Here is a 144,179-nt window from a genome sequence, read left to right as displayed (position 1 = left end):
GAAGCTCCATTCCATTCCTCCAATGCAAGAAAGCAAGCAGGAACAGATGAGCCAGGCACAGAGTAAGGATCCAAACTCCCATTCCATTAAGCCTTGATATTTTGACACCCTGCCATTTGCTAAAAGCACCTTCATGCTCTCGGAGATTGTCTAGGTTAGAGTACAGCAATCTCATCATGACAGCAGTCAGATAATATTCATAAGCTACATCTGAAGAACAAAATATATTTTTTTCCAAAAAAAATTATTGGTTTTTACACATATATGGGGAAAGGTATAGGGATATACAAAAAAATTTGGCAGCTCCCACACTAGTGATAGACACCCATCCAACACTCACAATTTTTACAATCTTAAAAACAAAATATAAAAGATAAGCAGAAAACAAGGTCTTATTCTATATTGTCAACCATGTGTTCATTCATTTTCCTTTGTCACTTTCTAGAATATCACCAATTGCTATTTATTTCAAATGCTTTTATTTTTGTGATCTGAGCCTTTTCGATATTGCTCCTTCCTCCCTGTCCCCAGAGGAGGCCTCAGCCCCCCGCTCCTTCTTCTCTTGCACCATACTGTCCCTTCCACTACCTTCGCTATGTTCGTCCTCTAGGAGGAGAGAATTCTTTTTAATGAAGGCTTCCTCCTCCTGCACTGTATTAATTCTAATGCTGTTTCCTTCCCAAAAGATCAACATTCCTTCTGGCAATAACCATCCAAACCAAATTCCTTTCTTGTATAATTTCTTTGATAAGGAGGAATACTTCCTCCTCCTCTCTCTTATCTTTTTTGGAATCTGCTTAAGAATGGTGATTTCTTCATCTTTATATTTCAATGGTCTCTCCCTTTGGGTCCCAAGCACCTCATCCCTTGTGGTCCTCCTGAGAAATTTAACATGTACCTCCCTTGGAACATTATGACTTCTAGCATATGCTGAATTTATCCTATAAACTAAGTCCATATCCCACCACAGCTGATTTTTATCTCTCTTAATATAATCTGCTAATATTGTACTCATGATATCCTTAAGGTCTTCATTTTCTGTCACTGGTAGGTTCTGGAATCTAAGAAAAAAGGACATTCTTTCAAATTCTACTTTTGCCAAAAAGTTTTCCAAGTCTACATTTCCCTTCCGGATTGTTTTAATTTCTTCCCCCAACCCAGCCGCTCCCTCCTCCAACACCATAATCCTTTGTTTATTTTCTGCAATATGATGTTTAACATCTCTGAGTTCTTCTTTAAGCTCTGTCATTTCTTTTTTCAAATCATTTTGACCCCTCATAAGTTCTTGAAACATTTGAGAGACAGATATTTCTTTTGGTCCCTCTCCAGACCCCTCTTGCTGTAACATTGAGGTGATTTTTGTTTGTTGCATACTAGGACTGGAGGAGACAGATGAGGGGACCGAGAGTGACTTGCCCATCGGTGGCTTCTTAGGCCTCATTTGTTTAAAATTCAGAGATGTAAGTCTTTTCCCAGGAAGATGGCGTCTGAGGATTGCGCAGCTGTGCTGATCCCAAAATGCAAAACAAAGTCGAAAGCGACAGTTCACAGTTCCAAGGCACCGAGGCAAACCAAATGAAGGGTATCAAATAGTCAAAGTTCAGAAGAGCCACATTCAGGGAGGGGTCTCAGTTTCCCTCAGAGAGAGTAATAAGGCTGAAGGTCATTTCAAAGGGCAGACTTCATTTATAAGTAAACAAACAGAGAAGGGCGGGCGCCATCTTGGCTCCTCTTTCCACAGGGAGAAAGAAAACAGATATCTCTTATCAAAGCTTTTAAAGGAAAAACAGCTCCACAGTCATTACTAGCAGTTGTGATAAAGATCTTTCTCCGTTGGCTAGCTGAAGTGACGGGTCAGCCTTTGTTCTCTCTCTTCTAAGAGAGATCGTTCAAACGCTGCTTAATCCGAGGGGGGGGGAAGAAAGAAACGCCCCCCTCTAATCTCCATTCAAATAGGTTGAACATAGAACTTACAAAAGTCTGCTGCTTTTCTTTTAAACGATCAGAGAGTTCAGGATGGGTCCCCTACCACCAGGTCCAGCCGCACTTCTCCAGGTACGCTCTCTCCTCCGGATCCATTCGGCAAAAGGGCGGACAGCACAACGCTGTCCCTCGCCCCCCCCTCCGCTCCCCGGCTCCTAGGCGAAGCTGAAAAGCACCCCTGCTGGCTGCCCCCGATTCCGGGGGGCTTCAGCAAGCCGCCCTTCGGCAGAGAACCCCTCCACGGCCCCCTGTGCTCCTTACGGAGCCAGCCGGAGAGGCGAGCGGCAGACAACACGTCCGTCGCCTTCAGGAACCGGAAGTCGTCTCCTGAAGAACAAAATATATTAAGCCACATTGTAGTGCATTTAGAGCACCATAGAGATACTTCACATACTAAAGAGGGCTTCACACCTTGACGTTAAACCACAATGTGATTTGCTTGGCTCTGGCTTGGTGTGGTTTGTGAACATACCCATTATGCTTTAAAGTTGGCAACTTTAAGATGTGTGGATTTCACGTCCTTGTGAGATGAAGTCCACACCTTTTAAATTTGCCAAGTTTGAAAAGTACAGCTTTAAATCATGGTTTGAAGAACAATTTCCTGAGATAGATTGGTTAAGATAGAGAATTGGTCTAAAGTCTATAGGTTCTATAGTTGACCGGAGGACTACATTCTCCTGATGCTAGTGCAACATCTGAATTAGCCCCTAGGGATCTGGATCTGAAGGGGCAAAGGGGATTTGAGGTGTACAGAGCACTTATATTTTACCCATTAGTAACTTGCAATGGAAGAGGTGCCTTTCCCTGGACTCATGGTTTCCTGGGTTTTTCCTATGCAATTCCAGCAAAAGAGGCATTTTATTTAAAGACAGCTGACAGATACATGTGCATTCACACATGTTTCAAATCACCTTTCCTTTGGAGTCTGGATTACCTCACAGACCTACATCCACCAAACCATAATGAAACTGTAGGAAGTTATCACCTAGCCCTCTCCCAGAAAAATGAAATATCCTAGGAAATATTGATAAGGCAGAATATTATATTTTCCTGGAGGTGAAAAAAGGGAGAAGCACATTTTAAAAACTAAGTAAATTCCTGCAGCTTCCTGCCATCCTCACTTTATCAATGGGCCATTAAGAAGGCCAAGCTAGTCCACTTTACATAATAAAGAGTTCTCCCCCTTCAGCTCCAGGGGGATGGGTGTAGAGTTCTGGCAGTGACAATGAAAGCATGATAATATAAGCCTTTACTCAACTGACCACATGACCGAGTTACCTGCGGGATCGCATCTCACCTCACACATCCCTGCGACCAATCTGCTCCCACAGGGAGGGACTCCTCCGGGTGCCGTCCACTAAGCAGTGTCAACGGGCGGCGCCCAGGAGTAGAGCCTTCTCTGTGATGGGCCCAACCCTCTGGAATGACCTCCCCCCCGATATTAGGACTACTACCGACCTCCACTCCTTCCGACAGAAGCTTAAGACCCACCTGTTCCAATTAGCTGGCTTAACTGATTTATAGTCCCACTTTTAACCTCCTGGCAAACATCTTATTGGGTAGTTTTTAAGGGTAATTTTATTGTTTATTTGTATTTTAATTTAAATATTGTACAGTGCATATCCTACCTCCTCCGTTTACCTATTTATATATTTAAGTATATCTATATTCTGTATTCATACTGTTTTAATATGACTGTACACCGCCCCGAGTCCTGTTTAGGAAAGGGTGCGGTTTATAAATTAAAGATTATTATTATTATTATTATTATTATTATTATTATTATTATTATTATTATTATTATTATTATTATTATCTGAACTCAATCAAACCTGGATTCAAAACTCAGCCTAGAGGGTTGCCCCTGCATGGGCCCATGTGAGTCTGACAACCAATCAGAATACATTTCTTACACAGGAACAGGAAACAGATAGGTGGGGCAGAACAGATTATAAAAAGCCCTGCAAGGCTCTTCTCTTGCTGCTCTCTTCTCCTCTCTTCTCTTCCCTTCTCTTCTTCTCCACCAACATTGAAGCATGTGATCACCTTTTCTGTTCAGGACTCAAGCCATGCGGTCCTGTCCACCATTAAAACCATCTTTCCAAGCAGCCTCCATGTCTCCAGTGTCTTTTTCCCCACTTGGAGCCGAACCCAGAAGGACATTTCTTTCATCAAAACAAAACATGGTTAGTTTACCTGCCATACTCCAACAATGGCATTGGCAATCAGGATCAATAGGATGACAAATGGTTCCACAAATGCGGTTACAGTCTCTTCGCCCTCTTCAAACCATGCCAGCACCTGTAAAAAAAACAGATATGCATAGTTTTTTCTCCTTCTGAGATCCCATTTAATTTTTAATTCTCCTTGAACATGCCATCTGAAAACAGCTGAAGCCAGCCTATGTTTTGCATCAGCACAAAAATGAAGTGTGTCAGTCAATCTCCATGAAACCTGATAGCACCAGCACAAAGGGCTCCTGTTGCTCTGGGTGTGTGTGAGGGCAAACACATGGATGCTGCACAATTGTGCAGGCAGTGGCAAGTGTGTAACTATGCACAGCTTCAGATATGTAAGGAAGGTATGTGTTGCACACAAGTGGAATGAAGCATCTGTATAAGGTTTCACACCGCCCCCTGTTGGAGAGAGAGCGAGAGCTGTGTCTGACAGAATTTCTGTTGGAGAAACAGAGCATTTTGCAAATACATACCTCATACTGTTTGATTGGGGTGGGGGGGATAATTGTTAGAAGGATTATAGTCAATTAACTACAAATGTGCTTTGTAATGCTTGATTGTTTCCCACAGTTATCTCCAAAGACTTAATCAGATTTCTTTCTCTTTGCATGTTCACCTTCAGCACTTAAAATTCAAAACAAGCCTGCCTCTTACTGTCTTCATTCTAAATAACAGCAATCCTAAAAATTAGAAGCACTATGAATGTTTCCAGACTATTTTCTATTTAATGAAATTTCAGGTGTAAAAAAGCATGACAGATGGAGGAAAGGAGGTAATACGAAAAACATATTATTTCATCAACTGCAGAAGAGATAAGTGTAGATGTGTGCCAGAGAGAAAATGTATCTTGTTTAGTGCCGGTTGAGCATCTTCAGAAGTGTGTTTTTCAATCATCCCCTGAGAAAGAAGAATTCATCCAAGGCTGTATAGCAGGCTTCTCAAACCACAAAATTTCTGAAACTTGTAGCCAAGCACATCTCGAAACCATTGTGAAGACAGTGCTGTTTCCAATGTGATCTTAATTTTATGTATACTGTCTGTCCTATTTTTCAGTGATAAAACAATCTCAAAGTAATACAATACAATAGTAGAGTTGGAAGGGACCTTGGAGGTCTTCTAGTCCAACCCCCTGCCTAGGCAGGAAACCCTATACCGTTTCAGACAGATGGCTATACAACATCTTCTTAAAGACTTCCAGTGTTGGGGCATTCACAACTTCTGGAGGCAAGCTGTTCCACTGATTAATTGTTCTAACTGTCAGGAAGTTTCTCCTCAGTTCTAAGTTGCTTCTCTCCTTGATTAGTTTCCACCCATTGCTTCTTGTTCTACCCTCAGGTGCCTTGGAGAATAGTTTGACTCCCTCTTCTTTGTGGCAACCCCTGAGATATTGGAACACTGCTATCATGTCTCCCCTAGTCCTTCTTTCTCTTAAACTAAACATACCCAGTTCCTGCAACCGTTCTTCATATGTTTTAGTCTCCAGTCCCCTAATCATCTTTGTTGCTCTTCTCTGCACTCTCTCCAGAGTCTCCGCATCTTTTCTACATCGTGGCGACCAGAACTGAATGCAGTATTCCAAGTGTGGCCTTACCAAGGCATTATGAAGTGGTATTAACACTTCACATGATCTTGATTCTATCCCTCTATGCATTCATTTTTATACATGAATGTACAGGTCAGGTATATTCTTTTTCTGGATTGAGTTGATGTATTCAAGTAGATTGTTCCTTCCTATGTTCAGAAGGCCCATAATACCTGTGTCCTACAGAGCTCCGTAGAAGAAAGAAAATAAGGAAATGGGTGGGACAGTTTACTTGATTGGCTTTTTGGTCAAGAAAATGCCAATAATCCTGGGCTGTCTGAGAATGACATGTTGAACCACAGCAACATGCAAACCAGGCTCTAAATTATGATCTTTTTTGCGACCTTCTGTTGCGGAGCCTGACCATGTGCTCTTGAAAGTTCTAGTTAGTATCACAATCTGAGGAGGTTGCATCTCAAGTGTCAAGAAACTAGGCAGAAGCACAACAGGCTATGATGAGTTTCTGGGTACTGAAACAGGGAAAATCTCAGCTTCTCGTGCTTGAGTTTGCTGTATTATAGAAATGGCGAGGAGTTTATGGTTTCTATGAACCCAAGAGCATTCATTTTTATACATCAATGTACAGGTCAGGTATATTCTTTTTCTGGATTGAGTTGATGTATTCATTATAATAGAAGTACAGTTAACTTCTTTTGCACACGTTGTATTCTCAGGAACTGCGACTATCGGAGTATACAAAGCAATTGCATCAGGGGGAGGATCATAAGCAATCAATCCCTAACTAGATATAGTCTTATAGTTAAAGTTTTCATCGAACCAGTGAAGTGTTGAATTACTGCAGACAGGATTCAAACAGGATCCAAACATGTAGAAAGCAAATGTTCCATATACAATTCAGATAAGCAAGAGACACCAGTGTGTGTCTGCACCCATAGATGTTAGCTGCACCCATAGATTTTTACTTCAGTCTCTGTTCAAATGAGTTTTTGGGTGAGATGACAGCAGCTATCGATAAAGAGAAGCAATTAACAAGTAAACATAAACAAATGATGACTAAGGAACTGGCAAAAATGGCAGCGCATAAGTTCTTGGGGATTTGTTCCACGTGTCATTGTTGCAGCACTGCTTGTGCTTTGGTGGTGAGGTTTTTTCACATCACTGGACAGCGGGTCCAACAAGATCGTATTGGCCGTTGTGCCATCTGTAAAGCCACCTTGGTCATCTCTAGAACTGGATTTGGGAACTGGTACCACGATATCCTTAGCTAGACAAACACAATGTACTGGAATCCACAAGAACCTGTAGAAGCAAACACAGCATATCCTTGTCCCCCTAGCGGGGGAGGCAAACAAACTTTTTTAACCTGTTGTGTTACCCACGCCAAATTAGCCAAATTGGGGTACGCCGAATTGTTGGGTACCCGAGATCCCTCCTTTTTTATTTGTTTGTGAAGACAGTCCTTAAAGGACCAATTAACACGTTCCACGATGGCTTGACCTGTGGAATTGTAGGAAGCCCAAAAATTAAAACAATGTTCCAAGTTGTACAAAATTGCAAAAAGGCCAATGAAAAATAGGCCAGGCCATTATCAGTCTTTAAAAAGAAAGGTTTGCCCAAGGCAGTAATGGCTGAAAAAGGATGAAAAATAACATGATTAACTGTTTCCCTTCATTGAAACGTGGCCCCAAAATAAAAATAGATAAATGAATTTACTTCTAGGGAGCCAAAGAGGGAACATAGGTGACATCCATTTGCCATAGTTGATTAGAGGCCAAACCACGGGGATTAACTTCCGTGTCCCCAGAGGGGGATGCCCCAGAACACTGGGGGCAAGATGAAACAATCTGCTTGGCCTGGTCGATTGGAATATGGCAAGCTTGTGCCAGACCTCTGGCATTTTGATGAAAAAAAAATCTAAAAATGAATCTAAAAAAAAAAAGGTAAACCATGAACAGCTGCATCTGAGTTGCATACCTGTTGCTTTAAGAAAAAGGTCCTGGAAAAAACAAATGACTGCGTATGTGAGAAACAAAATATAAATGCTTTCAGTCTTATAATAGTTGTGTTGCAGAAAATGACAGGCTTAGACTTCTCAGGATACAGGAAAAGTTTATTTGGCAGCCAGGTTCAGAAACGTTAGCCCATGGCTAAAATTGCAAGTTCTGAACAATCTTTATTATCGAAGCACACATTCTTATACATTCTCAAAGACAGTGCAACACGGAAACACTTAACTCATTTCTTATTGGTTACCTTGAGGAAAAAGCCTTATAAGGAGATGGGGGTCTTACTTCTCCTTTTGTTACAGGTATGGACTACGTGCCATTAACGAACTTTAATTGAACCTTGTGGTTTTGGACTTTTGACATAGGGACATTTGCTGGAACATGTTGTGGTTGAAGGCTGATGACATTTCCCTGTCCCTTTAAGCAAGCTTCCAACTGTCCCTTTTATGCCACGTCTTCATTCTTATATTTTAATCCATATTTTATTCTACTTTATTTCCCCCCTTCTAGACTCTATTAAGGCCCACAATTGAGTCTAGCCTGTTAGATTAACAATATAAGCATGCAGGATACAGAATAGCAAAAAAGCAAGGATACAAGCAATACACATCTTAGGGCTTATCTTCCAAAATCACTTTCTCTACTTCTAAGAGTGCAATTTGAATATCATCTTCCTTGAGGGTATGTGGGATTAGGCTTTCTATTTAACATTGACTCCTGTTCACCCTGTGTTTCCTTTACAGACCTCATAACGAGTTGTTTAAGCAAGGGTATTATGCAAGGGAGGAAGGCTAAACTTGCGATTCCACATAATAAAAGAAATAGCATTTGCTTGATCCAACCTGTTCCCGGTAGCCAAGAGAACCACACATCTGTTCCATGTACTTTTTGACCAATAGAGGAAGCTCAAACTCATAGTTCTTGGACCACCCTCCAGACTTTCCCTGATCTATTCATATGGAAACAGCAAGCTTTTCTCACATAAGAAGAAGACTCCATTTTCCCCTACACACACTCCTATGTTCATAGAAAAGGCATGGGCTAAGAAGTTCTTTTCATTAGTCCAGACCTGTAAGGTTCCTGCCAAGTACATACCAGTTAGGGGCTGTAATGGGACTTCTTGGTTAGGGTCCATTTGCCTATCCCTGGAGAAGTGGTCCTTCAAAGAGATAGTGGGAACTGGTGTTTCCAGAGGGAAAATAACACAAAATCCCATGGTGGATTGTATTGAAAGCCAAATAGGAAGTCGGGGTGGCTGGAATGGCCTTGGGCACCTTCCAGTAGTCAGATTCCCTTCCCATCGGTAAAAAACGAGTGGGGTGGGAGCGAGAAAGTGACCCTCTGTTGGAAGAGCTTGTGAGCAGAGGGAGACATGCTGCGAGTTAATTTCACATCTACAAGGGTTTTCCCGGGGGCAAGGTACATTTCAGATGGGCATTGTTCCTCTGATAGTGACCCCACAGGAATGCCAGGTTCCTGATATCGTTTGATGCACAAGGACTATCTTAGCTTTGTTGTTGTTGTTGTTTTCAAAGATCTTGCTCAACTGAAACAGCATGATAAGGTAAAGATCCAGCAGACAGACACAACCAGTATTTTTGACCCAGGGCAGGATCAGACTGATTGATTAAGCTTTGACCTAACTCCAGCACTCTTTATAGTCCCCTTTTCTCAATTGTTGCAGGGGTCTGTTTTCCCTATGCTTTGCCCTTTTTCTTACAGGGTTTGTCAAATAATTGACTTTAGGTGTTGGGATTGGCTTACAGTTCTGTCCCCAAACATAAATGATGCATCGTTGGCGGAAGCAGACCTGTACCACATCCTGTAACTTGATTCCACCCTGTTCTTCGGGATTTATAGCATCCACGGATCTTTCTTCAAGAGCAAGGGGGGTTGCTCGGGTATTTTCGCAACATTCAAGACGTTATCACTTAACAAGCTCATTGCCAATAACAGCCAGAGCCACAAAAGGCTCATAATTGTCCCTCACGCAAAACTTCTCCTAACACAATTCTTTTAGCCCACTGAATCACCATGTCAGGGAGAAGGCGGGGGTTATATATAGTTTGAGGAATGGCAATATCAGCTTTGGGCAATCCACAAAACCAAATCTTATTTGCTAAACATATCACCCACAATCCAAAAACTCCTATTATACTGCAAAGAACCCATTTCCACGGTTCCTCAAACATAAGTGTCATCAGATGATTCATTTTCCTCTTGATTACAATTAATGATCTTAGCCTCAGCACCTGTCTTCCTCTGGAGGGGACAATTCCTGAGGGATGAATATGCAATACAACAAATAAGTACATTCACTAAAGCGAGAGATAGTACAGTTATGACTATGAATACTTGGCTTGCCATTTCCTGACAGGTGCTCAACCTTTCTAATACATCCTATATCTAATAAATGGAACGTTGTCTTCCTTCTCCAAATCTTCAGCTGTACGTTGAGAAGTCAGCTTCCAAGGGTGACTTCAGTAGGGCCTCTTCTGCCCCGTAATTCTGCCCATTGCCGGTAGGGCAGTTTTTAGGGGGCATTTCTTTAAGCATATCACTAGAGGACGGGCTTCTTCCTGGTCTGCCTACCAATACTCATCAGCAGCTGGCTTAACTCGAGTCCAGTGAATCCAAAACTTGGATTCCAACACTTTTACTGTGAGTGGAGAACACATGACCACAGTATATGGGCCCTTCCATCTAGGTTTCAAATTCTTCCCTTTCCAGTGTTTTACCACACTCTGTCCCCTATCTGAATATTATGACTGGAAGTTGTTAAAAATGGTGGGGGTAAGGGAGACACAATACTGTTGGATTATTTGTATTTACTTATTCAATTCTCCCACCATTTGATTCACCCATGAGGACCCCAGCTGTCCTAGGTCCCTTATATGATTTTTCAAATTATGGCTTATAACTGGTGGCCGTCCAAACATCATTTCAAAAGGAGATAAATTAAGTTCTTTACATGGAGTACACCTCACAGAGCAGAGAGCTAAGGGTAAGGCATCAAAACACACCTTATCTTTTCCTTAACAGTGCAATTCACACATTTGCTTAATTTCTTTCCTGAGGCAGTTAAAAGACCTCTTTCCCTATAATCAGCAGTATTGATATGCAAAGTAAGGAAGGCATACAGAGTCAGTTCAGATATTCACCCTTTCATTCTTTGTCCTCTCTAATGCACGGATTAAAGCCCATAATTCTGCTACTTGGGCACTAGTGCCTTTTGGGAGAGGTCCACTCTCAAAGACTTGGGCAAGGGAGACTACTGCATAGCCTGCATAATGTTCTCCCATAGTAATGAAGCTTGATCCATCAGTGAACAAGTTATAGTCTGCATATTTCAACAGCATGTCCGTTAAGTCTGGTCTGCATGAAAACTGACTCTCAATGATTCTCATACAATTATACTCAATTTCGGGTCCTGGTATTGGCAAAAGGGTGGCAGGGTTTAGGGCATTTGTTTGCTTCAAGGTCACTTGTGGATTTTGAGTCAGGAGTGCCTGATATTTGTAAATGTCCCTTCATTTCTAAAATTCCTTGAATTGCGTGGCTAGTGTAGATATTGGTAGGCTGTCTAAAAGTTAATTTATTAGCTTCCTCCATTAGGAGAGCTGTGGCGGCTAGAATTTTAGGCAATGTGGCCAGCCTTTTGCAACAGTCCAGTTGTTTAGATAGATAAGCCACAGGTTGTTGCCAACTTCCTTTTTCTTACCAGAGCCTAAGATAATTCTAACTTTAGGGCTTTGTACGCCTGTTTCTGCTTTAAACCTCAAGCAAGGGTTCTTCTTCTTTTTTTTCCACCCCCCTTCGTAGATGCGTAAGGAGGTTTGGCTAGAAGCGCGAAATTTGAAATCCTCATTCTGCAATATCCTGCTGTTCATGGGTTCGCAATTTGGCATACAGCTTCTTTTCACTCACATCTTAAGTATTTAACTTGGGGCTTTTTGTCCCTGCCTTCCAGCTTTTTTCTTTTTTTTTTTTTGCCTTGGGGCACGGTGTCCCTTGTCCATTAACAGATGAAGCAATTGATTGATTGGTATTTTTTTTCAACAAACCTCCTTTGTCTGTTCGGTTACTGGGATATTATTTACATATTGGAGTAGCACATTTCCATCTTCGCAAGGCTGGAAATTTTCTAGGTCTGAGGCAAAGACTTCACCAAAAAGGTAGGTCATTTTTTTTTTAAATCCTTGGAGAAACCTAGTCCAAGCAAACAGTTTTTAGTTGTTTCTATGTATTTGAGATGGTGAAGAAGGCATAGGCAAACAGGCATGGCTAGAGGTTTCACTTGTATAATTATTGGTGCATGATGATACGCATGGCCTGGTGGATTCTTGAACCACCATTGCCATATCTCATCTGGGGGAGTGCCTCATCATTAGAGCCATTTTATCTTCCTCAAAGGACAGTGTAGCTCCCATTTTGCATAGGATATCACGACCCAAAAGAGGGACTGGGCATTCAAGCATGTCTTGGGACATTCTTGTAGCCAGTGGCCTTTTTTTTTTCTTACACCAATTACATTGACCTCTGCTTTGGGCTTTGGAATTATTTGACAATGCAACTGTCAGCAATTCAACTTTACGTTGCATCCTGTCATCTCTCTTTCTCTCTTTTACTTTTCACAAAGACCTTTCATGCAATTTCCATTTTGTTCAATCCACACAGACCTACATGCACAAATACCCTGAAACAACACTTTCAGACCTGGGGAAGAGTTTGTCCCTTTAAATCTTCAATTTTCTTTCCTTGGGAAACATGTGGGTCATTCTCCAAGCATGGGAAAGCTTAGAGAGCAGTTTATATTCTAACCATCATTCCCCACAGCTTCAAGCCCCAGCTGAAAAGCTTACTTATTTTGCCAGCTGGTTAAACATATCAAAATCAATTGAACGCCATTCAATTCTACATGTTATTAGTATAGATACACACGTAAGAATTACATCAAATTAATCAAGTCCAATTACATAGATCTTCCTATTCAATAGGCTTTACCTTTTTATGACCTGCTAAATTTCTTACTTTTGCTTGAAGTTATGCCCATTGTTCTATCTCCTTAAGCACTAGATTGTTAATACCTGTCTCTGCCCTGGGTGTTCCGTTTCTATTTTGGATCTCTAATTTTTAAAGATCCAGATATATGGAGACTTTCATTAACACATCGTTTGCATCTGGGTGGGGCTCTTGATTCATCTGATGTCTTTTAGTACACACAAAACCAAGAGATCTCTAAATCTCACTTTCTGGGAAAATTGTGGGGACATCTATTTGCCACACAGCACCTGGGAACCCTGTACAAGGACTTCCAAAGGAAGTTTCCATCCTGTCTTTGGGTTGTTTTGTCACAACAGAGACAGGCTGCAGCAACCTGATTAACAACAGCATGTGTGCCTCTAACTACCGATCCCCGCAAACAACCTCCTCGACAATTCTTCCGGCAGGTCCCCTTGCCCCCCACTCTATCTAAGAGCCTTGGCAAGAAAAAATGTGTTTCCTCTTGCCTTTTGAAGTTCCTTTTTCTCTGAGGTTTTGAGCCCTTGTATGCTCATTCCACAAGTTCAGAGATGCCTTTCCTGGGCCCCCTTTTTTCCTTAATGTCATCTGCAGAGTGACCAATGAAGATACAATACAATACAATAGCAGAGTTGGAAGGGACCTTGGAGGTCTTCTAGTCCAACCCCCTGCCCAGGCAGGAAACCCTATACCGTTTCAGACAAATGACTATACAACATCTTAAAGACTTCCAGTGTTGGGGCATTCACAACTTCTGGAGGCAAGCTGTTCCACTGATTAATTGTTCTAACTGTCAGGAAGTTTCTCCTCAGTTCTAAGTTGCTTCTCTCTTTGATTAGTTTCGACCCATTGCTTCTTGTTCTACCCTCAGGTGCCTTGGAGAATAGTTTTTGACTCCCTCTTCTTTGTTGCTCTTTTCTGCACTCTTTCTAGAGTCTCCACATCTTTTCTACATCGTGGTGACCAAAACTGAATGCAGTATTCCAAGTGTGGCCTTACCAAGGCCTTATAAAGTGGTATTAACACTTCACGTGATCTTGATTCTATCCCTCTGTTGATGCAGAATGGAGAATATATCCACACCTTATGTAGCTCCCCCTCAGCTTCTGGCAATAAAATTCCCTTAGGGGCAATTTGAGTTTTTATCTCAACTGCTCCCTTGGACCAGGTTTGTGGTCCACTTGATCTGTCCCTTAGATAACCTTTTCGGTTTTCTTTCTCCTGGCCTCACCTAATGGGACCGTTTGTTCTTTCTTTTTAACAAGACAAAAACCCCTTAAACACATCATCAAGGACAACCATGCAAGTTAAAACAGACAGGAACTAAACGTTTCGTTGAGACTCTCTTTTTCTTTTTTTTTCCTCCTTGAGGCTTTTATAATAGGGGTGAGGATAATTTCTCTGCCAGAGACTTTTTACTAAAACTCTCTCAAAGCTTTTTTTCCCTCAACATGCATTGGAGAGGCGTTCGAGGAATGCTCCCCACCTTCCCATGTTCTATTTCTAAGACACTGTCACCGACCTGGGGTGCCGGAATACCACGGTCGCCTTCAGGAACTGCGATGACTTAACCACCCACACAAACCTAGAGCCTCATTAGGATACGCCGGTTCCATTTGGAAGGGACACTATCCCGGGCTCAGGTGGGTGATCGGGCCCCCTCTTCCACTCCTAACCGAGTGGGTCTACAATTCTTTTGATACTTGCCTGCAGGTGTCTTCTTTCTCAGCCGGCGTAAATTTTATTAACTTGTCCTGATCCTGGTCAGATTCTTGGATCGGTGGTGTCCTCCAGATGCCCAAGAGGGGTCATCGGCCCCCTTCCAGAGAAAGATCTCTGTGGTGCCTGAAGAAGGGCGAGATGGCCTTGATGGGGCACCGGTCGGTCCATTCCGTCCTCAGCGAAATATCGCTCTAAGTCCTGCCACCACGGTCACCAGAATTGTTGCAGAAAATGACAGGCTTAGACTTCTCAGGATACAGGAAAAGTTTATTTGGCAGCCAGGTTCAGAAACGTTAGCCCATGGCTAACATTGCGAATTCTGAACAATCTTTATTATTGATGCATGCATTCTTATACATTCTCAAAGACAGTGTAACACGGAAACACTTAACTCATTTCTTATTGGTTACCTTGAGGAAAAAGCCTTATAAGGAGATGGGGGTCTTACTTCTCCTTTTGTTACAGGTATGGACTACGTGCCATTAACGAACTTTAATTGAACCTTGTGGTTTTGGACTTTTGACATAGGGACATTTGCTGGAACATGTTGTGGTTGAAGGCTGATGACATTTCCCTGTCCCTTTAAGCAAGCTTCCAACTGTCCTTTTTATGCCACGTCTTCATTCTTATATTTTAATCCATATTTTATTCTACTTTAGTTGCTGCAAAGTTAAAAATAAAGCCATAAGGTTAAGAATCAATCCTGGGTATGATGTAAGCACCTGGAAAATCAAAAATAAGTCACACACATAATGGAAGTCAGAAATTTAGTTAAATGGCTGTTGAGAAAAGGTATGAAAAGTTAAAATAGCAGCAGCTAATTTTGAACGTTGTGGAAACAACTATATTGCAGGGTAGGAAACTTTCCAAGTATTATCATGAGAGTCCTTATAAGCAATCTCTCCTCTCGTTCACCCTCCATCTGAAAAAACAGTCTTGCGAAAGCAGAGAAACGAAATAGACAAATAGGAAAAGAAAAGTCATTAAACATGCAAACCGAAGATCTTTAGACAAATGATATGAAATACAGCCCATGTAGTCAGTTAAAGCACACTGAAGAGATAAGGTATTCTGAAAATAAAATTGAAAACCAGATTTTGGAATGGGAAAAATAATATTAATTAAATCAGTCCAATTCATCCCAAGGCTAAATTAATAAAGGCTATTAATTCAACAACTGCCTGAAAAAATGGCAAAACATTTTGAAACGGGGTCTTTTTGTCTTAAAAAATATCAAAAGAGTTTGCTGACAATTTATACAATCCACAAACGGAATGCTCAAAATCTCATTAATCTTTTCAACTGTGGCAAGGGATGTAGAAAAGAAAAAACATCACAATGAGATCACTGGACTGTTTTCCTTTGGTCAATAAATCAAATAAAGAACTTTAAGTATATATATACCGGCAGAAAAAATTACAGACGAACCCAAGTAAAGGTCCCCAACAACTGCCATAAATTAATTAGCAAAATACTTTCGTGTACATTTAAACAAAGAAAAACTGGTGCAAAAAAGATTGCAACATTTCATAAAGTTATACTTTTTCTGGAGCAATCTGCAATTCATAAACACTTAAATCATTTTTTTATTTCTGAAAGCCAATTAGGTTGTATCTTTGGGGCTCCAATTAAAATATCATCCATATAATGATTTACCAAAGCCAATGGATAATCCTTACGAAAAGGATTCAATTCTGCAACATAAATCTGAATCAAAAAAGGACTAAGTAAATGTATAAATCAACCAACGAAATAACTTTGGACATTTTGCTTTTAGCTTCGACCCTTGATGGAAAGGACTGTGGGAGGTTGCAGACATAACCGTCCCTGGATTTTGACATTCCAAATTAGCATTTACTTTTGCTAAAAACATCAACAACTCCATCTGAGCCTCAGAATTATCTATTTGTTGTTTTAAAGCATCCTGCAATCTGTTAACAAAACCAGGATACGGTTCAGTAGCCTTTTGCATGATATTATAGAAGGGCTGCTGAGGCTTGCCATAAACCGGCACAGACTCTTCCTGAAGAGGGGAAGGTGGGGGGAGGGAAACGGCAGGCACAGAGAAGACGGACTTTTCCTGACCAGCAGTACAGTCAAATTTATCCTGCAAAGTGGGGCAAAGAAGGATAGAAGAAAAGCAATCCTTTAAGCCAATTACTTCATGATCTTGTGGAATCAATTTAGGTGGTGTTCTGACCCCCCCTCGCTCTGGTATACCAAGTCACTCCGACACAAAGTCTCTTCCAGATGTTTATTGACATACAGGTTCAACCTTGGCAGCAATCCAGCCTGCCAAGGTCAAGATAGCACTCTGGGCAGCAATCCAGGTAAACCCTTTGGCAGCAATCCAGCCTGCCAAAGTACGACACAGATCTGAGCTTCTCCAACTCCAATGATCAGTTGATTCCTGCAAAGGGTGTGTCCACAAGCAGTCCCTTTATAGTCTGGAGAGGAGTCTAATGATCAGCAGCTGAGAGCAATTACCTCCTGCTCAATTGCTCCTTACGGTAGCAGGAGGTAATTGCTCTCAGCTGCTGATCATTAGACTCCTCTCCAGACTATAAAGGGACTGCTTGTGGACACACCCTTTGCAGGAATCAACTGATCATTGGAGTTGGAGAAGCTCAGATCTGTGTCGTACTTTGGCAGGCTGGATTGCTGCCAAAGGGTTTACCTGGATTGCTGCCCAGAGTGCTATCTTGACCTTGGCAGGCTGGAGCATCTAATAGCTCACTGCTGATGTCTGACTCACTGTCCTGTGACTCCTCCCCACTGCTCCAAGGCATGACATCAGGAGCCCCCTTCCTTTGGCTTTCACCACTGCTCCATGCCTCAGGCGCCTCCTGGTGGCCAACCAGCCTCTCTGCGCCCTGCTCAGAGTCGGAACCCTGTCCAGGGTCCTCCACATCCTCCTGAGCCGACTCAGAGGGACCCTCGCTGTCGGAGTCTGGTGGCAACTCCAACGGCTCCTACTGGGCCACAACAGGTGGACAGACAGAAAACATATCTTCTTTCTTCCCCTCCTCTTTTCCTAATTGTTCCTCTGACCATGGAGAAGCAGAAGAATTAACCTCTCTGTGAGGAGCTGAAAGACCAACGAAAGATGATTTGGGAGCAAGAATTTTTACTTGATCATAATCAGGTGAAGGCTCGGTGGTCAATTGATGTCCTGCCAAAACTTTAGAGCCAAATTTTTCTACTGCTTGATGGCACTGAGACCCCGGATGTCCTATCTTCCAAGGACATTCTTTCCCTATCTCTCCAGCCAGCTTCCTTATGAATGCCTCAGGTGTTGCAACACCTGACTCCTGTATCAAGAATCTAAATTCTTGTACAATTTGCCGCTGGTGAGACAGATTGCAACCCAAACCTACCTCTGAGGGGTCCTGTAGGACGATTAGCATGCCGTGGGGTCTGTTCCAGACGGGAGGTAAGTATGTTGGCTGTTGCTCCCCCGAAGGGTGTCTTTGTTCCCGGGTTTCGGCACCAGATGTAGGTTTTCAAAAATCAGTCAAGCAGTGGTGTCAAAAATGTCTGTCTGCCTTACGCAGAGTTTATTTGGCTTTTATACAGTTTTAACAAGCAAAGCAAAGCAGGGGTAGCAACAGCATTGTTTTTGGTTTACTCCCTCAGTTTTCCCTTGTGAATCCAGAAGGCTCCACCAGCCAAGGTTGAATCTCACATAACTCCCTGATACAGCCTGTCTCTGCTCAGGTAGATAATGGGCACAAAGATAACCAGCTACTTGAGATCATGGCTGTAATGCGCATGTCTGAACACAACCTTTCCTCTTTTCCCACATCTGGTTCTGCTAATTAGGTGAGCTTATAGGTATCCAAGATAACCAGCTACTGAGATAACTGTAGCTTTCTACGCATGTCTTTACGTAGCTTTACCTCTCATTCCTTCAACCTGGTTCAATGACTGTGGGATTACTGTGCTTGATTGGCCAGCAAACTCGCCTGACCTGAACCCAATAGAGAATCTATGGGGCATTGCCAAGAGAAAGATGAGAGACATGAGACCAAACTAAAGTAGAATAAAATATGGATTAAAATATAAGAATGAAGACGTGGCATAAAAGGGACACTTTAACTTTAACTTTTATTTAATTTATAAACCGCGCCCTCTCCCAGAAGGGACTCGGGGTGGTGTACAGTCATATTAAAACACAATATAAATACATACAGATATAGATAAATATAGATAAATATAGATGGAGGAGGTAACATATAAACTGTACAATAATAATTAAAATTAAAATTAGAGATACATTAAAAACTACCCCTAAAAGCTACCCCAGAATAAAATGTTTGCCAGGAGGTAAAAATGGGACTATAAATGGGCTAGGCCAGCTAATTGGAACAGGTGGGTCTTGAGTTTCTGTCGGAAGGAGCGGAGGTCGGTAGTGGTTCTGATATCGGGGGGAGGTCGTTCCAGAGGGTTGGGCCCATCACAGAGAAGGCTCTATTCCTGGGCGCCGCCCGTTGGCATTGCATAGTGGACGGCACCTGGAGGAGTCCCTCCCTGTGGGAGCGAATTGGTCGCAGGGATGCATGAGGTAAGATGCGATCCCGCAGGTAACTAGGTCCTGTGCCATGGAGCGCTTTAAAGATGGTAATCAACACCTTGAAACGCACCCGAAAAACCACAGGTAGCCAGTGCAGCTCGCGCAGGAGAGGTGTTATGTGGGAGTACCTGGTACTCCCCATGATAGCCCGCGCGGCCGCATTCTGAACTAGTTGTAGTCTTTGTGTGCATCTCAAGGGGAGCCCCATGTAGAGAGTGTTGCAGTAGTCCAGACGGGACGTCACCAGCGCATGAGTGACTGTGCGTAGGGCGTCCCGGTCCAATAGGGGGCGCAATTGGCACACCAGGCGGACCTAGTGGAACGCCCCCCTCGCCACGGCTGCCACATGGTCATCCATCGACAGCCGGGCATCTAGGAGGACGCCCAGATTGCGCGCCCGCTCCACGGGGGGCAGTTGCTCGCCCCCTATGGCCAGCGATGGAGTCCACTGGTTGAACCGGGGTTAGAAGCTTGCTTAAAGGGATAGGGAAATGTCATCAGCCTTCAACCACAACATGTTCCAGCAAATGTCCCTATGTCAAAAGTCCAAAACCACAAGGTTCAATTAAAGTTCGTTAATGGCACGTAGTCCATACCTGTAACAAAAGGAAAAGTAAGACCCCCATCTCCTTATAAGGCTTTTTCCTCAAGGTAACCAATAAGAAATGAGTTAAGTGTTTCTGTGTTACACTGTCTTTGAGAATGTATAAGAATGTGTGCTTCAATAATGAAGGTCGTTCAGAAATTTGCAACGTTAGCCATGGGCTAACTTTTCTGAACCTGGCTGCCAAATAAACTCCTCCTGTATCCTGAGAAGTCTAATGCCTGTCATTTTCTGCAACAGAACAATGCAGAAGAGCTGAAGGCCGCTATTGAAGCATCCTGGTGTTTCATAGCACCTCAGCATTGCCACAGGCTGATAGCTTCCATGCCACGCCGCATAGAGGCAGTAATTGCTGCAAAAGGGGCCCAAACCAAGTACTGAGTACATATGCATGCTTATACTTTTCAGAGGTCCGATATTGTTCTATGTACAATCCTTGTTTTATTGATTGCATGTAATATTCTAATTTTCTGAGATGGTGGATTTGGGGTTCTCATGAGCTGTACGCCATAATCATCACAATTATGACAAATCACGGCTTACAATAATACAATAGTAGAGTTGGAAGGGACCTTGGAGGTCTTCTAGTCCAACCCCCTGCCTAGGCAGGAAACCCTATACCGTTTCAGACAAATAGCGATCCAACATCTTCTTAAAGACTTCCAGTGTTGGGGCATTCACAACTTCTGGAGGCAAGCTGTTCCACTGATTAATTGTTCTAGCTGTCAGGAAATTTCTCCTCAGTTCTAAGTTGCTTCTCTCCTTGATTAGTTTCCACCCATTGCTTCTTGTTGTACCCTCAGGTGCCTTGGAGAATAGTTTGACTCCCTCTTCTTTGTGGCAACCCCTCAGATATTGGAACACTGCTATCATGTCTCCCCTAGTCCTTCTTTCTCTTAAGCTAAACATACCCAGTTCCTGCAACCGTTCTTCATATGTTTTAGTCTCCAGTCCCCTAATCATCTTTGTTGCTCTTCTCTGCACTCTTTCTAGAGTCTCCACATCTTTTTTACATTGTGGCGACCAGAACTGAATGCAGTATTCCAAGTGTGGCCTTACCAAGGCATTATAAAGTGGTATTAACACTTCACGTGATCTTGATTCTATCCCTCTGTTGATGCAGCCTAGGACTGTGTTGGCTTTTTTGGCAGCTGCTGCACACTGCTGGCTCATATTTAAATGGTTGTCCACTAGGACTCCAAGATCCCTTTCACAGTTACTACTACTGAGCAAGGTATCACCTATACTGTACCTGTGCATTCCATTTTTGTTGCCTAAATGTAGAACCTTACTCTTTTCACCATTGAATTTCATTTTATTAGATAGTGCCCAATGTTCAAGTTTGTCAAGATCCTTCTGTATCTTAAGCCTATCTTCTGGAGTGTTGGCTATTCCTGCCAGCTTGGTGTCATCTGCAAATTTGATGAGTTCCCCATTTATTCCCTCATCCAAATCATTGATGAAGATGTTGAAGAGTACTGGGCCTAGAACAGAGCCTTGGGGTACTCCACTGCATACTTCCCTCCATGTAGATGCAGTTCCATTGAGGACTACACGTTGAGTGCGGTTGGTCAGCCAGTTACGAATCCATTTGGTGGTGATGCTGTCTAACCCACATTCTTCTACTTTATCTAGTAGTAGGTTATGGTCTACCTTATCAAAAGCCTTACTGAAGTCCAAGTAAACTATATCGACGGCATTCCTCTGGTCCACTAATTTTGTCACATTATCAAAGAATGCAATAAGATTAGTCTGGCATGATCTGTTTTTGACAAATCCATGTTGGCTTTTGGCTATTACTTTGTTTGCTTTGTTGGCTTGAACTATCTTGCTTTGCATGTAATGAGTCTTATCTCATATATTAGTTTCACCTTTTAAGTTGCATTACTGAAATAAATGAACTTTTGCACGATATTCTAATTTTTTGAGTTTCACCTGTATAATTATTAAATCATAGGAAATAATAGATTTTCAGTATTGCACATTGGTCAAACCCTACATGAATCAGAAAGATCAAGAATCTGGAACTTGTGCAAAGAAAGGAAACAAGAACAATTGTGTAACTGGAAACAAAGCCTAAGGATTGAATGAGGTAACCAAGTTCAGGATATTCAGCCTTGAGAAAAGACCTAAGAAAAAAAATTCCACACCTAAAAGTGTGGCAGAGAAAAAAACATCAAAATCTGTTTCCCTATTACCTGAGAATGCAAAACACAGAATAATGAACTATGGAAGGAATAAACTGCAGAAAGGAATTTGGTTGAACAATAAGAGCAGTTTGATAGTGGAGTTAATTACTGAGGAAAATAATGAGAATCTTTTTGTTGACTATATTGAATTAAAGACTGGATAGCCATCTGAGAAGGATGCTTTAATTTGGATTCCTGTAACAAACAGTGAATTGCCTTGGTTATTACAATTGCCTCTTTCTTCTTCATAGTGCTAAGATAATGTTGTTACCTAAACATTTTAATATATTTTTAAGAGGTAGCATAACCATAAACAACAGTTTATATTTCAATGGTTGAGTTCTTAGTTTATATGTGTTAATATGCTATTGTTTAATTTTGTGCTGACTCAGATAATAGGAAACTCACCCAACAGTGTCTGAAGTGAGTCATCATCAGATGTCTTAATAATGAAATCCTTGGGCTGTTTATTCCTGGATAAGATAGAAAGGGTTATTTTTCCTCAACCTCTAAGCCACTTCCAGGTAGAAGAATAACCAAGATTAAAAAGTAAGCCAAATGTCTATTATAGGTATATATTGAAAGTAAGAGAAAATGAAGAATGTTACATTCTATGCCTAAAATTCTAAGACAAAAGGAGCCAGGTTTGTGGCTCCAGTGGTTAAGGTTCTAGGCTAAAAAATGCAAGACCCTGAGTTCAAATCCTGTTTCAGCCTTGAAAGCTGGCTGGGTGACTTTGGGTATTCAATGCTTTCTTAGCTCAACCCATATCAAGTTTTTATTGTTGTGAGGAAAATAGGAGGAGAAAGGTGTGTCAGATACATTCACCACCTGGAGTTTTTTGTATAAATAATGAAGACAGGATAAAAATAAAGAAGTAATAAATAAAAGCTAATCCTACCATTCAACAGGTCAAGGAAGGAGCTTCCCTAGAAAATAGAACTTAGATAATTATCTAACTTAAAAACATGTCACTTTTATTAAGTTATTTTTTATTTCACAACTGCTTATATTTCACATCATATCTCTATTGAGAAATATTTAACAAATATTAACCTTTTTAAAATGAAGTTGATTTCTTGCAGGATTGGTGAAAAGCCACCTATAATATGAGGTGGATTTCCAGATTTCCTATAGTTCTGTATTGTACATTTTTTTTTCTGGGCCTGTTTCACAAGGGGTGGGAAACCAATATTGTAGTAATGTATTAATCAGTATTCAACTGGGGGGGGGGGGGATCTGGGAGGTGAAGTCCAGCATCTAATAATTGCTAAGATTTAGAATCACAATACTAAAGACTGAACCTGCCATCTTCTGCATACAAAACATGTGCTCTACCATTATTAACTAACCTGTACTGTTTTATCTGAGGCCAAATAAGAGCCAAAATGACTATTTTTAAAATATATGCAGTATATTTTAAAAAAATTATAATAATTGTTAGATGAAGAACTACCCTGTTGATACATTGGTGAATGGAAAAAGGGATCTTCCCAAATATGGTTTAAATTGTTCAAAGGAATGGGATGAGGTGGGGGTTGGTGTGCACTGTATTGCAAAAAGATTGAAACGTATTATTTAGGTGTTCTTTAGCTAGTATTTAACACAGGACAATCCATGCAAGCCCCAGGATGAACATTCTTAACAAGAATAAACTGGGCCTCCCCGGCTACCTCCGTCCGTCCACGCCCGGCAGCTGCGGCGATGTCATCAAGACGAAGAGCGAGAGGGAAGAGCCCAGCCGGGAGAGAGGGCCCCGCCGCCGCTTCGTTTGAGTCGCGAAGTGAGGCCCCTTTGCTTCCACTTCGTCTTGATGACGTCGCCGCAGCTGCCGGATCAGGAGGATCAGGCTGATCCTCCATCGCTCGCTCGCTCTTTTGCCTGCCCGGGCTGCCTCGGCGGAAGTCCTTTGCTGGCGGCCAGACCTCCCCTCCCTGGACTTGCTTTGCTGAGCACGGGGCAACAGGCGGTAGTTTGTGTGGCGCGGCCGGCGCCTAGGAGGTAAGCTCCCGCCGCTGTCCCCACCCCCGCGCCCATGCTTACTGGTGGCCAGGCATCTTAGGCAAGTCCGGGGACCTTGCAAAGGCCTTGCGAAGTCCTTGAACTTGCCAAAGACGCCAGCCGCGCCACGTAAGCTACCGCCGCCGTCCCCACCCCCGCGCCCATGCTTGCCAGTGGCCAGGCATCTTAGGCAAGTCCGGGGACCTTGCAAAGGCCTTGCAATGTCCCCGAACTTGCCAGACGCCAGCCGTGCCACGTAAGCTCCCGCCTCCGTCCCCACCCCCGTGCCCGTGCTTGCTGGTGGCCATGCAGCCCTGTGCTATAAGCGAGCCCGGGATCCTTGCAAGGGCGCAAAAGGTCACCGGACTCGCTTATAGTGCAGGGCCACGGCAGGCCGCTCCAGCTGGCCTGCACCCCCCCCTGCCCCGCGCTTAGTTCCAGCTTACTTGCCTCCTCGGCAGGCAGCAATAGAGAGCCAAGCAGGAAAAAAGGTAAGTGGGTTTAGATAGGGCTCTTAGAGGCGGGCGGGGTGATTGCTGAGCCAGCCAATCAGTGAGCGGCAGGCGGGGCAAGTGTGGTACAGATGGGCAGGGGGAGCGAGCGGTGACCAGACGGGCAGGGGGAGGGAGCGAGAGGGCCGGGGTGGGTGCTGTAACCGGTTCTAAACAGCACGGTAGATTTGTGGAACCTCTTCTACCGAACCGGTTAGAACCGGCAGGAACCCACCCCTGCGCAGGCCTGATTTAAGCAACCCGTGGCCTGGATGCGGCCTGTGGGCCTTGAGTTTGACAGCCCTGTCCTAAGGGCATTTCAGACATTGCATCATCTCAGAGCAGTCCAAACTTCAACCAAACCTGGGAGCTCAAACAAACACCTAGGATTTGTACTTTGCCTATAGAGCCAGCTATGTCCCCTACATAATCCCTACATGGCCCCATGGGAGTCTGACAGCAGCCAATAGAATACATGTTCTTGCAAAGGAACAAGAAACTCAAGTGCAAAGCCCAAGAGAAGGTATTTAAAAAAAACACTCTCAACTCTATGTGGTCAGCTGACCTAGGACTGCCGGTGGTTCTATTTATCATTAAACCATCTTTCCAATCAGCCTCCATGTTGCCAGTGTCTTTCTCCCAGCTTGGAACTGAACCAGATGGATATTTCTTCCAACAGCAGCCAACAGGAGATACAAGAATAGCCGCAAAAATAAATACTTCTGGTATTCCTATGCGGGATTTGCCAACCCGCAAAGGGTGGGCTACTCATAATGAAGACAACACACAAGGTTTTCCTCGAAGTGAGTGAGCCCAGGGCGTGTTCTGAACCCCTCTTTTATTAAGAGCGTGTAAGGAAACAAAAGCATTCTGATATATCATTGGTTACATAAAGCATTTAGCCTAATATGGTTATATTTAGCTCTACCTGCTTAAGTGGTGTTTTCAATATGAGTATCTTAACGGCTTTTACCACGTGTTTCCTAGGCTGCTGGTAACTTCCTCAGTCTGGAAAGTCCCTGTTAAGATGGTTTCGGTAGCTTTGCCCCGGGGATGATTTTGATGGCACAGTCTGTCTCACAGTGGGGAGGCAGGACGTCGCACTCAGCCTCGCTGAATACTTCGCGAGGTCCTGATATTCCCTCGGGATCTGTTTGGCCTCTGGGGTTTTGTCAGAGGTGGCTGCCAGTTGTTCTGGCGAGCCCTTTGGGAAGGTTTCCTGTGTAGGCAGTGTTTCTATTTGGTGGTGTGGAGGGGGCTGTGGTCCCCTTGCTATCCTCAGTCTGTGGCTGCCCCCTTGCCACCAGCTGGTCGGTCCCCACTTGTCTAGCCAGGAGAGTCCCAGTATGACTGCATCTGTCATTTTGGGGGCTATTACGAATTGAATTACTTCCCAGTGGTTCTCTAGCTCTAGCCTCACTGGTTTGGTCAGGTGGGTGGCATAGGCTCCACCCACTAGGGACCCATCGACCTGTTCAAATCGGATCAGGTGAGCCAGTCTTTTCACTCTGATCCCCAGTTTCAGAACTGTGGTTAGGTTGATCAAACATCTAGTGCAGCCTGAATATATTAGGGCTTAAAAAGTCCCCTGGCTTCCTGTTTTTGGGGCTGTGAGGCGTATTGGGAAAACGAAAGGGTGGACCAGCTTACTCACCATTGGGTCGCTTTTGCTCTCGGCCTCGCTGTCATAGGATTCTGGCAACTAGTCATCATTGTCCCCCCTCCCCCCCCCCCCAGCTAGGTAGGTAGGGACCTCTGCAGCCTGGAGGGCCTTCCGGAATGTGTTTGTGGTGCACTTGGGGACTCGTTCCGGTCATTCCCTGGGTGGTGTATCTGGCCTTGGTTTTGGGGCTAGGGTTGCACATGCTGATGCCATGTGGCCTATCCCCCCCCGTATCTGTAGTATTTCAGCAGACTTCGTGGGAGGGCTGGTTTGGGGGCTGGCTGTGGTGCTGTGGTCCCCTGTCGGCTGGGTGGTGTCTTGTCGGGTTGACCTTGTTAAGTAATTAAGCTCCCCGTTAGAAGAGCGAGTATGCAGAGAAGCGTAATGAGAGTGATATGGAATAACACGCACAAACCAGCATACAGAGACACTGAATAGTATAAAAATATAGTAGTTTACTATGTAGAAATATAGAGATATTCAGAGTCCGGTTAACAGTCCAAGTCATACACGGTTCAGTAATTCAGTTGTCAAAATAGTCAGTCTAATACACAAAGTTTAGCTAAACAGCAGCAAACCACAATACCTCAGTATACACCGACCAGCTTCTAACGAAACAGAGAGAGAGATCTAACAACCATTCTGGCTCCCTCTTATGGCTGCTTGAGGTAACAAGCCAATTACATCTCTCTAACATTTAAAGTAACAGTAAAGTAATCATAGTTTATATACATTGCCAAGCCAAGCCTACGATTACATCCCTAACACTCTCCCCTCTTGGGTTGTCAATGTATTTACACACAACTTCACATTCTAAATCCATAATCATCACAATAATGATTTATGTTTTTCTTTAACACACAATACAGTACATAATGTAGGTTCAAGATACAATTCATAATGCATCCCTTATCAAACATAGAACCTTTTATATCAACATCATCTAACTCATCCGGGTTTACATAATTTCCATCCATAATGGTTTACATAATTTCCATTCACTCCAGTTTTACGCTTATATACCCGTTTGCGTCCACTTGCATATTTACTTGAAGGTAAATCAGTCTTGTTAATCACTCCCAAATCCTGCAATGACTTAAACTCACTGTTCATTTCAGCTTGCCCTACTTTTTTTTATCCTCAGTTGGATACGTTGTCAGTTCATGGTATGCAGCAGGTACCTTATCCACCTTACATGCAACAGATGCCTGATACCTATCAGGTGGCCGCATTACACGGGTTGACCGTCTGGGTAATTCAGGGCTTATAGGTGGACTATCCTGAACGTCCTCCTGCTTTATCACTTCCTCCTGACTTTTCACTTCCTCCTCCTGAGTAGACTCCTTCCCTTCACACGTTTCTCGTATTCCTGATACATTCTTTTGATCTACTCGGGTTTCAATTACAACCTCATCATCGCTCACACAGAGAGGGACTTCTCCTGGTGCCGTCCACTAGGCAATGCCAACGGGCGACACCAAGGGGTAGGGCCTTCTCTGTGATGGGCCCAACCCTCTGGAATGACCTCCCCCCCGACATTAGAACCACTACTGACCTCCGCTCCTTCCGGCAAAAATTGAAGACTCACCTGTTCCGACTAGCAGGCCTGGCATAATCACAACTGTCCCTCCTGGCAAATGTACTATCAACTGGTTATTTTAGGGGTATTGTTTTTAATTCATTGTGTGTGTTTTAGGGGTTTAAAAACTTATATTTATATATACTGGCTTTGTACAGTTCTTTTAATTCCATTTTTACCCTCCTCCATTCCAACTGTAGATATTCAACTTTTTATTGTATTTTGATATATTTTGCATGGACTGTACACTGCCCCGAGTCCCTTTTGGGAGAGGGGGCGGTCTAGAAGCACGGTAAAATAAATAAATAATAAATAATAAATAAATCATTGCTTAATTCCAGTTTATCCCAACCAACATGCTCTAAAAACTTTGCATTAGCACTGTGATATATCTTGTTCCCAGAACCTATAAGATCTATGATTTGAGACTTCCGGTTCCGGCGGCTGACGGCGACGGGCAGAGGCTGCTCGCTCCGCACATCCCCGGTGGGCTCCCCACCTCCTGGGGGGCACAGGACGCCCCGTAGAGGTGTTCTGCCGGAGGAGCGGCGCGGCGGGAGGACCCCTGGATCGGCGGCGGCCATCGGGGGGCTCCCGCTTCGCTCCAGGCACCGAGGAGCACGAAGGGGAGGCGCTCCGGCGTCTTCGCTGTGAGGCTGTACAGAGTGAAAAAAGAAAGCTGAAGGATGCGGCGGCGGAGCGGTGAGGTGTAGACTTCTTTCATTCCTATTACCAACTTTAAAATCTGTCAGCTGTGCAAACTTGAACTTTTGGCTTGATTTGGAGAGGTGCGGCTGGAGGGGAGGGGGATTTCCCACCCCCCTTGGACAAGCGGCTGGAAACAAGTGTGCTCTCAGCCCCAAGGGAAGGAGGAGGGGGAGAGCCAAACCAAAGATGTCACACCCCTACTAAATGGATTTTCAGATTTAAACTTTTAAGTTTTAAGACAATGAGATCTGGAAGCCCTGGGAACTTTGAACTTTGAAAATTTTATTTGTTGCCTCAATACCCGAAGTTGGCAGGGCAAGATGGCACACTTCCGTTGTCTTCATGAAATGTGAAACTTGACTCCACCTTTTAGCTTCAGGCTTCCGGTCTTTGTCTCCGTGCTACCTGGATAATTCTCTTGTGGATTGTTTGCTACTGAACCTCCTGGAGTGAAAAACGTCTGCTCTTTTGCCAGGGTGATTAGAAAATTCCCCTGTGCCTGGACTCTCTGCCTCCTGGACTCTCTTAGCTGTTCTACCACTCTGACTGATCTTCCTCTATATTGACTGGACTCTTTATTACTAACAATGCCATCTAAAAGACCACCTCCTGGAAAGTCAGGCTTTGCTGCCTCTGCCCCGACATCTGCAACCTCAAGTCCTAGCACACAATCAACATTAACAGCCTTTAAACAACCTAAATCTATGGACTTGGAGTTTCACCAAATGTTTCAGCAAATTTTACAGGGACAAGAGGAAATAAAGAAACAACTGAAGGAGATGAAAGAAGAAATTAGAGAGAACCAGGAAAAAATTAATAAGAACTCACAGAGACTGGATCTTTTGGAGGATGGGGCGGCTGAGATGAGGTGGGGGGATAGAGGGCGTGCAGAAGGGAAACAAAGAACTTGACACCCAACAAATGAAAATAGAGTTTGAGAGAATGTCTTTTTATCTTAGGTTTCAAAATGTGATGGAGACAGATGATGAAAACATAAGGGACATCATGACAACCATTTTGGCTGAGTATATTCAGAAGGAAAAACAACAGATGGGGTGGGAAATAAACCTGGCCTATAGAGTGAACTCAGCGTATGCTAGAACACACAATGTCCCCAGGGAGGTACACATTAAATTTCTTAGGAAAAGCACAAGAGATGAAATCCTGAATGCACAAAGGGGGCAAGCCTTGACATACAAAGATAAGGAGATAACCATTCTGAAACAGATCCCCAAGAAAGTGAGGGAGAAAAGAAAATTTTATTCGCAATTGGCGAATAAACTATACCAGAAGGGGGTGTGGTTTCGATGGTTACTGCCTGAAGGTATGCTAATATTCTGGGAGGAGACAAGAGTCAGAATTAATACACCCATAGAGGCGCAGGCCTTTATGGAAAAAAATAAACTACTCCTAGAAAAACCAGAAGACACTTCAGTAGATATACAAGACACGGGAGGGGCCGGAGCACTGCCAACGGGGGGAGATGGGGCGACATCAAGAAAGCTCAGATCACACAAATGAGTAAGAAAATCCATGTGATATAAACTGACCGAAACTACCAATTGAATTTACCACACTGACTATATGCTATTATGTAATATTTGAATTTTATGCAAATGTATATTATGAGTTTGGAGGGGGGGGTGCACCTACCGCATTTCGCGGCTGCCAAAATTTGTAATCTTTCCCATACCTTTTCCCTTTGTAAAATATTAAAAAACCAATAAAACTTTGTTTAAAAAAAAAAGATCTATGATTTGAGTCATAATCTACAAATATTAACTGACTTGCACGAGTTTGTCCCTTTAACCTAATCTGTGCAGGAATATGCACCCATGCAGGAACTCCAAACGTGTGCAAGTAGCTCAAATCAGGTTTCCTACCATGCCAACGAGTAAATGGTACCTCTCCAGTAGAAGCATTTACAACATTGTTCAGTAAATGATTAGCACACATCATGGCTTCACCCCATAATGTTTCAGGCAATCCTGAATTGGATAACGTGGTTCTAGTCATAGCTTGTAACGTTTGCCCTCTTCGTTCTACAAACGAATGATGTTGAGGTCTATAAGGAGCAGAACGTTTATGCTCAATACCAGCTGTTTTTAACATAGTTTGGAACTTATAATTTGTAAACTCCGTCCCATTATCAGTAACTACAGTAATAACCTTGGCTTTTATCTTCCTTTCTGCAAATCTCAGCCAATTAAAAAATTGTTGAAATGTTTCTGTCTTGTCTTTCATTAAGTAGCAGAAACCATATCTTGAGTAATGATCCATGATACTCAAAACATAACAGGCACCACCCAAACTGGGTTTTATAGGTCCAATTAGATCAGCAAAAACAACTTCTAAAAGTTCCTTCCTTTTAAACCCATTATATCTGTTTGCTGGAGTAACCCTGCTCTTTTCCTTACTACATACATTACAATTTAAATACTTACTGCAAGGTTTTAATTTCACTCACTCCCTCTGACAACTTTACAGTTTGTTGCAGCGTTTTGAAATTAATGTGCCCCATACGCCTATGTAGCAGATGTATGCATTCATCATGCTGTTTAGCATTTGTATACACAGAATTAACTACACTTTCATCAGACATTACATACAAACCGTTCTTTAAAGTAGCAGTAACCATTTTACCTGCTTTCTCTATGAAACATTTATCTCCCCTAAAGGTTACTACATAGCCAATCTTAACTAGAGCTCTTACTGATAATAAATTAAATTTCAGTTTAGGTATATACAACATGGATAAATGCTCATTTACAAATGAACACCTTGCCATACCTTCACCAGATGCTTTCACCCTCCATCCATTTGCCAAAGATACATGTTGCTTGCTGGCAGACATTTTTATAAAACAATTCTTATTTCTAGTAATGCACTGTGATGCTCCACTATCAACAACCCATGAATCATGGCTTATTGGTGCATTTCTAGAGATAGTCAAAGTAGACATACCTAAATGGACATTAGCATCTTTCTTAGCCTTTCTAGTATTCTGTCGTTTTGCATTTTTACAGAATCTAGCTATATGCCCCTTTGCCCCACAAGAAAAACATTTTCTAACAGTATAGGCAGTTAAAGGTGACTCTTCATGTTGAGGTGGTTTCTCTCTCAGTTGCTGTCTTTCCAACCTTCTTTTGGACTCTTCCAACAGGCGTGCAGTTATATCAGTCAATGTTAATTCATTTCGGGTTAGGACCTCAAGGGACGATACAAAATCATCATAACTCTCATCCAGTGATGACAGAATGATGTAAATTTGATGTAACTCTGAGAAAATAAGTTCCTTTTCATGTAGCTCTTGGAAAACTCCTTTTATAAAGTTTAAATGACCTAACATATCTCCTCCCTTCAGAAGACGTGCCCTAAACAGTTTGCGGGTAAGATGTATATGTGCACTTACAGTGTCACGTACATGTATCTTCTTCAAATTCTCCCAACATCTTGAGCAGAATTCTCCCCACGAATATGAACTAACTGTTGGTCAGTCAACGTTAGACCAATTATACACAATGCTCGTTCGTTGCATCTTTGAAACTCTGCTATTTTCTTGGCATCATCCTCGTCATCTGGATCCCAAGAAGTCACGTCCGGTGGATTCTGTACGGCATCCCACAATCCCTCAGTACGCAGAAGTAAGCTGCACTTCATTGACCAGGAAACATAGTTTGTTTCATCCAACCGGGTTATCAGTGATAAATTTGCTGATGGTGCGTGTGCCATCTTCTCCATAATAGTAAACACTTATAAACTAAACAGCTATCTGTATACGGTAATGCGTATCAACACCAACTCTCTTTTTAGCTACGTCTGGTACACTCTGGGTACACAGGGTACACTGGGCCCATAACTAGTGTTAAGTAATTAAGCTCCCCGTTAGGAAAGCGAGTATGCAGAGAAGCGTAATGCGAATGATATGGAATAACACGCACAAACCAGCATACAGAGACACTGAATAGTATAAAAATATAGTAGTTTACTATGTAGAAATATAGAGGTATTCAGAGTCCGGTTAACAGTCCAAGTCATACACGGTTCAGTAATTCAGTTATCAAATAGTCAGTCTAAGACACAAAATACAGCTAAACAGTAGCAAACCACAATACCTCAAAATACACCTGATCAGCTTCTAACAAAACAGAGAGAGAAATCTAACAACCATTCTGGCTCCCTCTTATGGCTGCTTGAGGTAACAAACCAATTACATCCCCCTATCATTTAAAGTAACAGTAATGTAATCATAGCTTATATACATTGCCATTTGCCATTCAATTAACATTGCCATTCAATTAACATTTGTTAAATTCAATTTGTTAATTGAATCACTGCAGTTGTTAACTTAGTAACATGGTTGTTAAGGGAATCTGGTTTCCTCATTGACTTTACTTGACAGAAGGTTGCAAAAGGGGGTCACGTGACCCTGGGACACTGCAACCATCATAAATATGAGTCAGTTGCCATCTGAATTTTGATCACTTGACCATGGGGATGCCACAACAGTTGTAAGTGTGAAAAACATCATTAGTCACTTTTTTCAGTGTCATTTTAACTCTGAATGGTCACTAAATGAACTGTTATAAGTCGAGGACTACCTGTATACAATGCCTAGGGCAGCGATGGCGAACCTTTTTTGCTTGATAACTGATTTCCATGGTAATTCAATTCTTGAGCTAATGCCTTTGTCCAGGAAAACAAAAACAAAAAGTACTGAGAAAGTGTCAATCTAAGTTGGGAGCTTAGATCACACATTCACATAGTGGGCTGTCAAAAAACTCTGAAGAACATGAGGAAATCATAGTCTTTACAGAATTACACAAAAATATTTTCAAGGAAACATAATAGGAAAGATAACCATAAATCTTCCATCAAGATTAAATTTCAGGATTAAGATTAATCTTCCTTAAAGAGTAAGCCACACATAATTCAGTGTTAAATTATAAACGAAATAGAAGGCTGAGAAGTGAAATGTCCTGTTTGTAACTAAAGCAGGATAAAAAGTGAATTAAAATATAAAAGTCAGATGTGGCAGAAGGGAGAGATAAAAGCCTGCTTGTAAGGCGTGTACAAAAACAGGAAAATGTCATAAACCCTAAACCACAGCAGTCCAGTAAAAGTTCCAGTAAAAGTCCTTATGTCAAATGTCCAAAACCACAGAGTTCAGCTAAAGTTCATACAGAGACACGTAGTCAGTACCTATGGCCCAAGACAAAAGGAGAAGTAAGACAATATCTACTTATAAGGCTTCTTTCCTCACGGTAACCAATAAGAAATGAGTTAAGTGTTTCCGTGTTATGCTGCCTTTGAGAATGTATAAGAATGTGTGCTTCAATGATGAAGGTTGTTCAGAACTTGCAATACTAGCCTTTGACTAGTTTTCTGAACCTGGCTGCCAATAAACTTCTCCTTGAATCCTGAGACGTCTAAGCCCTGTCATTTTCTGCAACATAACAACTTACCATAATATCCAGGACCTTTGAAGCAGAGCTGCTAGGAAGTAAATGCAACTTTCTGTAATAAAATTCAGATTTATCTATGTATTTCAGACTCCTCAAGCAGTTTTCTTGGATTAGAACTACCACCAGATCCAGTTTACATAGCAATAGCTGTGCCAAAACCTAGGGATGAAGGGGATTATTGTCTAATATACCTAGAGAAATGCCAGCTCTAACCTACTGTGGGATTGAATTGCTGTGCTCTTGGTCACGTACTCATGTCTGACAGGATATGTGGATTGTCTGTAAGGAACTTTGATTCTTTGAATGGTGATAATTAACTCCTCATGTGTACTTTTACGTGTAACTAATTATCTTTTGGTGCCCGGGGCTACTCATCCCAAGGACAATCCTTGTGTCCAGTGTCTTTCATGGGTAGCCGGGAAAATCACCACAAGTGGTGACCCCCGAAGTGATTGGAAAGGGAAAATCCAACGGGATTCCCCCCAATGCGTCCGCCTTCCACTCTACTTTCGCCAGGACTTGGACCAGAGCTCTTCATCAGTTTGTCGCGGGTCGACTCTGATTCTACGTGAGTATGAGTGGTGATCTCTCAACAGTTCGGTTAGAACACGTCAAGGAGATAAAAGAGATAACTAGGCGAAATTACTTTTATTTTCAGCTTAATGGGAAAGCAGGTCAGTTGAAAGAGAAAGAAATAAAACTGATTAAGGAGAGAAACGGCTTGGAGCTGGGAAGAGATTTCCTGGCAGTTAAAAAAGTTTCATCCTTGCCTTTATTGTGTGTCTAAATGATTTTACCTGTTCATTTCTTTCCTGAAGCATGTGAATCCAGACTCCATTTCTCATCTGTGATATTCCCATAATGTTTATCTGTTTAGTAACTGATGGTTTTATTTTTCAAACTCTGCCTGCAAGCTATCTACCCCCCCAACGCCCCTCCCTTACCTCTAATCCTCCAACAATGCCTTTTCTGTGGGGGAGGGAACCTTGTTCTCCTGTCTTTCAGCCCTAGAAGATTGTACTCTTCAGGTGAGTATAGATTTTTTTCCCTTTTGGGGGGAGGAGGAGAGTGTTGCCTTGTGTGTGCATGTATGAAATGAAGGAAATTCCTGCTAAAGGTTTGCCTTCAACCTGAGTAAAGAACCTCTGCACATTTATCTGGCCAACCTACTCGATTGGTCCTAAAGTAGAAACTTGGCTTCCAGAAGACAGCTTTGATTTAGATTTTGTCAACAAATTTGCTGATTTTCTGGCCACCATCAGATGAATCAAGGGCCCCACCCAGATGCAAACGATGTGTTAATGAAAGTCTCCATACATCTTGGTCTTTAAAACTATGCCAGAAATTGCTGGGATATCAAGATAGAATTTGGATCTTTAAAAATTAGCCAGCACAGCTGGCAGGTCCAAATTAGAAACGAACACCCCAGGGCAGAGACAGGCATTAACAATCTAGTGCTTAAGGAAATAGAACAACGGGGTAACTTCAAGCAAAAGTAAGAAATTTAGCAGGTAATAAGGTAAAGCCTGTCTGAATGGAAGACCTAGGTAATTGGACTTGATTAATTTGATGTAATGTCTGTTAAGAAATTCTTAGGTGTGCATCTAGGTGTGCATCTCCCCCAGGCCTGAAAGTGTTGTTCCATGGTATTTGTGCATGTATGTGTGTGTGTGTGATCATTTCCAGACCTGGAGGGAAGTTGAGATCCTTTAATAATAGAAAATGGAGCTCATTGGCTTATGTACAGCTCCCTGAAATAATTGTAATAACTGCCTTGCATGAAGAAAGAATGAAATGGGATTTTTGTATGTGAAATTAATGATTGCAGTGCAAATGTGAGTATGTTGATGGTAAAAGTTGGTATGAATGTAGTTTGATTCCTTTTCATATAAAGAAACAGTAAGTTACAAAGTTGTTTAATGGAATGTGTGTGTATACATGTGTGTTATCATTTCCAAACCTGAAGGGAGGGTGAGATCCTCTAATAAAAGAAAATGAAGCTTGGTGGCTTGTGAAAAAAAAAAAAGCTTCCTGAAATACCTATGATTGTTTGGCATGAGCAAGCATGAAGGTCTGATTGCAGTATGAATGTGAGTATGTGTCCCCCATGCCCCAGGGAGTGATAAGTGAATGGATCCAGAGATCCACGTGATTGCCTGTGTGAATTTCTCTCCCCCCCCCCCCCCAATCTTCCTTCTGGGTCATTCTTTGGAGGGAAGTAGGAAAGGCGGGGAGAATGAGTGTCTGCTCATTTTTACCATGAGTGTGTGTATGAAACGACCCAGTGATACCTGTGAATGCCTCTAAGAGCAGTTGGTCAATGGAACGGCTTGCCTCCAGGGGTTGTGAATGCCCCAACACTGGAGGTCTTTGAGAGGATGTTGAATGGTTATTTGTCTGAAATGGTATAGGGTTTCCTGCCTAGGCAGGGGGGTTGGACTAGAGGACCTCCAGGGTCCCTTCCAGCTCTACTATTGTATTGTATTGTATTGTATTGCAGATTGTTCCAGAAAAAAGCATAACTGCATGAAATGTTACAATCTTTTTGCTCCAAATTTCTTTGTTTAAATGCACACGGAGGTATTTTGCTAATTACTTTATGGCAGCTGACGGGAACCTTTGTTTGGGTTCCTCCGTCTGCATCTGCCGGTTTACTTAAAGTTTTTTATTTGATTTATTTTGTTTCTCTTTCGTGCCCTTGCCACAGTTGAAAAGATTAATGAGATTTTGAGCATTCCATTTGTGGTTTGCGTAACTTGTCAGCTTATTCTTTTAATATTTTTAAGATAAAAAGACTCCGTTTTAAAATGTCTTGCCATTATTATTTTTTAGGCAGTTGTTGAATTAATAACCTTGGGTTTGTTGTAGAAATTGGACCGATTTAATTAATATTATTTTTCCTATTCCAAAATCTGATTTTTAATTTTGTTTTCAGAACAGTTTCTTTCTTCAGTGTGCTTTAACTGACTATGTAGTCTGCATTTCATATCATTTGCCTGAAGTTCTTTGGCTTGCGTGTTTAAAGACTTCTTTTCCTACCTCGCAATACCGTTGTTCTTGCAACACTAAAAATTGTCTGTTGCTATTTTAACTTTTCACATCTTTTTTAACAAACTTTTAAACTATATTTCTGACTTTCATTATGTGTGTCAACTTAGTTTTAATTTTCTAGGTAATTTTTTTAACTATGTTTTTTCTTCACATTTTTTTTGATAATTTTTTCATCAAAATGCCTGGGGACTGGCACAATTTTGCCATATGCCACTCAACCAGGTCAAGCAAATTGTTTCATCTTGCCCCCAGTGTTTTGGGGCATTCCCCTCTGGGGAAACGGAACTTAATCCCCATGATTTGGCCTCTAATCACTATGGCAAATGGATGTCACCTATGTTTCCTTTTTGGCTCCTTAGAAGTAAATTCATTTATCTATTTTTTTTTGGCCACATTTTATTGAGAAGAAACGGCTAATCATGTTTTTTTCTCACCTTTTTTCAGCCTTTACTGCCTTGGGCAAACTTTTTTTTTAAAGACTGATAATGGCCTGGCCTATTTTTCATTGGGCTTTTTGTAATCTTGTATTAATTGGAACATTATTTTAATTTTGGGTTTTTTTTTTCCTTAATTGGTCCTTAGGGACTGTCTTCTCAAACAAATAAAAAAGGAGGGATTTTGGGTACCTAACAATTTGGTGTACCCCAATTTGGCTAATTTGGCATAGGTAACATAATAGATTTAAAAAGTTTGTTTGCCTCCCCCGCAAGGGGGACGAGGACATGCTGTGCTTGCTTCCACAGATCTTTGTGGATTCTAGCATGTGACCAGTTCTCAAATCCAGTTCCAGAGATGACCAAGATGACTTTACAGACAGCACAGTGGCCAATACAATCTTGCCAAAACAGCTGTCCAGTGATGTGAATGTTTACCTGAAGCCAATTACCTGAAACCAACCATTGAACAATATATTGGCAAAGCAGGAGACCTTGGAGATGATCTTTGGAACAATAATAATTTCGTAAAGGATGTTGCTAAGACTGCTAAAAAATTGAATCTTACAAATTGTTGGATTTGTATGCATATGCCTGGGGATGCAAGGGGAGGGTTAACATTACATGGGTTGCCTTTTAATTTTAGTGGGTGGAAAACCTTTATGCCTGAGTTTGAGGACACATATAGTATATCAGCTAAGGTTCATTTAAAGTTGAGAGAGAGTGCTTCTATTTGTTTCCAATCATTTGGGTTGTTTTCTAATGCCATTAGCATGGGGAATTGGTCCCAATGTAATAAGACTCATATTTGGAGTTCCTCTCAGAGATGTTCTGCAATAATGAGTCAGTTGACTGCCAAAAGCAGAAGTACGAAGGGCTCCACGATCTACGAAAGTAATGAGAATATGACAGTGACTGAATATTGGGCTTGTAGTTTTATGGAAACCTTAATCACCATAGCTAACTCGTCTGGAAAAGTTGCCGTGCCAAATGGCATGTGGCTCCTGTGTGGAAACGAAGGATATCGTCAACTCCCTAAGGACTGGAAAGGAATTTGTACTTTTGGTTTGGTGATTCCTGTGGTTTATGCTATTGATAAATTACCTAACACTCGACTTCGCAACAAAAGGGATAACATCGAATCTCCTCTTTCTTTGGGGGGTAATTTAGACACACAATTCAGTCGAGCAATTTAACCTCCATTAGGAGTTGCTATGAATTATAGAGATTTGCATATTTTGAATAATTGGACTGTTGCCATGTTTAATGAAACCATATTAAGTGTTAAACTTATTAATCAGGAATTGAAAGAGATAAGAGAAGTTACTTTGCAAAATCGGTATGCTCTTGATATTATTTTGGCTGCTAAGGGAGGTGTGTGTGCTTTGATTCATTCTCATTGCTGTATGTATATACATGATAATTCACCTAATATCACTAAAACAGTGCAAGTTATGGAAGATATGATCAAGAATAATCCGCTCCAAGGGACTGGTTTGGGTGCCGTAGACATATGGGGAGCCATGTGGTCCTGGTTGCCTGATGGGTCCTGGATTCGGAGCATAATTTCCACCGGAATCATGGTGGTTGTAGCCCTTGTGCTGTTTTGCTGTTGTATTCAATGTATTCTATCCTTGATGTCTGTATGTAGGAATATGGTATCTGGAAAAAGGACAATTATGTACTCAAGCAGCCAAGATGAGCTTATGAAAATCACAACATTTGCAAGTGAAGGAAATAGAAAAAAAAAGGAGGAGTTGTGGGATTGAATTGCTGTGCTCTTGGTCACGTACTCATGTCTGACAGGATATGTGGATTGTCTGTAAGGAACTTTGATTCTTTGAATGGTGATAATTAACTCCTCATGTGTACTTTTACGTGTAACTAATTATCTTTTGGTGCTTTAGACTTTCTTGTGTATTTGAATAAATAGGGTGTGCCGGGCTTTGCCCGGGGCTACTCATCCCAAGGACAATCCTTGTGTCCAGTGTCTTTCATGGGTAGCCGGGAAAATCACCACATCCTACCACAGTCAAATATTACTTTCAGAGGTTTACCAAACATATAGAAAATAACTAAAACTTCCACAATAGCCCTAATTAAAAGTATGTAAAATCAATAAAACCACAAAACAAACATAATTAATTAAGGTAGAATCAATGCATTCTAAATTATAAACTCTCTAGATAGAGCTCCATATGTGTATCCCTGAAATCACTTTTTCCAGTGCTGTTGTAACTGTCAACTCGTAAAGCATTCCTGGCCTGCTCTCAAGTTGCCATAGGAAGGAAGGGGGAGCTGCCAGGACCAGAAGCACATTCCACACATACCTTTCTCCAGATTGTATCCAGAGCCAGCTGGAGAGGCATGTTTTCTACAGCTCATGAAAATGCTCCATTGGAGAATGTGATTTATGCCACACCCTTGGGGGAGGGGGGAAACAGGGTCATGGTTCAGACATAAATCACATGGGGCAGAGCTGACTCAGGAAATGTTAAAAGCCAAAACTGCAGTTCAGCTACAGTTCACACATATGGCTCAAGAAGGACAAGCTAGCCACAAGAAGTTACTGGAGCAAGTTAAGCAAGATATGTAGTAACAGAAACTACGAACACATCAGCACTAGCATGTTATATTCACGTGTTCTGCTGCTTTTGAAAAATATATAAAGGCTGTCTTTTCTATAAGTTGTTGTTCAGATGTCAAATGGCTGTCTTGCCTTAACATGCTCTGAACCTTGGTACCAATAAAGCAACTTCTTTTGATTCCGATATTTGAGTCCCTTAATTTCCTGCAACAATCTAGTAGTTTTTTATTAATATTGTAAAACTCTTTCAACAAAATCTAGCTTTCTGCACCTCTTTTATTGTTCTTATTTAAGTATTAAATGCATATACCTTACAGTATATCTTTTTATATACTTAAAACAGTCATTGGGGCAAAGAAGTGACGTCGAGTTGGCCATGACCACCCAGTCACATGACCACCCAGCCATGCCCACCCTGTTGCAGAAAATGACAGGCTTAGACTTCTCAGGATACAGGAAAAGTTTATTTGGCAGCCAGGTTCAGAAAGCAAGCACATAGCTAGCATTGGAAATTCTGAACAATCTTTATTATCGAAGCACGCATTCTTATACATTCTCAAAGACAGTGTAACACGGAAACACTTAACTCATTTCTTATTGGTTACCTTGGGGAAAAAGCCCTATAAGGAGATGGGGGTCTTACTTCTCCTTTTGTTACAGGTAAGGGCTACGTTTCATTAACGAACTTTATTTGAACCTTGTGGTTTTGGACTTTTGACATAGGGACTTTTACTGGAACATGTTGTGGTTGAGGGCTGATGACATTTCCCTGTCCCTTTAAGCAAGTTTCCAACTGTTCCTTTTATGCCACGTCTTCATTCTTATATTTTTAATCCATATTTTATTCTTTAACCCAGTCAGTCATTAGGGCAGAGAACCGGTTGTTAAATTATTTGAATCCCAGCACTGGACTACCTGTACCTGTCACGACCAAACAGTGACTAATCGGCTATAACTGGAGGCATGAATCATAAGTGGGACGGGAAAAAAATATAGATGGCAGGGTTTGGAACGCCAAACACATTTTTAGTGTGGAAATTCATCTAGCCATCTAGGTTGACAGAAGGCTTTCCTTAGAGAAAGCACTCTGTATATGCACAAAAGTCGCATACAAGCACTTCCAACCTTGGCATAAGAACAACCCCGTTGAATGGCGTGGGGTTTACAGTACTTCCTAGTTACCATTCGGAGAATTGCGAAAGGCGAGGAGTTCCGCGTGCTTTTCGCAATTCCCCAAATGGTAACTGCCGTTGCCCGAACAACCGAAGCGTCCCTTGAGCAGTCGTTAAACTATGTCACGGCCCGCCATGGTAACGACTTGGACGCAACGTCCAACGGAGGAGAGCTACGTTACAGAATCTCTGAATTTCCCGTGACCCTTCTAGCCGGGTACATTTACTCTCTATGGGTAAAGCTCGTTGTTTACATCCCTTCGGCTTTTCTTCCTCCGAGTTGATGACGAAGACGGAAGTGAAAACAGGAAAACTATTATTGACAGAAACTGCAAAAAAAACAAACCCGGAAGCGGAAATGCTGCAAGAAAGCCAGGGATGGAGAGAGGGGGACAGGCAAACCCTTTCTCCTGGAAGGAACCCAAGGCCGGGGTGGTGAGTGGCAGTTGCGCCCAACCGAACCGAGGCCCCTTTTCCCGCTCGCGCGGAGACCTTTCCCCCTCCATTCGGCTCCCCTGTCCGCCCTTGAGAATGACTCGTCTTCTGTCCCCGCCCCTCCATCGAGTGCGATGTCTCGGGTTGCTGGGTCCAAGATCTGGAGGTGGGGTGGTGGTGGTGCCTTTTACTTCACAGTCTAGCTCAAGGTACGATTGTGGGGCTAGTCAATCAAGCGGCTCTTTGCTTCCCATCAACGGCGCTCAAAAGGTCGCGCGGGCAACTTCTGAAGAGTGCAGCAGCATGTCGCCAAGCGGGGCTTTTCCCGTCAGCAGGAGCGTGGCGAGAAAGGAGCCACGTCATGTGAATCTGTTCACTCCGATGCAGGAGGTCCTTAAGGCGTGTAACGCCCTGTCTTTGAAATGCATGTGACAAGCAATTAAAGCGTTTCCAGTCTGCACATAATTGCTTGCAGATAAGCTGGTTCCGCTCCAATATCTTTAGCTAGTAGTGTTGCTCCCTCTATCATTTTTTGCTTTAGTGCCTAAACCACAGAAAGTACAGCATCTCAGAGCTTTTGCTTTTCATGCAAAAAAAAAAATCCTATATTTAATGGCATTTCCAGGTCCTTGGTTGCATGCCTAAAAGATACAGCTACAGCAAATTTTCACTATTTTCCATGTAGGTAGGACCATCCCACAACATTTATCTTGTTCTTCATTAGATACATGTTTTCCTACTTATGCTGATCCCACGTTCAAAGAAATGCACATTTCAAGGAAGGTTCGGTATCTTTGCTGAATTGAATAGTATTCACTCTCAGTTTAAAAATCAAAGGTCTAGAGCCGTGATGGCGAACCTATGGCACGTGTGCCCAAAGTGGCACGTGAACCCACGTCCGTGCTGGCACACCCTTGCCTGTTTGTCTTCTGGCTTTCTGGCATGCATGCAGTCGTGATGATCAGCTGTCCTTCTCGCACGCAGCAGTGCCGAAAACCACTGTGTGAATGCACGCCGGCCAGCTGATTGTTGGGTGTGCATGCGTGTTAGAACCCAGAAGTTTGGCTTTTCCAGAGTGTGGTCTGTTTGCGCGTGTGGCAGTGCCGAAAACCAGCCTGCGCATGTGTGCCGGCCAGCTGATCGTCAGGCACACATGAGCACTAGAACATGGAAGTTTGGCTTTTCCGGAGCGTGGCCTTGATGAGTGTGCACACGTACAATGTTTCCGCTCTACCTTTTCGGCACTTGGTGCTGAAAAGATTCGCCATCACTGATCTAGAGAATAGGTTATAAAATAGTTCTGGTACTATTTGAATATAATACATTATTCTAGTCCCACCTTAGCCATGAAAGCTGACCCGGTAACTTGGGGCCATCAGCCCAACCTACCTTACAGGGTTGCTGTTGGGGAAAATAGTAGGAAGGAGTTTTAGGTAAGTTTGTTGCTTTGAGTTATCTATTAAAAATAATAATGATGGTATGAAAATAAAGTGACCTAGGCTTTTCCTAAGGGATAACAGAGATATGTATGTTCTCTTTTGTGAGACCAAAAAATTTGGACTAGTCTCAAATTTAAAGAACAAGGGAAGACTGAATTGCATAATTATACAAATAGCTTTTGAGAGTTAGCTGTACTGTGGAAAGACTTAGGTTCTTGCATGAAACCTTTACAGATTATGTTTTACCAAATGAGTTGATAGTTGATGATACAGTTCCTTTTTTGAGGTTTTGACATTTTGGAAATGCAAATATGTTATTGGTTTGAAAAGACATGCTTAGACTGAAAACTCCCTCCATGTAAAACATTAAAAGTTTTTCCCTTGATATGCGGGTGTTCTGTGTAAAAATGATTTCAAGCATGGGAAATACTATAGTAAGAACTGTACTACATATGTTCATGAGGTAGGCATAATCTTTTGCTTTATCTATTTTAGGGGATGGTTGACTGAATCTTAAATTTGTTAGAAATATCATTTCAACAGATGTATTTCAATTTGCCAAAGAAGTACAACTTTCAGTATGCATTCTTTATCAAAAATATAGTGTCTTGCAAATTAAGATCACCATATAATGTACTTGGTCCAAGCATTCTTTGGAAATCTCAAAATCCAGCAAGGGATTGTTCATCTAATGGAAACTTGCCAATGTACTGCAGTTTATATTTTACCTATCTTTGTTTTCCCCGAGACCGTATTAATTATACAGAAATATGGTGGTTCAGTCTGATGGTAAGATTTATCACACCATTGTGACCTAATCATCCCCACATCCATACAATAAATATGGGGTGATACTTGGCTTACTGATTCAGTCTGAGAATTTATTTTATCCAAAAAATGTTTAGCTTTGCTTTCACTAAGGAATAGTGCTTATTTTTAGCTAGCCCAATTATCTAGTTAGCATTGCTTCTGCTACCCCAAAATGTGCAAGCTCTAGCTTATAATAAATCTTCTGTTTGTCCCTCTTCAGGTCACAAAACCACTAATACTAATAGCAACCCAATCCTGGCACTGGATGTATTGTTACCTAGCCCCACCTGGGCGGTCATGAACGGAAGCGCAGTGCCATTATCACCAGTTGGGGGAGGAATGGTGGGGGAACCCACCTCTCTCCCCTCCTTGGGTTGGCGGGAATTCTGCGAAGTCCACGCTCGTGCTGTTGCAGTTGATTTTGCCCGTCGTTTCCAGACCTTCCTTGGTGAGAACCCTCAGTTTGCCACCCCAGGAGCCGAAGCTGCTTTCTCACACCGCTTTGCAGAGCACTTCCTAGAACATTTTGAGGCTGAGGTGAGCCGGGCTTACACCAGTGACTCGCCACCTTGCTGTGACATTGCCCCTTTCACTGGTGGTTCTTCTGCACAGCACCTCTCTGAGACCTGCAGTGACTCCTTGGTGGCTTCCCCTGTTGAACCTCCATTGGGCCCACCCTCTGGCCTCTCTAGCAGCCAGTCCTGCAGTTCTGAAGATGTTTCTGCTGTGGCAGCCATTACCGCTACGAAGCCAAAGCTGAAGAAGCGCTTTTCTTTGCGCAGTGTTAGCCTCAGTGTCCGAGGTAGTGTACGTGGCATTCTACAGTGGAAGACCTCGGCTGAACCATCCTCTGGTGATAGAAACGGGACACCCACTGGAGCCAACAATAATCCCAATTCTTCGGTGGGTGGTGACTCAGAGCGTTGGACTCACCGTTTTGAACGTCTTCGGCTCAACAAAGCCTCCCCAGCCACTCTCCGAGTCGAACTGGCTGGTGTGCGCCGTGAAGGCCTACTGAACTACATTGTGGCTGATGATGGGTCAGGAGGGAGCAGTAGGACACACTGGCAGAAATGCCGCCTTCTCCTGCGCAAAGCAGGGAAGGGAGAAGGGGAGGGTTACCTGTTGGAGTTCTACATCCCACCAAAGGTGAGTGATGAGTCATTGTGTTCAGACAAGAGAAAAGTCATGGGGAAAAGTCAAAAGCTTGGTGTTCCTAATTTAGGCCTTGAGAATAATGTTCTAACAGTCTTTTTTTTCTACCCCAACCATCAGGCAACAAAGCCACGGGTCTGCATTGCTTGTTCCTGTGTAATGGATGTGCGGACAACAACTCCACTGGAGATGCCAGACAAAGAGAACACCTTTATGCTGAAGGTCAGAAAAAGATTGATGGGGTACAGTTCAGATTTGGTAATAATTGAAACATTAGTATTGATGTACACTATATTGCCAAAAGTATTCGCTCACAACTGCTTCTGATTATGTGGATGGGTGAGTGAATACTTTTGGCAATATAGTGTATCTCTAGCCAAGGGATGCATAGAACTGAATTTCCTCTTCTGTTCGTTGAATCAGAATCCATCACTAACCTCTGGCTGGAGTTTCTTTTTAGCAGTTGTCTGCTTCTTGCCTGTTGCATTTTCATAAGAGAAAAAAGTTTTTTATTTTTAATTTTTCTACAAACCTATCGTTGTGTGAACAGTGTGGAACCAGAGTTACATTTTAGTACAAATAAAACAATACTCTTCATATTTAACACAATTAACAATCTTATAAACTTTTAGTAGTAATACACATATTTTGTTGAATTATAATCTTTCCTTAATTATTCCATATTTCAGTATAGTATGTTTTATGCCAATCTCCATATTCTTGATATTATTCCTTTTACTACAGATAAAATACCAGTAATCATATTTGATATGTTTAACAGACTTATATAATTCTAATAGTAATACACAGATTTATATTGAATTCTAATCTTCCCTTATTACCCTTTCTAATTTTTAATTATGCCACTGTTATATTGAAAAAATATCCCCTTTCTAATCACATTTTAAAACAAATAAAACAATGTTCATCTTAGTTATATTTGACAAGTTATATAATTCTAATAATAATAATACACGTGCTTTGGATTAAGTCCTTGGATTTGAATTGTGCTTATGTGCATGCAAGATTCTTGAATTTTTATTTATTACATTTTTTTGCCACCTGTCTCCCCTGCAAAGTGACTCTGGGTGGTTTGTAAGGTATAAAACAAGTAAAAATAATTAACATATTAAAACATTAAAACTACAGAGATTGAAATATTATTAAAAGCTGTACTAAAGTCAAAACAGAGAGAGCTAAGAAATGTATGGTATGGGGATCAGGTCTTCATTCAATTCATTTCAATTGAATGTTTTTCAATTTTGGATATCATGTTTGCAATAAACTTCATAATATCAGCTGAGGTTGGGGTCTACCCTCACTGATACAAGTTCATCATTTCAGAGGGAAACCGGGCTTTAGAATAGAACCCATCCTATAGTGTTGTATATTTATTATTTTTCTCTTTCCTCCAAGCTGTCAAGTTCCTTGGAGTACATCCTTGAGACTGTTGACTCACTGCAGATGCGATCATGGTTGACTGACATTCAGGAATGCATGGGCCTGGGGTAAGTTTCCTTAAGCATCAAGAAAGGCCACAGCTCAGTGGTGGAATACATAGTATACATAGTATACATAGAATACATAGTTTAAAGTCCCAGATTCAGTCAACAAGTAAAGAGAGAAGAGTTATATAACAGAAACTTGATGGGGAACTGAGACTTTTCCTCTGTAGAGTTGCTGGTTCTATATAATAGACCAGGTGTGGAAAATGTGTAACTGTTCAGATGTTTAGACAACAGCTCTATCATCTCTCATTATTGGCAATGCTGGCTTGGTCTTTTCTGCACAGACCGGGGATATAATAACAAACAATATGACTCATTACCCAGTTTTATATAAAGCAGGTTTTTCATGAGAGCTTGTAGAAGGAAAATTAAGATAAGAGAGAGAACAGATATGCAGGTATTAACAATAATGTTCTTAATATACCTTAATTGAACAGTGGTATAATCCTGAGGTTTGGATGGCTGTGGAACAGGTACATGATACTCCTTTAAACAAGCAATCAGAGAAGAGCTCCAGGTTATTTTGGCTTTTTGCTTCCAACAGTAGAAGCTAATGTCTCTGGAAAACTCACAAATGGGGTTTAATAGTGTAGGAAACATGTTGTGTGGCAAGTGCTGTGTGGTGGCAAAAATCAAAAGTTGTCTGGTGGCCCCTTTTCTAACACCTATTACAGGTAGTCCTCTACTTACAACAGTTCATTTAGTGACTGTTCAAAGTTACAACGGCACTTTAAAAAGTGACTTGACCATTTTTCACACTTACAACTATTGCAGCATCCCCATGGTCACATGATCAAAATTCAGATGCAAGGTTCATATCTATGATAGTTGCAGTGTCCCAGGGTCATGTGATCAGCTTTTGCTACCTTCTGACAAGCAAAGTCAATGGGGAATACAGATTCACTTAACCATGTGACTAACTTAACAAATGCAATGATTCATTTAACAGTTGTGGCAAGAAAAGTCATAAAATGGGGCAAACTCACTTAACAAAAGTTTTACTTAGCAACATAAACTTTGGGCTCAATTGTGGTCGTAACTTGAGGACTACCTGTATTAAAAGGCATAAGAATTTGTGAGCTTCAGCTCACTTATCAGGTGCATAGAGTGGCTTGATTGATACAACAAGAGTTAGAACCTTTATTTGCTGTGGCCAACATCAAATGGTTAGATACAGTATATGTGGTCTTGGACTATGGAAATATTGCTAATGATACTTGTCTCCACAGAGAAAGCACTGATAGCCTGGAGCAGCCATGCATGAACCACTCAGATAGCATGCCCAGCAGGGAACTTCCCATGGTGCCGAGTGAGAGCAATGGACAGCTCAGCCAAGGTGTGTATTTGGCACAATGTATACCCCACTGTTATGCCTTCTTGCTCTCTTGGTACGGACAAAGAGGCTTTCCAATGATGACTTTGTGTGCAGGTAGTCTGTTTGTATTAGAACATGCTGTACAATGCTTCTCCCAAGGATGACATTCTCTGAAAAGCTCTACCATGCTACATCTTAACCAGCAGGCATAAAAGTACTACTATATATACTAAAGAGCTGTTGTGGCACAGTGGTTAGAATGCAGTACTGCAGGCTACTTCTGCTGAATTCCGATTATATTTGTGTATAAGTCCATCTGCAGATAAGCTGATCTTCAATTTTTTAACCAATATACATGAAAAATGGTGTCAGGCATGCGGTATTCCCCAGACTTTCTGGTAACTCAACAATAAAGTCCATTGATAGCTCTTTCTATGGGGCCCCAGGACGGGTAACACTTTGGAGGAGACCCTGGGGCTTCCCCGGTGGTCTTTTTGCAGCCGCACAGATGGGACAACTGGTTATGTAGGACTCAATGTCTTTTTTCAATGAAGGCCACCAAAATTGCCTCTTAATCAGATGCAAAGTCTTTACAAATCCAAAATGGCCTGCCATTCTCGAATCGTGGGCCTGTTGAAGTACGACAGGTTTCAGGTCAGCCGGAACATACAGTTTAGCTCCTACCCATGCCAGTCCATCTTTCATGGTGCATTCATCAGAATGTTCCTTGAACCAGTCATCGGATTCAAGGCCGTCTTTGAGTTTGTTCAGTAGGTCCGTAGTTACATCCAAGTCTACTGGGCCTTGGCTCCTAGTAATCATTGGGGCAGCAATATTTCTAGCTGGGATGACCGGATGAACCATGCTCAGTTTAGAGCTGTTGTACTGGGGAAGCCTGGACAAGGTATCAGCCATAAAGTTCTTCCCCCCCGGGATGTATTTCAGGGTAAAATTGAACAGGTTGAAGTGTTGTGCCCAACGCACTTGTTTAGGTGACAGTTTTAGCGGGGTCTTCAACACTTCTAAATTTTTATGATCAGTCCATACTTCAAAAGGGTGTTTCACCCTCTCCAGGAAATGTTGCCATGTCATCAAAGCCCATCTAACAGCAAAAGCTTCCTTCTCCCATATGGCCCATCTCCTTTCTGTCTCTGTAAGCTTATGTGAGGTTAAGCACACGGTTGCAATTTACCGTCAGCGTTTGTTTGAAGTAATACCGCCCCCACCGCCACGTCACTGGCATCAGCCTGTACCACGAATGGCGCATCCATATCGGTGTTTCAAAACTGGCTCTACTGCAAAGAGTCGCTTTAATTTATTTAAAGTGGCTTGACACTCCATAGTCCAGTTCAAAGGCTCCCTGGCCTAGGTTTTGCTTCTCCTTTAGATTTTAGAAGATTTGTAATGGGCAGAGCGATGTTAGCGAACGAAGGAATAAATTGACGATAAAAATTTGCAAATCCCAGAAAACTTTGCAATTGCTTGCGGGTGCGAGGAGGCGCCCAATCAGTAACGGCCTGGACTTTTGCCGGGTCCATCTTGATGCCTTTGTGGGAGATATGGTATCCCAGGTAATTGATCTGATGAAATTCACATTTAGACAATTTCGCATAAAGTTCAGCGGCTCGGAGTTTCTTGAGGACCAAAGTCACGTGTTCCTCACGTGTTTCCGTGTAGATAAGGATGTCGTCGAGATAGACCAGTGGTTCCCAAAATTTTTCAGTCCACCACCCCCTTGGTGCTACAAACTGATCCTCAGTGCCCCCCACCCAGTGGTGGAATTCAATTTTTTTTACTACCGGTTCTGTGGGCGTGGCTTGGTGGGTGTGGCTGGGGGGGGTCATGTGACTGGCTGGTTTGCATGACGAAAGGAAGATAGTAACAGTAAAATTCAAAACTGCAACAATTTATTGCACATTTATTCAAAATCCAATTTAAAAACCTTTTTAGTTAATGTTAATTCAACAAAATTGTTGAACATGATCCAGTGATACCAGGTTTTCAAAGTCTGATAGTCATTTATCAAGAACCTTAGTAACTAGTAACTTAGTAAACTCAGTAAAATTTAGTAACTACTTCACTGTTCAGTAAATTCTTAATGTGATGGATGGGCTTGATGAAGTGATACCAGTTTCCCAATGTCTGGTTTTAAGTCACTTAGCAGGAGTCTTAAATCACCACGTTCAGTAATCTGGAGTCGATTTCTTTGCTTGGAGAGAAGTTGGATGACCACACTGAAGCCACGTTCCACTAAATATGATGTTGGAAATGCAACAAGGAGCTTCTTAACCACTGTCCATAGTGCAGGATAGCGATCAAAAATTTCTCTCTGTAACCAAAACTCTTGGTACGATTTCTTAAACTTTGGCTTCAGCTCAATGTCATTTTGCAGCTCTATGAGTTGTTCCTCCACTACCCCATCTTCCTCAGTATCTGAAAATGGATTTATTACCTAATCTGGAATTTCCATCAAAAGAAGATCCTGATATCACTCAGACATCTAAGTCTTAGAATGTCAGAGAAACAACTTTAGCTGGATAGTCACATCCCTGCAATAACATCATTGTAATTTTCACTTTCATTAATTTCCACAATATCAACACTAGCTTTGCTACTAACCCCTTCCAAACCATCTGCATAGTCTTTAAGATTTGGTGGTCTAAATATCAAAAACGGTTGACTCACATCACACATCTAAGCAAAACTGAAGTACAGTCTATTTTTCCTTTAAAAAAAATATCTCAATTTTAAGATTTGTATTACTGTTTTTATCCAGTTCCCATCCAAAAATGGCAAGAAACTCTGGTGTCATTTTTTTAAGCAACCATGGACAGATAATTGCTCATACTTGCCTTAATATTATTGGCCAAGTTTCTTATTGGCTATGCTAACCAAGAGGTGCTCTGGTCATTGTTAACCCTGCTGCAAAATTTATGTGTGCACATATCCACACATACAAAGGCATACAATATAATCTTATCTCCTTCAGATTGCCAATTATTTTGCACGACACAAACATTCTGCCTTTAAATGCTTATGTGGTTTCAATGGCTAAACTTCTGCTCGCCGAACCAACTATTCAAAACCAGTAATTCCGCAAGGAGAGAGGATGGGAATGGGGATATTTCAAAAACTAAACACATATCCTAAAAGAAAATCCACCCGCGACCAGCATTGAGTTGAGCTTTTATAAACTTAGAATAAATGAGCTGGAAGGGACCTTGGAGGTCTTCTGGTCCAGCCCCCTGCTCAAGCAGGAGAACCTATACCAGAGGTCTTCAAACTTGGCAACTTTAAGACTTGTGGACTTCAACTCCCAGAATTCTCCAGACAGCTATGGACTTCAACTCCCAGCTATGCTGGCTGGAGAATTGTGGGAGTTGAAGTCCACAAGTCTTAAAGTTGCCAAGTTTGGGGACTCCTGACCTATACTATAGTAGTATATACATATAGTATACTATACCTATATCAAATAAAGCTCCCGTGAGTTTAACAACACCCGTATTTCCAAGGCTAGAAACGGAAGATTGCAATGCGAGCGAGCTCCTGCTGGTAATCCAAACCTCCCTAACCAAAATCCACACCACCAAAAGGGAGCGACCGCACTTCTGGTCATCACCCCCTCCCCCCAGTTACTTTTACCCAGCAGCGTCTCCATGCAAAGGAAAAGGATGGCACGAAATATGTGATTGTTTTTTAAACCAGTGGCAAAGAGCTCTCTCGCAAGCTCAACTAGAATTCGATTGGTGGGGGTTTTTCCCCCCTAACAACACCGTGCACGATCTCCCCACCCACTTACTGTTTTTTAAAAAAAACCTTTTCACGAACCAAGCCGGTCGGTTAAGACGCTGGCGGTGTTGGGGGGCGGACGATTGAAGCGGCGCTCGCCCCTCTCCTGGGAGGAAGGCAGTGATTGGAGGGGAGGGTGGTGACGTTGCTTAAAGGGAAACCTGCAGCTATTTCCAGGTTTGTTTGGGTAATTTTGTCCTTCTGCCCGTGCTGATGGGCTTTAAACAGTCCATCTTCTGCTCGGCAAGTTTCTCCTTTCCATCTGAGAATTAGCTAAGGGGAAGCTACCAACCTAGGGGCGATGCCCTCTGCAGCCAACACAATACATGATCTTTTTTTCCTCGCCCTCTTAGCGCCCCCCCTGCCACCCCCCCATTGCCTCTTTTTTTTTTTTTTAAACAAAGTTTTATTGGTTTTTTTAATATTTTACAAAGGGAAAAGGTAGGGGATAGGTTACAAATTTTGGCAACTGCAGTGTGCGGTAGGTGCGCTCCCCCTCCATACTCATAGTAAACATTTGCACATAATTCATTATTAGATAGTAACATAATAACATATAGTCAGCATATAAGTTCAGTTAATAATTTTGAACAGTTTATGTCAGGTGGATTTTCTTACTCATTTTTGTGATCTGAGCTTTCTCAATGTTGCCCCATCTCCCCCCGCCGACAGAGCTCCGGCCCCTCCCGTGTCCTGTGTATCTGGTGGAAGATCGTCAGGTTTTTCTAGGAGTAGTTTGTTTTTTTCCATAAAGGCCTGTGCCTCTATGGATGTATTAATTCTAACTCTTGTCTCCTCCCAGAATATTAGCATACCTTCAGGCATCAACCATCTAAACCACACCCCCTTCTGGTATACAATAATACAATAGTAGAGTTGGAAGGGACCTTGGAGGTCTTCTAGTCCAACCCCCTGCCTAGGCAGGAAACCCTATACCGTTCCAGACAAATGGCTATCCAACATCTTCTTAAAGACTTTATAGTTTATTCGCTAATTGCGAATAGTTTTTTCTTTTTTCTCTTACTTTCTTGGGGATCTGTTTCAGAATGGTTATCTCCTTGTCTTTGTATGTCAGGGCTTGCCCCCGTTGTGTGCTCAGAATTTCATCTCTTGTGCTTTTTCTAAGGAATTTAATGTGTACCTCCCTGGGAACATTGTGTGTCCTAGCATAAGCTGAATTCACTCGATATACCAGGTCTATTTCCCACCCCATCTGTTGCTTCTCTTTCTGGATGTAGTCAGCCAAAATGTTTGTCATGATGTCCCTTATATTTTCATCATCTGTCTGTATCACATTTTGAAATCTAAGATAAAAGGACATTCTCTCAAACTCTATTTTCATCTGCTGGGAGTCAAGTTCTTTGTTTCCCTTCTGCATCCCTTCCATCCCTTCCCTCATCTCCGCCGCCCCACCCTCCAAGAGGTCCAATCTCTGTGAGTTCTTATTAATTTTGGCCTGGTTCTCTTTAATTTCTTCTTTCATCTCCTGCAGTTGTTTCTTTATTTCCTCTTGTCCCTGTATAATTTGCTGAAACATTTGTTGAAAGTCCATCTCCAGAGATTTGGGTTGCATCAAAGCTGTTATTTTTGATTGTGTACTAGGACTGGAGGTTGCAGATGTCGGGGCAGAGGCAGCAAAGCCAGGCTTTCCAGGAGGTGGTTTTTTAGGTGGCATTCTTTATACCATAAAGAGTTCAGTCAGTATAGAGAGTGGTCAATCAGAAAGGCAAGGCAGCTTTACTTTACTTTTACTTTACTTTTATTTGCGCTTCTAGACCGCCCCCTCTCCCAAAAGGGACTCGTGGCGGTGTACAGTTCATACAAGAAATACAACATATGAATAATTAAATAATTAAAGAGTTAAAATTGTTAAATAGATAGATAGATATGGAGGAGGTTAAAAAGAAGGTTAAAAAGAACTGTACAATTGAGTAAAGTATCTAAATATAGTCTTAAAAACCCCTAAAAATATCCCATAAATTAAATTTAAAAACAGTTCCCCTAAAATACCAGTTAAAAAATATGTCTGCCAGGAGGTAGCAATTATGAATGTGCCAGGCCAGCTAATCGGAACAGGTGAGTCTTCAATTTTTGTCGGAAGGAGCGGAAGTTGGTGGTGGTTCTAATGTCGGGGGGAGGTCATTCCAGAGGGTTGGGCCCATCACAGAGAAGGCCCTACTCCTTGGCGTCGCCCGTTGGCATTGCCTAGTGGACGGCACCAGGAGAAGTCCCTCCCTGTGAGAGCGAATTGGCTGCAGGGATGTGTGTGGCAGGATGCGATCCCGCAAGTAACTAGGTCCTGTGCCATGGAGCGCTTTAAAGATGGTAATCAAAACCTTGAAACGCACCCGAAAAACCACAGGCAGCCAGTGCAGCTCGCGCAGGAGAGGTGTTACGTGGGAGTACCTAGTACTCCCCATGACAGCCCGCGCGGCTGCGTTCTGGACTAGCTGCAGTCTTCGGGCGCATCCCAAGGGAAGCCCCATGTAGAGAGCTAAGAGAGTCCAAGAGACAGAAGGTCCAGGCAGAAGAGAATTTTGTTTCCACTGGCCCTGGTAATAGAGCAAAACTTCCACTCCAGGGAGTTCAAAGAACAGCAATCCACAAGAGACTTATCTGAGCAGCACGGAGACAAAGACCGGAAGCCTGAAGTTTCAAAGGTGGAGTCAGATTTCACATTTCATAAAGACAACGGAGGTGTGCCATCTTGCCCTGCCAGCTTCGGGTTTGGAGGCAACAAATAAAGTTTTCAAAGTTCAATGTTCATAGTTTCCAGATCATCATTGTTTTAGGGCTTAAGTCTGAAAATTCACTTAATTCACTTAATAGGAGCGTGACCTCATTGGTTGGCTCTCCCCCTCCTCCTCCTTTCCCTGGGGCAAAGAGCTAAATCGTTTCCAGCTGCCTGTCCGAGGGGGGGGAATTCCCCCTCCCTCCAGCCGCGCCTCTCCGATTCACGTCGAAAGATTTAAACAGCTGACTTTTTTTTCGTTAGAGTTGTTAGGGTTGTTAAAGGGAATGGAGAAAGTTCACGCCCCACCGCACAGCAGCCGCATCCTTCTAGTTTCTTTTTCTCGGATCGGCATCGTAGCGAAGACGCCGGAGCGTCTCCCCATCGTGCTCCCCGGTGCCTGGAGTGAGGCGGGGGACCTCCCGCTGGCCGCCGCCGATCCAGGGATCCCCCGCGGTGCCGCCCCTTCGGCAGGACGCCTCTACGGGGCGTCCTGTGCCCCCCAAGGAGTGGGAAGCCCACCAGGGAAGCGGGGGGCGAGCAAAGCTTGCTCGCCGCCGTCGGCCGCCGGAACCGGAACCCCCCCATTGCCTCTTAGCGCCCCCCTAAGTCACCCCACCGCCCCCCAGAGGGCGGCCCACTTTGGGAACCACTGAGATAGACTAACACGCCCTTGTACAGGTGCTCATGCAAAACTTCATTTATTAATTGCATAAAAACTGCTGGCGCCTCCTGCAGACCAAACGGGAGTACCCTGAACCAATGTTCCCTCTAATTTTTTTTCAGTGTGTGCGGAAAAGTATAGTGTTTGAGCAGCACATTTTCATGCCTAAGCACCTGAATTTTTTTCACAGATGTTTCACAGAGCAATTGATTTATAGGATCCGAATTGGAATGGAGAAAAATGGTTGCGTGCGTTTGTGTGTATGTGTGTGTGTGTTTGAGTGAGCGAGGGATCCGGTAAGGGAACTGCACCTATTTAGAAAAGAAGGTAAATTATTGCAAACATGATCAGTCGAAGATAAGTATGAGGGGACCACTTCCGGCAGCCGAAGGCGATGGACGCCTGTGTCCGCCTTCTCGCTGCTTCGGTGGGCTCCCCTGAATCCTAGGGGAGTACAGGGTGCCTTGGAGTGGCGCCCTGCCGTAGGGCGGCTTGCTGGGACCCCCTGGAACGGCGGTGGCCGCGGGGGGGTCTCCAGCTTTTCCCCAGGAGCCGTGGAGCGTAGGGAGCGTGCGGAATGCCAACGCGCGCTTCGCCGAGCGCAGCCAGGAAGGAAGCGATTAATTTGAATGCCACAGCTGAAGCGCGATGAGGTGGGGGCTCTCCCCGGGTCTTTTACAGTTTAATACCTTATTGACTGACTTGCAGTTTTTTCTTGAACTTTGTTTCAACCAGTGGAGGAGTCAAAATTGGAGGGGGGAGGGAGTTTCCACCCCCCTCGGAAAAGCGGCACTTGGAAAATCTCTCCCTCGTAAGGGAGAGAGAAAAAGTTTTTTAAAAAAGTTTAAAATACTTTCACTTCCCTTAATTAATGGGGGGAAAAAAACCTTTTTTCCCCCCTCTTTTGACTACAACTGTGAGAGAAAGGATGGTTGAACTGATTCTTCTCTAACTATGCATGGGAACTCCGAGCTTCATGATGGGTCCGAAAAAACTACCACCTGGAAAGGCCTCATTGGCCCGACATCTTCTACGTCCAGCCCCATTGCCCACCAGTCACAACTGGGATCTTTTTTACAGCCTAAAGCCCCTGAAGAAAGTTCAAAGGACTTGTCTACTCAGCAGATGCTTCAGGCCCTCTTAAAGGGACAGGACGAAATGAAAAAACAGCTGCAGGACTTAAATGACCAGCTCAGAGAGACACAACAAAAAACTACACAGAATGAGCAGAGGATAGGTGTACTGGAGGAGGGTGCGGCTGGGATGAGAAGCGACCTGGAGGCAGCCCAAAGGGGGAACGCAGAATTTGAGAATCCTGTGATAAAAACAGAATTTGAAAGGATGTCTTTTTTTCTTAGGTTTCAAAACTTACCAGAAGTCGAAAATGAAGATCTTAAAGAGATCATGACCACAATGTTAGCAGAATATATTAATAGAGATAAACAACAGCTTGGGTGGGATATTGACCTGATTTATAGGATTAATTCAGCTTATGCAAGAACACGTAATGTTCCAAGGGAAGTTCATGTTAAATTTCTTAGAAAAACCACAAGAGATGAGGTTCTAGGAGCTCAAAGGGGAGGACCATTAAAATATAAGGACAAAGAAATAATCATTCTTAAGCAGATCCCAAAGAAAGTAAGAGATAAGAGAAGGGAATATTCCTCCTTAGCAAAAAAATTATACAATAACGGGATTTGGTTTAAGTGGCTTTTACCAGAAGGTATGTTGATTTTTTGGGAGAGCAGTAGAATCAGAATTAATACAGTTGCGGAAGCAGAGGCTTTTATGAAAAAACACACTGCTCTCTTAGGTGACATGGGGGATGCTACACAAGAAACAAAACAGGGAGGGGCTGAGGCTCTGCCAGTGGACGAGGGGGAGGATGCGACAACAAGAAGACTCAGGTCACAAAAGTGAATTGAAACACCATTTCAAATGTTGTTACAATGTACTCTTAAGGAAGTGACAAAAGTAAAATGATTGAAACGTACTGACGATTTTGTGTTAAACATAAAACTGCTAATATCTATCTAAATGTTCATAGTCCTTTATTTTTCCTTTTTGTAAAAGTTGCAAGACCCGGGGGGGCTTCTCCCCCCCCACCCCGCACGATGTAGCTGTCAAAATGTTCCATAACTTCTTAACCCCTTTTCCTTGTAAAACTTTTAAAATCAATAAAAAATTTAAAAAAAAGAAGAAGATAAGTATGAGGGCAGGTTGGGCGGTAGAGGGGAAGGGGGAGAGAGAAAGTGGTAAAAGAGTGGGAGAGAGGAAGAGAGGAAGAGAGGAAGAAAAAAGAGGGAAGAGAGACAGAAAGAGACAGAGAAGGAGAGAGAAAGTGACAGAAGAGTGGGAAAGAAGGAGAGAGAAAGAGACAAAGAGAAAGATGGTGAGCGAGACAGAAAGAGACAAGGAGGAAAGAGAAGGGAGAAGGAGAGAGAAAGTGACAGAAGAATGGAAAAGAAGGAGAGAGAAAGAGAAGAGAGACAAAGAGAAAGAGGATGAGAGAGAAAGAGAGAGAAGAGAGGAAGAGGAAAGAGTAAGAGAGAACATCTCATTTCAACCCTGAGGTGCAAATATTCTCTTTGAGTGGTAATTTTATTTGTCCATTTACTATCCAATACTCTCATTTCTCCTTAAGTTCATCAATAATTCCCTTCTTTTCATTGAATTTATCACAATACCTTGAGAACAACTTTTTCAGCATAGCTTTACAGCTATTTAAAATATATAGTAATTTAGGTCAGGGTTTCAGAACATTAGTCTACTATTTATAAGTCATTAAGTGCAAAGAAACAGAATTCAGAAAGTTGGCTTCCCTTTTTGTAATTGCCTATTGCCTGCTTAATTTTCTACCTACATGTTTGATAACTGATACTCACTGTTGACCCAAGAAGCCCATCATAGAAAGAAACCCTCTCTATGAACTTTGTTGGGTTTCCATGGAATGAAGTTTGATCTTTTTCTCAACCATTCAGTAGCATATTCTTTCTAAGGAGGATATAATCAAGGTAGTTCATAATTGCCTATCAATCTAACAGTATGGCGATTGACAATCTCTTTATATTTCAACTTTAACTCTTTCAGTCTTAAAGGTTTGATGAGGAGAAATCCAAAAATTCTTTTAAAGAGGAAAAAAATGCTTGCACATTTGCACCCATGGAGACATTTATATACACAACACACAGAGAAACAAACTTAACAAAGTGCTAAGTCTGCCCACCAACTCTCTCTCTCTCTCTCTCTTTCTCTCGTGAGAGTGAGCATGCGTATCCCTCCTTCCTTCAGCCCAACACTCTTGCTGGCGTCCCCCGCCAGGCAAGAGGGACTGCAGAGGGTCTCCTCAAGTCTAGGGCAGTGAGTCATTCAATGGAAAAGTTGCCTCTCGGAAGGAATGACCTGGCTTGGCTCCCGCTTTCGATCTGCCGCCCAACAACCGAACGGGGAAGCTAAGAGGCAGGAGAGACGAGTTCTCATGGCAAATCTGAGCAGCCGCTGCTGGGAGCTTATCCCATGCTTTCTCCCAACCCCCACACCCCTTCTCTCAGCTACTTTCTGCCTCGTGGACCTAGAACTGATTGGATCGCTGCTGTCTCCGGGCTGGCTCTCCTCTCCTATTATCGCGGAAGGCGTGTCTCACAAAATCACTGCATGGCAGTTGGAAACTGCTGCGTGGTGTTTTGTTGCCATGTGCGCGGCCGCGCAGCCGTGCAGCTTAGAGGGAACATTGCCCTGAACTGGAAGCATCCCAAAGGGCAGTTTAAAGCAGTTTTCCACTCATCCCCGTCTTTGATTCTGACTCTGTAGTAGGCCTCCCTTAGGTCCAACTTGGTAAAAATCTTCCCCTTTCCCAAGTGGGCTAACATATCCTTCATGAGTGGCAGGGGGTATACATTTTCCACGGAAATTCCATTAAGGTTTTTGTAATTCACACATAAATGAAAGGAGCAGTCTTTCTTTTCTCTGAACAATACAGGTGCGGCCACTCGTGGCCTAGCTGGTTGTATGAAACCCCTTTTTAAGTTTCTGTCAATGAACTTTTGCAATTCCTCCATTTCACGTGGGGTCATCGAGTATATCTGGGGCTTAGGGAGTTTCTCCCCTGGGATGATTTCAATGCTGCAATCAGTGGCGCGGTGGGGGGGGGGTAGTTTGTCGGAGCCCTTTTCACTGAAAACCTCCTTGAGGACCCAATATTCTTTGGGGATTTTCTCTTCTCCTTTAGTCTTTTCCTGCACTGCGGCAGCTAGGTTCGTTTCTGCATTGGCTATGTGGGACATCCTCCCCTTCCCCTCAGGGGGTTTTGCGGAACGAATGCGCAACCACCCTTTCCTCCAGTTCACAGAAGGGTTCCATTTCCGTAGATGGATGGCCGATCCATCCCAGGTGCCACGATGAAACTCAAGGTTTCTTGGTGATCCCCCGTCCTCATTTCTATTGGTTCAGTTACAAAATGGGCAGGGGCACCCCCAGCGATTGACCCATCCAACTGGCAAAAGGCAATGGGCACTTTCAAAGTCCTCAGTCTTTTTTTTAAAAAAATAATTTTTATTAAATGTTTTGATCTTCAAAAACAATAGGGAAGACACAGCAAAGAAAAAAACACACTAAGACAAAACAAAACACAGAACATACATAACAATATACAGTAATTTTACAGCTTTCTCTATCGGCTTTCCTTTTTACCTTTTATAATTCTCCCTTCTGCATTGCCTTCCTCTCACAATAACCTTGTCCTATAATTTAACAAGCATAGTATTAACACTTATAATAGTATTCATTATTTATATCCATATATTTGTATTCTCTATTTTCTGCCTTGGCTTCTGTTTTCTAGCCACTTGTACATTTTATTCCATACTTTATAGAAGTCCGATTCTTCTCTTTCTTTTAGTTCTATTGTCATTTTATCCATTTCTGCGCATTCGAGTATTTTCCTGATTGTAGTTTCATCTGAGGGTGTATTGATTTTTTTCCAGTTTTGTGCAAAGGCAATCCTGGCTGCAGTGAGTATGTGTATGATTATGTATTGAGATCGTTTGTCCATTTTTTGATCCAGCAGTCCTAATAAGAATGTTTCTGGTTTGAGTTCTATTTTTCGCTCAGTAATTTCTTCTAACCACTTCCGAATTTTGCACCAGTACTTCCTTGTGATGGGGCACGTCCACCACATGTGATAGAATGTTCCAGGCTTGTGGTTGTATCTCCAACAATTAGGGGATAAATTTGGGTACATTTTGGCCAATCTCGCTGGAGGCAAATGCCATCTATAAAACATTTTATAGAGATTTTCTTTGTAAGCTGCTGCCGTCGTAAATTTATAATTTCTTTCCCACAGTTTATCCCATTTTTCTAACTCTATATTATGGCCAAAATTTCTTCCCCAGCTAATCATTGTCTCCTTTACCGTCTCTTCCTCCATTTTATATTTTAAAAGAAAGTTATATAATCTAGTGATCATTTTTCCTCCAGTTCCTAGTAATATTTTATCTAATTCCACTTGTGTCTCATATATTCCGTATTGTTCCCGATCTTTTTTAAATCTTGTTTTAATTTTTAGGTAGGGCCACCATTCCATATATATTCCCTGTGCTTTCAGATCTTGTACTGATTTTAGTTCTCCTTTTTCATCTAAGAGGTCTGCATATCTTACCATTTTACTAAGGTCTATAGTATATCGATATGTCATTGCCTCCATGGTTGATAACCAGTTTGGGATTTTCAGGTAGTAGGGTTTTTTTTTTCCCCAGACCCTAAACAGAGCATCCCTTACTACAGTGATGGCGAACCTTTTTTGGCTCGCGTGCCACAAGTGGGGGGAGCGCAGGGGGGTTGAGTGTGGGCGTGCCGCACCCATAATGCAATGTGCGACCCCCCCAGTGCGCATGCGCGCACAACGCACAACCCCCCCATTTTTACATGCTTTTTTCGCCCTCCCCAGGCTCCAGGGGCTTTATAGGAGCCTGGGGAGGGCGAAAAGAGCCTCCCCCGACCCCCCGGAGGCTTCAGGGGTTTAAAATAATTAAAATAATCCTTATGCTAGAAGGACACGATCTCCAACTAGGCTGGCACGGCTTCCTCTGGGAGGGAAAGACTAAATCCCATTCCTACTTTCAGAGACATATAGTAAGGCAGTGATGGCGAACCTATGGCACGCGTGCCACAAGTGGCATGCGGAGCCATTTGTCAGGGCACGCGAGGCGCTGCCCTGTCAGCTGGCCAGCGTGCATGCGCGCGCTGGCCAGCTGTGTTCACCTTTTTAAAAGCTATTTTTCGCCTTCCCCAGGCTCCAGAGGCTTTATAGGAGCCTGGGGAGGGCGAAAAGAGCCTCCCCCGCCCCCCCGGAGGCTTCACGGTCCCTGAAGCCTTCGGAACGCTTAAAACCACCCTCCGAGCAAACCGGAAGTGACTTCCGGGTTTCTCGGAGGGTCGTTTTAAGCGCTCCGAAGGCATCAGGGAAGCCTTGGACGGTCCCTGAAGCCTTCGGAACGCTTAAAACGACCCTCCGAACAACCCGGAAGTTACTTCCGGTTTGCTCGGAGGGTGGTTTTAAGTGCTCCGAAGGCGTCAGGGAAGCCTCCGGACGTCCCTGAAGCCTTCGGAACGCTTAAAACGACCCTCCGCCATCACTGCCTTACTATATGTCTCTGAAAGTAGGAATGGGATTTAGTCTTTCCCTCCCAGAGGAAGCCGTGCCAGCCTAGTTGGAGATCGTGTCCTTCTAGCATAAGGATTATTTTATTTTTTAATTGGATCCAGTCTTTTAACCATGTTAGGGCTGCCGCCTGGTAATATAGCTCCCAATCTGGGAATCCAAAGCCGCCTCTGTTTCTACTATCTTGTAGAAGTTTGTATTTAATACACATTTTTTTCCCTGACCAAATAAATTGGGATAACATTTTATTTAGTAGTTCGAAAAAAAATTTCTCTAATTTAATCGGTATTGTTTCAAAAAGATAGAGTAATTTGGGTAGTGTATTCATTTTGATTGTTGAGATTCTGCCAATTAGTGATATCGGTAGTTTAGTACAATTGTCCAAATCTTTTTGTATCTGTCATAGTAGTTTGTTGTAATTATCTTCTTTTATTGTAATACATTTTGCCGATAGCCATATTCCCAAATATTTAATTTTCTTGGCCCTCAAAATTCCCAGTTTCTCCTCCAGTTCTTCATTTTGTCTTTTGGTTAAATTTTTAGTTAATATTTTAGTTTTCTCTTTATTTATTTTAAGCCCTGCCACTTTACCGAATTGGTTTATATCCTGTAATAGTTTTAGTCCAGTTTCTAGGGGTTCCTCTATGATAAATGCAAGATCGTCTGCAAAGGCCTGCACTTTATATTCCTGTGTTCTTATTTTCAGTCCCTTTATGTCCTTATTTTGCCTGATTTGTGATATCAATGTCTCTAATGAGAGGATAAATAACAGGGGGGATAGCGGGCATCCCTGTCTTACCCCTTTGGTTATGCTGAAGTCTTCTGTTGCTTCCTCGTTTAGTATTATTTTTCTCCTCTGACTTGAATATATTGCTCTGATCATCCCGATGAATTTCTCTCTGAAGTTCATTACTGCTAATTGATTTATAAGAAAATCCCAATTCAGGTTATCAAATGCTTTTTGAGCATCAATAAGTATCAATGCTGCTTGTTTTCCTGGATGTATCTCATAGTATTCTAATATGTCCATTGTTGTGGCCCAGCAGGAGCCGTTGGAGCTGCCACCAGACTCCGAGAGTGAGGGTCCCTATGAGTCGGCTCTGGAGGACCCTGGGCAGGGTTCTGACTCTGAGCAGGGAGCGGAGAGTCTGGTCGGCCACCAGGAGGCGCCTGAGGCATGGAGCAGCGGTGAGAGCCAAAGGAGGGGGGCTCCTGATGCCATGCCTTGGAGCAGTGGGGAGGAGTCACGGGACAGTGACTCAGACATAAGCAAGGAGTTCTTAGATACCCGTTATCGCCACGCCCACAGGCGCAAGGAGCAAGGGCGCAGTTACCAGCGGTAATTGCTCTCAGCTGCTGATAAGTAGACTCCCCTTCAGTCTATAAAAGGATTGATTGAGCATACGCCCTTTGCAGAAGTCAACAAAGGAACTATTCGGAAAGTTCTGTCTTGGAAGCTTAGCATGCTGGACAGCTGCTATCGTGACTCTGTGTCGGAGGGTTCTGAGAGTCTTGTCGTGGTGGATTGCTGCCAAGGATCTGTCTGTCTGTTGGTGCAATAAATCCTGTTGTAGTAGTTTTGGTCTGGAGTGTATTCTGTGTTGGCGAGGGAAGAAGGGGGGTCAGAACAGATTGACTTCTGCCCCAAACGAAGCTCCATTAAGCTGAAATGGAGCAACTACATGCTGAGAATGCCCTCTTGGCACAACAATTGGCTTTGTTGACTGGACAAATAGCCCAGGGGCTTGCTAACCCCCACCCCCCCCAGCCAAGGAGGAAATGTCCAGTGGCTACTCCAGACAAGTTTGACGGCAACCAAAATATGTTTGCAGCGTTCTTGGGACAATGCCAGCTGTTTATCAGCTTGAGAGCGGAGGACTTTCCCACCGACCGGACAAAGGTGGGATTTATTATCAGCTTGCTCTCAGGCACAGCAGCGAGGTGGGCTACTCCCTTGCTTTCTCAGCCAAGCCCCCTGCTGGATGATTTCCAGGGTTTTTGTAACCATCTCAGTCTTATGTTTGAAGATCCCATTAAGGGGGAAACAGCCACCAGACTCCTTAAGGATTTGCAACAGGGCCGTGGTTCTTTGCAGGATTATGTCAGCGAATTCCGGCTGCTTAGTCAGGACTCTGCTTGGAATGAGCCAGCCCTCATGGACACTTTTCAGGATGGCCTGTCAGATGACCTGCAGGACGAGCTTGTGAGGGTGGACAGGCCTCCAACGTTCGACGCGTTGGTTCACTTGTGCCTCCGGATTGACAGCCGGCTGCAGAGGCGGAGGCCTCGCCGAGCGTCCCGGGAGGTTACTAGAGTGCCGGTCCCTCAGGAGACTACAGTTGCACGGGAGGAGCCCATGGAGTTGGGTGCCGCCAAACCCCGCTTGTCACGCACGGAGATGGACAGACGGCGTGCAGGGGGGTTGTGTTTTTACTGTGGGGATCCTGGACACCTGGCTTTGGTTTGCCCCAAAAAGGGTAGGGGGGCTGCGCGGCCTGCGGCCTCCCCCTCAATTCCTAAACAACGTGTAGAGAAACGGGCGGAGCCCGATCTGAGAGAGACTTTAGATTGGGCGCAGGCCGGAACAGAGGTGGAGGGGCCTCCACGGCACATGATTTTAGCAGCGCACATTCTCTTGGGTAGTCCGCAGGGAATTCCGGCCCATGCCTTGGTCGATTCCGGGGCTACCACGAACTTTATGGATGCAGCGTTTGCTACTAAATACAACATCCCTCTGTGTCCGGTGGACCCTCCAATGCGCGTTGAGACCATTGACGGTCGGGTGCTTCTGTCTGGGCCTATCAAGGCCGCCACTCAGCCTTTGCGCTTGATCCTCGGGGAGCATGAGGAGGCCATCCAATTTTACGTGGCTTCGGGCCTGCATTTCCCCGTGGTGTTGGGCTTGGCTTGGCTACGGGCGCACGACCCTCAAATCTACTGGTCGCAGAACTTGATCACGTTCCCGTCCTTGCAATGTGTCGACCACACCCGTCAGGTTTGTGCGGCCCAGGTGCCCAGTTCGCCCGAGGTGACAGTGCCACCGGATTTAGCGGAGTTCGCGGATATCTTTAGCGAACAGGAGGCGGATCAACTGCCACCGCACCGGCCTTACGACTGTCCCATTTACCTAGTACCTGATGCAAAACTCCCGACGGGTCGTTTATTTTCCATGTCTGAGCCGGAGTTGGCGCATTGCGGGACTTTATTGACAAGAACCTTGCCCGGGGGTTTATCCGGCCTTCCTCTTCGCCCTTGTCTGACCCAGTTTTGTTCTGGCAGACTACCATCGAGTTCCTGGGGCACCGTATCTCCCCTGAAGGAATTGCGATGGAGCCAGGTAAGGTGGAGGCGTTACGTAGTTGGCAACCTCCTCGACGTATGAAGGATGTTCAGCGACTCCTCGGATTTGCCAACTATTACCGGACCTTCATCCCCAGCTTTGCTTTCTTGACCATGCCCCTCACTCGGCTCCTGCAAAAGAAAGTGCCGTTTCGCTGGGGGCCCACGGAACAACAGGCGTTCGTGGCCCTGAAGCGCGCTTTTACGAGGGAGCCGATCCTGAAGCACCCTGATCCCCATCGCCCCTTTGTAGTAGAGGCGGACGCATCTGACATCGCGGTGGGGGCGGTGTTATTGCAGGCTCACGCCCCTGATGGTACCCTTTTCCCTTGCGCTTATTACTCTCGGAAACTCAATCCTTCCGAGCGCAATTATACCATCTGGGAGAAGGAATTGTTGGCTATCAAGGTGGCGTTCGAGGCCTGGAGACATCACCTGGAGGTGGCCAGGCATCAGGTCGAGGTCCGGACGGACCATCGGAATTTGGAGTTCTTGACGACAGCGCGTAAGCTGAACCAACGCCAGATCCGGTGGTCTCTGTTCTTTGCCCGGTTCCATTTCAAAGTAACGTACATCCCCAGTGCGTTGAATCAAAGGGCGGATGCCCTGTCTAGAAAGCCGAAGTACTTGGACCCTGCAGACTCACTTCCACCCCGGACGGTTCTACCCATCGAGTCCTTCGCTGCAGTTCAGGAACCCATGGATTTACAGTCTCTGATACGGGATGCGCAGCGGAACGACGGCGGGCAGAGGTAGGACCAACATTCCCGTGGACCTTTGACGAGGACCTTTTGAGGTATCAGGATCGGCTCTATGTGCCTGCAGGGCCCCTCTGTGGACTGGTTCTCTCCCAGTGTCATGACACTCCAGCAGCAGGACATTTTGGCCTTTTCAAAACATGGCACCTGGTTTCCCATACTTTCTGGTGGCCCCGCTTGCGACGTGACGTGCAGACGTACGTCACGTCATGTGTGCAGTGTCGACAGGCCAAGTCAGCAACGGGAGCTCCTCCAGGCTTGTTGCAGCCATTGCCGACCCCGGACAGACCCTGGGGGGCTGTGTCCATGGACTTCTTGACGGAACTGCCTCCATCGTCAGGTTTTCCCACGGTCCTTGTGGTGGTGGACATGCTCACCAAGATGGCACATTTCATCCCCTGCCGGAGATTGCCAACAGCCCCCGCCACCGCCCGCATGTTCTTCCAGCACGTGTTCCGGCTACACGGCCTGCCTGACCGGGTCGTATCAGATTGTGGGACACAATTCACGGCCCAGTTCTGGAAAGGGCTGATGGCCGCTCTTCCTGAACCAGCAGCAGAACAATTGGGCGGAGTACCTGGCCGTGGCGGAGTTTGCGTTTAACAAATCGCAGCACACCTCCACACGGACGACGCCTTTCATGACGAACGTCGGGTACCACCCTCGTTTTTTCCCTCTCACCCCAGTGGACTCTCCGGTCCCCGCAGTGCAGGACTTCCTCTCTGAGCTCCAGGCGGTCCACCAAGTGGTGCACCGCTATCTGATGCAGGCAAAGGAGGACTACAAGCGAGTAGCGGACAAGTTTTGACGTGCGGTGCCGGAATTGGCTGTGGGTGATCGCGTGTGGCTGTCCACGCGGCATCTTCCGTCCCACTGGCCGACGAGGAAGTTGGACCACCGGTATCTTGGGCCGTTCCCCGTGGATGCCATTACCAACCCGGTGGCCTATCGCCTGACCCTCCCGCGTTTGATGCGAGTGCACCCGTTGTTCCATTGCTCGATCCTGATCCCTGAACGGTCGTCTTGTCCTCTCCGACGTCCCTCTTCACCCCAGCCGTATTCGCGTGAGGTGGACACACAGCCATCGCACAGAGTGACCCGGATCCGTGACTTGAGATGGCTCAAGGGACGGTTCCAGTATTTGGTCAAACTGGACGGACGAGGGATCGGACGGGGGGACCTGGACTGATGCGACGGCTGTGAATGCCCCTGCTTTGGTGCGGGCCTATCATGCGCAATTTCCCTCGAGGACGCATCCCGAGCATCAGACCCGGGGGAAGGGCCCTGTGGTGAGGGATAGTGTTGTGGCCCAGCAGGAGCCGTTGGAGCTGCCACCAGACTCCGTGAGGGTCCCTATGAGTCGGCTCTGGAGGACCCTGGGCAGTGTTCTGACTCTGAGCAGGGATCAGAGTGTCTGGTCGGCCACCAGGAGGCGCCTGAGGCATGGAGCAGCGGTGAGAGTTAAAGGAGGGGGGCTCCTGATGCCATGCCTTGGAGCAGTGGGGAGGAGTCACAGGAATAGTGACTCAGACATAAGGAGGGAGTTCTTAGATGCCCGTTATTGCCGCGCCCACAGGCGCAAGGAGCAAGGGTGCAGTTACCGGCGGTAATTGCTCTCAGCTGCTGATAAGTAGACTCCCCTTCAGTCTATAAAAGGATTGATTGAGCATACGCCCTTTGCAGAAGTCAACAAAGGAACTATTCGGAAAGTTCTGTCTTGGAAGCTTAGCATGCTGGACAGCTGCTATCGTGTCTCTGTGTTGGAGGGTTCTGAGAGTCTTGTCGTGGTGGATTGCTGCCAAGGATCTGTCTGTCTGTCGGTGCAATAAATCTTGTTGAAGTAGTTTTGGTCTGGAGTGTATTCTGTGTTGGCGAGGGAAGAAGGGGGGTCAGAACTGTCCATTATTGTTCGTATATTGTTTTTTATGTGTCTGTTGGGTAAAAATCCGTTTTGGTCTGGGTGTATGATTCCGTTTAATATATTTTTAATTCTTTCCGCCATTGTCATAAATATTTTATAATCAGCATTTAGCAGCGAGATTGGCCTATAATTTTGGATCTTTTGTTTTTCAGCATTGTCTTTGGGAATTAGTGTTATTAGTGCCTCCATCCAGGATTTTGGTGTCTTAGCTCGTTCTAATACTTCATTATACATTTCTAATAATATGTTCTCTAATGATTTGTGCAATTCTTTATAAAATTCTGCTGGAATTCCGTCTGGGCCCGGAGTTCTATTATTTTTTTGTTTTTGGATTGCCCTTTTTAATTCTAGCCTCGTTATTTTCTCATTTAATGTTTCTTTTATTGGTTCCGGTAGGGTTGGAAGATTCCTCCTCTGGAGATATCTTTTAATATCCTCCTCTTCTATTTCCTCTCGGCAGTACAATGCTTGGAAGTATCTTACTGTTATACTTTTTTTTTCTTCCTTTTGGTGGTGTATCACCCCTTTTTCATCCTCTAGTTGCTGTATTAATTTCTTTTCTTTCTCTTTTTATAGTTTATAGGCTAGCCATCTCCCCGGTTTATTGGCATTTTCGAAATAATTTTGCCTACTTGATCTAATTTTCTGGGCCACTTCTTCTTGTGTAATTAAGTTTAATCTATGTTTAATTATTTCTTTTTCTTCTTTGGCTTCTTTGTTTTGAGGTTCTTTCTGGAGTTTATATTGTAATTTGCCCAGTTTCTCCTGAAGCTCTGTATATCGTTTCTTTTTATCTTTGTTTCTTCTTATTGTATATGCTATTGTAATGCCTTGCACATAAGCTTTAGTTGTATCCCATAGGTTTTGAATGGTTGTCTGTTCATTCCAGTTTTCTTTTAGGAAAAATGCTAATTCTTTTTCCACATATTGTACATAATTATTTTCTTTTACAACCATCTCTTTTTCCTTTTTGCTTCTCCTTTCCATTTGATTATTAATGAGTTATGGTCTGCCCACATGTTCGGTGTTATTTCTACCTCTTCTACATCTTTCTCCATTTCTGGATCCATCCACACCATGTCAATCCTGGACCATGAATTATGGGGGTTTGAAAAGAATGTGTATTGACTCTTCTGTGGATTGATTTCTCTCCAAACATCATCTAGATTTAGTTTAGTTTAGTTTAGTTAGTTTAGTTTTGGGCCATTTCAAAGAATGTATTTGGTAGAGTTCTCCTTTCATAGTTTTTTTTTATTATCCGTTTTATAGTCTTTCTTTGGATCTACCACTGCATTGAAGTCCCCTAGTAGACATATGTTATCTAGTTCCAGTTCTGCAATCCGTTTATGTACTTTACTATAGTATTCTTTCTGGTTCGTGTTTGGTGCATATATGACTGTAATTAATACTCTTCTTTGTTTTATTGATACTTCGATTAATAATGTTCTTCCCTCTTCATCTGCATATACCTGTTTAGGTTTTAGCCAGTCCTTTATATATACTGCAATTCCTCTTTTCTTTGTATCAGCCAGGGCCAGATGTAATTTTCCTAATTTTGGAGATTCCAGAGTACTACCATTTCCTTTTTTAATATGAAACTCCTGTAGACATGTGATATCCATGTTTTGTTTTTGGAGCTTAGAAATTGTTTGTCTTCTTTTTATAGGTGAATTTAGTCCATTTGTATTGACCGATATTAATGTCACTTCTTTCTCCATCCTGTTACTTGTTTATCGCCTTCGTTCCTCTACTTGGTTTTGTTTCCCTTTGGTTTCTTGTCCTCACTCCTTCTCTTTCCTGGGCTGCTGTATCGGTCTTCTTTCTCACATCTTGGTCTAGTCCTTTTTCCTCCATCAGCTGCTCCTTTTGGCTTTGGGTTTCCAACTCCTCTCTGCTGTCTGATTCTCCCTCTATGTAGTGTTCATAGAATTCCCGGGCTTTCTCTACGGTGTCAATCCTTATTTTCTTATCTTGCCAAGATATTAACATACCTTCCGGTATCAACCAGTGAAACATTATTTTATATTTTATCAGTTGTGTAGAGAGGAATTGGTAGTTCCTTCTTTGCTCTCTGATTCTCTTTGGTATTTGTTTAAGGGTTATGACTTCTTTTCCTTTATGGCAAGCTGTTTGTCCCTTGTTCTTTTGTAAATTTCGTCTCTGACAGCTTTTATGGCAAATTTTACGTGTATTTCACGGGGAAACTTATAACTTTGTGCATAATTAGTATGCACTCTATAGATTTTATCAATATTGTTCCTCGGTTCACTTTTGTCCATTTGCAGTTGGTCAGCTAGAAGATCACTCATGAGTTTTGGTAGATCCTCCTCTTTTGTCTCTACTATTTTCTGAAATTTTAAATAGAAAGAGGATCGTTCTAATTCTAAATGGACTATTGCCTCCCTGAGCTCTCTGTTAACTTCTGTCAGTCTTTCTTCTGTTTCTTCCAATTTCTTTTCAGTTTGTTCTGTCCTAGCTTCTATCATTTTTATCTTCTGCTCATTTTTAGCTATTGTTTCCTGTATCTTTCCCATTCTGTCATCCAACTTCTTTATATCATCTTTCACTTCCCCTAGATCGCCTTTCACTTCCACTAAATCGCCTTTCACTTCCTCTAAATCGCCTTTCATGTCATCATGATTATTAGTTATTGATTCTTGTGTTTTTATCATAAATTCCTGAATCATGTTTAATGAGGCTTGTAGGCTTTGTAGGGTTGGTACAGATCCTGGTTTTTCACTGCTCGACAGGTCTGTTGTTAACTTCTGCCTTGCTGGAGAGGCTACCATTGGCAGTGTTTTCTTTACAGCTTTGGTAGCTGTGGATGTGTTTGCCATCTTTAGCTTTTGGAAAAAAATATTCCACAATACCATAAGTTTCCAATTTTCACACTAGTTCTTTCCCTAAGTACTGTCCCTTCTCCTCTCTCTCTCTCTTTTTTTTAAAATCTGATATTTAACAATAGTAAGGTTATATAAGTCACTGATTAAATTCAACCCTTGATATCAATTTTCTATAGACAATTATAGAAAATTATATAAACAGCTATAAAATGAATCACAATTATAGATTATTATAGTTAATTATTATAAATTGTTCTAACTTAATTGTATTAAAGGGGAAGAGGGAGCAACGGAGAGAAATAGATAAATATTTGTAATATCTATGAAATTGTTAAATAATCTATTACACTTTTTGCTATATATATTTGCTAAAAGTTCATAAATATATTAATTGATATATGCAGTCAATAAAATTAATTAAAGGTTATTATTAATCGACAATTCCTATTTTAAAGCTAGGTAAATTTTCTAATATGCAGTAGTAAAAGAAGTAAAAGTAGTAAAAGAAGTGGCTATAAATTCTATCTTGTTTTAAATATACTTAAATCTACATTAAATATATGTGGGATATGGATATATAAAATGTATAGTTTATAAAATATTAAATTCTTTGATCTGGTGAATATAACAATATTAAAATACCCTAAGTAATATAGAGATATCAGAAGTACACAGAGCTGATTATGAATGAGTCCAATCCAAAGTCCTACGTTGGGAATACAACAGTTCTTTTTCCTCTATCTCTCTACAGTCTTGCAAATTCTGTTCTCTGTGCTTTCAAAATGACTTCTGTATTCAAAATTGCACAGTCATTGTCTCTCTCTCTTTCTTTCTTCTGCCTTTTTCTCTTCTATTGCGAAAAGGAAATGTTCTTTCCTTCTTTCACAATTCGTTCACCACCCACACAAAACTCTCAGTTTATATCACCGTAGATCCAGTCTCAGATATCAGTAGAATTCTCCACTCAGCAACTACAATCCATTTCATTCTCTACAGATTCTGCATCATCTTACTGCTTCTGCTCCTCACAGTTTAGTTCAGGCATCGTTTGTTTTCTCTTTATTGCACTATTGTAAATTCCACCAACTTGGAGAAGTGTCTCGGAGTATCAAATTTTTTAACACTGTCCGCCGATAGATTCTGCTGCTTCTCACTTTTTACTCCTTCCACCGATAATCAGGCTGTCACATCTCCGGACCAGGCCGTGACCACGCCATGACAGCTGGTGTCTTCTGTATCGGATTTCAGGGATTTCACCTTACGGAACGAGGGACGCCTTTTCCTCCGTCACTGCTGGGTTTTCCCCTCTTTAAAGCTGTCCTCACCAAGCCTCAGCTTCGCTGTTAACAGCCTCCAGACACGAAAAATCAGACAGGGGGAACGGAGAGTCATCGCCTGGAACTGCTCCAATGTGACGTCACCTCCAGAAGTTCCTAAAGTCCTCAGTCTTAAACCCATTTTCTCTACCACCTCCGGGCTGATTATACATCGGGTGCATCCAGAGTCTAAAAGGGCCAGCATCTTCCCCTGGGGTCCAGTTGATGACACTTTTAATTCTACTGGGATGGTCATGGGGCCTGATCGAGGACTCACCGAGTGGTCATCATCTGAATCATTTTCACTTTCTCCCGTGGAAGAGGAGGGTTCCTTCTCCTCCTGGCCTGGAGGAAGGACATCAGCACCTTCCACGCCTTCCAGGGCAGTTTCACAGCGTCTCCCTAGCTGCCAGCCAGGTTCCTCCCCACCAGCTGGGGTCAGCATATGCACAAACAGCTCACAAAACTCCTGTGTGTACTCAACCTCACGCCTCCCCTCCTGGGTTAAGGGTTTCATCCTGCTTTTCGCCTTTTGATTTAGGAGGGGGTCATCAAAACGTTTCCTCAGGGCAGTCATAAACTCCTTGTAATCCCTCAGCAGGGGGGAATCAGCATTACGCGCGGCTATCTTCCAGGCAGCCGCTTTGCCTCCCAAAGCTATAGTAACACTTCTTACTTTGGCAACTTCCGATGAGAAAACTTCCCCATACTCTTGCATGTAATCCCAAACTTGCAGTAAAAAACCCCACAGTTCTTTGGGATCTCCTCTGGAGTTCACTCCAAGTGGAGGAATCGGAGGTATCTGGTGCCTTCGGGGGTTTTCCCCCCTCCTTGGGGGAGCTCGAACTGCTGCTGATGTGGCTGGGGCCCTTCCCTCTTGCCCAGCTCCGGGAGCTGTTCCCAGGGACGTTTCAGGGCTAACCAGGTCTTCTGCTCCCCCCTCCGCTTGCTCGGCTAATCCACTCTCCCTTTCAGTGAGACTTACACGGACGTGCCATCGTTCCCAAGATTCCTGAAGAAGGTGTAAAGCCTGGGTCATCATGAGATCCTCTCTTTCTGCTGCCTGCCAGTCATCTTCTGGTTTTCGGCTGGTTGTGACACTTGCCATTCTCTTCTCCTGCTTGTTGCAGGGGTTAGACATTTGGATCCTCCCCCCATGGAAGCTTTCAACTCCGGGATGGGTGCGAAGTCAGATCTTGCTTAATGTCAGGCATGCCTCCTTCAATATCCAAGAAAGAAAAACCTCAACTCCATGTTAATAGAGATAAAGTACTTTTACTAGATATGAAGTGAAAGCAGCTAAAAGGAAAGCAAGATCTGTGCCAGAAAGGCGGGAACATATACATATCAAACATTTACCCAGCACCCTCCCCCCAATTCCCCAACCCAGTGTCCAATCTGCAACTCCCTAAGGTGTCGTGGGGTGCATCTTCAAACAGCCTCATCAAGTTGGTATGTGAGACGGTTGTCCTTGACCAAGTCCAAACATCAGCCACCAGCATGCGCAGAAGATGGTGAGAACAAGACTCCTCCAGTACAATATTATTCCCTTCCCCAATACCATGCCCCCCCCCGTTCCTATGGCAGCCAATAGTAAGCAAGCGTAGCAAAGCAGCCGTAACAAAGTAACCAAAACAGAGGCTGACAAATGGATAATCTGTAAATTCCCCTTGGGTAAGCCCAATTGTGAAAATTAAAAAGATACAAACATTTTGAGGGTTGCCTTATCCACTAGTGCTGTGATGGCAAACCTATGGCACGTGTGCCACAGGTGGCACGCGGAGCCATTTGTTTTTATAACAAAAGTTTTATTGGTTTTTTTCAAATATTTTGGGGAAAAGGGTACATAAGTGTGGGAAAATTTTTTTTGACAGCTACATCATACGGAAGGTGGTACTTCCCCGGAATCTTGCATCTCTTTCATATTTTATATATATCAAAATATCATTGTTACATTCATATTAGCAGTTATTTTACTCAATTCTTTGACATCTTCAACCATACTTTATATCACTTCTACATTTCATTATATTAGCAATTGCGATATGTTTTTAATTCATTTCTGTGACCTAAGTTTCATTGCTGTCTCCTCTCCCCTGTCTGTTGGCTGAGCCAAGGCTCCTCCCCCCTTCATGTCTTGCGTGCCGTCTCTTGTTTCACCTAGGAGGTCCTTATATTTTCCCATGAAGGCTTCTGCCTCCACCACTGTGTTAATTCTCACTCTACCCCCCTCCCAAAAAATCAACAAGCCTTCTGGAATTAACCACCGAAACCAGATATTTTTTTCATATAGCTTTTTAGTTAGAAAGAAGAATTTCTTCCTCTTATCTCTTATTCTTTTTGGTATCTGTTTCAGAATGGTTATTTCTTTGTCCTTATATCTTAGAGGTTCCCCCCTTTGAACTCCTAGAATCTCATCTCTTGTAGTCTTTCTAAAAAACTTAACATGTGCCTCCCTTGGAACATTGTGTATTCTAGCATATGCTGAATTGATTCTATATATCAGGTCAATATCCCACCCTAGCTGCTGTTTATCTCTTTTAATATAATCTGCTAACATTGTTATCATAGTCTCTCTTAAGTCTTCACCCTCTGTTTCAGGTATATTTTGAAATCTAAGAAAAAAAGACATCCTTTCAAATTCCATTTTTTCCATGTAACTCTCAAACCCAACATTTTTTTTTGTAAAGCCTTCATCTCTTCTCCCACCCCCACAGCACCCTCCTCCAGAGCATTTATTTTTTGACTATTTTGTGAAGTCTGTTGTTGATTCTGCCTGAGTTCTTCCTTTAAGTCCGCCAGCTGCTTTTTTATTTCGTCCTGTCCCTTTAAGAGTGTCTGAAACATTTGGTGGAACGTTTCTTGAGACTGCTGTTCCCCCTCGGGAGCTTTTGGTTGCAAAAAAGAGGTTAATTGCGTTTGCGGGGGAACCGGGCTTGAGACAGCAGAAGATGGAGCAGAGGCTGGTTTGGGTGGAGGCTTTTTTGCAGGCATTTCAAAGTTCCAAAAAAGTTATAGGTCTAAGCAGAAAAGATGGCGTCTGTAGGAGCGCGCCGTCAGGGGGGGCCAAGAGACAGGCAAAGTCCAGTGTGGGATATCGATCTTCAATACGGCTCCCCTCTGGTTAAGGTCAATTTTTCCCAATCCAAGGAAGAGTTGTACAAGGAGATTCCTCTAGGGTTCACCCGGGTTTTATAATTCCAGCCCAAAAAGTTTTTCAGAGACGACAGTTCATTTGTAATGACAACAGAAACAGGGGAAGAAACGCCATTTTGGCTCAGCCCTCCCCAGGGATCGGAGAACAGTCATTTAGAAAGTTTCCATTCATAGCTTTTTAGGTCAGCTCACTTTCTTTCTTCCGCAATTGTTAAAAAGGGTTGTTACCCCATTGCTTGAAAGAAGTGAATATCAAAGGGTTTTTTCCCCCCAATTCTCCCTCTCTCCTCCGAGAGAGAGAGATATCGTATAGAGCCTCTTTTCCGAGAGGGGCGGGAGAGCAAACCCCCCTCTCCAATCTTAACACTTCGCAAGGATCAAAGAGTCTTAAGGATACTGCTAATCCTCATTTACTTAGTTGTTCAAAGAAAGTAAAAAGAAAGACACCGGGGGGGGGGGGGTTCCCCACTCACCGCATTTCTGCTGTTGCCTTCAAGTGGAGCGTTTTCTTCCGATCTCCTCCGGACGAAAGCGTGCATGGCAGGCGCCCCCCCCAAAAGCCTCCCAGTGCCTAGGGCAAAGCTGGCAGCCCCCCTGCAGCCGCCGCTGCTCCAGGGGGCTCCAGCAAACCGCCCCCTCGGCAGGACGCCCCTACAAGGCATCCTGTGCCCCCCCTGGATCAGGGGGGGCCCACCGGGACGGCGAGCGGCGGACAGCATGTCCGTCTTCCACAGAAACAGGAAGTAGAATGCGGAGCCATTTGTTAGGGCACGCGAGGCGTTGCCCTGCCAGCTCCAGCGTGCATGCGCACGCTGGCCAGCTGACTTTGGCCTTCTTTTTCGGCCGTTTTTCGCCCTCTGGGCGAAAAACCACCCAACGTGCAAACCGGAAGTTCAGGAATGGACTTCTGATTTGTGCGTTGGGCTGTTTATCACGCTCTGTAGCCTTCAGGGAAGCCTCCTGAAGGCTCCCGAGCACGGAAAACGGCCTTACCGGCAATCCAGAAGTGAACAGTGAACCCAGCAAAACAGTGCTGAGAAGGGGAAAAGGGAGCCTTTTTTTCCCCCTCTTAGCGCTGTTTTGGGACGGGAGTCTTTTTTCCCAGGCCCCAGCACTGTTTTGGGATGGGTGGCCAAAAGGGGATGTTGTGCACGCATCCGTGGGGCAAGCGGGGGGGGGTGTGTCGCACGTGCATGCGCGTGAGCACGGATGTACAGGGGGTGCGGCGCGTGGGAGGGGCATTGCATTATGGGTGTGGGTACATGTGTGTGTGCGGCAGCGCATGTGTGCTTTTGGCACGTGAGGAAAAAAAGGTTAGCCATCACTGCACTAGTGGCATATTTTTCATGGTATTTTGGTAAAAGATTTCGTGGATTGGTTTATCCACTGATCATCTTTTCTGTGAGTGTAGTAATTTAAGTTGTAAACAGAGTTCTGACTTTTTCTTCTATGTAAAATATAATTTATGATAATACTATATTTAGTAGCGTTATATGTCTTTTTAGTGATTGCTTTCTTCATGAATGTTTTAGGAACCCATGTTTGAATGTCTATGGAGATTCTCAGTCATCCCGGTCATGGTTGTCCCAAAGGTGCTTTTTCAGGAGGCAACTGGACTTTCTGGTTTTGCTTTGAAGACATTTTGCTTCTCATCCAAGAAGCTTCTTCAGCTCTTACTCTATGGTGGGGAATGGGAGGATTTATACTCCTTGCAGACCGCTCGTCATTTGCATTCTTTTAGAGCAGTGTTTCTCAAACTTGGCGAGTTGAAGTCCACAGGACTTAAAGTCACCAAGTTTGAGAAACACTGTTTTAGAGCACGGGTGTCAAACTGGATCGCATCATGCGAGATGACGTGAAGCATCGCAACGGTGTTTGCCTTGGCGGAGGCGGGGTGGGCAGGACTGGGGAGACCAGAGTTCAAATCCCAGGCAGATAAGAAGCTTATTGTGTGACATTGAGTCAGTTGAATCTGTGTACCTTATAGGATGCTGTGACAATCCAGCAATAGCTGTTTACCAGTAAAATTTATTTAGTATGATTTTTTTTTTACACATTTTTTTTTACACATTATACCAAAAACAGCTTTCAGGCACAAACTATACATTCAAGATAAGCACATGAGAAAAATGCAAATTAGTATAAAATCTAGGATTTGATATTTGGGGGGGGGGGGTGTTGTCAAATAAAACTTTGGTAAAATGCTACTAAATTCCCAAGAAAAATAGGTAAAGATTAAAAAAACATATCTGAAATCAAGCTTATTGACAGCAATATAGAAGTGCTTTTCCATGGTTGTGTTGTGCAGTGTGTGCTCAATCAAGCCTACAGCTGTAGAGTTCCCTGATGGTCTCCCACCCAAATAATAATAACCGGCTCTGACTTTTCTTAACTTTTTTCAGAATCTGCCAAGGTCAGCTAGGTGCTGCTGTTTGCTGTAGATTTAACAAAAAGGGAAATAAGCATAAAGTGTGCTCTCTTGAGGAGATGGCAAAGACACCTCCTCTCTTTGGGGTATAGGTACAAAGTGAAGTTATGAACCTTTGGAAGAGGAAGTGACCTGGTTTTTAGAAGATGGAACAGGAAGAGTAGAGTAGAATCTTTATTGTCACTTTAAATTAACACTAATCAGCATACATTAAAATGAAATTTCATTGCATTCAGCTCTCAAAAGATAAACCATTATACATACACCCACATACACACACATATATGACGCAGAGAAACATCAGTCTAGTTCAGATGTATACATATACATGGTGAAAAAAAGAATCCTGTGAGTTTACAAGATGGACGGCATAAGGAATGAAGCTGTTACAGAATCTAGTAGTTCTGCTATATATATTTTGTAACCTCCTCTCAGAGGGGAGCAACAGAAACTGACCGTGAAGTGGGTGTTTGGGGTCTCTAACAATGCTTTGAGCTGTAAGTACACAGCACTTATAAACAGTATCCTGAATAATGGGATGCGAGCTTTTGATGATTTTGATTTTCCAGCTGAGCCCAGCTTGTAACATTTCCTTTCCAGGTGCCTACGGTGGACTGATGGAATGCCCCTCAGCCTCCATGTCTCCCAGCTCAGTCTCTATTTCTGCCTCACACTTTGATTCAATGGAGCTGCCTCCTCCTCAGCTGCTGCCTCGGGTGCCAGTCAATGAAGGGCAATTTTCCACTGGCTTCCCCCATACAACTTTCCCCGAAACCCCTGAAACCACAGGTAATGTGTTGAAGTGGGATGAGTTTGTGCTTGGTCTAGATTTGAGGAGGACCAGAGGAATCTTTTTCCCCCTGCTGGAGCTCCTATTGGGAATGGCATAATGGTGGAGGACAAACAATAGTCGGCAATCCCTACAGACAAGCCCAAAGTGGGCAGGGTTTGTATCACTTAGCTTGAACTTTCTTCTTCTGAGATAACCTCTGAAATTCTATGCCATCTGGTCAAGGTTTCCCTTGGGCCATGCAACTTTAGCGTCTTCTTGGGTTGAATGTTGTGGAAATGAGATCCAGATTCCTCTGAGTGAGCTTTGGCCATCTTCTGTTGCTTTTCTCCTTGCTCAGGTTCCTTCCTCTTCCAAGGGGAACCCGACCCGGGCGGGGGTAGTGTTGGTGACACTGAGCACCCACTCTCTGAATACCCATGGTTCCATGGCACCCTGTCCCGTCTCAAAGCCGCCCAGTTGGTATTGGCAGGAGGAGCAAGCAGCCATGGTGTCTTCCTAGTGCGTCAAAGTGAGACACGGCGGGGTGAATACGTCCTGACCTTTAACTTCCAGGGGAAAGCCAAGGTGAGTGTAGTGGGGGGAATCTATCAAATGGTGCTTATTTTATTTATTTATTAGATTTCTTTGCCTCCCATCTCACCTCAAGACTTAGAGGCTTTGGGACAGGATAGGCTGGAATCTGGTTCAGGAGTAGTTTCCCACTCAGCCTCCTTTTCCTACCCGTAGCATCTGCGCCTCTCCCTGAATGAAGAAGGCCAGTGCCGTGTTCAGCATCTCTGGTTCCAGACTATTTTTGACATGCTGGAGCACTTCCGGGTCCACCCCATCCCCCTCGAATCAGGGGGCTCCAGTGATGTGACACTTGTCAGCTACGTGGTTGCTTCACAAAGGCTGCATGGTGAGTGTAGGATGAAGTGGGGCTGCAGGGTGGAAAACAGCATAGACACTATTGCTAGTCCATATCATGCTCCAGCTCCCTCCATTTTTTTCCATTGTCATTCCAGTCTGCCCTTCCTTTGTTGCCCCGCTCCTTGTCCATCCTGTCTTCTCTTCCAGCCCTATGTAGTAGGAGGGAGGATAAACCCGTTCACCCTTATGTTCACTACTCCCTCTCTTCCTCACCCCCAATCCCTATTTCTGATGTGGGCATCTCTGTCACAGGCCGGGACCGGGCTGGGAGCCGAGCACCAGTTTCTGGGTTCAGTGGGGACTCCAACTCGTCCCCCAACCTCATCTCCATCCTTGCTGCTGACTCCGTGGGTGACTGCGTGTAAGTGTGCAATAGCTACCACAGGAGGAAGGCAGGGATACGACCGTGTGTGTGTGTGTGTGTGTGTGTGTGTGTGTGACGGCCCCCACGCCATAGCCATCGCTATCCATGGGTCATGTGAATGCAGTGTCTACACCATCCACTGTGTCTGACACCAGGAGGCAGGGAAGAGATTTCAGGGGCTCCTTCTGGCATTTCCAGGAAGGACTAAGAAAGGCTTCTGTACAGAACTCTGAAGAGTCGCTAATAATTTCCCCAGCTGAACGGAACTATAGTCTGGTTTGGCATAAGGCAGCTTCTAGTGTTCTGCAGAGAGATTTTAGAACTATTGTTTCAATTATAATTTGGCCAACTCCTTCTATAATTCAATTGTATTAGATATAGCAGAACTCTGCAGAAAAGCCTCACTTGTGATGGAGAACACAAAGTTAAAGATTATCTACCCAAACTCCAAATAATAGTACTGCTGCCTCTTTTACTTGCGGCTTCTAGAAATTTACTAACTCAGGTGGTTGAAACAATCTTGAATTTGGTGATCTCTCTCTCTCTCTCTCTCTCTCTCTCTCCCTCCCCTCCCCCCCTCTGTCTGTCTGTGTCTGTCTGTCTGTCTGTCTGTGTCTCTCTCTCTCTCTCTCTCTCTCTCTCTCTCTCACACACACACACACACACACACACACACGGTTATAATGTAACATGAAGAATACTATTTATTAAACCAGTTTTCCACCAAACAGATCCTTCAATATGGTTTGGGTTAGACTGTCTTCCCCATTTGGTTGGTGTTAATGAGAGTTATAATCCAAGACAGCTAATGAATTCTAGGTTGGAGAAAAGTTTATTAGGGCCATTGAGAGTGAAAAAATGGCCCGCATGACTGCCTTAACTTTTGTCCCTGCTATGAAGCACAGGAAGGTGTCCATAGTTGAAAAGTCTTATAGCTCCTAAATATGTTATAGAAATAAGGTAGGTACTGTATATTGCTTAGGTATTATCTCGTAGAGGAGACAAAGAAAGGTACAACATACCAGTATTTCTGAAATAGCACATGACATTTGTAACAGACATTTATGCTCTTTAAAATTGTCAGTTTGTCCATCTTTAAACAGTAGAATATTCAGCATTAATTATGTAGGTTGGAGTTTCATGGCACACTAGGACAAAACAAATCATATTATGGTTTTCACTTGGTATATGTAGCCATTTCTTAAAGTAGTTTAGTGAATGAATTATCTAATATTGCCAGCATAAAATACATGAAGAATCCCTTCAAATTTTAGAAGTATTTCAAATTCTCTCTTCTTCATGTTCTAATTCTCATATATCACAGTATGTTGCCAATATTCTGTGAGAATTGTACAGAGCAGTGTTTCTCAACTTTTATCAACTTTAAGATGTATGGACTGCAACTCCCAGAATTCCTTGGCCAGACAGTTATGGAATTATGGGTGTTGAAGTCCACACCTCTTAAAGTTGCTGAGGTTGAGACACACTGGTGTAGAGTAATGGATAGAAATTTCAATGCTACATTTATCATGCCTTCCATCTCTCCATAATTATCAACCTTTTTCAATTAATATTTGGAATCACAGTCTCTGAATGGTATCTCTCAAATAAGAAAAAAACCTAAAACATTACAAAAGCTTAGGATTTCACCTTGTTGAATGATAGTTCAAAGAGCTTTATGTCCTTAAAATGCACTAACTGTAGACTGACAGTAAAAACACCTAAAATTAAATAGGTAAGATGGTTTTGAGTAAGTGATAGTCCTCATAATAATTTAGTTCAAACAATTTCTGGCCCACCAACTAACCAAAGGTTTGCCTACAAATGATTTAAGCTCACTTTATGCAGAAGCACAGTGCTTTACACCAATTTTGCATATTATAATGGCTTATAGAAAACACTTATTTTGGTGTTGCTTGTTTTAAATGTGGAGCACAGCCCCAAGGCATAATAATCAGCCCCTGTCTTTATACAGTCTTTCAACAATAGTAACATGATTTCATTCAGGGGCTACTACAGAAAACAGGTTTTGGAAACCAAATCAGAACAATAAAACCATTTCCAGACAATTCTTGAATGAGGGGTCCTTGGTGCTCTCTGAGCTTGCTTGTTTTCTTGCAGATGTTTCATTACCCTATCTTGATAACGTCATTAGTGCTAGTTACCTAGTTTGGGTAATGAAATATCTGCAAGAAAACAAGCAAGCTCAGAGAGCACCAAGGACCCCTCATTTCAACCCTGAGCTACAAATATTCTCCTCTATTAATTCCTGAATGATTGCATTTGACAAGCATTGGATACCGTAACATAGTTTATGCTAAAACTGCTCATGGAGAGTATCTTGCTGAAATAATACTGGTTCTCAGTGTTTACTCCCTCTTCCTGCCTTAACCCCAGACCATCCTATCTCTCTGTCTGTCCATCTGTCTCTTCTCTCCCTCCACAGAGCTGAGCATCTCTCGTAACCTGCCACTGCCACCTCCTCTCCCTCCAGCCCGGCCACCTCATGCTCCTCTGGACCATGGATTGCTGGAGTCTAAGGGGCAGACTGAGGAGGAGGAGGCTCAGATGGAGCCAGAGGTGGATGAGGGAGCATCTGTGAGAGTTGGGGGATACCTTCCTCTGCCAGAGGAGTCAGAAGGGAAAGTCAGGGCTGTGAACAACCAGTACTCTATTGTTTGAACCCAGTGGTGATGCGAAAAAAATAAGGGAACAAGCCCTTTTGCTCTAACCATTACTAGATGGACCATCTGATGCTGACCATAGGTATCAGATAGGCTTGAACACCCAATAGGCTTCTAGACTTTCCTTGAGAAATCTTTGCGGTGGGAATGGAAGTCATCCCCTCAGTTCTTCCTGCCCCTTTTCCCTGGGTATGGAGCAAGCCTCACTTTTGTTTAACCCCTCTCCCCACTCAATCTAGGTACATGACCCTCTTGGGGTTCTGCTATCAGCTTTCAACCACTCAGTCTGCACTATTTTGGTCCTGTTTGGGTTGTTGAGAAATTGGCCTGTCCTTTTCCTCTCACCTCCTCCTCTTCTTCCTCATACCCCCTCCCTTTCTTCAAGTCTCTGCAGTTGGATAGTCCACAAGAAACACTACCTGGAAGAAATGGGAGTGGTTGTAGCTCCAGGATAAATGTTGATTTCCATCATTTGTACCCCTGCCTTTCTTGGTGAATGTATAGAGTTTCTGAATGTAATCCTTTCCCCTCCCAGTTTCCTCTTGTGGGGGAAAGTTGGCTGCTTTTTCCCCAATTCAAATATATATTTATATTCTGTTTTCTTTTTTTCTGCTTCCTTCCCCCCAAATCATGGGAACTGGGAACTTATTAAATAGTCTACATACACCCCAGGTAAATGTATCATGCTATGAAATACACTTTTGGGGAGACTGTCCTCTTCTTATTCCCACTGCTCTCCTCCTCCTCTTTTAAGATTTAATTTTCTACTGTGGACTAGTTGGACTGCTCAGCCCCCACCCCCTTTTCAGTTTTTTTCTCTCCCTTTTTTAATTATTATGGGACACAGTTCTGTGTTTTGTTTAGGGGGGGAGTTTGTATTAAAAAAATAAAGGAAACATCATTTTACCTTTTTAAAGTGAACTTTTTTAAAGAAAAAATATAGTAAGTAAAATGAATAAACTGAAAGGTGGCAGGGAGCAGCTTGTTTATTTTGGGGTAAAATGAATATTTGTCAGGTGTCCTTTTGCTTTGAACTAATTTTCCTGCTTGATTGGCAAATAAGGAATCAAATGAAGATGTTATTTTACAGTAGTCGCTTGAAGACCTAATTGGGGCCAGCAACTCTGCCACTAAGCAAAGTGATCCCTAAGTGAGGTGACCACAGTCACATCACTACAATTGCTTTTCAGCCAGAAAGAGACAAGTCAGTTTCACATCTTTGTGTTGTTTTGTTCGCCTCCTAACCACTCCCCAAATGCTGGAGTGCCATCTTACTTTCTCAAAAGTAATGTGATTGCACCACAGCCTGGTGTTTGAATGCTGCAGATGTTTTGTGCAAACAGCTTACAGTGCTCTCTTGAAATCTCTTTCTCTCCAGTCTCTGCTCTGATGGGGGTGGAATGGAAAAAAGCAAGTGATTTCTATAGGCAATCTCTCCTTTGCCTGACCCTTTCCTGCTGCTGGGCTATCAATATGTAGAAGAACAAACAGATTTTTCCTTTTTGAAATATTTTCCTCTCCAATCTCCACTGCGGAGGTGGGAGAAAAAATCAGACAAAGGAGAGATTGGGATCACATTGCTTTCAATGTGTAGAAGAGCAAACAGCTTACTGTCTTGAAACCCCTTTCCAATTTCTCTGTTCTGCAAGGGGGAAAATCAGTAAGAACAAAACAATTATTGTTGACTCTAATGGCAATCATTTGACTGAGGAACACTGCATAAGTCATAAATGGTTGTAAATGAGCTATAAAGTTACTTTTTCCAGCACCCTTGTATGTTTGTACAGTCACTGGATGAATGGTCAGTAAGCAAGGGTTATCTGTATAATGCTTGATAATCATCAAGTTTCACATATAATTCAGGTAGAATTACCATGCACTGTAAGGAAGAAGCCCTAAGGGTAGAACCCAATTCTACCTGGATGACTGAAAATATTCATCGACGTATTGCCACACGCTTTGGGGGAAAAACCTGAAATTGGCGCAGGAGTAGCCTTAAGAATTTTAGGAGTTGGTACTTCCAACTGTTGAAAGAAATGTCCTTCTGGGTTCGGCTCCAAGTGGGGAAAAAGACACTGGAAACATGGAGGCTGCTTGGAAAGATGGTTTAATGGTGGACAGGACCACATGGCTTGAGCTCCTGAACAGAAAAGGGGATCACATGCTTCAAGATGTTGGGTGAAGAAGAAAAGAGAAAGAAGGGCTGAAAGTTCCTGGCTTTATACTCTCTGTTCGGCCCCACCTCTCTGTTTCCTGTTCCTGTGTAAGAAAATATATTTTGATTGGTTGTCAGACTCCCTTGGGGCCATGCAGGGGCAACCCTCTAGGCCAGCGATGGCGAACCTTTTTTGGCTCGTGTGCCATAAGTAGGGGGCGCACAGGGGGGTCGTGTGCAGGCGTGCCGCACCCATAACGCAATGCGCGACCCCCCCCCAGTGCACATGTGCACACTACAGGTGTGACCCCCCTCATTTTTACATGTTTTTTTTCGCCCTCCCCAGGCTCCAGAGGCTTTATAGGAGGGGGGGGGAGGCTCCTATAAAGCCTCTGGAGCCTGGGGAGGGCGAAAAATGGCTTTAAAAAAGGGTGAACTCAGCTGGCCAGCGCACACATGCGCGCTGGCTAGCTTACAGGGCAGCGCCTCGCGTGCTCTGACAAATGGCTCCGCGTGCCACCTGTGGCACGCGTGCCATAGGTTCGCCATCACTGCTCTAGGCTGTGTTTGGCTGAGTTCCCAGATGCCATGTGGTGAGTTGGGTAAAGGGCTAATACTATCATGCCTTCATCCCATCACCCTGGAGCTGAATGGGGGAACTCTTTATTATGTAAAATACACTTGCTTGGGCATTTTAATGGCCCATTAAGAAAGTGGGGGCTATTAAGAGTGAGTCTGTTTCCTGCCTAAAACATGTTTCTCCATTTCTGATCCAGGGAAATATAATATTCTCCCTTTTCAATATTTCCCAGGATATTTCAGTTTTCTAGCAGAGGGGTGGGTTTTAACTTCCTACACAACAACTCTCTGCCTACTCAGATTCCCCTAACCAATTTGCTCAGATTGAAGGAGCTGCTTGGATGGGCAGCAAAACATCTAAAAAAACCTAAGAAAAGTCCAGTTGCCATGACTTAACTTCCAGACAGTCCTACAGCATGACTGAGAATCTTCATCAACATATTGTAGTTTAGTGCATTGTGTGAACTTAGTCATCAGTTTTGAGGACTGTGTGCAAGGTGGACTTGGCTCAATAGTGTTGGTGTGACAAATTTAATGAACGGGATGAGTGTGTGTGTGGGGTGTGTCTTGAAGTAAGACATGGTATCCACTTGGAAGCAAGGGGTTGCCATGTATGGAACAGTAAAAAAATTATGGATGGACCCCAATTGGATGAGAAAATGAACCTTTAAAAAGCTGACCATGAAAATAGTACAGTAACATAGCTGTCTCCAGCTTTGTGCTTTCGTGATGTGTTTACTTGAAGCTTTCAGGATTCCTACCCACCCTATTTTTTGTTGACCAGTACTTTCAAAGTTGCAAATCCAGAAAGTGCCAGGTTGAAGACAGCAACTCCACAGATTCTGTTAGAATTTGTGACCTGTCCAGACAAATCTTTCTTCCCAGTATCTAAAGGCTACTTCTGCTAGATTCTCTTTTTGTTGCTTTTAAAATGGTTCTACTTTCCGTTCCATGAATTTTCAAGAAGGCATTCAGATTTCTAAAAGCTAATTAAAATACCATGCTGTAAAATTAATAATGCAACATTAAACAGGAAATTGTGGTGGAATTAAGTACAGGTAGTCCTCGATGTACGACCACAATTGAGCCCAAAATTTATGTTGAGACATTTGTTAAGTGATTTTTGCCCTATTTTACCACTTTTCTTGCCTCGCTTGTCAAGTGAATCACTGCAGTTGATAAGTTAGTAGCACGGTTGTTAAGTGAATCTGGTTTCCCCATTGACTCTGCTTGTCAGAAGGTTGAAAAAGGTGATCACATGACCTTGGGACACACCAACAGACATAAATATGAACCAGTTGCCAAGCATCTGAATTTTGATCACATGATCATGAGGATGCTGCAAAGGTTGTAAATGAAAAACAGTCATGTCACTTTTTCAATGCCATTGTAACTTTGAATGGTCACTAAACAAACTTTTAAATTGAGGACTACCTGTATTGAACAAAGAAAGTTTGTGATGTCTTGCCTAAATGCTCAGGCTTAATGAGTGGAAAATGCTGCCCAGTGATTGTTTCTGAATAGAGTCTTTCATGGTTTAGATATCACTTAATAGCTACGTACTTGCCTAAACTGCATTAGCAATATCAGGATAGGTTTCTTGGATAAGCCATTTTATGGTAATGGCAAAGGCTGTGAACTCATCTCCAAAGAGCTATATGTTCCTGTGACCATGATTATTAATATCAAGATGTTTAAGGTCCCTGGGATTGTAGCCAACCTCCCTGAACATGGCCCCAAGAGGAAAATTAACCCCAGGTTGAACAGAAGGATAATTTGAATGGTGGAGAAAGAACCAAGGAAAAATTCAAAGCTCCTGGATGACCTCCACAATCAAGTACAACAATATCAAGTTGTACCATCCACCGCTAACTGAAAGTGGTATCCATGATAAAAGACCCCATTTTTGAAAGACAGACAGACACACAAAAAAGCAGACTGGGTTTTGCTAAAATGCCACTTTGAAAAGCCACAATCCTAGGAGAATGTCCTTTTGGAGAGATGAAACACAATTGGAGCTCTTTGGTAAGTCACAACAGATCTGGGCTCACAAAAGAAAAAGTGATACTTTTAAAGAAAAGAAAATGATCCCTGTTGTGAAACATGGAGGAGGGTACATAATATTATGGGGTTGCTTTGCTGTCTCCAGCACCAGATGTCTTGAATCTTTGCTGGGCACTATGAAATCAAGATTATTAAGACATTCTGGAGCCAGACAATACAATGCTAGAAAGTTCTGTCTCAGTCACAGATCCTGATTCCAGCAGGTAAAATGACCTAAAATATACATCTAAGAGAACCCAAAAATGGTTGAAAAGCAAACATTAGATTCTTCTGAAGTGGCCTGTTATGAGTCCTGATCTGAATCCAATAGAACATCTATGAAAAGAGCTGAAACACGGAGTTGGAAGAAGGAACCCATCAAACTTAACACCATCTAAATCTGGTGAATACCTCAATGGGTGTCATGCCCCAACATATAACTTTTATATACTGTTGTTGCTCTCTAGCCCCATCTAGTGGCTGGAGAGACAAATACCAAGTATATTGTTTGAAGCTGACCCCACCCCATTATTCATCAGCCTCTCAACTCTCAAAACAAGTGCACGCTGGGAAGCCAGACTCCATTTCCTTTAGCATTTGGAGAAGGCAGAAGCACAAAGAAGAATCCATCTTAATCTGTGGCACATGGTCATCCAAGGATAAACCCACATCCCACACAGAGCATTGCTGTTGAGAGTTTGTCAAGAGTTTTGGCAGCGTGTCTATTATGAGGTAAACCCCAGGAACATAACACAGTACACATGCACAAAGAGCCTTAATACAATTAATAGTGGTTTATATACAAAATATATGCAGAGATATACATGCAGAGATAAAAAAATCCCTTACCACTCTGCTACGAACACAAGGAGAGAACTGAGATACACAATGAGAGAGAAAGACGCCCTCTAATGACCACCTATATATATATAGACTTGTGTGGACCTCCCATCAGAGTCTTAAAAGGGTTATACCATAGATGCAATGAATCAGCTTCATTACATCAGCCACATTACATTGCATCAGCTTCCTGATTACAGCTTACAACCTTTCATCAGCTGGCAGCTATTAAATCCTCAGTACCTTGACAGATTTAAATTGCTTGTATTTATTAATTGTTATGTTCAGCAGTAACTTAATACTGTCTATCTTGTATTTGGTTCTCATTGTATGCTTATTTTCCCCAGTTTCACCATATCCTGTTCTTTCAATAAAGCATTCAGATCTATGCACATGGTCTGTTTTATTGGAGGATAGGTGGGTTTAGCTGCATGTCGAGCTGCACACAGACTAATGTGTAGTGAGGACAGAACAATGGGGTTGCACTAGAGCCGTGATGGTGAACCTATGGCACGTGTGCCCGAAGTGGCACGCAGAGCCATGTTACCTGACATGTGTGGTGTCTCTCGTTCCTCTTCCGGGTTTTTGCCGCACATGCGTGCGTGACGATCAGCTGGCCTTTGTGCATGCAGCAGTGCCAGAAACTGGAAGAGCTGGTTTTCCATTTTCCAGCATGAGCATGCATGTCGGCCAGCTGATTATCACATGCGCACCAGAAATGGGAAGACTAGCTTGCCAGTGCGCATGCGCATGCCAGAAACCAGAAGTTCATTTTCTGGTGCATGCATGCCCCCTGGGCAGCTCCTCTTCCAGGTTGCAGCCCAGACGAGTACACACGTGTGCTCCCTTTTTGGCACTCGGTGCTGAAAAGGTTCACCATCTAGAGAAGGTTGCACTAGAGAATGAATACCAAGGCTGTAAGCCAGAGTTTCCCAACCGTGGCAATTTTAAGATGCATGGATTTCAACTCCCAGAATTCCTCAATCAGCCCAGCAGTCTTAAAAGTTTCCAAGGTTGGGAAACCTTGCTTTAAGTTAAACTGGGAAAGTTCAAATCTGCAAAGATGCTTTTGAGTACTCCAAAGCATGAAGTTATTTTATTTCTGACCTTGAAGCATTGCACAGTCTTAAAAACAAAATTCCAGAAACAAGTAAACCACTTGCCAAGGAAATTATGGTTGTTCCTCTGCAATTACTAGAACACATCTTAACTCTAGGATGATGCACACTCTAAGGCAGGGGTGTCAAACTCACGTCGTCACAGCATCACGTAATGTATCGGGAATGTTTTCCCCTTTGCTAAACCAGATGGTGTGAGCAGTGCGTGACACATCTGGCTGTAGTTTATACAACAAATTGTGGCACAATGTTATGTGTGAATACTATTGTTATTTTCTATGTGTTTTTTTTCTTTTTCAGACTACCAATATGTGTAAGAAGCATTCTTTTAAAACTCCCTACCTATAGATACCATATTAATTAAGTGAGCTATTTGCAGCTATACGTAGTTGGTGAAGGGTAATTTTATAAATCCTAGCATCTATTCAATCAGAATGTTAATGATAGATGGACCCATGCTAATAGAGAACAGGCTTCAACAGTAATCGCTAATCATTGTTGCTTTGGCAGAATTTTGTATTTCTTTTTTATAAAATTTATATATATATTTATTAATTACATTTCTTAGTGCTTAATAAGCATCATGTTGTCTGGGTATTTAATTTGCTTAGCAATACAGATTCCATTCTTAATCTCCACCCATTTTTCCAACCACTGGTAAAATAAGTTCCATGTTTGATAATATTCTGTGTCTTCTTTCTGTTTGATTTTTAATGTAAGTCTATCCATTTCTGCACAATCTAGTATCTTCTTAATTATCTCTTTGTCTTGCAGTGTTTCTTCATTTTTCCAATATTGCGCGAAGACAATCCTCACTGCTTTTTTGTATTTCTATGTAGCCGAAGTGTCAGTATGGAAAATCTGGAACAGGGAAGGTTTCTTAACTTGTTGAAGTGAGACTGTATATAGTAAAAATGATTTCCGCTCTTGGAGCCCTACTTTGATCAAAAGGGGGTGCTGTTGGTTTTCCTAGGTGTAGTGAACCTTAATTCACTTAATCAGATCATGTTAATTAGCAATTTAACTTTAGAATAACATTTCCCAGTTTGGTGCCTTCCAAGTAGTTGGGCTAAATTTCAAATTCCTAATCAGAACATTCATTTCAGTTTATTTATTTATTTATTTATTTTATTAAATTTATAGACCGCCCCCTCTCCCCGAAGGGACTCGGGGCGGTGTACAGACAGAAGCTAAAAAACCGTATACACAATACAAAATATATTAGAAACCCCTTAAAAACAAATTAAATATAGAGTCTGTACCATAATAGTAAAAATTAAAAACAGCTTAAAAAGTCTACCCCCAGAAATTTAAAATACCAGCCAGGAGGATTGGAGATTAAAACTAAGATTGGGCCAGGCCAGCTAATTGGAACAGGTGGGTCTGGAGTTTCTTGCGGAAGGAGCGGAGATCGGTGGTAGTTCTGATGTCGGGGGGGAGGTCATTCCAGAGGGTCGGGCCCATCACAGAGAAGGCCCTACTCCTGGGCGCCGCCCGCTGGCATTGCTTAGTGGACGGCACCCGGAGGAGTCCCTCTCTGTGAGAGCGAATTGGTCGCAGGGATGTGTGGGGCAGGATGCGATCCCGCAGATAGCTAGGTCCTGTGCCATGGAGCGCTTTAAAGGTGATAGTCAACACCTTGAAACGCACCCGAAAAGCCACAGGTAGCCAGTGCAGCTCGCGCAGGAGAGGTGTTATGTGGGAGTACCTAGCACTTCCCATGATTGCCCGCGCGGCCGCATTCTGGACCAGCTGCAGCCTTCGGGTGCATCTCAAGGGGAGCCCCATGTAGAGAGCATTGCAATAGTCCAGGCGGGACGTCACAAGCGTGTGAGTGACTGTGTGAAGGGCGTCCCGATCCAATAGGGAGCGCAATTGGCGCACCAGGCGAACCTGGTGGAACGCCCCCCTTGCCACGGCTGTCACATGGTCATCTATCGACAGCCGGGTATCTAGGAGGATGCCCAAATTGCGCGCCCGTTCCACGGGGGCCAGTTGTTCGCCCCCGATGGCCAGAGATGGAACCCACTGGTTGAACCGGGGCGCCGGTAACCACAGCCACTCCGTCTTGGAGGGGTTGAGTTTGAGCCTGTTGCTTCCCATCCAGACCCGTACGGCCTCCAGGCACCGGGACATCACTTCGACGGCCTCGTTGGGGTGGTTCGGGGTAGAGATGTACAGCTGAGTATCATCAGCGTACAGATGATACTCAACCCCAAAACCACGAATGATCTCACCCAGCGGCTTCATATACATGTTGAACAGGAGAGGCGAGAGGACCGACCCCTGTGGCACCCCACAAGTGAGTGGCCTCAGGGTCGACCTCTGCTCCCCTGCCAGCACGCATTGCGTCCGGCCGGAGAGGTAGGAGGAGAACCACCGCAGAACGGTGCCCCTCACCCCCAGCCCCTCCAGACGACGCAATAGGATACCATGGTCGATGGTATCCAAAGCAGCTGAGAGATCTAATAGGACCAGGATGGAGGAGCAACCCCCATCCTTGGCCCTCCAGAGATCATCCACCAACGCGACCAAGGCCGTCTCCGTGCTGTGACCGGGCCGGAAACCGGACTGGCGGGGGTCTAGATAATCAATTTCCTCCAAGTGGCGTGGGAACTGTTGCACCACTACACTCTCCACAACCTTTGCCAAAAAGCAAAGGTTGGAGACAGGACGATAGTTGGTTAACATAGCTGGATCCAGGGAAGGCTTCTTGAGTAGAGGCCTCACCACCGCCTCTTTCAAGGCGGCCGGCAAGGACCCCTCTCTCAAGGAAGCGTTGACTAACTCCTGGAGCCAGCCTCGTGTAACCTCCCAGGATGCCAGTATAAGCCAGGAGGGACACGGGTCCAATAAACATGTAGTGGCTCGCAATCGCCCACGCAAGTTTGAAGCAGCAGCAAACTCTGGTAAGGAAGCAGATAAAATCCAAATGCAAGCAGCCCACAACCTCAAGCAAATATCTGTTTTGAACTTTTGCTGACTCTTAGCAGGAATGTAAGTCTTTAATTTCTGAATAAGAACCTGAGCTTTGGGGCAACATATTAATTCTCTAACCCCTTTAATACTATCATGTTTAAATACCAATTGAATTAGGGTAATTTACCTAGTCTATCAGATAAATGGTGGTTAAGCAAATCACTGTGATTGTTAAGTGAATCCAGCTTCTCTCATTGACTTTGCTTGTCCGAAGCTGATTGGGGAAGTCACAAAGGGCAATTATGTGACCCTGCAACTATGCTAATCTGGTCTTCACAATTTTTGCTAAAACAATAAGCACCAATGAAGCCATTAATCAAAAAAGTCTCTAATTCCACCTGGAAGAAACAGCTTGCCTGACCTGCTTTTGAGTTTTAAGAATGCAAATGATAGTAATATCATTTTTTTCCCTGCAGGAAATCATATGTCTGGACATGAAGCTTTGGTTCAAAAGTGGAACAGATTTTTTTTAAGTATTTATTAAATCATAAGTAAAATTTAAAAAAGCCCTGAAAACATAAAGTCCCCCCACCTCAATCAACTGAGCAGCATAAGACTCAGCAGAAATCTTCTGAAATAAAATTTCTAAATAAAATCTGCCTTCATTTGTAAAATTGCTAAAGCTTTCAGAAGACCAAAACAAGTTCTGATTTCTAGAGGAAGCAGATTCCACAAAATAGGGATTATTACTGAAAAGCAAACTCTATGAGCCTTCCCTCCCCATACCTTGCAAAAGGAGAGGGGTTGTGTGTGAGTGTGTGAAATAATCCATTTTTCTCAGGGTGTTCAATTGAGTAGATAGATTCAAGTTAGAAAAGGTGATCTGCAGATATCCCAGTACTAAAATAGGGTTTTATAAGTGATGACCAGAATGTTTACTTGTACCCTGATGCTAATAGGAAGACAGTGCATGGCCCAGGCAGAGGTGGGATTCAACTGGTTCTAGCCTGTTCACTAGAACCTGTAGTTCATTTTCTAAGCAGTTCGGAGAACTGGTTGTTAGAAGAAATTTCCTTTTGTTTTTTTCCACTTCACAGGGTTAATCATGTAAGGAAGGCAGCAGAGGTAGGTTCCTACTGGTTCGGCCGAACCGGTAGTGGTTTGCCGGCCTGGGTCGCCAGAACTGGCAGTGACCCAGGCCTGCCACGCCTCCAAACCGGTTCCCTGGTTGCCGCGGCATGTCCCCATCCCCCCATTTTTTAATGTTCTGCGCATGTGTAGACCTATTTGTGTGCGTCAGGCGAGCACGCAAGTGAAGTGAGCGCGCACATGCAAAATTGCATGTGCAGCGAACCAGCAGTAATGCTGGTAGCAACCCACCCCTGGAAGGCAGGAAAGAAACATTCTGGTGTTGTTTCTAGCCTAATCTTTATTGCCCTGCTTACAGAAACTGCCTTTCCCTTAACCCTGATTAGATTCTTGGCAGTAGCCTAGACTTACTGACTCCAGGTGTTTTGGGTTTTTTTTGCCTTTGCTGGTACTTTCTTAAAGGGGGAGGGTTGTTTTAAGCTTTTTACACTGCTGTTGGGAGGAAATACTCCCCTGTTGGAGTTCTTCCAGCTGGGATCAGCACTTTGAAGGAATAATTGAATAATGAAGCAGAGCTGCCAGAAAGAAGCTTTTAAAGACAAGGAACCAAGATGAGTGACATTCAGCAAGGCTTCTTGGCTAGCTAGAAAGATTGACATTCAAACGTGAGTTTACATACCCTTTCTGACTTTTGGTCTAAAAGTCTTTTTTTTGTGTGTGAAGTTTAATTCTGTGCTTGGTGATGTTTAATCCTGTGTTTATTGATGGGATAATTTTCCCTATTCAGCTTTGTTTGGAAGTGAAGGAAATATTAAGTTACTCTTTTATAAAATGTTAAAAGGTTGCTTTTGTATTCTTTTACAATGTTAAATGTATACGCCATTATATTCTTGCCTAAAACGTGTAATGTTACTGTGCTTTTGCTAACCACAAAATGTGTTCAGTAAAGAGGTGTTGGAAGAAATGTCCTTCTGGGTTCGGCTCCAAGTGGGGAAAAAGACACTGGAGACATGGAGGCTGCTTGGAAAGATGGTTTTAATGGTGGACAGGACCGCATGGCTTGAGTCCTGAATAGAAAAGGAGATCACATGCTTCAATGTTGGTGGAGAAGAAGAGAAGGCAAAGGAAGGGAAGAGAAGAGAGTGAAGAAGGGCTTGCAGGGCTTTTTATAATCTGTTCTGCCCCACCTATCTGTTTCCTGTTCCTGTGTAAGAAATGTATTCTGATTGGTTGCCAGACTCCCATGGGCCCGTGCAAGGGCAACCCTCTAGGCTGAGTTTTGAATCCAGGTTTGGTTGAATTCTCAGTTGAGTAAAGGCTTATATTATCATGCCTTCATTCCCATCCCCCTGGAGGTGAAGGGGAGAACTCTTTATTATGTAAAGTGGACTAGCTTGGCCTTCTTCTTTTTTTTTAAACAAAGTTTTATTGATTTTTTGGTGTTTTACAAAAGGAAAAGGTATGGGGAAAGTTACAAATTGTGGCAGCCGCAAACTGCGATAGGTATACCCCCCCTCCAGACTCATGGTGTACATTTGCATAGCATTCAAATATTACATAATAACATATAGTCAGTGTGGTAAATTCATTAGTAATTTCAATCAATTTATGTCATGTGGATTTTCTTACTTATTTGTGTGATCTGAGCTTTCTTGATGTCGCCCCATCTCCCCCCGTTGGCAGTGCTCCGGCCCCTCCCGTGTCTTGTGCATCTACTGGGATATCTTCTGGTTTTTCTAGGAGTAGTTTATTTTTTTCCATAAAGGCCTGCGCCTCTATGGGTGTATTAATTCTGACTCTTGTCTCCTCCCAGAATATTAACATACCTTCAGGCAGCAACCAACGAAACCACACCCCCTTCTGGTATAATTTATTCGCCAATTGCGAATAATATTTTCTTTTCTCCCTCACTTTCTTGGGGATCTGTTTCAGTATGGTTATCTCCTTATCTTTGTATGTCAAGGCTTGTCCCCTTTGTGTATTCAGAATTTCATCTCTTGTGCTTTTCCTAAGAAATTTAATATGTACCTCCCTGGGGACATTGTGTGTTCTAGCATATGCGGAGTTCACTCTATAAACCAGGTCTATTTCCCACCCCATCTGTTGTTTTTCTTTCTGAATATACTCAGCCAAGATAGTTGTCATAATGTCCCTTATGTTTTCATCATCTGTCTCCATCACATTTTGAAACCTAAGATAAAAAGACATTCTCTCAAACTCTATTTTCATTTGTTGGGTGTCAAGCTCTTTGTTTCCCTTCTGCACGCCCTCCACCCCCCCTTCATCTCAGCCGCCCCCTGCTCCAAGAGATCCAGTCTCTGTGAGTTCTTATTAATTTTTTCGTAGTTCCCTCTAATTTCTTCTTTCATCTCCTTCAGTTGTTCCTTTATTTCCTCTTGTCCCTGTAGAAGTTGCTGGAACATTTGATGAAACTCCAAGTCCGTAGTTTTAGCTTGTTTAAAGGCTGTCAACGTTGATTGTGTGCTCGGACTTGAGGTTGCAGATGTCGGGGCAGAGGTAGCAAAGCCAGGCTTTCCAGGAGGTGGTCTTTTAGATGTCATTGTTAGTAATAAAGGGTCCAGTCAGTATAGAGAGGAATCAATCAGAGTGGTAGAGCAGCCAAGGGAGTCCGGGGGGGGGGGGGGGGGTAGAGAGACCAGGCACAAGGGAACTCTCTAATCACCCTGGCAGGGAACAGACGTTTTTCACTCCAGAAAGTTCAAAAACAAACAATCCACAAGAGAATTATCCAAATAACACGGAGACAAAGACCGGAAGCCTGAAGCTAAGAGGTGGAGTCAAGTTCAGCTTTCATGAAGACAACGGAAGTGTGTAGCTTGGCCTTCTTAATGGCCCATTGACAAAGTGGGGATGGGACGGAAGCTGCAGGAATTTACTTTGTGTTTAAAATGTGTTTCTCCCTTTTTCACATCCAGGAAAATATAATATTCTGCCTTTTCAATATTTCCTAGGATATTTCATTTTTCTGGGAGAGGGCTGGGTGATAACTTCCTACAGAGGACAAGATAGCCTTTGTTATTCCAAGCCCTTTACAGATAGGAAGCCATCTGCTCAGACGAAAGGCACCAGAAAAAACCAAATAAGAGATAGGAGCCTCTCAAGAAATTGTCAAGTTGACCCTTTAGAGTATGGGATGATGAAAGAAATGACTTAAATGAATGAGCAGGAGGGGGAGAGTTTCTTAGGAGTAGAGTGTATAAAACGTATTTGAATGCTATTCTTTGCTCTCCTTGTACTTGATCCACTTGGGAAGAGACTTGGAGGCTGCCTTTGGAAACTCTTTAGTTTTCTGTAAATAAACCTTTTTGAATTGTGAACTAGACTTGTCTCTGTGTTGTGAGGATTTAATAATTGGGTTTTTATCTCACAGAAGGAAAAAGGTTAATCTCTGTTCCTGTACAGAAGCAGCTTCAGAAATCTAGTTAGTTCCTGTGTCTATTTGTTCTGGTAATTGGTTTAGCAGGCAACAGCTACTGTGTTTGCTCCTTTGTTTCATTCTAGCATTAATTGCTTTCTTTGTAGTTAGGCTTATCACAAGTGTTTACATATGAACTTGCCTGGGGTGTGAGCTCTGGCAATGTGCTTGTGTTTTAAAAGGATTTAAACTGTTGTGATTTAATTATTTGTATTGTGTTTGAATTTTTTCCTGCCTCAAGGTTTCTTTTTCTATCTGGGGAGGGGGTCTTCCTTCACTGCTTTAGTGGTTCTTGGCCCTGTCCTTTTGGGGTGCACTTCCAAGAGGCAGGATGCAAGCTTGGCACTGATTTTTTTTACTGCCTTTCTGGGGTGTGTGTGATCTTTCCTTAAATCTGGATGATTTCCTTAGGCTATTTTATGAGGTGAGACCAGCTGGTATCTTTAAGTGGTGCAAATGGATCTAAGGATTGATTCTCCTGGGTGTGCTCTTTTTGGAGATCTTAAATGACCTCTCTGCTAAAGGGTTTCACTTTATGAACAAGAGTTGGCTGTTGATAGTTATCATTGCATTTTATCTTTTTTAATTCCTCAAGGTGCTCTGGCACCCTGCCTGATTTGTACCTACGGCTTGCAGGTATTTCTAATCTAATGATTGGTATTTAGTGCAGCTATTTTCAAGCAAAGACGCTCTTTGTATTTTTGTACAGGTAATCAGTGGTGGGCTCTTCTCCCCGTCACTACCGGTACACTGCGCATGGGGTCGGGTGTCCTAGTCATGCACATGCCCTGCACACGCATGCGTGCACCACTGCAAAATATGTACAAAGATCTATACACAGCCATTGATATATGGCCATATATGGCTTTGCTACAGGTCATCCCTTGTTTCAAATGCCAACTGTGAGATAATCCTTGTGTCCTGGTTTTTGATGTAATTTGAACATTGGGCGCTATCTAACAAAATGAAAATCAATAGTGAAAAAAGTATGGTTCTACATTTAGGCAAGAAAAAACAAATGCACAGGTATAATATAGGTCAGCGATGGCAAACCTTTTTTGGCTCGCGTGCCACAAGTGGGGGGAGCGCAGGGGGGTCGTGTGCAGGCGTGCCGCACCCATAATGCAATGCGCGACCCCCCAGTGTACATGCGTGCACAACAGGCGCTACCCCCCCCCCCCCCGGTTTGCTCGGAGGGTCATTTTAAGCGTTCCAAAGACTTCAGGGAAGCCTCTGGACAGTCCCTGAAGCCTCCGGAGGGCCTCCAGGGGGGTGGGGGAGGCTCCTTTCGCCTTCCCCAGGCTCCTATAAAGCCTCTGGAGCCTGGGGAAGGCGAAAAATGGCTTTTAAAAATGGTGAATTCAGCTGGCCTCGCGTGCCCTGACAAATGGCTCCGCGTGCCACCTGTGGCACGCGTGCCATAGGTTCGCCATCACTGATATAGGTGGTAACTGGCTCAATAGCAGTGAGAGGGATCTAGGAGTCCTAGTGGACAATCACTTAAATATGAGCCAGCAGTGTGCTGCAGCTGCCAAAAAAGCCAACACAGTTCTAGGCTTAACAGAGAGATAGAATCAAGATCACATGAAGTGTTAATACCACTTTATAATGCCTTGGTAAGGTCACACTTGGAATACTGCATCCAGTTTTGGTCACCACAATGTAAAAAATGATGTTGAGAGAGTGCAGAGAAGCTGATTAGGGGACTGGAGGTTTAGCCTTTAGACATAAAGAATGATTGCTGGAATTGGGTATGTCTAGTTTAATGAAAAGAAGGATTAGTGGTGACATGATAGCAGTGTTCCGATATCTCAGGGGCTTCCACAAAGAAGAGGGGGTCAACCTATTCTCCAAAGCACCAGAAGGCAAGACAAGAAGCAATGGATGGAAACTAATCAAGGAGAGAAGCAACCTAGAACTAAGGAGAAATTTCCTGACAGAACAATTAATCAGTGAATTGTCCCAGTACTCCAATATCTTCATAAACGACTTAGATTGGGAACTTACCAAATTTGCAGATGATACTAAGCTGGCAAGAATAGCTAATACCCTAGATGATAGGCTCAAGTTCCAGATGGATCTTGACAGACCTGAACACTGGGCCCTATTGATGGGCTGGCTGCTAAAGCAAGGTCCTGGCACACACTTGAAAGTAAATCAGGAAGACTGTAATTGTGGGGGTGTCTGTCTGGCCAGAACAAAGAATGCTTATCAACAAGAAATATGCATGTGTAAAGCTAGTAGCAATTATGTGTAGCTAGAAAGCTGATAAAAATTAACAAGAATTAGACAACTTGCAGACCTCAGCTAAAAGTTAGGAATAGAGATGGCCAGCAGCAAATGAAATGTGTATTAGATAACTCCTGACGCATTCATTAGCCAAGGCTTAGGAATGGGACAGCTAGAGACCAATAGAAAAAATTGTAGAATTATTGCTAAAATGTTTATTAGATGATATTTCTTATTATTTCACCTTGTCCTGCCTTCTCCTTTAGTGAAAATGTGTAAAGCTTTCTTAATCCTTTGTTCTTGGTTCTTGGCCTTTTGACCAGGAACCCTTTTCCTTGGAGTACTCCAATAAAAAGCAATCAGAAAACCTGCACCTCGTGTCTGGCGTCCATCATTGGCTTCAGCACCAGGCTCAGACCCAAATTGGAGACAACGCTATCTAACAAAATGAAATTTAATGTAGAAAAAAGTAAAGTCCTACACTTAGGTAAGAAAACCCAAAAGTACACATATAGACTGGGTGAAACCAGGCTTAAATAGCAGTGACTGTGAGAGGGATCTTGGCATCCTAGTGGACAACCAGTTAAATATGAGCCAGCAGTGTGCAGCAGTAGCCAAAAAAGCCAATGCAATCCTAAATTGCATTAACAGAGGGAATACAATCAAGATCAAGTGATGTGCTAATAACACTCTATAAAGCCTTAGTAAGACCACACCTAGAGTACTGCATCCAATTTTGGTCACCACACTATCAAAAAGATGTTGAGACTCTAGAAAGAGTGCAGAGAAGAGCAACCAAGATGGTTAGGGGACTGGAGACTAAAAAATATGAAGAACGGTTACAGGAACCGGGCATGGCTAGTCTAGTGAAGAGAAGGACCAGGGGAGACATGATAGCAGTGTTCCAATATTTCAGGGGCTACCACAGAGAGGAGGGGGTCAAGCTATTTTCCAAAGTACCTGAAGGCCAGACAAGGAATAATAGATGGAAACTGATCAAGGAGAGGTTCAACCTAGAAATAAGGATAATTTTTTTAACAATGAGAACAATCAACCAATGGAACAGCTTGCCTTCGAAAGTTGTGAGAGCTTTATCACTGGAGGCTTTCAAGGGGAGATTGTACCGCCATTTGTTGGGGATGGTGTAGGGTCTCCTGCGGGGGTGGGGGGGTTGGACTAGATGACCAACAAGGTCCCTTCCAACTCTATTAATCTAATTTAATCTAACCTAGATACATATAAATATTCCATTCTGATGAAGTGAGAACATTTTGGGGCAGTCTTTTGGGGCAGCTATAATAGAGAATTATTTTTCTCTAACTTCTCTGACTATGTTTATTTCCCACAATGCCCCTGATCTACCATCATTCTGGGACATGGTGGGAACTTAAAGTGGGGCCAGGAACAACCGTACAGTACTGTTTAGGGATCCTATTTACAAAAATGGCAATCCAGTAGAGTAGGTTGATTGAGGAAGGTTCCCCCTATGTCTCAAGACAGTTTGCTGAAAAGGCTCAAAGCCACAACAAATATGGCGTGACTCAATTAGAGCTGCTGCTTCTTATATCATGTATTTGGGCTAGTGAGTGGTATGGACTAGGTGACTATATAATCCCTTCCTTTTCATCATTTTGGGTTGATATTTTTATTGTATCTTGCTGCTAAACTTGCTAATTACATTTATCTTCCAAATTTCCTCTTAAGAGTTCAAGGTGATATTGGTTTCAGTTTTCCTCTTTCCTATCATCTCCTGAAGTAGATTAGATAAACAGGAGGTGATTGATCAAAGGTTGTCCAGAAAAAAGCAGTGTAGCTGGGAAGGGATACAGATGTTGCTGAATAACTCCTGCTAATCCAATCCAACATAGCCTGTGAGTGAAGGATGCTGGGAGTTGTAATTCTGCAATATTTGGAGAGCAGGTTTCCCAACCTTGCACTATCCTCCCCAGTTTAATTTGTTCACTCAAGTTTTGTCTAACTGCGTCTAGCGTCCTCAGGAGACTTGCTGAAAGCTGCCACTTCTTCCCTTTTATAGTGTATGAAATCTGCATTATGTAGAGTTGATGCCTCTCTTTTAGAGATGTCCTGAATTATTTTTTTGGTAATGTTTAATTAAATCAGGATTGTCTAACTTGGACAATTAGACTGCTGTTCTCTGAATTCCTGGCTACCATGGTTTAACATACAAAGCAGTAGGATTGCAAAAACCTGGACTGCCTCAAAATGTCAGCAAAGAGATGCAGAATGGTCAATTCCTGATCATCTAGATTTTTTTGCAGCCCTAAAATCTTCCTAAAACCAAATAGGAAAGATGCAGTGATCAGCTCTAGTGACTTAATGCTGAGGAGACTGGCAGCTGTCAGACTGTGAACTAAATCAAGGCCAAGCTGTATCAGAGTTTGTGTGATTTACCAAAGACCTGTAAGGATCTCAAGTTCCCAAGCTGTTAAGTGAAGAATTAAGTTCTCCAATGGAAACAAATTGTTAAGAATACTCAAAACATTATTCCATTTCCCATAGTTACCACATGTGGCCATAATTGATGTGTCTTGGGAATCTGATTACAAACATTTTATAAGACCAATATTTATCCAGTCCTATACTAAGATTGCAATTTTAGGCACTCTTGCCTGACAAACTTAATAGGACTTTCCTTTGAATAGACATGCACACTCACAGTCACTAAAGGAATATACTTGTGTTCTGTTTTTGCCAGGCTTAAAATTGTACAGATTATCCAATGTTGAACATAAATGTATATTTTGTGCTTAAAAGTATCAAAGCAGTCCAAATTCTCTGCCTGAGGGTTGGGATTATGGGGTCAAGGCAATTAGAAAGAACATAACTATAACACTGTATTTTGTTTTTATTCAGGGAGACAAGGCATAGAATCATGATAGGAAATCTGGCTTTAAAACATATCCAGTTGTTCCTATTGTTAGAAGTTGATCTGTGCATTGATGAGGGCTAGAAACTTGCAGGAAGCCAATAAAAAGTATTCTTAGGATATCACATTCAATTTTTATTACCAAAGGCAACGGGTGGGTTCCTGCCGCCATTACTACTGGTTCGGTGCCAAAAAATTTTGCCAGACCAAATAGGTAGGAACCTACCGATACCTCTGAAAAGCAACCTTAGCAATGTGATGCTGACTGCACACGGTCCTGCCTAAACCCCATTAGGTTGTTTTTTCACTTTAAACCTCAGTATTCCATTTTAGACTAGATGACGCCATGCAAAAACAAGCATGTGCATTTATTTAGTAATAATCCACATAGAGATCTACCTGGCTTTTGGTTCATGTATGCTAAAACCTGTTCACTCTCCTTTATTGGCCTACCTATCCATTCTTGGTCATTCCTCTCCCTCCCAGCCCCACTTCTCATCTTAATTCTCCTTTCCCTCTCAAAGTCTCCTCTTGAGCTCTCTAATCCAGAGGAGGCAGCTGCATCTATTTTGGGCCCAAGGAGCTCCCAGCTGCTCCCCATATAGGGTAAAAGCCGGTGCTCCAGCAGGGGACAGATATGGACACCACCACCTTCAAGACGGATCTTGTGGCTGGAGAAGGTGAGTGGGTAGGTAAGGGGACCTGTCATTCAGGCAGGGTGATGCCTGAAAGTGATGTCGAGGTACGAGACCTCAATGAACCTCGTCCTTTGTGCATACAGCTGTGGTGCCACAGTGCTTTGTGCGCATGCTTTAAGACCACATTGGTGCAAAAGCAATTCAAGAAAATGTAGCTATCAATTTAATGAATGCAGTGCTGTAGCACTCAGCCCCAGGACCGGGCTTTGAAGCTTCCCCAGAGGAAAGACAAATGGGGAAACTGAACCAGAGGTCCACCCCATTCCCCACAATATGCTGATCCTTCGGGAAACTTGAAAGTATGGTGCAAAAGTCATTCATCACTTCTTATGGATGCTTCCCAACAAAACTCCAATTGACACATTACGAGATAGAGGGTGCCTCTAGCAATAAATGGGCTGATCTTGCCACACAGTCTTATCCATGAATGTTTCAAGGATGGACATCTAGTGAAACGGTATGTAGAGTCTGGCTTCGGATGATGCATACCTTTGTCTCACTTGTTACACCTTGGATAGTGTTTCTATGGCAGAAATAGTTAGAATTACAGAATAACCATACACAAGGGCTTATTTTTAAAATGGTTTTTGCTTGAGGCCAAGAGCAAAAAAAGGGAGGCAGAATTAATACCATTTCCCTGAGATATGATGGCTAGATCAGCCTTCCCAACAAGTGTTGGGTACAAGACCTAGAATTCTTCATTAGCAGGGCTATTGGCCACTCAGGATAAGAAATCTGAAAATTGTAGCCCAACCTGTTTGGGAAGGCATCAGATTTGTAGGAAACCTGTCATGGATGGACATCTTTACAAGTCTGAAAGTACATCTCCCCCCACTGCCTTTACAGTTAAAAAAACAAACTAGGGAGGATTCCTTCTGAGACATTTGCTGTGCCCATATCCCTTCTGTGGGTTAAGCTGCCTTTTATCCAACAGGGACAAACAACTAAGGCAGAATATCAGCAGATAGCCAGAATCTGCAAAGATGAAGTCAGGAAAGCAAAGGCTCAGAATGACCAAAGGCTTGCAACAAAACTCAAAGATAATTTAAAAAAAAGTTTCTTCCAACATATAAATAACAAGAAAAAAATCAAGGAACAGACAGCCCACTAAAGAGAGGAGATGGCAAGGAAGTAACAGATAGCAGAGGGAAAGCAGAGCTGCTAAACTCATTCTTTGCATCGGTCTTCGCACAAAAAGAAACTATAGCTCAACCTACCAAAAACATAACTGTAAAAGACAGACTAGAAATAAAAGTTAAAACAAGCAAAAAAATAGTAAGAGAACACCTGTCTGATCTTGATGAATATAAATCACCAGGACCTGATAGATTACATCCCAGAGTTCTAAAGGATCTGGCAGATGTCATCTCAGAACCGCTGTACCACACCTTTCAAAAATCCTGGAGCACCAAGGAACTACCAGAGGACTGGAAAAGAGCTGATGTAGTTCCCATCTTCAAAAAAAAAAAAAGGGGGGGGGGGGGGACAGACCCAGGAAACTAAAGTCCAATCAGCCTAACATCAATACCCGGGAAGATACTGGAAAAGATAATAAAAAACAGATCTGCCCAATACTCTTCAATATCTTCATAAACGACTTAGATGAGGGAATAGAAGGGGAATTTACCTAATTTGTGGATGATACTAAGCTGGCAGGAATAACACCCTAGATGATAGGCTCAAGATCCAGATGGCTCTTGACAGACTTGAACACTGGGCCCTATCTAACAAAATGAAATTCAATGTAGAGAAAAGTAAAGTCCTACACTTAGGTAAGAAAACCCAAAAGTACACATATAAACTGGGTGAAACCAGGCTTAATAGCAGTGACTGTGAGAGGGATCTTGGCATCCTAGTGGACAACCAGTTAAATATGAGCCCAGAAAAAGCCAATGCAATCCTAAATTGCATTAACAGAGGGATACAATCAAGATCAAGTGAGGTACTAATACCACTCTATAAAGCCTTAGTAAGACCACACCTAGAGTACTGCATCCAGTTTTGGTCACCACACTATAAAAAGATGTTGAGATTCTGGAAAGAGTGCAGAGAAGAGCGACAAAGATGATTAGTAGACTGGAGGCTAAAACATATGAAGAACAGTTGCGGGAACTGGGCATGGCTAGTTTAGTGAAGAGAAGGACAATAGATTCAACCTAGAAATGAGAAATGTTTTGACAGTGAGAACAATCAACCAATGGAACAGCTTGCCTTCGGAAATTGTGGAAGCTTTTTCACTGGAGGCTTTCAATGGGAGATTGGACTGCCATTTGTTAGGGATGGTGTAGGGTTTCATGCTTGTGGGGTGGGGGTGGGGTTGGACTAGATGACCTACAAGGTCCCTTCCAACTCTGTTAATCTGGTGGTCTGTGTCTTCAGCTGCCTCCTGGCAGGCAGATCTAACTTCACACTCTCTTCCAGGCACAGAAAAAAGTTATTTTGAATTAGTTTTCTCCACCCTACTTCCCCAAATTAGCACAATGATTTTACCTGGGTACCAGCTAACCACCATCAACACTCTGATGCTTATCCTTATGGTTTTGTTCAAAGCAGATCTCTGGACAGGCTGTGAGACCTGAAATAGCCATCAAAGAAAACTTGAATCTCTTGCCTTAAAAATGATATTCATAAAAAAAACAGGTGAGCTTTGCACAAGTTGACTTTTTGACCACCTTATGAACATCACCAGTGAATCTGATGAAAGTCACTGGTGATGGGACTCAACCAGGTCTTAATGGATGTGTTGGCTTACAAAGAAGAAAGCCTAGATTTCTCTGTGAACGTAGCTTTAAAGGAGGAGGGATTTCTGAATGGGTCCAAAGCTTTCTCTGATCCTAAAAGAGACCCACAAAATCAGTTCACTTGCACAAAAGCTAATAAAACAGAGTGTGTGCTTTCCAGTGTCATCTGAGTCTCAGGTATGTACATGTCTTCTTGAATATGACGTATTCAGTGGTGGGATTCAAATTTTTTACTACCGGTTCGGTGGGCGTGGCTTGGTGGGCGTGGCTTGGTCATGTGACTGAGTGGGCATGGCCAACTAGACGTGAGTGACATTGAGTTGGCCATGCCCACTCAGTCACATTACCCTGTGAGATAAAAACCCAATTATTAAATCCTCACAACACAGAGACAAGTCTGGTTCACAATTCAAAAAGGTTTATTTACAGAAAAACTAAAAAGTGTTTCCAAAGGCAGCCTCCAAGTCTCTTCCCAAGTGGATCAAGTACAAGGAGAGCAAAGAATAGCATTCAAATACGTTTTATACACTCTACTCCTAAGAAACTCTCCCCCTCCTGCTCATTCATTTAAGTCATTTCTTTCATCATCCCATACTCTAAAGGGTCAACTTGACAATTTCTTGAGAGGCCCCTATCTCTTATTTGGTTTTTTCTGGTGCCTTTCGTCTGAGCAGATGGCTTCCTATCTAACTTGTACGTAGGTGCCTGTAAAGGGCTTGGAATAACAAAGGTTATCTTGTCCTCTTTACTGAACACATTTTGTGGTTAGCAAAAACACAGTAACACGTTTTAGGCAAGAATATAATGGCTTATACATTTAACTTTGTAAAAAAAATACAAAAATAACCTTTTAACATTTTATAAAAGAGTAACTTAATATTTTCTTCAACCCCCACCACCAAGCCACACCCACAGAACCCATTGCTGAAAAAAATTGAATTTATAGCTATTGCAGTCTTTCTACCTATTATTTTGTGCCCAGGGTCTGAGGTGGCTAAACTCAGAATCTGTCAAAGGCCTCCTCCTGCATGCGGCCCCTCTCTCCCTTCACCACGCATCGCCCCATTTCCTCTCCTTCAGAGGCCCCAGCCCTTACTCAATCTCCCCGCTTCCTCCCCCATGACCGCCTCTTTCTTTGTCCTGCGACCTTACCTTCCTCCCATGGCTGGTGGCAGAGGGGAAGGCAAGCCAGGGCTCAGCCATCACTGCTGGGCTCCCTGCCAGCCTGCATCTTGCCCCCGCTTGTCGTGAGATGCCTGCAGCCACCTCCTCTTTTTTTCAGTGCAAGAAGCCTCCCAGCCACTGCCTGTTTGCCAGCCAGAAGTGCAGGCTTCTTGCGCCAAAAACTACATACCTCTGCTTCTGTTCTTCCAGCACAGCAGGCAATGGGGTGCACGTGCGTGGCTGGCGCGAAGAACAGGGCGGCGACGGCGGTGGGACTGAATCTCCTTTTAGACGCATTCGAGAATCGGAGGTCAATAGTTTTCGGTGCAAGAAGCCTGCAGCCGCCACTGTTGGCTTGGTTCCAGCTGGCAAAGAGGCAGAGGCTGGGAGGCTTCTCGCACCGAAAAAAAGAGGCAGTGGCTTCAGGCATCTCGCAACAAGTGGGGCGAGATGTGGGCTAGCAGGGAGTCCAGCAGCGATGGCTCAGCCCTGGGTCATTTCATGTCAAGTGGTCTTGGGGTCCCAGCTCAACCATCATGGATTTTGATGAAATTTGGTGTGAACATGCACGCATATCCCCAATTAACATTGGATAAGTGTTATGTTTGCCGATGCAATACTTGTGGAGATATAGTCATTTGTTTGACCCCCATACTGCAGCCTTCGACTAATATCTCCTGCAATATTTTGTTGAGAGAAACAAAACCTGGCCATCTTGGACAACTTGTTGTGCTCTATTAAACAAAATAATAAAAACATTGTCATGAGCAATCACCATCTAGATAATTTGGAGCAAATTTGGCCGAAAATGACTGCTGTGTGAAAAAAGGGTAAAGTTTGGCTGTTTATATCTCTGGAAGGAAAGGTATGAGAAACGTGAAACTTTGTGCGTAATAACTTAGCAACACAAGGTTTCAGAATATAAAATTTCATTCTCCTACTGCTTTCCAATAGTTGAGTGTAAAGTTGACGATTTGTAAAAATGCAAAAAATAGGGTACATTCACCCCGCTTTTACAGCTCTGTTAAATCATTTTCATTAGAAAGAGCATCTTTCCAGCCCCCTAAAAAAGTAGAGTTGGTGTTTCATCGCTGATGTATAAAGCCTTAAAATAGGGACAAAGTGGAGGACGTTGTATGGCAGCGTCACATCCATTCTATTATTGTTTTGTCTTGTTTGTTTTATATAGACATCATTACTACTATTATAGTGCATTGGTCCATGATGACATTGTCACTACTAGTTCAGGCACTTGACCCAGTAACCCCATTGTCATAGGGGGCATGCCTGATAACCATGCAATACCAGCCACAGGTGGGTTTCTTGGTTCAGGATCCCAAGCCTGTAGTTTGGTTTTTTCCTCGAGGTTCCAAAGCCTTGTGTGGGTATCTGTCCGGTTCCGTTGGAATTTGGCAGTTCATACGAACAGTATGGACTTCAGTTTGGGAACCTTATAAGATACCCACTTTAGGCTTGGGAACCTAGGATAAGCTGCCCAATTGGCAACTTGGGAACCAGACAGATACCCACACAAGGCATGTTTTGATTCTCAGTTTAATTTAAAAAACAATTTATTAACAAAGAGATCTTGCTTTCTGTCTTAGGAAATATTAACAGCTTTATCCCACACTTCTAATGAACTGAGGCTTATCCCATTTAAACCTTACAAGTACACTATGTTGTTATCAAGGCTGAGAGGTGTGATCACACTGAATTTCAAAACTGAGCAAGGCTGTGATTCCAGATCTCCCTGGACCTACTCCAACCTTATCCATTCCACACACTACACAACTCTCATGACAGTTCCCTCTGCCCTCAAGGACCTTTAAGCACGTTTAAGATGAACAAAATTGAGTTTTGATAGCATACCTGCTTTGCCCAGAAAAATGAAATATCCTAGGAAATATTGAAAAGGCAGAATATTACATTTCCCTGGATGTGAAAAGGAAGAAACCTGTTTTAAAGACAGAATAGCTCCCTGCAGCTCCCTGCCCACCCCCCTTGTCAATGGGCTATTAAGATGCCCAAGCCAGTCCCTTTACATAATAAAGAGTTCTCCCCTTCAGCTCCAGGGTGATGGGATTAAGGCATGATTAGCCTTTACCCACTCACCACATGGCATCTGAAAACTCAACCAAACCTGGATTCAAAACACAGCCTAGAGAGCTGCTCCTGCATGGCCCCATGTGAGTCTGACAACCAATCAGAATACATTTCTTACACAGGAACAGGAAACAGAGAGGTGGGGCTGAACAGATTATAAAAAGCCCAGCAACACCCTTCCTCGGCCCCTTCTCTTCTTCCTCACCCAACACTGAAGCATGTGATTATGTTTTTGTTTCCGGCGATGGCGGTCGCCTTCCTAAGCTCCTAAGCTTACCATGGAGCGTCCCGACTGGGTAGGAGGTTGCTGCCGGCCCTCATGTCATCGGAGGGCCGAGAATTGGGTAGCCCGACCACCCTGGCTTGTTTTGGGCTCGTTTTAGCCCACCAGGGTTGGTCGGAGAAGAACGGAGAGTGAAAGGAGCGGAGCGGCTGTGAGCGGCTGAGGAGGAAGCCGGGAGGCAATGGCGGCGGCGCGCACAGCGGCGCGAAGGCGCGAAATTTGAACTGCGTTGCGGAAAAAATGCAAAAAAATGGGAAAAAAGCAAGAGAATGGCACCAAAGAGAACAAGGTTCTCCCTACGACTCCAGAGAAGACAACGAGGCACTGGAGGCTCCGGAGAGGTGAGCAGATCAGGGAGACAGTCAGGAACAGCAAAGGGAGATGGCTGCAGCGTTGGAGGTGTGGAAAGAGCTGCAGCCAGGGACTCCTCTATGACATTTGGCTGTAGCCTGGCTGCTCCCATGCTCCCGGGAACCTGGAGAACCTGGAGAATGTTCCTATAATTTTTGAGAGCTTTACCCAAATTGCAATGATCACTGAGGCGCCGGATGGGGACCAAGATGAATGTGTTGGGGAACCAGAAGTGAGGAGAGGAATTAAAATAACGGCTGGGGATGGCCTAGAACTTCAGAGGCCACTGGAGGCCCGTTTCAGGGCTATGGATGGGCCTGACTGATTGCCTAGATTAAAAACAGCTGGGCTCAGAATGCCCCCCCCACCCACTAAGGATCCCACATCTGTAATTATATCTATCCTCAACCACCTTAGACTGTTTCCCATTTTTATAACATCTCTGCCTTGCTCCACTTTGGGAATATTTGAACATTCCCCCCCCCCCCGCCTTCTTTCCAAGTACTATCTGGATACTAAAGCCTCCAGCTTTAGTATCCCATTAAGACCTTAGCCCTCCGGCTATTGACTTTTACTACCTGCACCCTTACCCATTTGGGCTTTAATATTTTATCAATTTATTCAAGGTTAGACCTGCTCCGCCTGCGGGAGGCCCCTCTCTCGCAGGTATGGCCCTTGGCTCTTACAAGGGCCTGCCTTGATGACGGGTTTGTGAACCCCGAGAGGTGGAAGAAACGGAAGCTGAGGGGATTTTTAGTCAAATGTTTTACATTGTTTTTAGGGGGTTCCAGGGAGGGGGGGTGGGTTAACCAGGCCGGGAGGGAAGCCAGCGCCAGTCGAACAGGTGAGTCCAGGAGGGAAGTGAGCGGGGTGGGGGGGGGAGAGGGAACAAATTATTCCGGTAGAGGGTTGTTTTATTACATCGGTCGCGGGGAGGGGGGGATGCGAGGACAAGAGAAGATCACAAGGTCGGTTGGGAGACCGTGGCTGTTGGCTACGCCCGGTCGTTTGTACCAACCCCCGCAGCCTAGGTGGTCAGGAACTACAGAGCCAGGGCCTGCGGCTGATGCTTTGCAATGCAAGGTCCGTAACCAACAAGGCCCCCCTCATTAGCGAGTTGATCTCGGAGGGGGAGCTGGACCTTGCAGGGATAACGGAGACCTGGTTGGGCCACGAGGGTGGTTTACCCCTCGTGGAAATGTGCCCACCGGGTTTCCGTGCATTCCATCAGCCTCGGGCCCTGGGTAAGGGTGGTGGGGTGGCGGTAGTTATACGGGATGGTCTGGAACCGAGAGAGTTCACTGTTCCTCAGATACCCGGTTGTGAGTCCCTAGGTGTGAAATGGGGCCCAGGTAGGCAGTTGGGCCTGCTGATTGTATACTTGGCTCCTCGCTATACATCAGCGGCCCTGCCCGAGCTCCTCGAGCTGATCTCAGAGACGGCGGTTGAGATCCCCAGGCTTTTGGTCATGGGGGACTTCAACCTGCCGTCGACGGGAGCAGCATCTGAGGTGGCTCGGGAGTTCATGGCTTCCATGACAGCCATGGGCCTGACCCAATTAATTCAGGGCCCCACACACGAGGGCGGTCACACACTGGACCTTATTTTTGTATCTGAACAGTGGACGAGTGATCTGGGAATAGGGGACTTAGTCATTACTCCCCTGTCATGGTCAGATCACTCATGTCTCCGGCTCGACTTCCCTTCCGCTGCCCCCCACCGCGAGGAGGCGGAGCCAGCCTCTCCAAGCTGGTACCGCCCCAAGCACCTGATGGAACCGGATAGGTTCCAGACGGAACTTGGGCCACTACCTGTAGCCCTGACCCGCGCTCGGTCGGAGGACCTAGTGGCCGCCTGGAATACGGCGGTGGCTGGGGCCTTGGACCGGGTTGCGCCTTTGCGACCTCTCCTGCGGCAACGATCCACCCGAGCTCCTTGGTATACCGAGGAGCTAAGGGTGATGAAGCGCCATAGGAGACGTCTAGAGAGCAGGTGGAGATCCTCACGCTCCGAGTCTGATCGAACACAGGTAAGAGCCTATTTACGGACCTACCTTGTGGCATTGAGAGCGGCCAAACGTAGACATTGTGCCGCTCTTATTGCGTCCGCGGATAACCGCCCTGCTGCCCTGTTTAGGGTGACCCGCTCTCTCCTGTCACAGGGGACGCGGGGGGCACCCTTGCAGGGTAGAGCAGAGGAGTTTGGGGAATATCTGCAGGACAAAGTTGCTCAGATCCGGAGCGGATGGGCCCCCTCCAGTGGGCCGGACGAGCCGTCAACAGTGAGTCTTGTGAGACCATTCTGGGAGGAGTTTGACTCTGTTGCCCCCGAGGATTTGGACAGGTTGCGTGGACGGCTGCGACCCACCACATGTTCAATGGACCCGTGTCCCTCCTGGCTGGTACTGGCATCCTGGGAGGTGACACGAGGCTGGCTTCTGGGCCTGGTGAACGCCTCATTGGGTGAGGGCTTCCTACCAACTGCCTTGAAAGAGGCGGTGGTGAGGCCCTTGCTCAAGAGGCCTTCACTGGACCCAATGGAGCTGGCTAATTATCGTCCAGTCTCCAACCTTCCCTTTTTAGCGAAGGTTGTTGAGAATGTGGTGGCACAGCAATTTCCACGACACCTTGACGAATCCGAATATCTAGACCCACGCCAGTCCGGCTTCCGACCCGGGCACAGCACAGAGACAGCCTTGGTCGCGCTGGTTGATGATCTCTGGAGGGCCAGAGATAGAGGTTGTTCCTCTATCCTGGTCCTATTAGACCTCTCAGCGGCTTTTGATACCATCGACCATGGTATCCTATTGCGCCGGCTGGAGGGGATGGGAGTCGGAGGCACCGTTTTACGGTGGTTCGGCTCCTACCTCTCCGACTGGTCGCAATGTGTGTTGACAGGGGGGCAGAGGTCGACCCTGAGGTCACTCACTTGTGGGGTGCCACAGGGGTCGGTCCTCTCGCCCCTCCTGTTCAACACATATGTGAAGCCGCTGGGAGAGATCATCCGTGGTTTGGGGGTTGAATACCATCTGTACGCTGATGATACTCAGCTGTACGTTTCAACCCCAAATCACCCCAGCGAGGCTGTCGAAGTGATGTCCCGGTGTTTGGAAGCCGTCGGGGTCTGGATGGGGGACAACAGACTCAAACTCAACCCCTCCAAGACTGAGTGGCTGTGGCTACCGGCACCTCGGTTCAGTCAGCTGACTCCAACGCTGGCCATAGGGGGCGAACAACTGCCCGCTGTGGAACGGGCGCGCAATTTGGGCGTCCTCCTTGATGCCCGGCTGTCAATGGACGACCATGTGGCAGCCGTGGCTAGGGGGGCGTTCCACCAGGTTCGCCTGGTGCGCCAATTGCGCCCCCTTCTGGACCGGGATGCCCTACGCACGGTCACTCATGCACTGGTGACGTCTCGCCTGGACTACTGTAATGCTCTCTACATGGGGCTTCCCTTGGGACGCGCACGAAGACTGCAGCTAGTCCAGAACGCAGCCGCGCGGGCAGTCATAGGGAGTACTAGGTACTCCCACGTAACACCGCTCCTGCGCGAGCTGCACTGGCTACCTGTGGTTTTTCGGGTGCGTTTCAAGGTTTTGACCACCATCTTTAAAGCGCTCCATGGCATAGGGCCTAGTTACCTGCGGGATCGCATCCTCCCACATACATCCCTGCGGCCAATTCGCTCTCACAGGGAGGGGCTTCTCCTGGTGCCGTCCACTAGGCAATGCCAACGGGCGACACCAAGGAGTAGGGCCTTCTCTGTGATGGGCCCAACCCTCTGGAATGACCTCCCCCCCGACATTAGAACCACCACTGACTTCCGCTCCTTCCGGCAGAAACTGAAGACACACCTGTTCCGACTGGCTGTTCTGGCATAATTCTTAACGTCTACCTCCTGGCATATATATTTCCTACTGGTTTTTTAGGGGACTTAATTTTATGGGACACTGGGGTTTTAAATTTTGTATATTTTAAATTATTTATTTAGCAATTACAGTTCTGTCTATTTTATCCTCCTCTTATTTATGTATTTATCCATTTAAAAATTTTTAATTGTTATTATGTATGATGTTTTTGATATGGACTGTACACCGCCCCGAGTCCCTTTTGGGAGAGGGGGCGGTCTAGAAGTGCTAATTAAATTAAAATTAAATTAAATGTGATCACCTTTTCTGTTCAGGACTCAAGCCATGTGGTTCTGCCCACCATTAAACCATCTTTCCAAGCAGCCTCCATGTCTCCAGTGTCTTTTTCCCCACTTGGAGCCGAACCCAGAAGGACATTTCTTCCAACAATTGGCACCCCAGATGGGACTCCAAGCTAGCCTAACCAATGTATATGGCCCAGTAATCCTTCCATGCTGGCACAGACCCCATTGACTCTGTGGGTGGATTTTCCTGGACCTTAGCCATTTGGAACTAGGTTTTAAAGGGGGTTTGAGTTTGAGCTCAAAGGCTGCCTGGAAAGAAGGTGGAGTACCTCTAAATTTTAATTCTCTAAAATTTAATTTTAAAGCACGGCAAAGCATGGGAAATGTGTGTATGCCTGCATGTGTGTGAGTGATGATGGGATCCTTCTCCCGATCACAGCTGGATCTTGGTTCCTCTGTGTGTTTTACTGAGAGAGCCTGGAAAATATTAGGGTCAGGCCAGAGCACAGGACCTTCTGTTAGGGAAAAGAGAGTGTGTGTGGAAAAGTGAATGAGTTTTTAAAAGTCCCTGCAAGTAAAGGGCGTGAGTTTTTAAAAAGTCCCTGCGAGTAAAGGGCACGAGGTTTAAGACCAAAGTCCCTGTAAGTAAAGCGTGGGAGTTTTAAAAAGTCTTTGTGCACCCTCAAGGTAATTGTAACTAAAATGTCTCCAAACCAAAAAGACAAGAATTTAAAATTGTTCAATGAAAAGAAAGAGTAAACTGGCAGAAAATGCCTTCGCTCCATCTGTTGGGCCCAGAAAACTGAGTGAAGTGGGGTGGGAGTCTTTACTTTGTGTTTGTTTGGCCAACAAAAACAGAGTAAAGAGAAGTATTCTTCCTTCCCTATACCTTAAAGTAACAACCCAGGGAATGTTCATTTACAAGAAAAGTTTCATCCTTGCATTTACCTGTTCATCTCTTTCCTGAAGCATGTGAATCCAGACCCCACTTCTCATCTGTGATATCCCCATAATGTTACCATTTTATCTGTTTAGTAACTGCAATATGATGGGTTTTTTCCCCAAAACTCTGCCTGCAAGATATCTACCCCCCACGCCCCCCCTTACCTCTAACCCTCCAACAATGCCTTTTCTGTGGGGGAGGGGAACTTGTTCTCATGTCTTTCAGCCCTGCACAGATGAGCAGAGCACATGGATCCAGATGCCTCCAGAGGAGACCTTCCATAAGCCTCCATTTAAGTCTCATGTTTGGCTCATTGTGACTAGGATGTGTTCTCAAATTTCTCAAACGTGAATGGAACTTGGAGGCCCCGTTTTCCTTCAAGGTAGCCACATCTGGCTTCCCATAGAACTGAACCCCTTTGAGGTTTGTCAGGCCTTCAACATGGTGAACTGGAGAAACTGGCGTGTGCCGCAGACGATCTCAAAGAGCACTCCCAGTGAGTTTGGACCGGTGACATGGGCTTGGCCGGATGCCAGCAGATCCTGAATCCATCTGGTCCTGAATGCCAAAGAAGCTTGAATTAGGTAGTGGGGAAGATTGTACATGTCAACCCGGCCACCCTCAGCAACCAAGAAAGAAACCACTTAACTCCACTTTGCGGCAGCACAAACGGGACAACTGGCTATGTAGGACTCAATGTCTTTTTTCAATGAAGGCCACAAAAATTGTCTCTTAACCAGATGTAAACTCTTTACAAATCCAAAATGGCCTGCCATTCTCGAATCGTGGGCCCGTTGAAGAACAATAGTTTTCAGGTCAGCAGGAACATATAATTTAGCCTCTACTCAAGCCAGTCCATCCTTCATAGTGCATTCGTTTGAATGTTCCTTGAACCAGTCATCGGACTCAAGGCCCTCCTTGAGTTTGCACATGAAGTCCGTCGTGACCTCTAAATTCGAAATGCCTTGGCTTCTAGTAATCACCAGGGCAGCTAGACTTTTTGCTGGGATGACTGGGTGAACTACCTCAGCTTAGAGCTGTTGTATTGGAGAAGCCTAGACAAAGCATCAGCCATGAAGTTCTCCCCCCCCCCCCCGGGAATGTACTTGAGGGTAAAGTTGAAATGGTTGAAATGTTGCGCCCAACGCACCTGTTTAGGAGATAGCTTACATGGGGTCTTCAATGCTTCCAAATTTTAATGATCGGTTTATACTTCAAAAGGGTGTTTCGTTCCTTCTAGGAAATGTCGCCAGGTCATCAAAGCCCATCTGACCACAAAACTTCCTTTTCCCATATAGCCCATCATCTCTCCGTCTCTGTCAGTTTGCGAGAGGTGTAAGCGCATGGCTGCAATCTTCCATCAGCGTTCGTTTGAAGTAATACGGCCCCCACCGCCACATCACTGGCATCAGCTTGAACGATAAATGGTGCCTCCATATCTGGGTGCTTCAAAGCGGGTTCAGCTGCAAAGAGTCGCTTTAATTTTTTGAAAGCGGCTTGACACTCCATAGTCCAATTCAAAGGCTTACCCCATCTGGGCTTGGCCTCCCCTTTTGACTTTAGGAGATTTGTAATGGGCAGAGCAATGCTGGCGAACGAGGGGATAAATTGACGATAAAAATTAGCAAATCCCAAAATTTTGTAATTGTTTGCGGGTGTGAGGAGGTGCCCATTCAGTTACAGCCTGGACTTTCACTGGGTCCATCTCGATGCCGTTGTGGGAGATGCGGTAGCCCAAGTAATCAATTTTCTCTTGATGAAATTTACATTTAGACAATTTGGCATAAAGTTCTGTGGCCCGGAGTTTCTTGAGTACTGATCGTACTAAAGTCACGTGTTAATCCCGTGTTTCCGTGTAGATAAGGATGTCATCAAGGTAAACTATCACGGCCTTGTACAGGTGTTCATGTAAAACTTCATTTATTAATTGCATGAAAACAGCTGGTGCCCCCTGTAGGCCAAATGGGAGTACTCTGAATTGAAAATGCCCGAGTGGGCAGTTGAAAGCAGTTTTCCATTCATCTCCCTCTTTGATTCTGACTCTGTAGTAGGCCTCTTTTAGTCCAATTTCGTGAAGATCTTCCCTTTACCCAATTGGGCCAACATATCCTTCATCAGAGGGAGGGGGTATACATTTTCCACGCACACACTGTTAAGATTTTTGTGGTTAACACAGAGACAAAAGGAGCCATCTTTCCTCTGAACAACACAGGGGCGGTCACACGTGGCCTAGCAGGTTCAATAAACCCCCTTTTCAAATTTTTGTCACTAAACTTCCGTAATTCCTCCATTTCGCGTGGGATCATTGAGTAAATCTGGGGTTTTGGAAGTTTTACTCCTGGGAGGATCTCAATGCTGCAATCCGTCGCACGGTGAGGGGGTAATTTATCAGAGGATTTTTCACTGAAAACGTCCTTTAGGTCCCAATATTCCTTTGGGATTTTCTCCTCCCCCTCAATTTTTTTCTGCACCGCGGCCGCTAGGTTAGGTTCAGTGTTGGTAATATTGGAAACCCTCCCTTCTCCCTCAGGGGGTTTAGCGGATCAGATGCGCAACCACCCTTTCTTCCAGTTGACATGTGGGTTCCATTTACCTAACCAGGGTAAGCCCAGTATGAGAGGCCAGTCCATCCCCGGTGCCACAATGAAACATAATGTTTCCTGGTGATCTCCCATCCACATGTCTATAGGTTCAGTCACAAAATGGGCAGGAGCCCCCACAGCTATAGACCCATCTAGCTGGCAAAAAGCAATGGAGACTTTCAAAATTCTCAGTTTCAAGCCCATTTTTTTCACCACTTCCGGGATAACAATGCAACGTGTGCATCCCGAGTCTAAAAGGGCCAGCATTTTTGCTTGGGCGCCAGTAGAGTGCACTTTAGGTGCTACTGGGATGGTCAAGGGGCCCGATCGGGAACTTACCAGATGGTCGTCATCAGATTTGGTTTCACTTTCCCCGATGAGGATGGTTCTTCTCTTGGAATGGGAGGGAATTGCGCAACAGGTTCCACCCCTTTCATCGTCCCTTCTCTTTCATCGTCCCTTCTCTTCCCAGGTTGTTTGGCTTCCTCTCTCCCCCGGCAGAGGGCTTTGGGCCAATCTTGGAGCAGCGATTTGCTGCCCGGTGCCCCTCTTTTCCGCAACGGAAGCAGGTGGTAGACTGGGGCTTCCTTGTAAACCAACTTTTTCCTCCTTTCAGAGTTCCTTTGGGGGTGTTGGGAGGGGTAACTTTCTCTTTCTCACTGTCTTCGCGGTACTTGTCTCTGGCTAGATCGATCTCCACATATACTGCCAATTCGTACCAGCATTGCAAGTTACCGGGGGGGGGGGGCTGTTTACACAGTTTTGGTATATATCTTTGTTTAAGCCATCCATAAAACTGTGCATTAAAGGTTCTTCCGACCCGCCGCATATAAACGGACAATTCATGAAACTCTTGTATGTAATCAGCCACTGGGTTCTTCCCCTGGGTAAGGGTTTTCATTCTGGTTCTGGCCTTCTGCTCCGTGAGCGGGTCATCAAAGCATTTCCTCAGAGCGGCCATAAACCTATTGTAGTCTCTCAGCAGGGGGGAGTCATCATTATGCAGGGCAACCATCCATGCCGCTGCCTTGTTCTCCAGCGCCATGGTAACAACTCTTACCTTGGCTTCTTCTGTGGGAAGATCATCTCCGAACTGTTGCATGAAATTCCAGACTTGGACCAGGAAAAATCCTAGTTCCTTTGGGTCACCTCCAAATTTCACACCAAGCGGAGGAACTTTTGCCATCCGTCATCTGCGGGGGGCCCCGCCTCCTCTTGGAAGGGCTCTCGTGGCTACTGCTGCTGCTGCCGGGGCTTCCCCATTCTGATGAGCTCCACTGTCTGCCCCCAGGGCCCCCCTTGGGCGGAACAGGGCTTCTGCAATTCTCTCCTCTAGGTCTGGGAAATCAGCTTCTCTTTTGGGACCGCTCTCACGTAAACGTCGCCTCTCCCAAGCCTCTTGAAAGAGTTTCATAGCCTGGGACATCATAAGGTTCTCCTCATCGGCGTCCTGCCAAGCAGCTGCCAGACGCCGATGTCGCTTTTGGTAACTCCAGCCAGAATTTCCTCAGGGCCATACTTCTGTCCCACTCCCAACGACCACCTGGGGCGGACGAATCGTTCCTCCAAATTCAGATCCGCCATTCGCTCTATCTCCAAGGGACACGAGGATGCAGCCGCCCCCATGTCGTCCTCCTGGTCGCTGCCTGGGTAAGACATTCCTTTGAAGGTTTTGGTTTTATTTACACTCCCCTCGGAAGGTGTTAGCTCCGGGATGAGTGTGAAAGTAAGATCTTGCTTAATGTCAAGCTGGCCTCCCTCAGCAACCAAGAAAGAAACCACTTAACTCCATTTTGCAGAATTAAGAGTACTTTTACTGGTTATGAAAAGATAGCAGCTAAGCAAAGCAAGATCTGAGGGAAAAGCGCGTGAAATCATACATATCAATATGTGACCAACCCCCTTCCCCTGGTAACCCTCATCCCACTTTCCAATCTGTAAATCCTTTAGGTGTCATGTGAGTTCCATCTTCAAGGAGCATCATCAGGTTGATATGCTGGACAGTTGGCCTTGACCGACACCAAGCACTAATCTCCAGCATGTGCAGTAGACCGTGAGACCAAAACTCACTTTCTACAATCTCTCCTGTATTAAAACTTCCCCTCCCCGTTTCAATGGCAGCCGAAAGCAAATAGCAAAACAGAGGGTGACAGTACTCTGTGAGGTGAGTATAGAATTTTTTTTTCTTTTGGGAGGAGGAGGGGAGTGTTGCCTTGTGTGTGCATGTATGAGACGAAGGAAATTCCTACTAGAGGTTTGCCTTCGACCTGAGTAAAAACCCTCTGCACATCTATCTGACCAACCTTCTCTATTGGTTCTAAGGTAGAAACCTGGCCTCCAGAAGGCAGTTTTGATTTAGATTTTGACAATAAATTTGCTGATTTTCTGGCCACCATCAGACGAACTGAAGAGAAGCTCTACATGAGTTTCTTCCCCAAACTGACAGGAGTCCACAGGGATACGTTAAAAAGCTGTTGCAGCAGTAATAGTTGTCTTTAAAAAGAAAAGTAGAGCCCCACTCAGATGCAAACGGTGTGTTAATGAAGGTCTGTATACATCTTGATCTTTAAAAATATGCCAGTGTTTGCTGGGAGATCTAAGATAGATATAGAAAACTTTGGATCGTTAAAAAATCAGCCAGTGCCTGCTGGGAGATCCAAACTAGAAACAGAAGACACTGAACACCCCAGGGCAGAGACAGGTATTAACAATCTAGTCTAGTGCTTAAGGAGATAGAACAATGGGTGTAACTTTGAGCAAAAGTAAGAAAATTTAGCAGGAAAAAAAGGTAAAGCCTGTCTGAATGGAAAGACCTAGGTAATTTCTGTTAAAATTCTTAGGTGTGCATCTATATTAATAGCATGTAGAATTGAATGGCATTGAATTGATTGTGATATGTTTGACCAGCTGGCAAAATAAGTAAGCTTCTCAGCTTGGGCTTGGAGCTTTTGGGGAAGGGGAGTGTGGTTAGGATTTAAACTGCTCTCTGAGTTTTCCCACTGCTTCAAGAATGAGCCACAGGTTCCCCAAGGAAAGAAAATTGAAGATTTAAAGGGATAGAACCTCCCCCAGGTCTGAAAGTGTTGTTCCATGGTGTTTGTGCATGTATGTGTATGTGTGTAAATATTTCCAGACTTGGAGGGAAGTTGAGATCCTTTAATAATAGAAAATGGAGGTCATTGGCTTGTGAAAATGCTCCCTGAAATACTTATAATGATTGGTTGGCATGAGCAAGCATGAAGGTCTGATTGCAGTATGAATGTGAGTGTGTGTCCCCGATGCCCCGAGGGAGTGATGTGGATGGGATCTAGAGACCTGTGATTGCCTTGTGTGTACCCCCCCCCCTCTTTCCCTCCTCCTTCTGGGTCATTAAAGGGGGCTGCGGTTTCTCTGCTCCCTGTAACCACATTTTTCCTCTCTCTTCTGAGAAATTTGGGGTAAATGGGTGACCTGCTCCTGCACCTTTACCTTTCACTGTTGTGGTCTTTTTCATCTGCATATAAAAGCTATGCAGTTACATTTCCTTTTCTGCTCTGAATACAATTTTGACTTTCTTCTGGAAATTTTTGAACTTTAAAATGCTTAATTAAACATATAAAAAGAAATGATTTTGAGATATTTTGCTTACATTTGTAAATGTTTTAACATACCTAATGAGAATTTGCTTCCATCTGAATGGAATCTGATATTTTGGAGTGTTGACTCAAAGTACCTCTTTTTTTATTGCTAGTTTTATTTTTTGAAGCTGTTCTCCCCGCCCCGCCCCCCCTTTTTTATGCCTGAGTGCATTTCTAAATGCTTATGAGTCAAGGTGCTCTACCCTATGATATTTTGTTTGTTTGTTTGTTTGCAACACAAGTTGTCCTTTTTGGAAATTTACTCATCTTACTGAAATTTCAATCATAGAGGCAGTGGGAATGTCATGTTCCATGAAATGTACATCATCTGCCTTCTGAAATAATGTTTGGATTTCCACACTTGGACAGAATGGGGGAAATTCCACAACATGAGACTGAAGATATGTCTGTAAAGAACTGCATACTTGGCCTCTCCTCTTCTTCACCTCAGAAACAAACTGCTAGCTCAAACCATAACTCTTGAATTTGCTGCTGGTGATTGGGTCCTGATAAAACCTGACATGAGGAAAAAACTTAGCCTGGAGCAGACCTTCCCAAGCCTGACTGACCACCCTTACCAGCAAGCCAAGCCTAATGCCATCCAGCAGACATGAAAGAAAGGACCCTGAGATGGACAAGTAAAGACAAAAGGACTCTTTTCTTTTTTATATATATAATTTTTTTATTTTTTATTTTCAAAACAAACACAACACATAAAATCTTCCTTCTTTACATACTGTAGAAAGTGTATCAGTTGGTTACAAAAGGCTTTCGTGCATCTCTTCCACAGTCATCAAGCATAATTCATATTAACTCAAATATTTTAACTTAGATATTTATACATGTTACCATCATCATACCTCCATTTTCATTTGACTATAATTGTTTAAACGTCCTTCATCATAAAATGTACCAAGATTTAATACATAACCACATACTGGCATTTCATTTACTATTTCTAAAATCCTCCAATAACACTGAATCCTTATGTCCTATTCTAGCTAAACATCCATAATATTTAGTAACAGAATTTTCTAATCCTCATTTCCAAATCACTGTTTACAATTTACATCCAGTTTCCTTATGTTGTACCCATACATATATATATACGTTGTTATCATTATCCTTCCTTTATTTAACTATATCCTGTATCATAACATTTCCCCCCCTAATAATCAAAACTTAACTGAATCTAACTTAGTTCTTTTTTATCAACTTTTATATATAATCCAAAAGGATTATAATCCATTCATTTTAAAAGACTTGCATAAATTCTATCCATGAACATAGCATTTAAAAAGTAAGATAACCCACTGTCCAAAACCCTTCCAAACTTAATTCCACCACTTATTTCTTCTGTTCTCCAATTTAAATTAATTTTTAAGTTTTTTATATGCAGTCTCTTTTAAAACGGTAAAAATTCCTCACCAGCTGGAAACACTTTCTCTTTCCTTTTCCTTCCATTTTGTAGCCACCGGCTTGAAGAACTTCTCTTGGATCGATCAGTGTTAGGGGGAGAGGGAGAGAGAGAGAGAGAGAGAGAGAGAGAGAGAGAGTCAGTCTCCAGTGTCTTTTGTCCCCACGTGGAGCAGAACCTAGAAGGACATTTCTTCCAATAATACTATTATTTTTTAAGTTCCTCAGTACTTCTACTGTCTTTTCTTTTCTTTTTCTCTTTCCTATCTCGAGTTACAGTGAATTTCTCTCCACAGAAATTAGAAGTAGCAATGTTAATTTTATCAAACTTTTTTGTTTTGTTTTAACAAGGGGCTTTGATAATCTCCCAAAATGTAAGAAGGGGCTCCTGCAAGTGTCCTCCAACACACTTCTAGATATTTGTTTCAAAACCCACAATTTCCACTTATAACATGGGCTTAGCCCCTTCCGTTCCTTGCATCCCACCTTTGTGCCCACAAAGCAGACCATTATTCCAAGCTAAGAAATAGATCAAGGCAATGCCTCAGTTTCCCCATTGCCCTGGACCAACTGGAATAAGCCATTTGGCAGGGTTTACTCAACCTGACAAACCAGAAAGCACCATGTATAATAACCAGTAGCTGAGTCCATGCAACATGCTAGGCCTAAGACAGACAGACAACAAATTAATGATGGCTGGGTGTAAAATATCTTTCTCAACACAACAGATGAAAAACGTCTCATCTACTGAGAAAATCTCATGTATGTGCTAAATATCTGATATAGCAATGTGTTTTCCTCGTCAATCCATTTTTTCTCCTCCTCAATAGCAATGCTGTCATGAGGAAGAGAAGTAATATTTGAAAGTTGAGAAGGAGGGCTTTCTCCTGGGTTGTTCCCAAACTATAATGTTACAGTTGGCGCTCCCTCAAATTTTAGAGGGGTTTAAGACACATGATTATAATCTACCCTCTTAAACCATTTTTAGTGGGTTTTAATAGCTTTAAATGGTTTCTGATTTTATTTATTTACTTTTTACTATGATGTTTTGCTTTAGAGGCACAGCACTTGATTGTGAGATGGGTGGCTATTAATGTGACACATAAAATAAATAAGTAAATTCTTTTTGGGGGGGTTTACCAGCATGAGGGCTTAGATAGTCAAACATAAAAATGACCCTCCTACCCCAAATAAAATACCGTGTTGAAGAATCTGCAGCTTTAATTTAGGAGGGAGTGTTTCAATGCTTCTCTATGTGACTCTCATCACACACCCATTTGCAAGAGAAATTGACCAAGATAGCTTGGTTAAATAAGGAAAATTGAATGTCAATATGAAGTGGACTGTCGACACGTTGGATAAGTGTTTTGCTTTTCCAAATTTCAATTACAATTTTTCCTAGTTTTAATTGGATTTGCTTCTTCTTCTCTTCATGTTCTCCAGTGCCCATCCTTCAATTTATTTGTTTGTCAAGGCAAATGAGAGGACATGCTACCTGGGGCTACCTGGGGCTAATGAGAACTGTAATCCATCACAGCTGAAGAGGCCAATCTTGGGGGAGATTGAAATCTGGGATATCAAAGGAACACATTAGAAAGATACTTGGAATAGTTCACTGAATTCAAGTGGGCAGTGCATGATGGCTTCCTATCAGAGGGATCTGGAAGAGGACAGCTGGTCAAATTCAGTGGTATTAATCGTATTTGAGAACTGATGGAGGACTGGCACAGCACCAGAAGCAAAAGAAGGAATGTAAATAATGCCTCTTGGGAAAAGGATCAGAAGAAAGCATAACCATGGGAGTGTGTGTGTTTGTGCATATACAAACATAGATATCAACATTAAATGCGTAAAATTGTAGGGAAGTCTCAAATTCAACTGTAGTTGGTTTAGTGTTATATAACTCGTTAAATTAAAAAGATCAGATTTAGTTCTGTTTCTTGCTCATCTACATCATGCCTTCACCTATTTGGGGGAATACAGCCTTCAGCCTGAAAAAAAGCTTGTTTCCCCCTTGATTTAAGCTATAAATATATATATTAAATCAATTTTATATATATCCCTAGTATTGAACTTTGATCCCCAAAATTCTGTTTATTGCATGAGTCAAAAGCCAGCCTGATGTGAAAGTTCAAGTAAGGAAAATGAACTTGAGAAAAAAAAACCTCCCACTCTCCAGGTCAGTGCAGTTCATTCTAATTTGATCCTCTGCCCTTGAAAATTACTACCTTTTTTAAAATGCAGGTAATTCAATTGCAGAAGTCCTCATGTCTTATTTAATGATTCCTTCAGATTGTTTAAACTGTAGACATTCTTTTCCATCAATTGATTTTATACAAGCCCTTCTACACAGTGGTGGGATTAATTTTTTTTACTACTGGTTCTGTAGGTTTGGCTTGGTGGGCGTGGCAGAGGAAGGATACTGTAAAATCTCCATTCCCTCCCCACTCCAGGGGAAGGTTACTGCAAAATCCCCATTTCTTCCCGATAAACTGGGACTCTGGAGGGAGAGAATAGATGGGGGTGGGGCCAGTCAGAAGTGGTATTTCCCGGTTCTCTGAACTACTCAAAATTTCTGCTACCGGTTCTCCAGAACTGGTTAGAACCTGCTGAATACCACCTCTGCTTAAAATAAGAAATAAAAAACTTTATTAATAAAAAAAGCTTCCTAGGGTTCGCAAACCTCTACAAACAGTTCATCCCCACCTTCGCAAAGATTGCCAAACCCACGATGGACCTCTTAAAGATGGGGCACAGGGATAAGACCCTACCCGGGACAACCTCTACAGTGGGATCTAACCTGCCAAGAGACATTTGAAACACTAAAAACAATGTTTGCAAAGGAACCAGTGCTGAAGCATCCTGACCCCAAACAACCCTTCGTTATCCAAGCAGACGCCAGTGATGTGGCAGTGGGAGCAGTGCTACTCCAAAGAAACAGGCAAGGAAACCTACAGCCCTGCGCCTACACCTCCCGCAAACTCACGGATACAGAGAGACGATGGGCTGCATGGGAGAAAGAGGTTTTCACGGTGAGATGGGCACTACTAACCTGGCTGTCAGACCTGGAAGCCATCTTTTACTTTTGGATTTCAGGCCTGCCACACTTTCTACTGTGGGAAAATGGGAGGGGGGATTATACAGAGTATGAGTGATGTGCAGCCATAATAACATTCTTTCTTAGAAAGTCAAGGTCGCTTTGTCCCTGCACCTGGATGGATGGAGATGGGAGGAAGGATTGGACCATGTGATAGACTTGTGGGTTTTGGGGCAGGGTCTTGAACTTTCAACTGGGTGGGAAAACCTGGAAGCTTTCAGATTTGGGTTTTCCCAGATGTGCCAACATGGCTCTTTTAATAAATTGGAACTTCTAGCCTCGGAGTGTTATTTATTTGAGGATGCTATTTGGAACCCTGACACTGGTGCCACCTGCTGGAAGTGGGGCAGAGGCCGTTCAAAGTCTGGACTGACTATAAAAATCTGGAGGCCCTTAGGACCCCACGAAAGCTATCGCCCAAACAAGTCCGCTGGCCTTAATACTTCGACCAGTTCGACTTCATGTTAAAGCACATCCCGGGGGGGGGGGGGGGAGGAACTTTCTACCTGATGCCCTCTCCCGCATGCCCCAGTACAAATGCGAATGGGAGCAGGTAGTAGATGCTATCGTTCCCCCTACTCAAATAGCTGCCCAAGTCACCACCAGACAACAACTTCATGACCGGCAAGACCAACCAGCTAGCGACCTAATCACAAAACTAAAAATTGAACTGCTAGCAGAACCCTGGTTCCGAGGCAATCAACACATCTTGACGAAAAGAGAACCTTTGGAAGGTGATGAAACTTTACATCCCAGAATCCCTAGCACCCTAATCCTCTAGAGGAGCCATGACATTAAACCAGCAGGCCACTTCGGGTTTCTAAAGACTTTACACTTAGCAAGGAGGCAGTTCTGGTGGCCCGGCATAAAGCAAGCCTCCATTGCATTTTAACTTCCCAGAGGATAATGGGAGGAGCTGTTGGCTGTGAGTGGGGGAGACTGAGAGGGAGTACAGAGAACAAAGGTAGCAGCCCGCGAATCATATAACTATAAACCAAAAATAGCAATAATACATTCAGGGTTAGTGCGCTTGATATTGTGATTTTATTTTATTTCAAAATGACTGGCTTAGTTCAGTGCAATACTTGTTTTGAAGCTGTCTTTGGATACTGTCCTGTTTGTAAACAAATTACTAGTCTACATGGACATATCACCTATCTAGAATCTCTAATCTGTGCTCTCCAAGCAGAAATTACCGTAGGTGCCCAATTCAGCCATTCCACTCTATTGAGCTGCCACGCTATCAGCCCCCTCTACCACAAAGATCCTGCTGAACAAGGGCAGTATGGACAACTGTGGGATCTGGCAGGGTGAGAGCAGTGAACCACAAACAAAGCTTTCACTGTGTCCCAGCTTAACAGATACAGTGACCTTGCTGACCTTAATAGGGACACTAAAGTGACAGGTCAAGGTAGTTGTGATAATGGTAATTCAAATAAGCAGGGATCGTGGTCCAAGGTGAACTTACTTTGGAAAGGGGAAACTGTGAAACAGGTATTACACATCAGTCACACAAGAAGAGCAAGGTATCCAAAAAGAGAAGCCACCTGGTTGGTGATTCAATTGTAAGGAATGTAAATTTATGAAAGGATATGGAGGTGTTTGTTTGTTTTTGTAAAAAGTTTTTATTGGTTTTAAAACATTTATAGGGAAAAGGTAATAGGGTACATAGAAAATTTTAGTAGCTCCCATGTTAGCAGTAGAAATCCCCCCAAATCTCACACTTCTACAATTTTGGAAATAACATGTAAAGGGTAGCATAAACAGAATTCTTACTTTATATCAACAATGTGTTCAATCATCTCTTTCTTTGTCACTTTCTAGTATATCAACAATTACAATAATATTTCAGATATATTTATTTTTGTGACCTGAGCCTTTTCGATATTGCTCCCTCCTCCCTGCCCCCAGGTGAAGCCATGCCCCCCCCTTCTCCATATCTTGTACGTTGCTGCCTTTTCCCCCACTTCCGCTATCTTTGTCCTCTGGGAGGGAAAAATGTTTTTTAATAAAGGCATCTGCCTCGTCCACTGTCTTAATTCTAATTCGGCTTCCCTCCCAGAAAATCAGCATTCCTTCTGGCAATAACCATCTGAACCAAATTCCTCTATTGTATAATTTCTTTGATAAGGAAGAGTAGTTCCTCCTTTTTTCTCTAATCTTTTTTGGAATTTGCTTGAGAATGGTAATTTCTTTATCTTGGTATTTTAGAGGTCCCTCCCTTTGGGCCCCTAGCACCTCGTCTCTTGTGGTCCTCCTGAGAAATTTAACGTGTACCTCTCTTGGAACATTATGGGTTCTGGCATATGCTGAATTAATTCTATAGACCAGGTCCATATCCCACCACATCTGCTCTTTGTTTTTCTTAAGGTATTCTGCTAAAATTGTGCTCATAATATCTTTAAGATCTTCATTTTCTGTCTCTGGTAGATTCTGGAACCTAAGAAAAAAAGACATTCTTTCCAATTCTATTTTGGCCATAAAGTTTTCCAGTTCTAAATGTCCCTTACGGACTTCCTTAACCCTTTCCTCCATCCCAGCTGCCCCTTCCTCCAGTACCGCAAGCCTCTGTTTATTTTCTGTTGTGTTTTGTTGTACCCCTCTGAGTTCATTTTTGATGTCTGCCACTTCCTTCCTCAGTTCGTTTTGGCCTCTCATAATTTCCTGAAACATTTGGTTGACAGATAATTCTTTTGAACTTTCTCCAGCCGCTTCTTTTTGTAGCAATGAAGTAATTTTCGGCTGCTGGGTACTTGGGCTGGAGGTCGCCGATGCAGGAGCCGAAAGTGACTTGCCTGTTGGTGGTTTCTTAGGTCCCATTGTCTAAGTTCAAAGGTGGTAAATCTTTTACAAAGAAAATGGCATCGCTGGGGCGCGCAGCTGGGTTGGTCCAGGGTAGCAGGCAAATCCAAAAGTAAAAAGTTAGTTCTCCTTCACTGTTCCAAGACACAGAGGTACACCAGGAAGGGAAAAACGAAATAATCAAATCCAGAAAGTCCACGAAGCATAAGAGATCTGGAGCACCCTCAAGGGAGATATTAAAAGATGCCAGAAATTATCATTTTTTTCCCAGGGTGGTTTCAAAAGGCAGACTTCATTTATAAGTACAGAAACGAGAATGGAGGGGAGCCATCTTGACTCCTTTTCGCAGGGAGAAGAGCAAAAGTTTTAATTTAAAAAAACAGCTCAGCAAGCACTCTTGCAACTGTGATTTCAGTCTTTCTCACATAGTTAATTCGAGTGGCAAGTCAGCCTTTGTTCTCTCTCCATTCCAAAGTGGAGAGAGAGAGTTTGAATGCTGCTTTGTCCGAGGGGGGGGTTAGAAAAAAAAAACTCCCCCCTCCAATCTTCGGTTTAAAATAGATTGAACAGAAACTTACGATAGCCTGCTGCTTGTCCGTTACCGATAGTTGAAGAGATTAGGAAGGATCCTCCACAACCAACATTTCAGCCACGCTTCCTTTGATTAGCTTATTTCCTCCGGAGCCCATTCGGCGAAGGGGCAAGCATGCCCCCCCCTTCTGCTCCCCGGCTCCTGGGGCGAAGCTGGAAAAACCCCCACCGGCTGCCGCCGAGTCTGGAGGGTTCCAGCAAGCTGCCCTACAGCAGGGGTCCCCTCCAAGGTCCCCTGCGCTCCAAACAGAGCCCACCGAGAAGACAAGCGGCAGACGAAACGTCCGTCGCCTGCAGGGACCGGAAGTCGACTCCAAAAGGATATGGAGGTTTCAAAAGAGGTCAGGTGTCTGCCAGGTGCTACTGCCAGCGGAGACAAGAGGCGCATCCTTTTTTGTTTCCAAATATTTTTATTTTCCAGTAATAAACATACATAATTTGTGGACATTGCATTGACTGGGTCAAATCTTTTTTTGACAACATTAACAATAATAATACAAATAGTATGTTAAATTCTTATCTTCACACTTCAACAATATTTATCCCTTTCATATTCCTTTTACATTTCTCCATTAATTCATTTGTGTGGGATTACGAATAACACCAATTATTAACAATATTCAATCCATCATGGGAGTACAATGTATTTTAACACACTATTAATATTAATAATAGTTACATTACCTAATCTTAGATTACCACCTACTAATTGGCATTTATTGGGATTATGGTATTTTCCCATTTTATTAATATATTTTCTCATCCATCTCTTTTTTGAAAAAAGTTTTTTATTTTTAATCTCATATATACATTCACAAAATATACATTATCATAGTTGTTATTAACGTGTGCTATCCTTCAACATTTATAAAAATTTATTTCTCCATCTAAAGATTTAAATATGAAATCGGGATTGCTTTACCTACCATCCCATACACCTATCTTGTTTCACCACAACCGTGCTTTACCTTCCTTTTCTTCCTCCCTCCCTTCTTCTCTACTTTCTTCTTTCCTCCTCTCCTTTCCCTTTTCTTCTTCCCCTTCCTCTCCCCCACACCTCCCCTCTTCTTCCCCTTCCTACCCTCTCTCCTACTCTTACTTCCACTCCATATCTTCATCTCCTTTCCCCTTTCTTCCTTTCCTCTCCTTTCCTCTCTTAGATTTAGATTTATTGGATTTATATGCCGCCCTTCTCCCAAGGACTCAGGGCGGCGTACAGCATTAAAAAACACATAGTGCAAAAGTTAAAAGGAAATTAGAAACAATCCAAAAAACAAACCCAATTTATATAATACATTTTAAAAATTAAATAAAATTAACAGGCCAGGCCGGCTTGCTGGAAAAGCCAACTTTTTAGGGCGCGTCGGAAGGACCGGAGGTCAGGGATTATGCGAAGCTCCGGGGCCAGCTCATTCCAGAGGGAAGGCGCTCCCACAGAGAAGGCTCTCCCCCTGGGGGTCACCAGCTGACACTGTCTGGCCGACGGCACCCTGAAGAGGCCAACTCTGTGGGATCGTACTGGACGGTGGGAGGCTATTGGTGGCAGTAGGTGGTCTCGCAGGTACCCTGGGCCTAAGCCATAGAGCGCTTTAAAGGTCATAATTAGTACCTTGAATTACACCCGGAAGACAACCGGTAACCAGTGCAGTCTGCCGAAAAGGGGTGTAACATGGGAGCACCTAGGTACCCCCATGATAACCCACGCGGCTGCATTCTGGACCAGCTGAAGCCTCCGGGTGCTCTTCAAGGGCAGCCCCATGTAGAGAGTGTTGCAGTAGTCCAGCCGAGAAAGGACGAGGGCATGAGTGACTGTGCACAGAGCATCCCGATCCAGGAAGGGGCGCAACTGACGTACCAGGCGAACCTGGTAAAAGGCCCCCCTGGTCACGGCCATCAGATGTTCTTCTAAACTAAGCCGCGTATCCAGGAGGACTCCCAGATTGCGAGCCTTCTCTGAGGGGGCTAAAATTTCTCCCCCTATCATCAAAGATGGAACAAGATGCACAAATCGGGATGACGGAAACCACAGCCACTCAGTCTTGGAGGGATTGAGCTTGAGCCTGTTCCTCCCCATCCAGATCCGCACAGCCTCCAGGCATCAGGACATCACGTCGAGGGCATCGTTTGGGTGGTTTGGGGTAGAGATGAAAAGTTGGGTATCATCAGCATATTGATGATACCGTACCCCAAAACCACGGATGATCTCACCCAGCGGTTTCATATATATGTTGAACAGTAGGGGTGAGAGAACCGACCCCTGGGGCACCCCACAAGTGACGCGCCTGGGGGTCGATCTCTGCCCTCCAGTCAACACAAACTGCAACCGATCCGATAGGTAGGAGGAGAACCACCGTAAAACGGTGCCCCCCACTCCCAACCCCCTGAGTCGTCGCAGTAGGATACCATGGTCGATGGTATCGAAAGCCGCCGAGAGGTCTAATAGGACCAGGACAGAGGAGCAGCCCCTGTCCCGGGCCCGCCAGAGATCATCGACCAACGCGACCAATGCCGTCTCCGTGCTGTACCCGGGCCTGAAACCCGACTGAAACGGATCCAGGTAGACAGCTTCATCCAGGTACTGGGGAAGCTGACGTGCTACCACACTCTCGACAGCCTTTGCTACAAAGCGAAGGTTGGAGACCAGACGGTAGTTGGCTAAAGAAGCTGGGTCCAGGGAAGGCTTCTTAAGGAGGGGCCTCACCACCGCCTCCTTCAAGGCGGTGGGAAAGAACCCCTCTCTCAATGAAGCGTTGGTAATCGCCTGGAGCCAGCCTCGTGTCACCTCCTGGGAAGCCGAAACTAACCACGAGGGACACGGGTCCAGCACACAAGTGGCAGCACTGAGTCTCCCCATAATCCTGTCCATGCCCTCGGGGGTCACAGGGTCAAACTCATCCCAGATTGTCTCCTCAAGATTCATCCCCATCGGCTCGCCCAAATCTACCCAGTCAGAGTCCAAGCTTGTCCGGATCTGAGCGATTTTATCCTGCAGATACTGAACAAATTCTTCAGCCCCACCCTGCAAGGGGTCTTCCCCAGTTCCTTGGTTAAGTAAGGAACGGGTCACCCTGAACAGGGCGGCTAGGCGGTTATCTGCGGACGCGTTAAGAGCGGAAAAATGTTGCCGTTTTGCAGCTTTTATCGCCACTAAGTAGGATTTAATATGAATTCTTAGTAGTGTTCGATCAGATTCGGACCGGCTGGCCCTCCAGCCACTCTCTAGGCGTCTTTTCCGGCGTTTCATCTCCCGGAGCTCCTCGGTAAACCAGGGAGCCACCTGGGATCGACACCGGGTCAGAGGCCGCAAAGGCACAACGCGATCCAAGGCCCCAGCGGCCGCCCTATCCCAGGCTTCCACTAGGGCTTCGGTCGAGTTGTGAGCAAGGGATTCAGGAAAAGTCCCAAGCTCCATCAGGAACCTTTCAGGGTCCATCAGGTGCCTGGGGCGGAACCATGTGGTCGGTTCCGCCTCCCTGCGGCGAGGGGTAGTGGTATGGAAGTCAAGCCTGATGAGGAAATGATCAGACCATGACAAGGGTTGAATAGAAATATCCCCTAAATCTAGATCATTCATCCACTGCCCAGAGACAAAAATCAGGTTGAGCGTGTGTCCCCCATTATGGGTGGGGTCTTGAATTAACTGAGTTAGCTCCATAGCTGTCATGGAAGCCATGAACTCCCGAGCTGACTCGGATGTCTCGCCAATGGAAGCCAGATTGAAATCCCCCAGGACCATAAGCCTGGGGAAATCAACCGCCAATCCAGCTAACACACTCACCAGCTCCGGCAGGGCCGATGAAACGTAGCAGGGAGACAGATACGTAACAAAAAGGCCCACCTGAGCTCCACAGCCCCACTTCACAAAGAGGGACTCACACCCGCCTATCTGAGGCACAGTGACCTCCTGAGGTCTGAGACTTTCCCTAATAACCACCGCTACCCCCCTGCCCCTGCCCTGGGCTCTCGGCTGGTGAAACGCCTGGAAGCCTGGTGGGCATAGTTTGCTCAGGGGCACACACCCCTCATGGCCCAACCAAGTCTCCGTAATGCACGCCAGGTCCGCTCTACCCTCTTGTATGAGGTCCTAAATGAGAGGAGCCTTATGTACCACAGACCTGGCGTTAAGCGACACCAGCCGGAGACCAGGGTCCTGTAATCCCGGGCACCTGGGGGTGCGAGAAGGGCGATGAGGGTCGGAACGCGCGATCGCTCTTAAACAGCAAACCCGCGTCCTCCGAAGATCATTTGGCCCTCAGCCCCCACCATATCTGCCTCTCCCACAAACAGTAGAGATGGTGAACCCCCCAATGCAATGGCTTAATGTCTCCCCCGGAATCCCAACCCTTCCTAGCCCTCCCAACCCGCGCCCATTAGTTAGCGCTGGCCTCTGCCCTGGCAGACTCCCCCCCAAGCCTGTTTGAGCCATCCGAATCAACCCACCCCTCCCACCCCTTAAAATTTGGTTTAAAAGCCCCTGTAAAAAACCCTTAAGAAGTCTCTTCTTCGCATGCCACCTCTCGGGATCCCAAGATCTGTCATTAAGGAAGCGTCTTTATAGGCCAGAAGGCCATCCCCGGGAAAGGGGGAGTTCCCGGAGGGAATAAAGTTCTGTCGCAGTATAGCATAGAGGAGAGTGTGGCATCAACCAAACGGGATGACATCATGGGGAGATGGAATGAGGAGATGACATTTCCATGGGGGGGCAGCCAGCAGTGTTCAAGGGGGTAGCAGGAAGCTTATGTCCATCATAAAATTGTCGGTGTTGGGGACAATATGTAAGGGTAACGGCCAGCTGTCCAAAATTGCAGCAGATGCTAGCTTGCGAGGTGGTAAAGCGGCCAGTGATGGCGGCAATGAGGACAGCGGCGGCATCGGCGGCTGCTCCAACTCCGACTCCAACAGCTAAGCTCCGCCCACGCCAGCCGCACTCACATCCATCGCCAGGGCCGCACTCCGTTGACCCAGTCCATAATATCACAGGAGGGGGGGCCAAATGGCCAAATGCACAGTATGGTGGCCCAGGCAACGGCAGTAATACCAGGGGGGGCACAATGAAGGACCCCCCCACTCCAGCCACGCCCACGCCAGCTCCCGAAGCCATCTTCCGCTGGCGTTAGTATCCATGCCAGCTGCCTCAGCCGCTCCCCGCTGATCTAATTTATCATGTTCACAAGCAAGGAGGAGGGGGAGGAGCAACCGGGATAACACCACGGCGTGGGGAGCGGCAGCTGTAGAGACCCCAGACCGGGCGTCCCGCCGCCACCGCTGACCATACCCGCGCTGGCTGCAGAGACCCCAGGCCGGGTGTCCTGCCGGGCGTCCCGCTGGGCGTCCCGCCGCAGCTGCTGACCACACCCACGCCGGCAGCCGACCGACGCTCTCCATTCTCCTTTCACCACCCCATTTCACTCACAATGTTCCGGCTATAAGGCAGGACATTGCAGCTCAAGGGTATCCCCCGAGGTCCCAGGAAGTTCTCATAGCTGGACCTGGAACCAACGATGGAATAGGGTACCCCTGCAAGCCCCAAGAAGGACAATCATCTCCCCGAAGCTCTCCTCAAACGCGACAGGACACCATCTTGGGCATGCGCCTTCTCTCCTCCTCCTATCTTTCCTCTCTTCCTTTCCTCTTTCCATTGTTGTGTTTACATATTTTCCTCTTTCAAGTGGCGTATTTCCGGGATGATATTCCAGCAAACCCGGTTCTGTCTTTACATTTACATTTCCTCTTCCTCATTATATTTTCTGTTCTATTAGTTACACATATTTCATCCTTTGAACATATATTTTTATATTAATACTTTTCTATTTTCCCCCCTCTTCCCCCTTTTTCATTTAATAGTGTATTGTCTGGGTTTCTATTTCCCTCTCTTGCCTTTTCCTTTCTATATTCTTATTCATATACTTTTTCTAACCAATCATAAAATTTTCCCCACGTCATGAAGTACCTCCTTATCCTTTATTCTCAATGTTAGTCTATTCATTTCTGCACAGTCTAAATATTTCTTTATTACCTCTCCTTCTTTAGGGATCTTGTCTGTTAGATCGGGTGAACGGATGAGGCAGACTCAGGCTCAGTAACAACAGCTCTTTATTCAGTGACTGCTCTCTACAATCCAGCAAAGGTTCTGTCCTGCAGCAGCCCTTTTATAGGGCTCTGGCAGGGCCTTCGGCCAATGAGATTTAAATGAGTTCCTGCTGGTAGCAGAGGACCTTGGTGGATACTACATGCATTCAAGGTACTTAACATATTCAAAGTACTTAACATTGTCTACTTTCCAATTTTGTGCATAGATAGAAATCTCTCTCTCTCTCTTTCTCTTTCTGTCTCTCTCCCTCTGTCCATCTATCTTTATCTATCTTCTGGAGGTGGGGGAGGTGAAAAATGTGCCATCTTTGACAGTTTTTTGGCCTCCTGGGGTATCTGTGCGCCCCGTTGTGCATCCTAACCACCTCCAGAAGCATTCTGCATGCCAAAAAAGTCAAAAATGGCCCGGTTTTTTTCCAAAACCAGGCAAAAACAGCTTGTTTTTTGGCCTCCTGGGGTGGCTGTGTGCCCCGTTTTTCACCCCCCCACCACCTCCAGAAGCATTCTGCAGGCCAAAAACAGGCAAAATGGTTTGGTTTTTTGGGCAAAAACAGGTTGTTTTCACCCAGTTTTTTTCCTCCTGGGGTGTCTGTGCACCCCATTGTTCACCCCCTCCACCTCCAGAATGTCTCTGTAGACCAAAATTGTTGGCCTTACCTTTCAGTTCCAGCGGGACTCTGAAAGGTCTGAAGGTAAGTCCTGCGTTTGGGCGATGTGGGAGGGGCAGCCTCGTAGTCCTGCGCGGGCCGGATTAATGGTTTCGGTGGGCCACTTGTGGCCCATGGGCCATAGTTTGAGGACCCATGCTTTAAACAATCTCTTTGTCTCTTTACTATCTCTTATAAGTTTACGCAGACTTTTTAACATCAACAATATTTCTAATGTCTCTTGTGGGTCCTTTATTTATCTCCCAATTATACAAGTTTAAAAATCTTATTTTCCTTCTTCTCTCTTTTCTTCTGGCCCTTTCCTTCTTTTGAGTTGTCCAAATCCAAATTAGTCCACATTAATGCACTAGGTTCTTCCGACCTTTCCAATCCTTAGTCCAATAGTCAATTTTAGTAAAGTTCGCTGTTTGCAAATTAATTCCTTTTATAATTCTTCAAAAGGAAAAAGAAAGACCATTAAATGTTCTCAGATTTTCCCAGTCATCTTCTCACAATAGAGTCAAGGTCAGGCCATTCTCCAGAAGTTGTTGCTTCTATTCTGTGTATTAATCTTTGTAGATATTAGGTTAACTTCCCTTGAATATACTGCTGCTGTAGTGTTGCAATACTTCTCTTTCACCAATAGATGGCTCTCTTATTCTCAAAGCCAATATCAAGCAGTCTGATTGTCAGTAAGTCCGAGAAATTTAAAAATGCAAATAAACAAATAACAAATAATTTCTCCCTGAAGTCACTTTCAAAATATTTGAGTTTTCCTCCCAATCTTTCTGTATTTTATAGTTTCCTTTGGGCTTTTTCCTCCTCTTCTCTTCCGTTTTTCCCCCCTTTTTCTCCATGTGATTGGTACGCGGCTAATTTAAGCTTAGGAGTGTTCTTTTAATATTCTTTTTGTTACTGCAAGCCATTAGAGTAAAAGTTGCTAATTACCTCACCCAAATTCAATGCTCTGTCCATACACCGCTCCTGCACAATCTTGGTTCCTGGTTGTCCCGGCTTCGTGACTGCCAGCAATGGCAGTCGTGCCTGCTGCCTTTCGGGTGAGCTTGCTTTGGACCAAATGAGGAATTTGCAGATTCCTCATGGTCAGCGAAGCACCTCACCTTCCTTCACCTCCCCTTCAAGGAGGCTATGACCCCGAAGGGTTTCCTAGCAGCGGTTACCAGCTGGATTTCACAGGGCTCAGCCGAGCCTGCTATTTTCCAGCTGTTCTTACTGAGGCTGCAACCGGAAGTCTCCAGAGGCTCATTCTTAAGATAGTCAAGAATGCGAGTAAGGACTGTGGTGTTGATGCTATTATACATCTTGGCACAAATGATCTGTCCCAAAAAGTTGTACTTTCCATGCAGAATGATTTCCAGAGCTTGGGGTATGAACTTAGTAGTATAGGTTGTAGGCTTATCTTTTCAGAGGTTTTACCAGTATACAGTGGGGCAAAAAAGTATTTAGTCAACCACCAATTGTGCAAGTTCTCCCACTTAAAAAGATGAGAGAGGCCTGTAATTGGCATCATAGGTAGACCTCAACTGTGAGAGACAAAATGTAAAAAAAAAGACCAAACAATCACATTGGCTGATTTGGAAATAATTTATTTGCAAATTATGGTGGAAAATAAGTATTTGGTCACCTACAAACAAGCAAGATTTCTGGCTCTCACAGACCTGTACCTTCTTCTTTAGGAGGCTCCTCTGTCCTGCACTCATTACCTGTATCAATGGCACCCGTTCGAACGTGTCATCAGTATAAAAGACACCTGTCCACAACCTCAAACAGTCACACTCCAAACTCCACTATGGTGAAGACCAAAGAGCTGTCAAAGGACACCAGAAACAAAATTGTAGACCTGCACCAGGCTGGGAAGACTGAACCTGCAATAGGCAAGCAGCTTGGTGTGAACAAATCAATTGTGGGAGCAATAATTAGAAAATGGAAGACATACAAGACCACTGATAATCTCCCTCGATCTGGGGCTCCACGCAAGATCTCACCCCGTGGGCTCAAAATGATCCCAAGAACGGTGAGCAAAAATCCCAGGATCACACGGGGGGACCTAGTGAATGACCTGCAGAGAGCTGGGACCAACGTAACAAAGGCTACCATCAGTAACACACTACGCCGCCAGGGACTCAGATCCTGCAGTGCCAGACGTGTCCCCCTGCTTAAGTCAGTCCATGTCCGGGCCCATCTGAAGTTTGCTAGAGAGCATTTGAATGATCCAGAAGAGGATTGGGAGAATGTCATATGGTCAGATGAAACCAAAATAGAACTGTTTGGTAGAAACACAACTCGTCGTGTTTGGAGGAGAGAGAATGCTGAGTTGCATCCAAAGAACACCATACCTACTGTGAAGCACGGGGGTGGCAACATCATGCTTTGGGGCTGTTTTTCTGCAAAGGGACTAGGATGACTGATCCGTGTACAGGACAGAATGAATGGGGCCATGTATTGTGAGATTTTGAGTGCAAACCTCCTTCCATCAGCAAGGGCATTGAAGATGAAACGTGGCTGGGTCTTTTAACATGACAATGATTCCAAACATACTGCCCGGGCAATGAAGGAGTGGCTTCGTAAGAAGGTCCTGGAGTGGCCTAGCCAGTCTCCAGATCTCAACCCCATAGAAAACCTTTGGAGGGAGTTGAAAGTCCGTGTTGCCCAGTGACAGCCCCAAAACATCACTGCTTTAGAGGAGATCTGCATGGAGGAATGGGCCAACATACCAGCAACAGTGTGTGCCAACCTTGTGAAGACTTACAGAAAACGTTTGACCTCTGTCATTGCCAACAAAGGATATATAACGAAATATTGAGATGAACTTTTGATACTGACCAAATACTTATTTTCCAGCATAATTTGCAAATAAATTATTTCCAAATCAGCCAATGTGATTGTTTGGGTTGTTTTTTTTTTTACATTTTGTCTCTCATAGTTGAGGTCTACCTATGATGCAATTACAGGCCTCTCTCATCTTTTTAAGTGGGAGAACTTGCACAATTGGTCGCTGACTAAATACTTTTTTGCCCCACTGTATAAGGAACAAAAAGGGAAAGGCCAGCATGTAGCTAAGTTTAATGTGTGGCTAAAGGAATGGTGTAAAAGGGAAGGCTTTGGTTTTATTAGTCATGATGTCTGCAGCTGGTCCAATGAAAAACTGTACAAAAGAGATGGTTTGCATCCATTCAAGAAAGGGACTGAGTTACTTGGCATTCACAGATTTTCTGGATAAACATTTAAACTGAACAGCAGGGACAGAGAATTAATTGATACAGAACATTTCTGTCCCCAGCAATTGAAAATTCATAGGGTTATCAGTGCATGTAACATAGATGTTTCTGCAGGTAAGATTATCAACCTTGCTGTCAAGCAAAACCAAGCATTTAATAGTGAATGCCATACCATGTGCACTAATCAAACAGGTGGCAAGAAAATAGGGGCAGTCAATGTTAGGGTGTGAATTTAAACCCTTTGTTAATTAATGATGATGGATCGTGGCTTCTCCTCGAAGTATACTTCTTGAATAAGCAAAAAATAAACCCGAGGCATGATCTAATAAAAAACATTTTAATACAAAAGAAAGTAAAAATACAAACTTGCTAACTGAATTAATTACATCTTGGCAGAGTTCTGTGCCTACCTCCCTTGGCAGGCGAACAAAAGATCAGAAGTGAAAGTTAAGAAAGAATGTGTGACCTGCGCAGTAAATCATTGCAGATAAGAACTGCGGCATGCGCAATAAATCTCAGCACAGCTAAGAAACAGTTCAGTCTATCGTATAAGTCAGAATGCAGGTACAGCTGGCAAACCAAAATAAAACGCAGTGACACCCCTTCTTTTGCCAGTTGAGGGATGACATCAAATAAGGCACATCTTCTTACGTAGATACTCGTGTTGGGCTGCTGGAAGCGGTTTGTTGAGCATATCAGCAATTTGATCATGTGTAGATACATATTGCAATTTAACAAAACCTTGTTTAACTAATTGCTTTGTGTTTTGATAACGAATGTAAATGTGTCTGGACCTAGAACCTATGAAATGTGACTCAGAAATATAAACCACCGATTCATTATCTTGCATCACGGTGATTGGTCAAATCGGACGTGTCCAGATATCTGCGATCAAAGCATCAAACCATGTTAGAGAATTACATGCATCTGAAATACAAACATATTCAGCTTCAGTAGATGAACAAGAAACAAAATTCTGTTTTCTCACTTGCCAGTAAACAGAACATCCATTCAGGAACATCATGTAACCTGAAGTACTTTTGCGTGATTTCTTATCACTTGCCCAATCAGAATCTGCATAATAATAATAATTATTATTATTTATTAGATTTGTTAGCCGCTCCCATCTCCACGAAGGGACTCGGGGCGGCGTACAATAAATAAAAAAGCACATATTATACAATTGAACATTACACATTACACATTACACGGAGGAGGTATAAAAATCACACAACAATCATTACAATACATAAAAATAGTAATAATAAGATTAAAAATAAAATACCCCAATATAAAATTACAAGTTTAAAAGATTGCCAGGAGGATTAGAATGGAACTATGGTTGAGCCAGGCCGGCTAGTTGAAAAAGGTGGGTCTTGAGTTTTGAACGGAAGGAGCGGAGGTCGGTAGTAATCCTAATGTCGGGGGGGAGGTCATTCCAGAGGGCTGGGCCCATCACAGAGAAGGCCCTGCTCCTGGGCGCCGCCCTCTGGCACTGCTTAGTGGACGGCACCCGGAGAAGTCCCTCTCTGTGAGAGCGAATTGGTCGTAGGGATGTATGGGGCAGGATGCGATCCCGCAGGTAACTAGGTCCTGTGCCATGGAGCACTTTGAAGATGGTAATCAACACCTTGAAACGCACCCGATAGACCACAGGGAGCCAGTGCAGCTCGCGCAGGAGAGGTGTTATATGGGAGTATCTCGTACTCCCCATGATCACCCGCGCGGCCGCATTCTGGACCAGCTGTAGTCTTCGGGTGCATCTCAAGGGAAGCCCCATGTAGAGAGCATTGCAGTAGTCTAGGCGGGACGTCACCAGCGCGTGAGTGACTGTGCGAAGAGCATCCCGGTCCAATAGGGGGTGCATTTGGCGCACCAGGCGAACCTGGTGGAACGCCCCCCTTGCCACGGCTGCCACATGGTCATCCATGGACAGCTGGGCATCCAGGAGGACGCCCAAATTGCGCACCCGCTCCATGGGGGCCAGTTGCTCGCCCCCAATGGCCAGCGATGGAATCAGCTGGTTGAACCAGGGGGCCGGAAGCCACAGCCACTCCGTCTTGGAGGGGTTGAGCTTGAGTCTGTTGTCACCCATCCAGACCCGTACGGCTTCCAAACACCGGGACATCATTTCGACGGCCTCGTTGGGGTGGTTCGGGGTGGAGATGTACAGCTGTGTATCATCAGCGTACAGATGATATCCCACCCCAAAACCATGAATGATCTCACCCAGCGGCTTCATATATGTGTTGAACAGGAGAGGCGAGAGGACCGACCCCTGCGGCACCCCACAAGTGAGAGGCCTCAGGGTCGACCTCTGCTCCCCTGCCAACACGCGTTGCGTCCGGTCGGAGAGGTAGGAGCAGAACCACCGTAAAACGGTGCCCCTTACCCCCAGCCCCTCCAGCCGGCGCAGTAGGATACCATGGTCGATGGTATCAAAAGCCGCTGAGAGATCTAATAGGACCAGGATAGAGGAACAGCCCCTATCCCTGGCCCTCCAGAGATCATCTACCAACGCGACCAAGGCCGTCTCTGTGCTGTGCCCGGGTCGGAAGCCGGACTGGCGCGGGTCTAGATAATCATTTTCCTCCAGGTGACGTGGGAACTGTTGGGCCACCACACTCTCTACAACCTTCGCTAAAAAGGGAAGGTTGGACACGGGACGATAATTGGCTAGCTCCGTTGGGTCCAGGGAAGGCTTCTTGAGTAAGGGTCTCACAACCGCCTCTCTCAAGGCGGCTGGTAAGGACCCCTCGCCCAATGAAGCGTTCACTAGTCCCAAGAGCCAGTCTCGTGTAACCTCCCAGGATGCCAGTACAAGCCAGGAGGGACACGGGTCCAATGAACATGTGGTAGCTCGTAGTCGCCCACGTAACCTGTCCAAATCTTCGATGGCAACCGAGTCAAACTCCTCCCAGAATGGTCTCTCAAGACTCGCCTCGGGCGTCCCTCCTAGCCCACTGAGGGGGACCCATTCCCTCCGGATTTGAGCGATTTTATCCTGCAGATATTTCCCAAATTCCTCTGCCCTGCCCTGTAAAAGGGCTTCCCGCGGCCTCTGCGACAGAAGGGAGCGGGTCACCCGAAACAGGGCGGCAGGGCGATTATCTGCGGACGCAATAAGAGCGGCACAATGACGATGTTTGGCCGCTCTTAATGCCACAAGGTATGTCCTTAAGTAGGATCGTACCTGTGTTCGGTCAAGTTCGGAACGGGAGGATCTCCATCGGCTCTCTAGGCGTCTCTTGTGGCGTTTCATCACCCTTAGCTCCTTGGTAAACCAAGGGGCCAGGGTGGTTCGTTGCCGCAGGAGAGGCTGCAAAGGCGCCACCCGGTCTAAGGCCCCGGCGGCCGCATTATTCCATGCGGCTACCAGGTCCTCCATCCGGGGGCGGGTCAGGTCTACAGGAGGTGGCCCAAGCTCCATCTGGAACCTATCCGGTTCCATCAGGCGCCTGGGGCGGAACCATCTAGGACATTCCGGTTCCGCCTCCCCGCAGCGGGGGGTAGCACCAGGGAAGTCAAGTCGGAGAAGTGAGTGGTCTGACCATGACAGGGGAGTAATAGCTAAGTCCCCTATTCCCAGATCACTCGTCCACTGGCCAGAGACAAAAACAAGATCCAGTGTGTGGCCTCCCTCGTGCGTGGGACCCTGAATTAATTGAGTCAGGTCCATGGCTGTCATGGAAGCCATGAACTCCCGAACCACCTCGGATGCTTCTCCCATCGATGGCAGGTTGAAGTCCCCCATAACTAAAAGTTTGGGGGTCTCAACCGCCATCGCTGCGATCAGCTCGAGGAGTTCAGGCAGGGCCGCTGATGTATAGCGAGGAGCCAGGTATACAATCAGCAGGCCCAACTGTTTCCCTGGGCCCCATCTCACGACAAGAGACTCACAACCGGATATCTGTGGCACATTGAACTCTCTCGGCTCCATAACAACATAATTCTGCATAATCAGTATGTTCTAGCAATAACTTCATGTGTTTAGTGTGTTTCACGTATTTCAATAACTTCTTAACGCATGTCCAATGAAATTGTTTTGCCTTACCTATGTGTCGTGATAAGAGATTAACACTAAGTGCAATGTCGGGTCTGGTCCAACTACTAATGTACAACAGTGACCCAATGACTGAACGATAAAGTGTTTGAACTTTGAACTCAGGACTTGGTTCATGTGTTAAGTTGTGAAAATCTGTTTGCATGGGTGTCTTTGTTGCGTTAGCATCCTTCATGTTGCAATGATGCAGAATGTGGTCAATTTTCTCCTCTTGTGAAAGACTAAACCCCTTCTGTGTTTTGTCAATCTGAACACCTAAGTAAGTGCTAATATGACCTAAAGATTTCTATGTGAAGTATCTCTGCAAACTTTTAGCAAAAATCTCACCCATTTTCTTATTTGGACCAATGTAAACAATATCATCAACATAAATAAGAATTATCTCATATGCATTGTTAGATCTTTTTATGAACACGCACTCATCAGTTTCGGACTTAATAAAGCCCATTGAATTTAGTTTGTCAGTAAGACATAAGTACCACATTAAACCTGACTGTTTCAGACCATAAAGACTTTTGTTCAGGAACCAGGTATCCCCTTCTTGCTTTCGGAATCCTGGAGGGCTTCTTACATAGATCTCTTCATCTAGGTCTGCATGTAGATAAGCTGTGTCCACATCAAATTGGAAAACTTCTAAACCAAGAATAGTTGCAGTGGTTAAAGCAATTTTTACACTTTCAGTTCTGACTGTTGGTGAGTAAGTGTTTGTGTAGTCCTCAGGATAATGTTGAGCGAAACCCTGAGCTACAAGTCTGGCTTTGTATAAAGACTCACCATTTGGTTTCTTCTTGATTCTGTAAACCCATCGAGTGCCAATGACTTTCTTGTTTGCTGGAGATTTTGCAGGTGTGAATACATTAAGTTTCTTTAAACTGTCCATTTCATCCTGCATTGCTTCATACCATTTGTCTTGCTCTGAATCAGGAAGCTGTTTGATTTGTGTGAATGTCTCAGGAGGAAGAGTAACGTTGCAAATCAAAGGTAATGGTGTTTTTGTCAGTTGCCACGAATATCGTTGTGGAGGGATTCCTTTTGTGACCCTCTTGGAACGTCTAGGAACAACAGTCCAGTCTTCTTCTTCTTCTTCGTCCACGTCCTCATGTTCATCGCTAGCATCAGCATCCGCGGCTTGCAAAGACGGAACATCAGGTTGTGAAGAACTGGTAGAAGGAATATCTGCCTGTGAATTGTCATCAGGCTGCGTGGCATCTGAAACATCATCTCTAGGAAAATAAACTCCAGGATCATTGGAATGAATCCTGGACCAGTCAATGTCTTTCTCAAAATTAGCAGATTGTGAAATGACAATCACATGTTTAGGATCAATAAATTTGCACCATTTTGAGTTATCATCAATACCCATAAATCTCAGTCTCTTTGCTACTGGACCTCCCTTTCTTCTTTGACTTAAGGGAGTGTTCACCATAGCGTATGAACCAAAAATGTGGAGGTTATTGAGATCAGGCTTGTAGCCATACATCATGAAGAAAGGAGTTTGTTTTATTACACTGCTCCAAGTACGGTTGACAATGTAATTTGCATATTTGATAGCTTCACCCCAGTATGTGTTACTGAGATTGGCGTCTTCTAGGAGACAACTCATCATGGTTTGTAGGACCCCTTGTCTTCGTTCTGCGACTCTGTTATGAGATGGTGTGTACGGAGCGGATGTCTGATGAAGAATTCCATTCTTACGCATCCAGTCCTGGAAATGCTGAGACATGAATTTGGCACCACGGTCACTCTGGATTCTGGCGATGCGAACTTGGTATTGGGTAGAAACAAATGCTGCAAAGTCTTTAAAGATCTGAAAGGTCTCAGATTTCTCTCTCATGGGATATACAAATCCATATCTAGAATGATTATCAAAAACTGTTAGAAAATAATTTTTGCCACCAATTGTTGGTGGAAAAGGACCCACTATGTCAGTGTGTACCAAATCAAAAATGCGTGTTGACAGGCGTGTAGTGTGTTTGGGAATGGCTGCTGCTTTGGATTTGGCCTTCCTGCAAACTGCACAATCCAAAAACACCTTACACCATGTTGTGGCCCAGCAGGAGCCGTCAGAGCTGCCACCAGACTCCGACAGCGAGGGTCCCTATGAGTCGGCTCTGGAGGATGTGGAGGACCCTGGACAGGGTTCTGACTCCGAGCAGGGATCAGAGAGGCTGGTTGGCCACCAGGAGGCACCTGAGGCATGGAGCAGTGGTGAAAGCCAAAGGGAGTGTGCTCCTGATGTCATGCCTTGGAGCAGTGGGGA

The 144,179-nt window shown here is 44.1% G+C and overlaps 1 protein-coding gene across 7 annotated transcripts; it reads left to right on the top strand.

Moving 5' to 3' along the window:
- The first annotated feature begins 40,480 nt into the window (after positions 1-40,480).
- Positions 40,481-124,749, top strand: LOC309400796 (SH2B adapter protein 1-like). Of its 7 annotated transcripts, XM_081969480.1 has the most exons (11): positions 41,313-41,465; positions 43,653-43,693; positions 43,935-44,863; positions 44,990-45,091; positions 46,286-46,377; positions 47,607-47,713; positions 77,896-78,084; positions 78,426-78,652; positions 78,815-78,986; positions 79,250-79,358; positions 81,808-81,967. In XM_081969480.1, the coding sequence occupies exons 2-11, from the start codon at positions 43,675-43,677 to the stop codon at positions 81,824-81,826; spliced, it is 1,965 nt and encodes a 654-aa protein (XP_081825606.1). In that variant the 5' UTR covers positions 41,313-41,465; positions 43,653-43,674; the 3' UTR covers positions 81,827-81,967. The 7 variants fall into 7 exon arrangements, with proteins under 7 accessions (XP_081825605.1, XP_081825607.1, XP_081825606.1 ...); XM_081969481.1 differs by lacking the exons at positions 79,250-79,358; positions 81,808-81,967 and adding an exon at positions 122,834-124,749 and having other exon boundaries at positions 41,312-41,465; XM_081969477.1 differs by lacking the exon at positions 79,250-79,358 and having other exon boundaries at positions 81,808-84,507.
- The last annotated feature ends 19,430 nt before the right edge of the window (positions 124,750-144,179 follow it).

This window comes from Natrix helvetica, assembly GCF_964273705.1.
Source record: "Natrix helvetica genome assembly, chromosome: W".
Taxonomy (NCBI): Eukaryota; Metazoa; Chordata; class Lepidosauria; order Squamata; family Natricidae; genus Natrix; species Natrix helvetica.
The sequence above is the reverse complement of the archived record's forward strand: the minus strand, read 5'-3'. Positions and strand labels throughout refer to the sequence as shown.

Bases quoted from the DNA above. Each gene is read 5' to 3' on its own strand.
- LOC309400796 (XM_081969477.1), top strand. The intron at 44,864-44,989 runs GTGAGTGATGAG...CCCAACCATCAG, and splicing joins AGTTCTACATCCCACCAAAG to GCAACAAAGCCACGGGTCTG. The intron at 46,378-47,606 runs GTAAGTTTCCTT...TTGTCTCCACAG, and splicing joins CAGGAATGCATGGGCCTGGG to AGAAAGCACTGATAGCCTGG.